The sequence below is a fragment of the Carcharodon carcharias genome, chromosome 14 (assembly GCF_017639515.1).
Source record: "Carcharodon carcharias isolate sCarCar2 chromosome 14, sCarCar2.pri, whole genome shotgun sequence".
NCBI lineage: Eukaryota > Metazoa > Chordata > Chondrichthyes > Lamniformes > Lamnidae > Carcharodon > Carcharodon carcharias.
The window spans coordinates 131,236,493-131,358,330 of NC_054480.1; the positions used below are offsets into that span (position 1 = coordinate 131,236,493).

The window sequence follows — 121,838 nt, forward strand, 5'->3', positions numbered from 1 at the left end:
ATCCTATTCATGTATTTGTCAAGCTGCCTCTTAAACACCACTATCGTACCTGCTTCCACCACCTCCTCTGGCAGCAAATTCCAGATACTCACTACCCTCTGCGTAAAAAAACTTGCCCCGCACATCTCCTCTACAGTTTTCTCCTCTTACCTTAAATCTATGTCCCCTAGAATTGACTCTTCCACCCTGGGAAAAAGCTTCTGACTATCTACTCTGTCCATGCCACTCTTAATTTTGTAAATTTCTATCAAGTCGCCCCTCAATTTCCGTCGCTCTAGTGAGAACAATCCGAGTTTCTCCAAACTCTCCTCATAGCTGATAACCTCCAGACCAGGCAGCATCCTGGTAAACCTCCTCTGCACCTTCTCCAACACCTCCATATCCTTCTGGTAATTTGGTGACCAGAATTGCACGCAATATTCCAAGTGTGGCCTAACCAAGGTTCTATACAGCGGCAGCATGACTTCCCAGCTTTTATACTCAATACCCCTGCCAATGAAGGCAAGCACGCCATATGCCTTCCTGACTACCTTATCCACCTGCGTTGCCACTTTCAGTGACCTGTGGACCTGTACACCCAGATCCCTCTGCCCGTCAATGCACTTAAGGGTTCTGCCATTTACTGTATAATTCCTGCCTGTATTAGACCTTCCAAAATGCATTACCTCGCATTTGTCTGGATTAAACTCCATCTGCCATTTCTCCGCCCAAGTCTCCAACCGATCTATATCCCGTTTATCCTTTGATAATCCTATTCACTATCTCAACTCTTCCAACCTTAGTGTCGTCTGCAAACTTACTAATTAGCCCAGTTACATTTTCTTCCAAATCATTTATGTGTACCACAAACAGCAAAGGACCCAGTACTGATCCCTATGGAACTCCACTAGTCACAGCTCTCTATTTAGAAAAGCACCCTTCCACTGCTACCCTCTGTCTTCTATGACCAAGCCAATTCTGTATCCATCTTGCCAGCTCACCTCTGATTCCGTGCGACTTTACCTTCTGTACCAGTCTGTCATGAGGGACCTTGTCAAAGGCCTTACTGAAATCCATGTATATAACATCCACCGCCCTTCCATCGTCGATCATCTTTGTCACTTCCTCGAAAAACTCGATCAAGTTAGTGAGACATGACCTCCCCTTCAGAAAACCATGCTGCCTCTCACTAATACGCCTATTTGCATCCAAATGGTAGTAAGTCCTGTCATGAAGAATCTTCTCCAATAATTTCCCTACCACTGACGTAAGGCTCACTGGCCTGTAATTTCCTGGATTATCCCTGCTACCCTTCTTAAACAATGGAATAACATTGGCCATTCTCTAGTCCTCTGGGACCTCACCCGTAGCCAGTGAGGATACAAAGATTTCTGTTAAAGCCCCAGCAATCTCCTCCCTTGCCTCCCTCAGTACTCTGGGGTAGATCCCATCTGGCCCTGGGGACTTATCCACCTTAATATTCTTCAAGACGCCTAACACCTCCTCTTTTTTGATCTCAACATGATCCAGGCTATCTACACACACTTCCCTAGACAAATCGACCTCTAAATCCTTCTCTCTGGTGAATACTGATGAGAAGTATTCATTTAGTATCTCTCCCATTTCTTCTGGCTCCACACACAGATTCCCTGTGTCCCTAAGTAGGCCTACTCTTTCCCTGGCTACCCTCTTGCTTTTTACATATGTATAAAAGGCCTTGGGATTTTCCTTAATCCTGGTTGCCAGTGATTTTTCATGACCCCTTTTAGCCCTCCTGACTCCTTGCTTAAGTTTCTTCCTACTTTCTTTATATTCTCCATGGGCTTCATCTGTTCCCTGCCTTCTAGCCCTTACGAATGCTTCCCTTTTCTTTTTGACTAATCTCACAATATCCTTCGTTATCCAAGGTTCCTGAAACTTCCCATGCTTATCCTTCATCCTAGCAGGAACATGCTGGTCCTGAATTCTTATCAACTGACGTTTGAAAGTCCCCCACATGTCAGTTGTTGATTTGCCCTCAAACATCTGCCTCTGTTCGAGATTCCTCAGTTCCTGCCTAATATTGTTATAATTAGCCTTCCCCCAATTAAGCACCTTAACCCTGTTATCCTTATCCACCAGTACCTTGAAACTTATTGAATTATGGTCACTTTTCCCAAAATGCTCCCCTACTGAAACTTCGACCACCTGGCCGGGTTCATTCCCAAATACCAAGTCCAGTATTGCCCCTTCCCTAGTTGGACTATCTACATATTGTTTCAGGAAGCCCTCCTGGATGCACCTTACAAATTCTGCACCATCCAAACCCCTAGCACTAAGTGATTCCCAGTCAATATAGGGAAAATTAAAATCACCCACCACTACAACCCTATTGATTTTACATCTTTCCAAAATCTGCCTACATAACTGTTCCTCAATCTCCTGCCAGCAGTTGGGAGGCCTATAGTAAACCCCCAACATCGTGACTGTACTCTTCCTATTCCGGAGCTCTACCCATATTGCCTCGCTGCATGAGCCCACCGAGGTGTCCTCCTGTCGTACAGCTGTGATATTCCCCTTAACCAGCAGTGCAACTCCCCCACCTCTTCTATATCCCTCTCTATCCTGCCTGAAACATCTAAATCCTGGAACCTTTATCTGCCCTTCCAAACCCCTATCCATCCTTCAACCAAGTCTCTGTAATAGCAATAACATCAGAGTTCCAAGTACTAATCCAAGCTCTAAGCTCATCTGCCTTGCCTGTTATACTTCTCGCATTGAAACAAATGCATTTCAGACCCCCAGTCCCACTGTGCTCAGTAATTTCTCCTTGCCTGCCCTTCCTCTTAGTCCCACTGGTTCCCAGTCATTTATTTCACCTGCTGACCTATTGCACTGGTTCCCAACCCCCCTGCCATACTAGTTTAAACCCTCCCGAGTGACACTAGCAAACCTCGCAGCCAGGATATTGGTGCCCCTCCAGTTTAGGTGCAATCCGTCCTTCTTGTACAGGTCCCACCTGCCCCAGAAGAGATCCCACTGATCCAGATATCGGAAACACTCTCTCCTACACCATCTGTTCAGCCACGTGTTCAGCTGCACTATCTTCCTATTTCTAGTCTCACTGGCACGTGGCACAGGGAGTAATCCTGAGATTACAACCCCAGAGGTCCTGTTTTTTAACTTCCTGCCTCACTCCCGCCGCAGGACCTCGTCACTCTTCCTGCCTATGTCGTTAGTACCAATGTGTACCACGACCTCTGGCTGTTCTCCCTCCCCCTTCAGAATGTCCCGTACCCCAATTGGAGACATTCTGGACCCTGGCACCAGGGAGGCAACGTACCATCTTGGTATCTCTTTCACGACCACAGAAGCGCCTATCTGAGCCCCTGACTATAGAGTCCCCTATGACAATTGCTCTTATGTGCTTGGAACCCCCCCCCCCCCCCCCGAACAACAGAGATAGCCGTGGTGCCACTGCTCTGGCTACTGCTGTTGTTTTCCCCTGATAGGCCATCCCCCAACAGTATCCAAAATGGTAAAACTGTTAGAGAGGGGGACAGCCACAGGGGATTTCTGCACTGACTGCCTGTCCCTTCTAACGGTCACCCATCTATCTGTCTGTACCTTGGGTGTGACCACAACTCCAAAACTCAATGACGCTTTCCGCCACCTGAATGCTCCTAAGTGTATCCAACTGCTGTTCCAACCGATCCATGCGGTCTGTGAGGAGTTGCAATTGGGTACACTTCCTGCAGATGTAGTTGTCCAGGACACTTGAAGCGTCACAGATTTCCCACATCCCACAGGTGAAGCACTTCACCTCAGCCATGGCCATTTCTAGAACTATTTAATAAATTAATTTAAATCTAATAACTGCTTATTGACTCCTTATTAACCATACGTTCCCTAGGGCTAGATTTCTACAGGAGAACTTTTTAGGTCAAGATGTAGACGGTCCAACAAGGGATGGCGCAGTGCTGGACCTAATTCTGGGGAATGAAGCCAGACAGGTGGCTGAGGTGGTGATGGGGGAGCATTTTAGTAATAGCGACCACAACATGGTACAGTTTAAGTTTATTATGGACAAAGAAATCGACAAGTTGCAAAAAAATGTTTTGGATTGGGGGAGAATGGATTTTAGTAAAATAAGGCAGGATCTGGCCTTAGGTAGACTGGGAACAGTTACTTGTGGGGAAATCTACAGAGGAACAGTGGGGGGGGGGGGAGGTGTTCAGAAAGGAAATGGGGAGGATACAGGCTCAACGTGTTCCCTCTAGGATGATAGGAAGGAGTAACAAGCCCAGAGAACCATGGATGACCAGAGATATTCAGGTTATGATGAGAAGGAAAAGAGAGGCTTTTAGCAGGTACAAGGGAAGCAAATTAGTAGAGGCATTAGTGGAGTACAGACAGTGCAGAGTGGAGCTTAAGAAAGCAATTAGGAGAACAAAGAGGGGATATGAGAAAGCTCTGGCTGGTAAAAGTAGGGAAAATCCCAAGATATTCTATAAGTATATCAATAGGAAGAGGATAAATAGAGAAAGAGTAGGGCCCATCAGGGACCAAGGGGGCAATCTATGGGTGGAGCCAGAGGACATCGCTTAAGTTTTGAATGAATACCTCACATCCGTCTTCACCCAAGAGAATGAGGATGAAGGTATCAATCTAGGAGAGAGACTGCGAGGCTCTTAAGCAAATTGATATAGGGAGTGGCAAGGAATTGGAGGTATTGGCAGGCTTAAAGTGGACAAATCTCCAGGTCCGGATGATTTGTGTCCCAGACTGCTGAGGGAGGCAAGGGAGGAGATCGCAGGGGCTCTGACCTGCATTTTTAATTCCTCTGGCCACGGGGGAGGTGCCTAAGGACTGGAGAACAGCTAATGTGGTTCCGCTATTTAAGAAGGGTTGTAGAGATAAGCCAGGGAACTACAGGTCAGTGAGTCTCACATCAGTGGTAGGGAAACTATTGGAGAAAGTTCTGAAGGAGAGTATCTATTTCCACTTGGAGAGGCAAGGTTTGATCAGGGATAGTCAGCAAAGCTTTGTCAGAGGGAGGTCATGCCTAACAAATTTGATTGAATTTTTTGAGGAGGTGACCAGGCAGTGCAGTTGATGTAGTTTATATGGATTTCAGCAAAGCCTTTGACAAGGTCCCACATGGGAGACTTATAAAGAAGGCAAATGCACATGGGGTACAGGGTAATTTGATAAGGTGGATTCAAAATTGGCTTAGTTGTAGGAGGCAGAGGGTGATGATAGAAGGATGCTTTAGTGACTGGAAGCAGTGTCCAGTGGCGTACTACAGGGATCTGTGCTGGGTCCCCTATTATTTGTCATTTATATAAACGGCATAGATGACTATGTGGGGTGTAGGATTAGTAAGTTTGTGGATGACACAAAGATTGGCTGGGTGGTTAACAGTGAGGTTGAGTGTCTTGGGCTACAGGAAGATATAGATGGGATGGTTAAATGGGCAGATAAGTGGCAGATGGAATTTAACCCTGAAAAGTATGAGGTGATGCACTTTGGAAGGAGTAATTTGACAAGGAAGTATTCAATGAACGGCATGGCACTAGGAAGTTCTGAGGAACAAAGGGACATTGGCATGTGTGTCCATCGATCTTTGAAGGCGGAGGGACATGTTAATGGGCTGTGAAAAAGGCATATGGGACACTTGGCTTTATCAATCGAGACATAGATTACAAAAGTAGGGAGGTCATGTTGGAGTTGTATAGAACCTTGGTGAGGCGACAGCTGGAATGCCTGCAGTTCTAGTCGCCACATTATAGGAAGGATGTGATTGCACTGGAGGGGGTGAAGAGGAAATTCACCAGGATGTTGCCTGGGATGAAACATTTAAGTTATGAAGAGAGGTTGGATAGACTTGGGTTGTTTTCGTTGGAGCAGAGAAGACTGAGGGGCGACCTGATCAAGGTGGACAAGATTATGAGGAGCATGGACATGGTGGATAGGGAGCAGCTGTTCCCCTTAGTTGAAGGGTCAGTCACAAGGGAGCATAATTTAAAGGTGAGGGGCAGGAGGTTTAGGGGGATGTGAGGAAAAACTTTTTTACCCAGAGGGTGGTGACGGTCTGGAATGCACTGCCTGGGAGGGTGGTGGAGGCGGGTTGCCTCACATCCTTTAAAAAGTACCAGATGAGCACTTGGCACGTCATAACATTCAAGGCTATAGGCCAAGTGCTGGTAAATGGGATTAGGTAGGTAGGTCAGGTGTTTCTCACATGTCGGTGCAGACTTGATGGGCCAAAGGGCCTCTTCTGCACTGTGATTCTGATTCTTGCTGCACATGGACACGGACTGCTTATGTATCTGAGGAGCTTTGAATGGTACTGAATATTGTGCTATCATCAGCAAACTTGGGTAGATATACAGTATCTTAGTTCAACTTCTCAAATGAAAGATGGCACCCCCAACAGTCTAGCACTCCTTATGTCATCACTAAAATATCAAGCCAAGATCATACTCAAATCTCAGATGGCACTTGACGCTACAACCTTCTGAATCAGAGGCGAGTGCCATCACTGACAAAATGCTGGCCAAGTTTTTACGGACACTGAAGGATCTGTTACATATTGCTGGAATTTTATGTAAAACGTCCATTTATTCAAATTTTATATTTCGTTTATCCCATTTATTTTCTTTCCAACATAAAACTTGATTCTATTAACCTAATTTGTTTACTTCGTTAGATCATTAATCTATATTTTAATTAATCTGAAACCTGAGATAACAACCATATCTTCAAACCTTTCTTGAAAATGGTTCTCTGCAGTGATCAAGGATGGATTTATTAAACAAACCTCTTAAGCTTTCCTATTTCAGTATGCAGTCCAGTGGGGTGCAGGTTGAATCTCAACTCAATTAACATCCAATGATTTAATATTCTTTACTCAGTCCAGAAGATTGATAGATGACCTGATAGAAGCCTTTCAGATTATGAAGGGGTTTTATAGATTAGACATAGAGAGGATTTATTACTTATGGGGGAAAGACCTAAACCAGGGGTCATAACTACAAGATGGTTGCTAATAAATCCAATAGGAAATTAGGAGAAACGTCTTTATTTAGAGAGTAGTTAACATGTGGAACTTGCTACTGAGTGGAGTGGTTGAGGTACATAGTAAGTATGCATTTAAGGGGAAGTTGGATATGTATGTAAGGAAGAGTTGAAAGATATGCTGTTGGGTTATATGAAGGAAGATGGGAGGAGACCCATAAACCTTGGTTTAACAGCTCATCCATAGCACACAATTCTGTCCCATGCCATCATCTTACATTCTGCCCAGAAGGAAAAGACAGTAAAACTTGGGAATGACTGGTACCGGTCTGAACTGGAGTTCCGTTTTCATTTCCAAGTTTACTGGTTTTTCTTCCTGGGTGTGCATGAATCACAGAGAGGAACATGAAACTACAACCACGGCAAATCAGTGTATCAGGAGCACAACTAAAAGACAATTTGTAACCTGTTTAAAGCACTTGAAAATGTATCGGTGCAATGTGAAGTCAAGCGATAGCACCACCCTGTGTTTAGAAATAGTGTTAACTACCAGTTTATACACTGTAGCTGCTTGGCTGCGTAAAACTAACAGGGTCTTGCAGTCACACAGAGACGAGTTTGGACAAGTCATGAATGATGGTTTTAAAATTCTTATGCTCATTTTCAAATCCTTCATTGTCTCTCTCCCTCTGACCTCTTCCAACAAACTACCCTCTGAGATCTCTGCCTATCCGCCATATTTCTTCTTCTTGAGTTTTCTGCCCAAAGACAGGTCTGACCCACAGTACTGTAATCTTCACTTTGGGTAGGGCAAGTAGGCAGGTCCCGAACCCACCCCAGCTGGAACGGGGATCAAACCCCATGCTGTTGGCACCAATCTGATCCACACAGGCCATCCAGCCAACTGGTCCCCAAAGGAGTCTGAGTTGCTGTGGCCTAGAACTATGGATAATGATGGTAGAGGCTCCAATTCCTTTCCATCACATAGCTGTGCAGGAATCTTTCCTGCTCTTACCGCTTGCCACTGATGTATGTTGGAAGTATTTACAAGTTGATACTCAACTGCTTTGGCCACATAATTTCTTCCCAGTTTAAGACCAGAACTTATTGCCCATTCAGAAAGTGGTGTGAATCCAACTTCTTAAATATAACCGAGTGGCTTTGGAGTCACATACAGACCAGACCGGGTAAGGACAGCAGATTTCCTTTCTCAAGGACATTAGTGAATTAGTTGGGTTTTTACAATATGGGAGCTATATCTTAACCATTACTGATACTAACTTTTTATTCCTCAACTGATCTGGTGGGATTAGTAATCCAATAATGTAGCCAGTCTATTGCCACAGCCTCTGATAGTACAAAAAATTGTGTTCTAAGAGTTAATTAAAATGAAATTTCATTCATTTTGCCCTTTTGTCACTTAGATGCGGTAGTTTTGTGCAACATGACTGCTTTGGCCAGCACCTGTATGCAACTGACTACTGTGGTGTATTGATCCAGCCTATGCTTTGTCTCAAATGCTTGATTGTAATGTATGATTTGTATCAGACACCTGATATGATGTATTGATGCACTGTGTTTTCTACAGCTACTTGACATTGTATATTGATCTATTTCACAGTATGTATCTGACCTTAGTACAAACTCATGTGACTCCAATGACAGTATAGGGGCAACACACAAGGAAGCAATCGGTGAATGTTTTTCAGGGACACATCAGAACTATTCCAAGTTTGCCTGTGTCCATTTGTTAGTGGTATTTAGTGTAAAAGATGATTCAAGAAGTGAGCGATAGCTCCCAGGTCATCTGTCCACTTTCCCTCATAGTTTACTGTGACCACCACCAAGTTACTGGGCAGAATTAATATAACTCAAATGTTCAGACAAAACAAAGCATGCTTCTGCTCCTTAGTTGTAAGTTTGAGTGAGGGAGTAGTGAAAGAGTTGATGCTTACAGTGGGACTATAACCACCATGAGACAACCAGCAGCAGAGATGAGTTTCCCGTCATTGTTTTAACCATCAGGTGGTGCCCTGTCACACTGCAGAACCTTGATTAGTAAACAGATGACCCTCGAGTTGCAAAGCTCCACATAAAATCAATTTTCCCCCTTCAAGGAACAGTACTTCAATCTTTTGATTAGACACTTCCCAACCTTCTAAACTCAACATCGAATTCAATAATTTTGGACCATAACCACTGCTCCTATTTATTTAGACAGGTGATTGTAAAGATTCTGATTCGGTTGATTTAATCTCCCCTGCTCTCCACCCTATCACACCTTTCCTTTAGTCCCTTCCTTCTCTCCCTCTTTCCCTGCCACCAAACTTGCTTAAAAGCCATTACTTCTTTGACATTTTCTAGTTCTGAAGGAAGTTCACCAGCTTGAAATGTTAACCTTGTTTCTTTCTCCACAAATGTTGCATGGTCTGCTGAGTAGTTGCAGCATTTTTAATTTTTGCTGAGAAAGGTGTGTCCTTCAATAGTCAAAGGGGGTGGCTCGATCCTACTGTCACTAGTTTTCAGATACACTGTACCCTATACAGCTATAGTTAAGGACAGGAGGCCCAGATTCTCGTTAGCTGATAATTATCTTTCTAATGTTTGAATTCCTGTCTGTACTTTTTTTTAAACACAAGAACATATTTCTTCACAAGTTTACATTTTAATGCAGGCATCAAATTTCTCAATTTAACACAGATACAGCTACTCCTTTAATTAAAAACACTCAGTGATTTAGCACAAACTTCACAGCTCAAAGTAGAACATTTCAGTATTTTAAAAAATATATTTATCAACCCCAAAGGAGTCTCCCGCTTGTTGGTCTGCAAATTTTTATATGGCAGTTGTGGTGGATGGAGTTTCAGATGAAAGACCCGCCCCCTAAAGTGTTGACCTCCTCCTACACCCCCACCCCCTCAGTGGCTGATTGAGCTGCTGCAGTTGTGTGAGAGATTTATCAATTGTCATAACAAGCTGCATTGTATTTCAAAACTGTGGGACTCATCCTTGACTGATTGGTGACCACCAAAAGCCATTAGAACAGCCAGTCCACTGGCATTGGATAGATGTATTCTCCAAAATGATACTAAGCCACACAGACAAGTGAAGTATTGACTTCTCAGTCTGGAGGCTGCAGTTGGGGTACTGAAATTGGTAGTATAGGAACAGCAGTAGTCCATACAGCCCCTTGAGCCTGCTCCACCATTTAATTTGATCATGGCTGATCTGTACTCACCTTCATTTACTTGTATTCCAAATCTCTCAACATTTAACAAAAATAAAGGTGTGTCAGTCTTAAAAATATCAACTGATCCAGCACCCACAATCATTTAGAAGGGCGAGAGTTCCAGATTTCTACAATTGTGTGTGGGAAAAATTGCTTCCTGATTTCACACCTAAATAGTTTAGCTCTAATTTTATGATAATGCCCTTATTCTGGATTCCTCCACTATGGGAAATTATTCTGTTGTTTCTAAACTATCAAATTCCTAAATCGTTTTAAATACCTGATTAAATCACCCTTCAATTATCTAAAATTAAGGGAATACAAGACAAGTTATGCCACATCCTCATAATTAAGTTGGGCTAACTGGTCTCTTTCAGTACACATAATCTAGCTAAGCCTACTATTGTGGTGAATCAGCACTCCCTCTGCCAAGGACAAATATCCATCTTGAGATTCAGTGGCCAAAACTGAACAGAGTACCCGAGATGGGGCCTAAGCAAGGCCCTGAACTACCGCAGTGTCGCTTACTCACATTTGAATATCAATTCCCTCATTAGCCTTAGTTCAAAGGAAAGGAAGAAACAACAGCCAGGGTTCTTGCACAGGATCTGATCAGCCTCACTGAAAAATGTACACATAGGTTCCAAACAAGGCAGAATTGTGGTCTGAAGAATGGCACTTAGATTTGGATGCTAGAGGGCAACCCAGAATTTACCTATCTGTTAAATGCATTTTATTGCATTACAGCTTTGGGAAAGTAAGAAAATTGGAGGGGAAATATGAGAAAGGTGTTGATCTGTCACTTTGCATTAGAACTCAAAGCCACATCCCAAACAAAAGAAGAGTTTTCTAAAGACAAACTCCACAACAAACCGAACTGCTGTACAGAATTTTATCTGTTACTGTTTTACACAATGCGATCCTGAGATGACAAAATTCTAATATTTTAAGTCTTGGATTCTTGTATGGATTAAACAAACATTGCACCTCTCAGCCCAACTATTTTCTTTAAAAATAATACAAATCTATGAAGGCAGATTAGTCTGTGTAGCAGTATGTTTACGACAAAGTATTAATTTTCATAGTTACAAATGATAAAACACTACCTACCATCTGGCGGGTTGAAACCCTGCTTCAATATTAACTTTTAACTGCTGATTACACTAAATGGGATCAAGGAACTTGAGAAGTTGCAGTGTGTGTGGATTCAGTTCCCAGGAATGTGTGTTTTCATTAAATGTGTAAAATAACAAATATTTACAATTAACCAATCCTTAGAATATTAGAATATTGTGAATCAAGAACAGGGGTGGCCTGGCACTCAAAACCCCTCGATCTTAATTGTTTTATTATTCCTTCTTTGCTGGTTTGTCCTGTTCACAATTTAAGACCCAGATTGTTTAGAAAGGACTGTTCAGAGCACTGTTGTTCCTTTGTTAGATAAATCCTAGGCCCCCCGATGACTCCGTGGTTTAACAAGACTGAATATTTGGGACACCCATGCCTTGGAACAGATCCTACTTGCAGAAACAGTATTTACAGTGACCAAATAAGTCAAATTCAATTAAGACATGGGACTCCAGGCTTCCTTTTTAAACCAATGTATTGCTGTTTACACTCTGTGATGCAGTAAGTTTAGAATTAATTCATTAAAGCCACTAGTTTACTATTGACTGGATAAATCAAATTTATTACAGGGACTTTCATCGGCATTTTAGGCTTGCGTTGTCTATTTTCTGTCAAAAGTGCAAACAAGTGGTCTTGGCCATGTGGCACTGGCTGAATATATGTGCACAAAAAGGACACCAAAACACTTCCATGAATTCCTTATGCATATATATATATATATATATATATATATATATTTTAAAAATTCCAAAGCTGTACAGAAATTTAAGTATAACTGAAAAACAGACATGCTGTCAAAGCTTTGTCTTGTCAAATTTTTGAGACGCCTTACCCTTCCAGGGTAATTTGAGGTAGACTTCAGCAACAAGTGAAGCTAGCCGGTTCACGCTGCTACTATACAGTAGCAACACGAGTGGAATTGTCTAATTGGGTGCTGCCGTCAAGCCAAAAAGACATTCTGCCTACCTCACAAATGTGGTATATGAACTTCAGTACCAGTCTGATGCCAGGTGTGTAGGCCATACGTCCCAACGACAGTGGATCATATCAAACAGCACGTCACTTCCACTATTCGCAATAGGCAAAGTACCAACTATAATAGTCAACCAGCCCATGTTTGCAAAACTCAGAACATAGTGTCCAACATTAGATGTGATTCAGTGATTGTTTAGTAGGTGTTGTCCAATCACAGTTGTGCTAATTACATTAACAACCAATTTAAGATAGTCAGGCATGCAATGTGACTCACTTACATGTGCTACAAGCTACATATATACATACATGGGGCCCCTTCCTTTGTAGACAGAAAGGACATGTCCACATATTACGCCTTTTCAACTAAACAAAATCTTGGGGAACATTCCCTGATTCATTCCCTATTGCAATGCTTTGACCAGAGTCGACTTGCCTGGTTTGAATTTAAATGAAAGCTTGGCTGTTAACTGTTCCCTGGTACATTCTCACTGGCAATGCCTCTAACAGAGTCCACTTACAAACCAACCAGCACCCTCTTCTCATGCAGTATATTGTTGCTCCCTTGGAGATATGGTATTCTCGCGATTCTGTCCTGATGAGTGCAAGATGAAAAGCTTCAGCAGCATGTCTCTATTTTCAGCAATACTCAAGTTCTGCACTACCAAGCAGCTACAGAAATTTAAGCTTGATATCGAGTGAACAAAGTGGAAGCTTTCCCATTCTATTTGTTCTTGCCTTTTATCAGCAAGTATCGGCCACAAACACTGGCTGCTCATGAAGACCTTTTATTCCTACAGCTAGAACAATGCATATTACATGCTCAATCCTCAGAAAATGTGAGGTTTTGGTAGTGTTGGGAACAGTCACGTTGTCCCCAACCGTGACTGACACCACCATACTAGCACACTTCACCAATCATAAGTGGTCAAATAGATTTTAAATAAGATATGGATGCTTCCCCCCCCCACCACCCCCACAGCTCCTGGAGTTTACTCTGCAAAAGCATTCCCTAAAATAAATCAACTACAAACTGGAAGTTGATCTCAGTCAAGCTGGTAATGTTAATGATTTCTCAAGCTGAGAAAAGTTTCACCATTTTACTCCTGGGGACAATTTAAGTTTCATGTTCACCTCTTGTTTTCAAACAGTTAAGTTTAAAAAGACTATGCACAAATCCTTCTATTATTTTCATAACATCTTCTGCGACATTAAAAAGCCTACATGAATGAAAAACACAAGTGATGTTAATCACACTGTAAGCTGAATTAGTTTGTATTTATACATATGGCTTCTGCTGTTCCATTCTCCTGAACAGACGAAATGCTGGAAAACAATGTTTCAGACAAAAAAATGTCAGTATTGAGAAGGCGAGATATGGAGCCACTGCTTTTAGCTTCTGTTGTTTTTAAGAAGAACAGTAGAATCTTACACGATGACAGACGTTCTGGAGAAGCTAACGAGCAGCTATGTGTTCCTCTGTGAACATTCTGATTAAAACTTTAGAGAATCACAGAAAGCTCAATACATAAATTCCACAAAAAGGTCAATTAGTGGTTTTTGCAAGCTTGAAACCCAGTATTTTTTTTAAATTCCGTATTTACAAATTGTCAGCTCTCCGCTTTAAAGATCCGCCTGAACATGCAAGTGACAGTACAAATCATTACTTCAAGTTCCTGATGGCAAAGTGAAGAACAAGCGACTTCAATTTGTAGTAGTAAGGGTTGGACTGATGCACATCACCTGTAAAATTAACATCCAAGAATTAATCCACATACAAAATCTTATTCAAAGGATTTCAGGTTTTCAATCACAAACAGGTCATCTAATTGATTTTTAAAAAATCATTCTTTTCTTCCAGTTTCCTAATGTTGCAGGGATGCGGCTCCACTGGCGAGTCACCCCCCTTCCATGGCGTGTAAAGGGACATTCCTTCATTAGCAAGAGTCTGCAGGCCATTTAATTACAGAGGGCATCACAACCAAGCCCAATGTGTCCTCATCTGTCAGCCATACACACGTACACTTATCAGCCTTGGGTGGGATTCATCAAAAGCAGTATACTTGGACAAGGACAGAACATCAGAACATTTACCACTGGGAGAGGCGATGGCGTAGTGGTATTGTTGCTGGACTAGTAATCCAGAGACCCAGTAATGCTCTAGGGACCTGGGTTCGAATCCCACCATGGCAGATGGTAGAATTTGAATTCAATTAATTAAAAGTCTGATGGTGACCATGAAACCATTGACAATTGTTGTAAAAACCCATCTAATGCCCCTTTCTGCTGTTTTAACCTGATCTGGCCTACACATGACTCCAGGTCCACAGTAATGTGGTTGACTCTTAAATGCTCTCTGAACTAGGCCAGTTAGGGATGGGTAATAAATGCTGGCCTGGCCATGAATGAATTAAAAAAAACTATTACTGTGACTAGCTAAGCCAGAATCAAAATACTTGACCAATAAAAAAAAAAATCAGAAAATGCTGGAAATGCACAGGTGAGCAGCATCTAGAAGCCTCAACATTTCCAATTCTCAGATGCTGAATAACCTGTGGATTCTCAGGATCTTAAATTCTAATGTTGCTCCCTTTTTTTTTCTCTCTTGCTTTTCCAGTGTGTTTGAAGATTAGATCTCTTGTCCTTGGACTACGCAGTGATTTTACTTTTAACATTCAGACAAGACAGATGATAGTGTATTCCCTAAGGCATTGAAGGATAAAGTCCTAGATAAGGCACTTCCTCATCTGGTTCAGTGAATAAAATGTTTTGTGCAAGTTTATTTCTCAACAGTTTATATGAATGCAACATTTTTAAGTTAAAAATATTCTAAGCTGTTTTGTAGAGGAACATATTGAACGTAAGAACATACAAAATAGGAGAAGTAGACTCTTTGGCCCCTGGAGCCTGCTCTGCCATTCAATAAGGTAGTGACTGACCTGTGTATGTTTCAAATTTCACATTCCCATCTACCTCCGGTAACCTTTGATTCCCTCTGCCTTAAAAATATTCAATGATGCCACCCCTACTGCCTTGAGGCGAAGAGTTCCAAAGCCGCACAACCTGCAGAAAAAAATTCTCATCTCTGTCCTAAACGGATGACCCCCTAATTTTAAAACGGTGCCCCCTAGTTCTGGACTCACCCACAAAAGGAAACATCCTTTCCACGTCCATCTTGTCAAGACTGTTCAGGATCTTATATAGTTTAATCATAAGAACTAGGAGCAGGAGTAGACAATTCAGCCCCTTGAGCCTGCCCCTCCATTCATTATGATCATGGCTGATCTCACTTCGGCCTCAACTCCAATTTCCCGCCATCTCCTCATAACCTTTCAACCCATTACTAATTAAAAATCTGTCTATTTCCTCCTTAAATTTATTCAGCATCCCAGCATCCACTGCACTCTGAGGTAGTGAATTCCACAGATTCACAACCCTTTGATAAAAATAATTCCTCTTGATCGCTGATTTAAATCTACCACCCCATTGCCTAAAACTATGGCCTCTCGTTCTAGAATGCCCCACAAGGGGAAACATCTACTCCACATCTACTTTGTCTATCCCCTTTAGCACCTTATATACCTCAATTAGATCCCCTCTCATCCTTCTAAACTCTAGCAAGTATAGGCCTAAACTGCTCAATCTCTCCTCATAAGACAAGCCCCGCATCTCTGGAATCAATCTAGTGAACATCCTCTAAACCATCTCCAGTACAACTACATCCTTCCTCAAGTGAGGGGACCAAAACTGTGCACAGTACTCCAAGTGCGGTCTCACCAATGCCCTGTACAGCTGCATCAACACTTCCCTATTTTTATACTCTATTCCTTTAGCAATAAATGCCAAAATTCCATTTGCCTTCCTGCTGTACCTGCATACTAACTTTCAGCAATTCATGCTCGAGGACACCCAGATCCCTCCGCACTGATGCATTTTGAAGTTTCTCTCCTTTAAATAATAAGTCGCCTTTTTATTCTTCCGAACAAAATGATAACCTCACACTTATCCACGTTAAACTCCACCTGCCAAATTTTGGCCCATTCACCTAACCTGTCCACATCTACTTGTAAATTTCTTATTTCTTCATTGTAACTTACTTTCCCACCTATTTTGGTGATATCTGCAAAGTTAGCTATAGTACCTTCTATCCCTGAATCCAAGTCATTAATATAGATTGTAAATAGTTGGGGTCCAAGGACTGAACCCCACTGGTTACAGCTTACCATCCAGAAAAAGACCCATTTATCCTGACTCTGCATTCTGTTGGTTAGCCAATCCTCTATCCAAACTAATTACCCCTAACTCCGTGTGATCTTATCTTGTGTATTAGTCTTTTGTGCTGCACCTTATCAAAGGCCTTCTGGAAGTCCAGATATACAACATCCCCATTATCCACTTTGCTTGTCACATCTTCAAAGAACTCTAGCAAATTAGTCAAACATGATTTACTCTTCATAAAACCATGCTGACTCTGATGGATTGCATTTTGACTTTCCAAATGCCCCACATTACTACTTCCTTAATAATGGATTCCAACAATTTCCCAACGACAGACATTAAACTAACTGGTCTATAGTTTCCTACTTTCTGCCTCCCCCAATTTTTGAATAAGGGCATTATATTACCATTTTTTCCAATCCACTGGAACCTTTCCAGAATCCAGGGAATTTTGGAATATTGTAGCCAATGCATCCACTATCTCCGCTGCCATTTCCTTTAAGACCCTGGGATATCGGCCATCAGGTCCTGGGGACTTGTCACCCTTTAATCCCAATAGTTTGCTCAATACTTATTCTCTAGTGATGGTGATTGTTCTAAGTTCCTTCTTCTCTATATTCTCTGCACTACCTGTTACTATTGGGGTGGTACTAGTGTCCTTCACTGTGAAAACTGAGGCAAAATATTGATTAAGCATCTCTGCCATTTCTGCGTTCCCCACTATTAACTCCCCAGTCTCGTCCTCCAAGGGACCAACATTCATTTTAGCTACACTCTTTCCTTTCATATACTTGTAGAAGCTTTTGCTATCAGTTTTTACATTTTGTGCTAGTTTTCTTTCATAATTTACCTTTGTTCTTTTTATTATGTTTTTTAGTAACCCCTTGTGGATCCTTAAAAGTTTCCCAATCTTCCAGCCTGCCACTGACCTTTGCAATTTGGTATGCCTGAGTTTTTGCCTTTAAGTTATCTTTAACTTCCCTGCTTAGTCATGGATGCTTTTTCAACCTCTTGTCATCTTTCTTCCTCAATGGGATATATTTTACTTGGGGGGAATTGAATATTGCCTTAAATATCTGCTACTGTATATCAACTATCCTACCTTGTAGTCTTCCTACCCAAGTCAATCCTCACTCTTCTAAATTCCAGTGGAAACAAGCCTGGTCTGTCCAACCTATTCTCATAAGACAATCCGCTCAGTCCAGGTATGAACCTAGTAAACCTCCTCTGAACCACCTCCAAGGCATTTACATCCTTCCTTAAATAAGAGCCCAAAACTGCACACAGCATTCGAGATATGGTCTCACTAATGCCATGTATAACTGAAGCATAACATCCTCACTTTTGTGTTCAATTCCTTTCGCAATAAAGGATAGCATTCCATTAGTCTTCTTAATTACTTACTGTACCTGCATACTAACTTTTTGAATCATACTAGAACACCTAGGTCCTTCTGCACCTCAGAATTCTGCAGTCGTTCTCTGTTTAACTAATACTCTGCTTTTTTACTCTTGCTGCCAAAGTGAATAACTTCACATTTTCCCACATTATACTCCATTAGCTAGATTTTTGCCCACTCACTCATTCAATCTATAATCCGTCTACTACCTCATGTCCTCTTCACAACATTCTTTCCTGCCTATCTTTGTGTCATGTGCAAATTTAGCTACCATGCCATCCCTCCCCTCCTCCAAGTTATTGATATAAATTGTAAAAAATTCAGGCCCCAGCACAGACCCCTGCAAGATGCCATTCATCACAACCTGCCAATCAGAAAAACAGCCATTTATGCAAACAGAGTATGCATTAGGGGTTGCTCTTTTAGGTCAGGGATGAGAATTTTTTCCCCCTCAATGGGTTGTGCAACTTTGGAACTCTATGTTTCAGAAGGCAATGGATGCGGGGTCATTCAATATTTTTAAGGCAGAGGTAGATAGATTCTTGTAATCTAAGTTTATCGGGGGGTAGATGGGAATATGGAGTTTGAAACACTAGCAGATCAGCCATGCTCTTATTGAATGGCAGAGCAGGCTTGAGGGGATATGAGTTAAGAGGAAACTAAATACTTGGTCATAGAGACCGTCAGCAGGCTTTTAGAATGCAGAGGGAAGTAGAAGGGCCAAGGGTTTATAGAGAGTACCAGACAGTAGAATTAAGAAACTTCTGCCTTAGTTTGATCTTTGTCTCATCTTAAGTATCTTCTCCTGGTTAAAGCCCTACAACCTCAATGGCTTTTGTACATTTGACTCTTTGCTACCCACAAAGTAGCAAAGCACTTTGCATTCACACCGATTTTGTTGCTAATTGCAAATCAACTAAAAATGTACCTCTAGTAATCGTTTTAATTAAGTGAGAAAAAAATTCAAGAAAACTTTGAATCAGGCTTCCTGACTGACAATGCTGTTTTCTCATATCCCTGAAGTAAGCTTCTGTATTTGCCTACATCCCCAACTCACTGTCAAACAGCACTCATGTTGCCTTCTGTTAGGACTGTTCCTCGTTGCTGGCACTGGGGGTTCGGCTCCGGATTTGGCTCCGTAACTGTTCAATTAGCTCTGGATTCTGCTGTTGCATCTGCTGTGCAAACTGCTGTCCTCTGGGTTTAAGAAAAAAATAAAGCTAGTCACAATAGAAATGGGGCATGATTTATGTAGACTCCATACCACTCACCTGCTCGAGACAATCTTCCCCCCACTCCCCCAAACATCCTTCCCATTGGATATCTGAAAACAACACTGGCAATAGATGGGGGCCAAGTTACCTGATACAGTCAATATCCTATCAATTTCTATATGACTTGTTCACAGGTTACTACAAGTACAGAGGCAGTCAACATGCCAGCTTTTGAACTTACGAGCTTATAAAGCATTTGTTGTAACAAGTCCTTAACCCAGTAATCTTGCATGGCAGCCCAATGTACCTGGGGTTGGAAGTCACCCAAATGAGAGTAGATGCCCATCACAGATACTTACTTTACAATTCAACACAGTTTTCAGATTAATGACACAGAAGAGTCTACAAGCAGAAGTAGTTTCCATTTATATAGGATCTTTCATACAGTAAAAATATGTTGTTCTCCTGACATTGGTATTTTCTTGTGAATTGTCCTGATGAGTGCAAGACGAAAAGCTTCGACAAAAAAAGTCTTTTTGTCAGCAATACCCAAGTTCTGTACTACCAAACGACTATTTAATGAAATACAGAAGGGCTGGAAACCAGAGGCCACAGATTTAAAATGATTGGCAAAAGAACAAAAGGTATTGAGACAATCATTTTTAAAAAGAGAAACACACAGTGAGTTGCTGTGATCTGGGATGTACTGCTTGAAAGGTTGGTAGTAGTAGTTTCAATGGTAACATTTGAAAGTGAATTGGATAAATTATCGAAGAAAAAGATTCAAAAGGCTTTCAGGAAAGAGTGGGTAGGGGTATTAATTGGATAGCTACAAAAGAGCTGCCACAGGCACAATGGTCCAAAAGGTCTCCTTCTCTGCTGTATCATTCTATGATTCTAAGTACAGAAGATTAAGGGGTGATCTAATTGATGTGTTTAAGACGATCAAAGGTGTTGATAGGATAGAAAGAAAAAAAACTAATTCCTCTCATGGGATAGCGTAACCTTAAAATTAGAGCTAGGATAAAGGTGAGGTCGGGAAGAGATCTTTTCACACAAAGCAGTGAAAATCTGAAAATTTCTGCCCTCTCCTCCAACTTTATCCAGCCTAAGTCACTTGATAATAAAAAAAATCTACCTCAGTTTTGAAGTTAAGCAAAGATATCATGTATTATGAAATATGGATGGGAAGATAGAGTTACGATACAGATTAACCATGATCTGACTGAATGGTGAAATAAGCTTGATGGGCTGAATGGCCTATTCCTTTATATACAAAATGACCAGTAATCTATGATAGATGCCTCATTTTGTGCTTCACTGAAACATCTTTCAAGATGGAATAATTATGCAGTAACATCCCTTCTTGCTGTCATTACTATCAAAACATTTGCTGTGCTGCTGGTATTAAGCATTTACTGCTCAGTTTTTGCCTTCTCATCAGGCATCAGATGTCAGTTGCATATGTGTGCATAAAACGGCAATAGAGAGGAAGGGGCAGTATGTGTCACCTTTTTAAAGAGTAAGGGTGGAATGGAAGGAGGTGAAAGGTGACCAGAAAACCATTGGAATCCTTCAAGGATAGAAATAAAAGCAGCAAGTGGAATTTAGTTGTGTGCAGAGAGGTGGACAGTTGACCTTTGGTTGCAAGCCTATTATGAAAGATTTGTTTGGCTTGTAATAAAGGCAGAAGGGCAAGAATGTAAAGCAAACTCACGCTTGGATGAGGCCTGCAATATCATTGGCTCCTGTCCCAGGTCCTGCTCCCCCAGCTCCTACTGGACCATAGGACCCAGACATCATTCCAGACATTCTGTCCAACGGAATTGCAAATAAATCATTCAATGAATACAAAAATCTCAGAATTAACTGTAACTAAGAGACAAACCATTGAAAGAGAAACTTACAATTGTTGTACTTGCGAATTCTGCATTAGATTTGATGCCTAGAAGAGGAAATCATTGAGAAATCACTTAGGTCAACTAAAATTATTTCTTGTACGTTTGGGTTTTTTTGCACAATTAAATAACTTCTTTTGCAGATCGAAGTTTCTTTTAAGGATTCAAAAATAGAAAATATTGTATATTACAAAATGCAAATGACATTCAAAGCAAAGAGCTTTTTACTTGGTATGATGCCCTCCTACTTGTAGGGCTGGTCTTCCAACCAAATTTGGACAAGTTTAGAGTGCTGAGTCTGCTTCCTTGTTACATTGCTGAGATGATCTATTGTTACTAGGCTATACTGGCTATTTGTTGGAACAAATATGCTCAAGTCAACATGCTTGATGTTGGCAATACATTTGTCATCATGATCTACCCCCATCACCCATCAACTTGTATATATCTGTACTTCACCCTATTGTGGTTCGGCACAAGTACTCTATCCCAGATGCAACCCAACACTGGAAGGAAAAAATGGAATCAAATGGTGACAGCATCAGAAAGTACAAGTGTACACTGGTAGGAAGATTGTACACTTGCACCAGATGGGGATCCTAGTGACAACATTTTCCATCAGCAGCTCCCACCAAGGTCTGTAGGAGGAATACCATGAATGGAATGATCCCTCTACGAGACTAGCAAGTAATCAGGCAGATTGTCCATTTCAGCCAAACAGAAAACAACTGACCGCAGAGCAGTAGTGGGACATATTCAGAATTTCTTCACCTAACAGGGGAAGGTTATTTGGGGGAATGGGCGGTGGGGAATTGAGGAGTGGGGCGGGGGGCCGGGGGGGGGGGGGGGGGGGGGGGGGGGTAGCGGAGCGGTCTTGTAGGAGCAACTGATTGGGAAAATAAACATAAAACCATAAAAATAAAGTAAAAAAAAAAGACCAAGCAGCAAAATTACCATATTCATGAAGCCTGGGTTATTCAGTAAACTTGCCAGATCGAACCCACCGCTGCCTCCTGTCTGGGGGAAGAAGAACAAATACTCTTGTGAGCTAAAGCGAGAGGTCATGTTTTTGCGTGGAACAGGGAAGGAAGACCGACATGAAGTCGAGGGCACATGCATTCTGGAAAACAATTCCACTCAACTGTATGGCGAAACCACGTCCCAGTCAGCTGCTAAGCTTGAAATGCAACAGTGAACTATTCTCTGCTCACAAATAGAACCATCCCATTTTGGATAGAAAAAAAAAGTTCTAACTCCTGTTCAACAAGTTACAAGATACTTGACTGCATCTACTCCCTGCAAATGTTTCCTTATTCTCCCTCTGCCTTCCTGTTGCTCCCAGCTAAAACAACACCAAGTATAAAACTCGTCCTTCATCAAAAAATAGGAGCTGCAAACAATGTTCCCTTTGAGCTGGCTACGCAGCAACCAAATACAGGTTGGACCCATTAAGTTACTGTACATCCACTGACAGACAAAAAAAATTTAAAGACCCCACATACTGAAATGAATAGGCCACACATGATAAGAGAAAATTAGAGGCGAAGTTGGTTGCAAAGTAGAGCGCACAAAATGGCACTGTGTTTATGTCCATACTGGAATGACATAAAAGGGCTGACTCCTCTTCCACTACACTTGCATAGATTTCAGGATTCATTCCACTATTGAACAACAGCTTGCATTTATATACCTTTCAAAGAGAAAACACTCAAAGCATGTTTGGAAGGGGTAAGGGAAAAGGACAACAAGATAGATAAAAAGTGATAAAGGATCAGGAGAGGTGACCAAAGGCTTCAAAACAAGATTGGTTTTGAGTTGAAAGAGATGTGGAGAGTTTTATCCAGAATGTTCTAGAGGGTATAGCCTAGGAGTGTAACTCTTACCATGAATGGTAGTCAAAAATGACCAGTCGTTCAATAAGAGCCTAACTCCAATACGAACATTCGGTCCCTTGAGCTTGCTCTGCCATTTGATAAGATCGTAGCTGATCTGATTGCGATTTCAACTCCACATTCCGCCTACTGCAACCCCCACCCACCCCCCCGACCCCCGGATACCTTTGACTCTCTTGTTAGTCCATAATTTATCTAACTCTGCCTTAAAAATATTCATTGACCCTGCCTCCACCAGTCTCTGGAGAATTCCTAAGTCACTCATCCCTCAAAAACATTTTTTCTCATCTCTGTCTTAAATGGGAGATGCCTTATTTTTAAAGCGCCCCCTAGTTCTAGCCTCTCCCACAAGGGTAAGCATCCTTTCAGCATTCACCCTCCCAAGCCCCCTCAGGATCATATATGTCTCAATAAGATCACCTTTTATTCTTCTAAACTCAAATGGAAACATGTCCAGCCTGTCCAACCTTTTCCAATAAGATAACCATTCCCCCTCCATCTCTGGTATCTGTCGAGTGAACCTTCTCTGAACTGCTTCTAAGGCATTTATATCCTTTCTTAAATAAGGGGTCCAAAACTGTACACGGTACTCGAGATGTGGTCTCACCAATGCCCTGTACAACTGTAGCAAAACATACCTACTTTTATATCCCATTCCCCTTGCTATAAATGACACTATTCCATTTGTCTTCCTAATCACTGGCTGTAGCCACATACAAAATTTTCTTGATTCCTGTACCAGGACACCCAGATCTGCCTGTACGAGCTCTGTAGTCTCTTTCTATTTAAATATATGCTGCTTTTCTATTTTTCCTGCCAAAGTGGACAAGTTCACATTTTCCCACATTATGCTCTGCCTGCCAAGTTTTTTCCCACTCACTTAACCTATTTATGTCCCTTTGCAGACTCCTCACATCGTTTTCACAACTTAGTTTCCTACCCACCTTGTGGCATCAGCAAATTTAGCAACCATTCCTTCAGTCCCTTCATCCAAGTCATTGATATAAATTATAAATAGTTGAGGCCCCAGCACCAATCCCTGTGGCACTCCACTCGTCACATCTTGCCAACCCGAAAAAGACCTGTTTATCCCTACTCTCTGCTTCCTGTTAACCAACCAATCTTCTATCAATGATAATATGTTATCCCCTGCACCATGAGCTATTTTTGTGTAGTAACCTTTGATGTGGCACCTTGTCAATGCTTTCTGGAAATCTAAATATAGCACATCCAAAGGTTCCCCTTTATCCACATTTCTTGTTACTCCCTCAAAGAATTCTAATAAATTAGTCAAACATGATTTCCCTTTCACAAAACCGTGTTGATTCTGCTTGATTATGTTGAGATTTCTTATATGTCCTACTATAACCTCCTTAATAATAGATTGTCAGCAATTTCCCTATGATAGATGTTGTTAACTGGCCTGTAGTTTCTTGCTTTCTGTCTCCTTCCTTTCTTGAAAGAGGAGTCACATTCACTATTTTACAATCTGATGGGATCTTCCCAGAATCTAGGGAATTTTGGAAAATTAAAACCAATGCATCATAATATGACCAGGCTAATCAAAGTTGCTCAGATCCCTACTGGCATCCACAAAATTTTGAAATAATTGTGAAAGGTTGGTGTTATTTAATAGTTTGTATGTTGTGTGTAGGTTTTATGTACATTGAAAAGAATTATATGGAATCCACAATTCAGGATACAGGCCATTTAGCACAATTAGTCGATGCCAGTGTTTATGCTCCACAGGAGCCTTTTCCCACTCTAATTACTTGTTAGTCTGTGTACATACCCAATATTTCTTTGTCCCTCATGTAAACATCAAGTCTCCCTTAAAAGCATCAATGATCTCTTCTTCAATTACTCCATGTTGTGGCAAGTTCCATTCTTGCCACTCTCGGTGGGAAGAAATTCTTCCTAAATTCTTTATTTGATCTGTTAGTGACCATCTTATATTTATGACCCCTTGTCATGGAGTCATCCACAACTGAAGGCAGCTTGCCCATCCCATCATTCCCCTTCATGGTTGTAAATCATCACCATCAGGTCTCCTCTTATCCAGAAGAGTGAGCCCCAGCTTACTTAATCTTTCCTCATAGTGCGGAAAAGATGTACAAGGATGTTTCTGAGAGAATGAAACTTTCTCCAGTCCTTCAATATCCTTTCACTTGTGTGGAGACCATAATTTAAATGTGATCTAACTAAGATTATATATAAATTTATTACCTCCCTACTTTTGTCATCTGTTCTTCTAAAAATGAATCCAAGTAAATAATTTGCAATAGCTATGGCCTTATCATCTTGCATTGCTGCTTTTAATTCTTCATGGATCTTTATATGTATATTTATTTCTTCTACCTCATTTAGTTTCTCATCTTTTAGTCGTCCTACCAAAATCAACCTTCCAGCAGGATAAAATAGGTTCGGATGTGCTGGAATACAGTTCAATAAGTGAAATTTTCCCCTCAACCACTGAATAATTATGTCCCCTAACAATGTCCTTGCTAAAATTGTCTACCTCAGCACAGACCTGGGAATTTGTTGGTTACTCAACACCATAGTGGACATATGATTTTTCTGCAGAGTCAGTTTGAAATATTTTGCTTTTAAATTTGTCACGAAGACCAGCTCTACTTAATTTCCATTCCTCTGCATGCAGCAAGCAAAGCACGTAATACTGAGGTGGTCTAAAATTCCTTTGCAAATTCTAAATCATGCACATGATCATACAGCATTTACAAAGCGTATTTCTGAATAATTCTAACAGCTATTTCTAAAAAAGAGACACATAAAAGGGGTAGAATGTTTGTTCTGCAATGCCAGCTGGAAGAACTCTGTCCTAGAGTCAGGTGGCTCCTAGGTCTAAGTGGAACTGACATTTCAATCTACAATCTCGCTCTGGACAGTTTTTCTTTAGTGGCCTGCTGCAAGGACTCATTTTTTTATCTGGGTATCCTATTCAGGAACTTATATGACATTTAGATTTGACTTCTAATAAAATATCAATGATTAAAAAGTCAGAAAAATTGAGAACATAGAACAGAGGAATACTTGGACTTGAAAGCACTCTCTCTTCCTTTACTCCCCTCATTTCACAGAACTGTTGAAATAAAACTGTACTCATGTTACTGTAGGCCCTTGAAAATTGATTTCAGACAATATCTTGCTTTTGTGCAAACTTAAAATCTTGCATGCTCACAGGATTACACAACAATATGAGCAGATTCTATTTCATTTTTCAGCACTTACTGGACTTGGTGCATCCTTGATCTTCTGTTCTGCTATATTGAGGTTTGCTCTGTAAGATTCGTTTTCAGGATCCAGCTCCAGAGCCTTCTTGTAGTAATTAACTGCCTCACTATATTTATTTAGACTAGCCAGAGCCAACCTGAAATGAATCAAATCAATTAACTGTATTTATTCAGCCAAAAACACATTCTGTATCCTTAGAATATACAACGCCACTACAGAACGATATAGAAAATATAAAATGTTAAAATTTCAGGATGCGCATGCCAGGACTTTACAAAAAGTGAAAAAACGACTTCCATTTGTATGGCACTTTATCGCACCCAAAGTCCTTCACAGCCAATGAATTATTTTTGCAGTTCAATCATAGCAAGGACTGACAAGCAGCCAGTGACAAAAAAAAAAAACAGGTTAACGGGCCATTAGTTGAGGAAAAACATTCGCCAGGACATTGGAAAAATTGCATCATGGAATCTTTTGTTTCCATTTAAAAAGGCAGATGGACCTTGGTTTAAGGTGCAAAAGATGACAGATTTCAGATGCTCTTTCAGCACTGCAATGAAGTCCCACACCAGGATTTAAGCAATAAGTCCTTATTGTCCCAAATAAGCCAAGGTGACACCTGTATCTCATTTGCTCTGCGGCAGCCTGATAGACATCAATGACAAACAGTATATTTAAACACGCTAGAAGAGTCAAATATACTTTTACTCTTCACAGATTTGCAACTGGGATCAATTGACCATGACGGCCTCAGTGGTTCCGCTGACAGCAAGTGTTGAAGTAGAAGCTATTATTCTTAGTTTGAATCTTTTTTCTCTTTCATGTGGAGTCTAACATCTCTACTGAAATGGGTAAGTCTCTACGAGGAGCCAAAGAGTGAATTTGCCAGCAAAGGTAGGGGATGGGGGGGTTCAAACCAGGGTACTCTTGCCCATTACAAAAGATATTATATTATGCCAACAGTCGGTAAATATCTCGTTTATTTATTTTGTTTATTACAAATAGAAATGCTGAACTTCAGATCTTTGCTTCATTGCTTTCCCCACCATCTTGAAACCCTTACTTACTAGTAGAAGCAATAGGATTTTAACCCAGTCCATTGTTGGAGCTATCTGGGGGGGGATACTGTATTAATGCCTACTAATTTCACAGACTAACATTTTCTTCTTTGCTTAATTGAAGATGAAAAAGGAGGAGCAGCATTTATATAGCATCCTTAAATGTTGAAAAATACCCCGACATGCTCCAGAAAAACTAAGGAGCAAAAAAAAGCAGAGTCAAAATCTTAGTTGAAAAGCTGGGTCTTAAGGGGTAAAAGGTTTATGGGAATGGGGCAAGTCACATAAGAAAAATAACTTTCAATGAGGTGTTGTAGGTGTTGCAAGTCGGTCAGTGAGGGCAGAGGTGATGGGAAAGGATACAGGCAGCAGAGGTTTGGAAGAGCTGAAGTATATTGAGAGTGGAAGATGGAAGGCGTGCCGGTAGAGCATTATAATAATCAAATCTGAAGCTGTCAAAGGCATAATGAAGGTTTTGGTAGTGGGTGGGCTGTTAAAGGTGGAGGCAATGTGATGAGAGGTGGAAGTCGTCAGTTTATATGACAGTGAGGAACTGAGATCAGAAACTCAGTAGGATTCACAAACAATCTGCTACCAACCAAGAAATTAACTGAGAAGGGGATGAAATTGGTGCAAACGTCGAGGACAATGGTTTTAGTCTTCCAATACTTGTGGGAGACTCCAGAACTAGGGGACACAGCTCAAAAATACGGGGTCTCCCATTTAAGACGGAGATGAGGAGAATTTTTCTTCTCTCCAAGAGTTGTGAGTCAATGGAACTCTCTTGCCCAGAGAGCAGTAGGTAGGGATATTGAAAGTGTTTGAGGCAGATGTAGATAAATTCTTAACTAACAAGGGAATCAAAGGTTATTGGGGACAGGTGAAATGTGGAGTTGAGGCCACAATCGGATCAGCCATGATCTTATTGAATGGCAGAGCAAGTTCGAGGGGCCTAATGGCCTACTCCTCCTAATTATGTTTGTATAGGACTAAAACATTTTTAGTCAGTGCTGACATTTGAGAATAATTATTGTACAGTACAGTGATCCTAAATTTTCTGATTTATGCCACAAAACTAAGCAAAGAATTTTCCTGAGTAATCTGTTATTCGGAACTCTGGGTGATGCTCGTTCGCAAGCATGAGTTTCCCACAGGACCAGGCTCATGACCAGGTGGCAGCAGCAATGACGCCAGAGAACCCAGTGTTTTCTCTTATGCTTAAATTAACAGGGATGGCCAGATGGTTTTTTTCACACTGACATGGGTTTGCTTTATCTTCTCCATTATTTCTATTTTCTTGCCACCAACTCCAATACTCTCTAAAACAAAAACAGAATTACCTGGAAAAACTCAGCAGGTCTGGCAGCATCGGCGGAGAAGAAAAGAGTTAAACACAGTCAACTGTGTTCCTTTCCACAGAAGCTGCCAGACCTGCTGAGTTTTTCCAGGTAATTCTGTTTTTGTTTTGGATTTCCAGCATCCGCAGTTTTTGTTTTTACCCCATACTCTCAATGTGTGTCCAATCCAGTTAAAGACTGAAGCACCTTCTAAATTTGGCAATGGTTTTTGCAGGGATAGTATCTAAAGATTTAACACGTAACTAGATAAATTAAGAGGCTATGGGATAGGAAGGTAGGTAATTAGGTATTTAATACATGCTAATATTACTACCGATTGGTTTCTGTGTAGGTCTTCCAGCTACCCTTCTGCAATTTTAGCAATCAGAATGAAAGCTGTTAGGGTTGCACTGTCGTCAACCCTTGCACTAACTTCATCTCCATCTCAGTTAATTTCTTGGTTTGAAGCAGATTGTTTGCAACCCTACTAGACTCAGATCTGAGTTTCTGATCTCAGTTCCTCACTATTGTGTAAACTGTCGAATTCCATCTCTGTCATCACCTTGCCTCCACTCTTACCAACCCACTCACCACCAAAGCCTTCATTATGCCTTTGACAGCTCCAGATTTGATTATTACAATGCTCTTCAAGCCTGCCTTCTATCTTCCACTCTCAATATACTTCAGCTCATCCAAACCTCTACCTTCAATGACCCAACTTGAAACACCTACAACACCTCATTGAAAATTATTTTTCTTATCAGTCTGTAACTTGCCCCATCCCCATAAATCTTCTACTCCTTAAGGCCCAGCTTTTCAACTAAGATTTTGACTCCGCTTTTTTTTGCTCCTTATGTTTTTCTCGAGCATGTCGGGGTATTTTTCAACATTTAAGGATGCTATATAAATGCTCCTTCTCCTTTTTCATCTTCAATTAAGCAAAGAAGAAAATGTTAGTCTGTGAAATTTAGTAGGCATTAATACAGATAGCTCCAACAATGGACTGGGTTAAAATCCTATTGCTTCTACTAGTAACTAAGGGGTTTAACCAGAAACATCCTTTCAGCATCTACCCTGTCAAGCCCCTTTAGGATCCTCTACGTTTCAACAAGATCACCTCTCATTCTTCTAAATTCCAATGGATACAGGCTCATAGCTACAGGTGCTAAACAACATCTCCAAAGGCTTAACTAGTTAAGGCAGTGAACAAATATACAGACCAGGCTTCATCCATGGCCTGTGCCAATTTGTTGATATTAATTACTTTGGCTGTAGAGCCACAACTACCTTCAGTGTCCTGGATTAGTGAAGGGGAAAGTCCAAGATTCCCTGTTGCTTTGCCAGTAATCTCCCATGAACATGTGGACATGTAGTAAGGATGAGGTCAAATTTGCAAGTGATGCCCTCTCATGTTTGACTAGCTTATATTGGCAAATGAAGAGTGTCTACTTGAGTAGAAGGTGCTCAGAATTGTTTTTCATGAAACCAGCACCTTTAGGAGTAGAGAAGAAGGGAAATATGTTAAAAAAAATTCTATTCACCCCATTCTGCCATAAGCTTTGCTGTAGCTCGGATCAAAAGCTATTGCTTTTTCACAGTCTTGCACTGCTCCAGTATAGTTTCCTAATTTACTCAATGCCGCTGCCCTGCAAAAGAACACAAAACGATGATTAGTAAAACCAGATCAGTTTACATCCAATACAGCTTGGAAAATTGTAGTATTGGAATTTGCTGTAATAAAGCAGGTTAGAGACATCTGAACCATCTTATACTCATGCAGCTAGAAAAACTATGGTTGCTCAGCCATTACGGTTTTAGATGCTGCAGCCTTCATACATCTCAAACCAACCGCAAGCTTGACTTTCTATTTTACTGGTTTCCCTTTCTTTCTTATAATTAGCCATCCATTAACTGTTTTCAGAAGATCTTCTTCTTACCGCTAATCTGCACCTCAGGCCTGAATATCAAAATTATTTCCTGCTATTTTTCATGTTCAACATTCACAAGATACATATGGATGAGGAAGGCATTCAAAACCAACCTAATTAATCCATCCAGTTGCTCCATCACAGCATGCAACAGCTTCTGAAATAATTCCGAGGTTTTTGTTTTATTACCCTATGTGGAAGTCCATGGCATAGAACGCAACAGGGCAGGAAGAGGGCATTCGGCCCATCGAATCTGTGCCAGCTCTTTGGTATGGCCATCCAATAGTCCCACCATGCTGATCTTGCCCCATAGTCCTGTAAAGTTTTCCCCTTCTAATATTTATCCAATCCTCTTCTCAATGTTGTTATTGAATCTGCTTCCACAATCCCTTCAGATCACAACTCAATGTATAAAATGATCAGTCTGCATGTGAAGGACTCCTTGACTCCTTTCCTAAGTGTAAATTGGCTGTCACGTTTGCCTACATAATATGAATGTAGTTCAAGTGTAAAGAAATAACTAAAGAGCTGTGGGATGCCAGAGGATGTAACATGGTGGTGATTTTGAATGGAAGTTCTTTCCCATCTCAAAGTGGTTTGTGCAGAATCCCAGCGGACTGTTATAATAACAAGCAAGCATTTTGCCACCGTAGCCCTTGATTTAATTCCCAATTTCCTCAGACTGTGTCCAAGCAAGGTGGAAAACTTGGTTACATGGAAGCAGTAGATATGACTGTTCTTGACAGGTTGGCAAATAGTACCAGAAAGTCAAAGGTTGTGGGGCAAAATAACAAATGTCACCCAATGTGCTCATTGCTCACTCTTGAAGTAACCTTTCTGCTAAAGAGCACAGCTCACATAAAAGGTTCCATATACAATTGGAATGCATATCCAAAAGGTTGACACAGAATTGAAGGAAATAAAACTAGTATCCATTGTACCTGTTGCAATAATAAACTGCATTGCTCGGATTCAATTCAATGGCTTTTGTGTAGTAATCCACAGCACATTGGTAATTTTCTACTTTCATTTGTTCATTTCCTAAATGATGAAAAGAAAATCAGAATCAATTACATGTATCCTAAGGAAGCCCAGCTATCCTTTGTGACCCAAGTTGTAACCAAAGAAACAGTTTTTAAGGTTTTGGGCACTTTTAAACTTGAGCCCACTGCCTTTTCCAAACTGTTTAATACTCTGCACCCCCTCCTCCTTTTCATACAGCTTGTAATTCCCAACTTTCAGTTATTCAAAGCTTCAGAACATTTTGAATAATTGGGAATGGCTCCAACATTATTTTTCAATGTGTAATCATGTGAACATTAACACTGAAAATTCAGATAAAAAGAAAAATAGTTGAGTGAGGGTGATTAAAGTAAATATCAAATGGTCATAAACCATAAGGGCAAAGCTGAGATTGCAGGTTGTCTATGGCCAAAGATGAAAAAGCTTTCTTTCAAGTACTTTTACTTACACAAGATTCAACAATTCAGTGGGGTCTCACACTGAGGTTCTGACATAGTCCTGTTCAAGAACTGGAAGCAGCAAACTTATTACAGAATCATACAGCATAGAAAGAGGCCATTCAGCCGGTACCAGTTCTGTGGTACCCAATTAATCTCACTCCCCTGATATTTCCCTACTGCCCTGCAATATTTTTTCTGAACCTTCATATTAAAAAAGTTGCTGCATGCAGTATTTTTTGTTAATTGAAAAGAGATTTACAACTAAGATTGTGTGGGCCGATAAGTCACAACTCTGCTCACTGCTAGCCGTAGAGTGAAAATTTTAACCCGACAATCTAGCAAATTTACTCACCTAAACACTAAAAGCTGTACTACCTCTGCAAAAATCTTTGCAAAAGTTCTTGGCAAGAAGCCATTGTTTAATCTAGTAAATAAATTAGGCTACATGATAGACCAGTTAGGACTGAGATGAAGAGAAACTTCTTCACTCAGAGGGTGCTGAACCTATGGAATGCTCTACCACAGAAGGCTTTGGGAGCCAAGTCACTGATTATATTTAAGAATGAAATAGATAGATTTCTGGACTCCAAAGGAATCAAGGGGTATGGGTACAGTGTTGAGATAGGGGATCAGCCATGATCATATTGAATAGCGGTGTAGGCTCAAAGGGCCGAATGACCTACTCCTGGTTCTATTTTCTATGTTTCCAAGGGGCGATGAAATACACACACAGTATAATAAATATTAGCTGAATGCAATCATTTTTACCGTCAGTTTTCAGCTGCTCAGCTTTTGAGATATCTTCAACAGTTGGAGAAGTAGGCACAGAGTCCACAGTCACATTCGGTATCTCCTGCAAACAAACATGGGAAAAAGTGTCGCACATCTCAAAATTCAGCCTCAATATCAGAGAGCAATGAATCTTAAACATGTTTTTCTAGGATGAAGTGACTTGGGTAGTATTTCATAAATGACAGATGGATACACACAAATTTTAGCCTAGCACAATGCAATTTTGATGTAGGGTCTGCTAATATGCTGGAGGAAACCTAAGTTTTATTCAAGCACTGCTGCACTTTCAATATAACATGGTTGAATAGAAGGGCATCCAATCAGAAAATAAACAAAGAAACATGTGTTTTATTTGGTTTCAGTTAAGCTCTATTTCTGATGCATTTAGCTCATGGATCACACCAGTTACACAATCACTTAGAAGTCACAACAGCAAAGATAAACGTGAATAAAACAAAAGCTTATGACTGGACATGGAGGGGAGAAATGGAGGGAGTAGTGCAAAATTAGAATATTGTTTATTATTAAAAGGTCATCCAACTGCAATAATTAGTGTTTAAGAGAGAGTTGTACCATGTTAATTGAATGACTAATACTTTAAAACATAGTATGATGCACAGCTATTAATTCTAAAAGGTCAAAACTGCCAATGAAGTAAATTGGTTAAATGACTAAGGATATGTTTGAAAGCATGCTTTATCCTCCAATTTTTGCCTTCCTCTTCTGCTTTTGTAGCTATGCGGCTATAATTGCACCGGCAGCAAGTGGCGCTGGACACAAAGATTTTACGTTACCCAAAACAAAACTGGACATTATCTGACTGCCCCAACTCCCTGATGGATCAAAAACAGAACACACCGATTATTTTCCCTCTAACTCAGAGGCATGCTGAAGACTGCTATAGCATGCTTACAGCCAACTTAGTCCGGGCCACCTAATAGTATAGAGCAGGACTTTCCTAGTGTACATGGCTCAGTCAGATGCTGGTGTTGCCAAATTTAACAACCTCCAAACAATTTTTGTCAGCAACATAGTACTTGTATTCCCAATCTCCTACATTAGGGAGTGCTGAGTCTGTACACAGTACTAGATTTCAGTTAGACCATAAGACATAGGAGCAGAAATTAGGCCATTTGGCCCATCCAGTCTGCTCCGCCATTCAATAATGGCTGATAAGCTTCTCAACCCCATTCTCCCGCCTTCTCCCCGTAACCTTTGATCCCCTTACCAATCAAGAACCTATCTATCTCGGTCTTAAATACACTCAATGACCTGGCCTCCACAGCCTTCTGTGGCAATGAATTTCATAGATTCACCACTCTCTGGCTAAAGAAGTTTCTCCTCATCTCTGTTCTAAAAGGTCTTCCCTTTACTCTGAGGCTGTGCCCTCGGGTCCTAGTCTCTCCTACTAATGGAAACTTCTTCCCCATGTCCACTTTATCCAGGCCTTTCAGTATTCTGTAAGTTTCAATCAGATCCCCCCTCATCCTTCTAAACTCCATCGAGTATAGACCCAGAGTCCTCAAACGTTCCTCATATGTTAAGCCTTTCATTCCTGGGATCATTCTCGTGAACCTCCTCTGGACCCTCTCCAGGGCCAGATTTTGATCCTATAGTGCTGAGAGATCAACCTGTCACCTGCCAAGATGATGTGTGGAGTAGAGACATGGATAGATATTTTGAAAAAGGAAAAGATTTTTTGGAATGAAAGCCCACATAATCAAAGAAGTAAATATCAATTTAGGAAAGTCGTGCACTTAAATTTGTCTCTCAAATTCAACTCTTACCTCACCAACAGCAGCTGTGAAAATCTCTGGGAGTGTCCGAGATACAGCAAGATCCTCATTATCGATGGAGATGCCAAAAGCTGTCTCCAAACACTGGACTGCAACTGGGGTCAAGATCACAGACCACCATTTAAAATACAATCATTGATTAACTTAGCATTTTAGTCCACTGAATTTTTTCCACTTCAAACCAAAACTTGATCTTTCAGAAAATCTCACATTTTCTGCCAAGTTACTCTTAATTTTTTTTGGTACTGAACTGTTTTAAATTTGTTAATGTCTGGGTTGTCATATCTTGTATTTAAATACAAGTTAATTTTCTTAATTTTGCAGACTGCTTTAGAAATTGCTTTCTTCCCCATTTTCAGGTCTATTATATTTCAGCTCCACGTCCCCATGTTATTACTTATTTAGAAACCCAATTTTAGTTCTTCACCAATGCTAGTCCAAATAGAAACAGCACCCAATAGCAGTTGCAAGTCAGGTTACTTATGCATCAGCTTATTTTCTGCCTCTGCATATGGGGAGACAACCTCTATTCAGTGCTTCTCTCAGTGCAAGACCATGCATGGGAGCTACCCTATTGATACACTAGTACACGCTCCACCTCTGACTGGAATAATGGAATGGACTTTTTCTGATCCTAAACAATCACACACAAAGATTTTTCAAAAAAAGGAAGTTCTCTGGTGTTGAGCTATAGTGCTCAATTTTAACTCCATCTCAGTTTATAATTCTCACCATCCTTCCCCCACCAAATATTTGTCACTCACCCTCTAAGCTCTCCTGAGCATCTGAAGTCAGATTCCCAGACTGGAGCTGGTCACGTAAAAACTGAATGATGGAATACGCGAGCCGTTTATTGTCCGTCATTATTGGGTTTCTAGGCTAAGTTTAAGGTCAGCACAAAGCACTAAAAACAAAAAGAAAGCACAAATGCATCAATTACTCAAGTTACTCATGGGTTTCAGAGCCATACATGTTGAGTTAATTTGCACAATTGTCATAAGATATAAGATTCATCCTCAAAAGGAATTAAAGCAAACATCTTTCCTATAACACAGTCCCACACTCAGGTGATTTTGACAATTAAATAAACAGCAATCTCCAGTTTGCATTGCACCTTATACTGTTAGAAGATGTTAGTTTCAAGGATTCTAAACCAGTATGCAGGAGAAATAAAGAAAAAAACTCAAGCGATGGAAATCTGAAATTAAAACAGAAATGATTAGAAATGCACAACAGATACTCCAAACACCAATGTGGTTAATGAACTGAATAACCTGTCAACTGCTTAGAGAAGCAGAAATGGCTTAAATCATTTAAAATATCACAGTGAGGCAAAGAAGACTTAAAAGAAACAGTAAAAGCTGGAAACACATGGCAGGGTCAACCAGCTCTAAAATGAGAGAAAAAGAAAAAGGCAGACAACTTGCATTTATATTGCGCCTTTAATATAGAAAAATGTCCCAAAGTGTTTAAAAGACCACACCTACTACTTTCTAGCTGCGTAAAGAAGGGACTATTAGGAGGGGGCAACCAAAAACTTGGAAGAATGATTGGGTTTTAAGGAGGTGACAGGGAGGTTGGAGGTGGTGTTAGGGATGGAATTCCAGAATACAAGAAAGAAAAGGCTTGTATTTATATAGCATCTTTCACAACATCAGGACATCTCAAATGTGGTACAGCCATTGAAATACAGTTAAATTGCAGCCACTATTATAATGTAGGAAAATCAGGATCACACAAAAAGCAACAAAATAATGACAAGATCATTTTTTTAAAGTGATGTTGGTTGAGGGTTAAACTTGGCTAGGGCACCAGACTCTGGGGTCAGCTGAAGTTATGGCCACCAATGGCATGAGACTTGAAATGAAATCAAAACAGTAAAAACTAGAAATGAATGGTAGAGGTTGCAGTGTCAGGGACGGGGGCGAGGGAATTATAGAGACAAAAATCAGGACATGGCATGAAAAGATGCAAAAATGTCTGATAATTTTCAACATGAGGCATTGGCGGCCTATGTGCCAACACAAGTCAATGAGGATGAAATAATGAGTAAAACAAAAACAAAAATACCTGGAAAAACTCAGCAGGTCTGGCAGCATCTGCAGAGAGGAGCACAGTTAACGTTTCAAGTCCAAATGACCCTTCAACAGAAGTAAAAATAGAAGAGAGGTGAACTATAAGCTAGTTTTGCGGGGGGGGGGACACAAGTAGAACTGGATCGACGGCCAGTGATAAGTGGAGATAACCAAAAGATGTCACAGACAAAAGGACAAAGAGGTGTTGAAGGTGGTGATATTATCTGAGGAATGTGCTAAGGGTAGAAAACAAGACAATCAAGGTACAAATAGCCCTAGTGGGGTGGGGTGAAGGAATCAAAAAAGGCTAAAAGGTAGAGATAAAACAATGGTTGGAAATACATTTAAAAATAATGAAAGTAGGTGGGAAAAGAAAAACCTATATAAATTATTGGAAAAAAAGTGGTGGGGGGGGAATCGGAATGGGGGTGGGGATGGAGGAGAGAGTTCATGATCTAAAATTGTTGAACTCAATGTTCAGTCCGGAAGGCTGTAAAGTGCCTAGTCGGAAGATGAGGTGCTGTTCCTCCAGTTTGCGTTGAGCTTCACTGGAACAATGCAGCAAGCCAAGGACGGACATGTGGGCATGAGAGCAGGGTGGAGTGTTGAAATGGCAAGCGACAGGGAGATCTCGGTAATGCTTGCTTGCAGCAATTCAACCTGCTCGACCTGCTGAGTTTTTCCAGATATTTTTGTTTTGGATTTCCAGCATCCGCAGTTTTTTGCTTTTATTTGAGATGATGAGTAATTCAGACAATGAGATAGAACAGCAGGGTTATTGACCAGCTGATGTATAGAAAATGAGACGATGGCCAGGAGAGCACCAAAATAGCTGAGTTTCAAGGTAACATATGCAAGCAAGAGGGTTTTTAGGTGCAGGTCAGAGGAGGAGGAGGGGTGGGACGCGAAACTTTATAGAACTGGAACTAGGCTGTCTTTGAAATAGAACAGACATTGGCTTGGCAAGTCAGCTCAGGATCAAATAAAGCCCAAGGCTTAATTAATCTGATTCACTGAGGCGGCTCAGCCCAGAAGCAGGATGGGCTTGGTAAGACAGGTACAGATTTACAGTGGGGGCCATAGACGTATCTTAAGTTTTCTGGATGTTGGACAAACAGTCTGACAACACAGTGGAGGAATTGAGAGAAGCCATGTAGGTAGAGGCGGATGTCATAAGTCAGCCAGAAGCAGACTCCTCCACCAGATTTATTCCCATATGTAGGATTCACAAAAAAAATCAACTACCACCCCACACAGAAATGAATGGATTCATGACACATCTGCTGCTGTAAGTAAAAGTGACCATGGGTAAAGTTACTAAGCTATTGCTCAGGCCTGAAGGCTTCGGAAGAAGACGGCAGAGTCTATTGAGCTTGGTTAGGAGAAATGTAGAAGATAAAGATTGAGAGGTCAGAGCGTCACTCACTCAGTAGGCTGAAATAGAAGATGAAAATTTCTGGTCTGTGTAACTCAGTATTACACTGGGTATTGCCTTACTCCATTAGATTCTTCAGGAGAGTTGATGTCCATCAGAATGTACACCCAAAATTCTACTGCCAGAATATGAGAACAAACTTCAGCATTGCTCCTTGCGGCCCTAACTAAATGAACACCAATGTAAAAACACTTATTAAGAACTCTCGTATTCTAGATACACTAATCAAAAGGATACCTAAAAACGTCAACTTCATCCTTCATCACATTTATATAATAAAAGATCAATTAGCAGCTTGCATGCAAACTCAAGTCCAAATATCCAGCTTTCTAAAAATGACCTATTAATTTAATGATATATTGCAGGAAGTCAATATCTATAAAATGTATTTAGAGGGAGAACTAGACTCTATTACCAGACTGATCAGGGCCAGGTCTACATTTCATTCAAATTAATTCAGATCTGCCCTATACTCCTGAGGGTTAGGTTTCAAGGAGTTGTCCCTCTATTATCCACTGGGAAACAATAATTCACTTTGGCTCTCCATTAAATGATCTTTTTGTTGAGGGGGGAAAAACAGGAGAGCTCATCAATTGCAACACCTTGTAGGGGTAACAATGCCAGAATGGAAAAGAACAAACAACTCAGTACAGCAAGTCCAAATGCAGATTCCCCTCTCAATTTCCTGATTCATTAGGAAGTTCCTGGAACATGCAGGAGGATAAATCATAGCCTCCTGGTTGTATGATTTATCAATTTTTATCAGTTTAAATAGTAAAGTTTGATTTTTAAATTTAAAATAATAGATATCTTGATACTTGTTTGGTGACAATAACGCAAAGGTTCTAAATGATGCATTAAAAGCTGCAACACTAAATTCTCAATGTCACTGAAACAAGAGCTGTTACTGCCCCCTAAATTTGTTCTAGTTATTGTCCTCTTAAAAATAAAACAGTTACCAAGGAAAGATATTTCTGAAACAAAAACAGAAAATGCTTGAACTCAGCAGGTTTAGCAGCATCTGTGGAGAGAGAAACAGCGTTAACATTTCGAGTCCAAATGACCCTACATCAGAGCTGAAGAAGAGTCATATGGACTCAAAACATTAACTCTGTTTCTCTCTCCACAGATGCTGCTAAACCTGCTGAGTTTTTCAAGCATTTTCTGTTTTTGTTTCAGATTTCCAGCATCTGTGGTATTTTGCTTTTATCAAAGGTATTTCTGATGTGCATAAGACCCATGGGTTCACAATGGTAGAATTAAAGTGCAAGCTTATCATACAAATTAGTAATATCAAATTATTTGACACTGGGAGGATTAGGGAAAAATTAGTAGCTGGGGGAATTCTGATCATTCCCAAGACATATACAAATACACATATACATTTCTTTTGGGGGTGGTATATAGGTTTTTTTTAAAAGAGTAGAAAGAAAGTTATTTTATTACTGCCACTCGTTACTCTTATGTGCTCTGACATGGAACAAAAAGGGGTAAGATCCTGCATCTTTGCAATGTTAGAACCAGGCTAGGGCAATAATGTGGCTTGACAGAGTATTTTACCAAGAAACTATATATAAAATAGCATTTGGTCAATAATGCGTATATGTATCACAAGACTCCAATATTCAATTAGTCTCAACTTTATTCCTGCCTTTAGGATTTAGTCACATTTATAGAAGTCAACAGTCAAGCACATCCTATTCAAATAGTTTAATGTATAACACTGAATGATTTAGATGCTTTGTTAAATGACAATAGCAGATGAAATTGACAACTTAGGTTTTACAAGTCTTATGCTATTGGTCTTGCATGTGTGTAAACTTGGCTAGTGTTATGCTGATTTTGGGAAACTGAGACAGGTCCCATAATTTTCACTGTTGAAAACCATCTTTAACCCTGCAGTATCACTTGGATAATGGAGCCAGATTCAGCAATATAAATACCAAGAGTTGGTGCACAGATGTCAGTCTCCTAGAATCAAAACTAAAGGACACCATATATAGTTTTGGATGATTCCCACAAACCCTTAATTTTGAGCTACGTTGGGTGGTAGGATGGTAAATAAACAGTGAAGGAACATCTGCTGGGCTATAAGGCACAGTGATGAGGCACCAGTTTCCACTTCTAAACCCAAGTACAAATCCAGCCCAGACAATTGGGACAAAGGTGTACTTTATTGAGACATTACTTTCCATAAAATGGCTGCTATAGTAAATCTAAAAATAATTCTACTTGAAAGTAATTTTTACTCAAAATTTTTTGATGCATTTTAGGGGATATGATAAAGGTGACATAAACATTTCAATCACAAAGAGATAAAGCTCGAAATAAAAGCAAAATACTGTATATGCTGGATATCTGAAATAAAAACAGGAAGTGCCGGAAAAACTCAGGTCTGGCATTATCTGAGGAGAGAGAAACATACTTAATGGGTGGAATTTTATGGCTCCTCCTGCCTGCAGCATCCTCTGTTCCCACCAAAGTTAATGGAGTTTTGAACAGCTAGCCACATTTTACAGAAAGAAAATGATAATGATAGTATTAAAGACACAAAGCATTGATCCAGGGTAGGTGTTAATAGCATAATAAAGGTCAGCGGTGTCTGAAAGCAAAAACATGAGATATAGACTGGCACTTGTGGGGGGAAAAAAATTAAAAACTGGGGACAAAGTTCATGACCTGAAGTTGTTGAACCCAATGTTGAGTCTAGAAGACTATAAACTCCTACAACTGTTTTTTTCCAGTACATCAGTGACTGCATTGGTGCTGCTTTGTACACTCGTCTGGAACTGGAAAATTCCCATCAATTTTGCTTCCAATTTTCATACCTTCAGGTGGTCCATCTCCAACAGTTCACTTCCATTCTTTGACTTCGTTCTCCATTTCTGTGGAGAGGCTGTCTACCAATATTAATGGCTAGCCCACCGACTCCCACAGCTACCTCAACTACACTGCCACACACCCTGCTTCCTGTAAGGACTCAATTCCATTCTCCCAGTTTCTTCAACTCTGTCGCATCTGTTCTGATGATGCTACCTTCCACAACAATGATTCTGACGTGTCTTCCTTTTTCCCTCGGCTGAGGATGCCCCCACCCCGTTTACTGTAGTTGACATGGGCCCTCAGTCATGCCTGACCCATTTCCCGCACTTCTGCTCTCATTTCTTCCCCTCCCAGAACCACGATAGGGTTCCCCTTGCTCTCACTTTCTACCCAAGCCTCCATATTCAAAGGATTATCCTATGCCATTTTCCACCAAATTCCAGCATGATGGCAACACCAAACACTTCTTCCCCCTCCCTTCCCGTCAGCAATATATTCCCAAGTCAAGAACATAAGTGCCTTGGAGTAGAACTTCCAGGTGGTGGTGTTCCCATGCATCTGCTGCCCTTGTCCTTCTAGATGGCAGTGGTTGTGGGTTTGGAAGGTGCTGCCTAAGGAGCTTTGGTGAGTTCCTGCAGTGCATCTTGTGGAAGGTACACACTGCTGCCACTGTGCGTCAGTGGGGGAGGGAATGAATGTTTCTGGATGCCAATCAAGCAGGCTGCTTTGTCCTGGATGGTTCTTGCATATTGTTAGAGCTGCACTCATCCAGGCAAGTGGAGAGTATGCCATCACACTCCTGACTTTTAGATGGACGACAGGCTTTGGGGAGTCAGGAGGTGAGTTACTCGCCACAGGATTTCTAGCCTCTGACCTGCTCTTGCAGCCACAGTATTTATATGGCTGGTCCAGTTCAGATTCTGATCAATGGTAACCAGAATGTTAATAGTGGGGGAATTCCACGATGGTAACACCATTGAATGTCAAGGGGTGATGGTTAGATTCTCACAAATACACATGCCTGTATGCTGAGTTGCTATTATGTGTTCCAAGGGCTACGAATCGTTTAGGTTAAGCTTGTAAATAAAATAACTCATTTGACATTGGCCCACAGTAACAGCTGCCTTTCAATACTATGTTCGAAGGTCATTACTGACAACCCTCTACTGCCAGGTTTACTCTGCTGTAGGCTTTTTCAGAACTCTATTTCTGGTTCAAGATCACTTTAAATTTGTCCCATCACCACCCTCTTTTGCCTTCTACCATGATCCCTTGTCATTTAATCTCTCTTCCCTATCACAGACCTTCCTTTTTTGTACTTTCTATCTCCCTACCTCCTTTCCCCGCCTCCGTACTTGCTTAAACCCTGGTACGTCTAACCTCTTTCCAGTTCTGAAGGTCATTGACCTGAAATGTTAACTTTGTTTCTCTCTCCACAGATACTGCAAGTCATGCTGGGTATTTCCAATATTTCCTGTTTTTATTTTAGATTTCCATCATCTGCAGTATTTTGCTTTTGTATTAATGCTCTTCTACTTTCCTGGTTTGGGTTCCAATTTCCTTACCTCTTTGTGAGACATTTCTTGGGGTACTATGTAAATTAAAACTATTGTGTCTGTTGCCATGTTTCATTTATCATTTTAAAATATTTCCAGCTATTCATCTCTCTACAATGCTCCTGTGAAATGTCTTGGGATGTTATTTTAAAGGTGCTACATAAACACAAGTTGTTGCTGAAAATTAATTGGGAGGCTCAGACCCTACTTTAATCCTTGGAATCCAAAGCACTTTTATTAGATTATTTCCAAAACACTCAAGGAATAAAAGGACTTTAAAGTTTCTTCCCTAATAAAACTTGGTGTCATTTTGATTTCGATTTGTCTTTGCATATTCAAAATGTTATGAAAGGCTGGAGCTTAAATTCTATCATTAAGACATAGATCAAAATTAAACAGCATTCTGAAGCAAAACCACTGTATTTTGTCACACAGAAGTACGTGGGAGTGTGACTGTCAGGTTGCACAGCAATAAGTGCTCACTTCACTCTGCTCACATAGAAAACTTCTCCAAGGCATCAGAAACTTTGCTCAAAGTTTTTCATAGATAAATACTTGTAGAAGACATGCTAGGTAGATGACTCATGCACAGCCTCATAACAGGGTGGGAAACTTAACATTCATTCACTTGCTAGTACACAGGGTAAGGTTTTAAGTGTGTTGACAGGGAAATGTATGTGGGTCCCTCATCAAATCCATCATTATTACACTACTTTAGGAATGGAATGTCCGAGACCATTAGGTACAGTAAGAAAAACAGCCCACCTTTGCTACACATCGGCTTTTTTGTTATGGATCGGGCTAGCAAAATGCTGCATATAGGGAGATATTGGGCTATGGGGAGAGAGAACGATGGGATTAGTTGTGAATTGTTCTAGTTAAAAAAAGGCATTGCGGGCCGAAAGGCCTCCAACCACATTGTAAATTTCCATTGTATCTTTTAGCAAAGGAATACGCCAATAAATAGAGTCTGTCATTACAAGTTTATCCTAAAGAAAGCTTCATACCTCCGACCAACGGCTCAGATTAACTGAAAACCTTGAAAACCATTTTTTATTTTCAGCTACCAAAACATCCTCTTACGATGGTAATGGGCATCACATCTATGAATTGTGTCAGTTGTATTTGTTCAAAAAACATATAAAGGCAAAATAATGCAGATGCTAGAAATTTGAAATGAAAACAGAAAATGCTGAAAATATTCAGAAGGCTAGGCTGAATCTGTGGAGAGAGAAACAGAGTTAACATTTCAGGTCAATGCAATGTTGACAGTTTCCCTCTCCGCATATGCCGCCTGCTCTGCTGTGTATTTCCAGCATTTTCTGTTTCTATAACACAAAACAAACACTGCTGTCAATGTTTTAGGTGTGAGAGTAGTTAGAAACTACAGATTGAGGTTAGCAAGTAATTCAAATCAAGAGGTTCTGATGGTTCCACAGAACGTTCAAAAAGAAACAGGCCATTCAGCACAACTAGTTCATGCCAGTGTTTATGCTCCACATGAGCCTCCTCACAACCATCTATTCTTTTCACCTTCATGTGTTTCTTTGGCTTTCCCTTAAATGCATTATGCTATTCACTTTAACTACTCCTTTTGGTATCAAGCTCCACATTTCCCCTTAATTGAACATTAGGCGTGAAGCACGGCTGATCGACAAACGTCAGTAAAACTCGGAATTAACTCGCTTCCCCACCAGGATTTAAAATAATTAAATGTCTGTTGCAGCTGTCGGCCGCGGCCAGTGGCGAGGAACACCAAGGGGCGCGTATGTGGAAGATCCTGAGCTTTGTTGTTGCTATTCCTGGTGTAAGTGTCTGTATGTTGAACTGCTACCTGAAGGCGCAGCAGCACAGCCACGAGAGGCCAGAGTCTGTTCCTTATGATCATCTCCGCATCAGGAACAAACCATTCCCTTGGGGTGTTGGGAAGCACAGTTTCTTCCACAATCCCCATGCTAATCCTCTGCCCACTGGCTGGGAAGATGCAGAGGAGCACTGAAATTTTGGAGCAGAGAAGACTGGCCCTAAGTTGATGGACCATTCCTTCAAGCCTAAGAGTTATGTAAATGTATGCATTATTTTAAAAAATAAAGATAGAAGACCTATTAAACAAGTGTTCACCTTTGATGAGGTAACACCATAATAAAAATACCGTGGAAAATTGAAAAAGAGACTGAGACAGTTTCATTTTAAAATAACTTTGCCCTAAAAATATACATTTATTGCAATATTGATCATTAAAGCACAAGTTAGGCCCTTTACTAACACTACTGCTACTGTTTTATATAAATAGGCATCCATCCTACAAGACCCAATTGTTAGAAGCAAAAAGGAGTAAGCTGTGAGATCTGCAACTTTGTCCTTATTGGTGAAGGGCACATATCCAAAACATTATGGGTTTTTCTTCCCCCCAGAAGAGATGTCGATTGACTTGCTTCTACTTTTTCTAATATTTTCTGATTTTTATTATAGCTTTCATCATCCTACATTTAAGTACTTTCTGTTATTCATGGGAAGGGAGCAGGGTTGATGCAGTTTTACTGTACAAGCCAAATAGCTGTTTTATATTTTCTTTTCTCCATTAAGATTTTAGCAAGAATTTGCTTTGACCATGTGTTTACAATTGTGGCAGATGTGTGAGGGGGCACACATGAATTTCACACAAATATGGAGTTACTTTTCGAGTCCTCATGACCCTTCAACAGAACTGCTTCCAGTTCTGTTGAAGGGTCATGAGGACTCGAAACGTCAACTCTTTTCTTCTCCGCCGATGCTGCCAGACCTGCTGAGTTTTTCCAGGTAATTCTGTTTTTGTTTTTGTTTTGGATTTCCAGCATCCGCAGTTTTTTGTTTTTATCTACGGAGTTACTTTATTAGATTTTAAGAGATTTTTCTCGTGAATGAAAAGCTTTTGAAACTCGCGCAGTCTCACCATTCCAATCTAATGCTGGAACCAAGATTCAGATAACTGCACCAAATCAGTGTGTTATATTCCTGAGATTTAGGACTTCTCAAGAGGATACAGTTCAATTTGCTCCCATTACTTGCCATCCAACTACATGCATGGATGAGTTATGGAAAGGTTTTTTTGGATTTTGTAATCACTACTCATTGGCATAGAACTCAGACTTAAATCTCTGTACAACTGCAATGATAAAAAGGATTTGAAGATGATGATCGGTGACGACATTGAAACACACTGAAGCTGCATGTGGTATAGAATGGTGGGACAGGCAGAGACGGCAATATTTTTCACCGAAGGAGGTTTGGGGAAGAAGAAAAGCACACGCAATAAACCAGATTTTCCAACTTCCAATCAACTAGTTACTATAAATGGGCAAAGGTCTGGAGTTGATAAATTGTCTATTGAAAGGTTTCCCAGTCAAAGGAAAATAAAAATTAAAGCAGGTATTTTGCAACCAAACTCTTCATGCTCAGGATTCCATCTCTCATTGCTCTGTCGCATTGACTCTACACCTTTCCCTCTATCCATCCTACATGTCTCTGCAGAGCTAGTCCAGAAAGACAGATGATAAGGGAATGTAACAAATACTGGGATAAATCAACAAAAAACAGAGAGTAAGTGAGAACAAAATGTGAATAATAGTCTGGAAGCCTATTCCATTAAGCTATATAGAAGATCTTTAGAGGCTCAATACAATCTGTACCAATAATTGTGACAATTATTTATATACAGGCAACAAGATTTTTGTAGACTATCTTAAATTTACAATTAAGTGACAATGATTTACAGCTGCAGTATTGTCTCGAGAATCTTGATTTTCTTCACTGTTTAATCAAAAAGACATCTCTGAATATGACATAAAACTGTCCAGATTCTCATCAGGAAAGAACATGGTACATCTGGTAATCATTAACTGCTGAAAACCGATGGTGACATTAAACTATAAATTTGGGGCAAGAATAGATTTTTACATTACTGAAAAAGAAATGAAAGACTAGTATTTATATAGCATCTTTCACAACTACAGGATGTCTGATGTAGGAAATATCGAAGCCAATTTTTGCACAGCAAACTTCCACAACAGCAATGTAATAATCACCAGATAATCTGTTTTTGTGATGCTGATTGGCTAGGACACTGGATCACCAGCCTGGCTTTTCTTTGAGATAGTGCCATGGAATTTTTTTTCTTACATCCAGCTGAGGCAGACAGGACCTCAGTTTAAAGTCTCATCTAAAAGATGGCACTTCCAGCAGTGTAGCACTCAGTACTGCACTGGAGTGTCAGCTTTGATTTTTGTGCTGGATTGGACCCGAACCCACAGTCTTCTGATTCCAGAGGTGAGACTGCTACCAACTGAGCCACAGCTCACACTGGCAATTGGGAGTTCTCCTCAGTAGTATTGATTATTAGAACAATTTCCCCGAATGAAAAGATCAATTTTTTTGTCCCCTAATGTGAAAGGGCTGGAGGGAAGGTTGAGCTCATTGGAGTTTAGAAGAATAAGAGATGATCTTATGGAAATATATAAGATTCTGAGGGGCCTTGACAGAGTAGATGTTGGGGTCATGTTTCCTCTCATGGGGGAAATCAAGAACCAGCTTTAAAGTAAGGGGTCTCCCATTTAAAATGGAGATGAGAAGGAATTTCTTCTCTCAGAGGGTCATTATTCTTTGGAATTCTTTTCCACAGAGCGCAGTAGAGGCTGAATCACTGGATATATTCAAGGCTGATTAACAGGTTTTCGATCAGGAAAACTGAAGGGTGTTAAGGGCTATAGAGGTCAGGTAGGAAAGTGGAGTTAAGGCCACAAGGAGATCAGCTAAGATCTCTTTGAATTTTGGAGCAAGCTTGATGGGCTGAATGGCCTGCTCCTTTCTTGTGATCTTATGCTCACCCAGCACTATCTTTTCTAAGAAGTAATTCTTAATACATGCACCTAGGAACAGAGTGCTGATAGGCCATTTGCGTTTAGAGGACATCACTTCTTAGGTGGATCCTAGGATCCTATCCTCACCCAACATTTACACTTTCACACTCTGTAGTGAGGGGGGATCAATGGATGCTTCAAAATTCCTTACTGATTTTTCCTCGCTCAGGATAAACTGTAATACCCTACCCTAGCGAAGATTAGTTAATTTACAATGGTAATCAAACCAGTGATCTGCATGGCTCAGTTTCTTTCATTAGTGGAAATGGCCTCCATCAGATCTCCCACAGTTTAGCCGAGTAAATCAGTTAATATGCGCTTTCATAATAGGAGCAGTATAGCAAGCAATGCATTGTTCCTCTAAATCATGAAGCCATGTTTAAGCTGACAGGTCATCCAAAAAGACCTTAAATGTCTTGGTTATGGAACTTTGCAAGCTGCAACTTATTTACTCGTTTATCTCAGATAAAATGTGTTTAACAGCTTAAAATAAGTTGGATATCAGAAGAGATAATCACAGCAATCATTGTTTTGATATTCTAGATTTATCAATAATGCTACACAGTACACTTGATTCAGAAACATCGCCAAAGTCAAATATGAAAATGCCTCATTAGGAATAATAGATGGTACTTATTTAATCAGAGAAAAGCATAATTAAAATGGATTTCATAAATAAATGATTATGCAAATGGACAAATAAAAATAAAGATTGAATTATTATACCAACTACACCAACTTTTCAAATGTGGGATGAGAGCATAGAGCTACCAAATGTTACACATCTGTGGAGTTTGAAGATGATAATCACAGTTTGCATCCAGATACAACAGCATGAAGTACTGTGATCCCCATCCAAATTTCCTTGTCCACCTCCCACTGGTTTCTCCTGTTCCTGCAATGAAAAATCAGGACACTATACTGCAATACAATAACAGCTCTACATTGGGGAGACTAAACGCAGACTGGGTGACCGTTTGCAGAACACCTTCGCTCAGTCCACAAACATGACCCAGACCTTCCTGTCGCTTGCCTTTTCAACACACCATCCTGTTCTCATGCCCACATGTCTGTCTTTGGCCTTCTGCAATGTTCCAGTGCAGCCCAACGTAAACTGGAGGAACAGCACCTTATCTTCCAATTAGGTACTTTACAGTCTTCTGGACTTAACTCTGAGTTCAACAACTTCAGACCATGAACACTCACCTCCCTCTCATCCCCTTTTTTAATCCAATTTTTAAAATTTATTTTCTTTTATTTGTGCTCATTTTTGTCCTTTTTCCCCAAACCTCCTCCCCTCACAGGCCATCTGTCACTTGTTTTTATGTTTTGCTTTCACAGAGTGCTGACCCTTGTTCTGCTGTCTTACCTTCATGCCACTGTCAGCACCTACTTCACACGACCATTAACACTCCCCTTGTCGTGTCCATGAAATCTTTGTCAATCTCTACATAATTGTCATCTATCCCCAACTTTCCATCTTGTTCCACCCCCTCCTAGATAATATAAAATCCATCATATTTCTACTCTTTAGCCCTGGGATACTTGCCTTTGTTAGCCGAGGCATAGAATATAAGAACTGAGAGGTTATGCTGTATAAAACATTGGTTAGGCCACAGCTAGGGTACTGCATGCAGTTCTGGAATCCAGATCATAGGAAGGATGTGATTGCACTAGAGAGAATGCATAGAAGATTTACCAAGATGTTGCCTGGGCTGGAGAGTTTTAGTCACGAGGAGAGATTGGATAGACTGGGGTTATTTTCCCTGGAACAGAGGAGATTGAGGGGGGAAATGATTGAGGCGTATAAAATTGAGGGGCATAGATAGGGTAGACAGGGAGGAACTTGTTCCCTTGGTGGAAGTATCAATAACCAGGGGGCATAGATTTAAGGTAAGGGGCAGAAGGTTTAGAGGGGATGTGAGGAAGAATTTTTTCACCCAGAAGGCGGAAATCTGGAACTCACTGCCTAAAAGGATGGTAGAGGCAGAAACCCTCATAACATTTAAGAAGTATTTGGATGTGCACTTGCAATGCCATGGCAGACAAGGCTATGGGCCTAGCGCTGGAAAATGAGATTAGAACAGTTAGGTACTTGTTTGACTGGTGCAGGCTCAAGGGCCTTTTTCTGTGCTGTAGACCTCTATGACTCTGAAGACTCATACGGACTTGAAACGTTAACTCTGCTTCTCTCTCCAGAGATGCTGCCAGACCTACTGAGTTTTTCCAGCATTTTGTTTTTATTTCAGATTTCCAGCATCCGCAGTATTTTGCTGTTATATCCATCTTGTCTGTTACGATTGACTGTAGAAACTTTATAATAGATTAGGGAAGGAGAATATACCGTCAACACACACAAACCTTCAACATGCCAATTAATAAAAAATGTAGTGCCATCAGTAAATGTTCACACCTTGTCCACTTGAATTATTTAGCACTAGCAACCCAACTCAGTCCTTTCAAAGTTGGAGTGCTTGAAGGGAACATTTCATGCTGCATTACAGGTGATTTATTCTCAGCAGCAAATGTAATTTAAGGAAGTAGTAAAACAGCAAGCAAATAGCTAATAACTCATTGAAAATTAAGTGTTGTTATGCCATATTGGTCTCAATACACCATTAAACCTACTGAATTATCACCCAATTTTTCCATACTGTTGGGAGGCCCGTCAGTATAGCAGAAGAGCTGTGCAATGATCTCTGCAAAGGTTGTGCCATCGCTCACCAGATGAAACAGTCACACAGAGGAAACACAAGCCGGAGTAACACAAGGACAGAACATTCCAGCTTGGGCCTAGCGTCCCTGAGCGCCTCCTCACTCACACTTAGCCGTCAGGAAAATAACCCAACTTGTGAGACCTAAACTGTAACTATCCCTTGTAGTGAACCTGGAAGCACATGCAAATTTCCTGGCACCCCCTCCACACAAGCCCTGTTGAGAAAAATTCCCTCTTAAACTCACCGTTTTCTGCCACTAAATACGGACACCTTCACCACCAACTCGGCACTTCTCTGCGCTTGCGCCGTCCGGGAGTCACTGCCGGAGAGCGGAGCGCATGCGCCGTCCTGGACTCCAGGCCGAATCGTCCAGCGCTTGCGGTCTGGGAATCGCAAGGCTTGTGCCGCATGCGCCGTCCGTGGAACTCGCGACCGGATCCCAGAGAGCGCATGCGTCTCTCCACGTGTTGCATTGTCTTTGGAACATGGGAGTCATTTTGCGCATGTTCCGGTGTAGGAGCGAGATTTTTTCGAATTAATAATAACAAAAGCAAAAAATTGCGCATGTTGGAAATCTGAAACGAAAACAAAAAGTGCTGGAAAAATTCAGCAGGTCTGACAGAATGTGTGGAGAAAAAGACAGGGGTTATCCCTGGCTCGAAACGTTATGTTTCGAGTCTGTATGACTCTTCTTCAACGGACTCCAAACGTTATCTCTGTCTCTCTCCCCAAAGATGCTGTCAGACCTGCTGAATTTTTCCAGCATCTTTTGTTTCCGTTTCAGATTTCCAGCATCTGCTGTATTTCAAAAAAGAGTCATAGGGACTTGAAACTTTATCCCTGTATTTTTCTCCACACATGCTGTCAGACCTTCTTTGGATTAATTCTTCAGGAGCTCCTTTCAGGGTTGAGAGCTGATTTGATGTTGAGGAGATATGAAAAAAAATGAAAGCTTATGGTCCCTTACTCTGTTTATAAATTAATTGAGTGCAATAACTGGTAAAACTGGCAAGCGACACAAAGATGTATAATTTATTATGGTTAGACTTGTTCGGCTTAATAATTCTATTTGGGGGTCAATTTAAAGCACCGAAACAGACCATTCGATCCAACAGGCTGTTTATGCTCCACGCGAGCCTCGTCACACTCTTCTTCATCTAACCCCGTTAACATATGCTTTTATTCCTTTTGCCTGCAGCCAAGTTATTCTACTCCTTGTAGAAGCAAGTTTCACTTTCTAAATAAAAGCAAAGTACTGCTAATGCTGGAAATCTGAAAAACAGAAAATGCTGGAAAACTCAGCAGGTCTGACAGCATCTGTGGAGAGAGAAACAGTTAATGTTTGGAGTCTGTATGACCCATTTTCTGTTATTGTTCCACTTTCTAAACAAGCTCTGTGTGAAGAAGTTTCTCCTGGATTTTGTAGTGACTACCTTTTCTTTATAGCTGCTAGTTCAGATCTGCCCCACAAGAAATATCTTTCTGTCTACCCTGTCAACCCCTTTCACAATCTTAAAGGCAATTATCAGGTCAGCCCTCAGTCTTTAATTATTTTTGAGAGAAAAGAGCCTGCAGACTCAAAATGAAAACAAAGTGCTGGAAATACTGAGCAGGTTGGGCAGCATCTGTGGAGAGAGAAACAGAGTGAACATATCAGGTATGTGACCTTTATTTCCCTAAACTTAATTGATCCAGCAACACTGCAGTTTTCAAATGATCTCTCTCTATCCCTGTAACCTCCTACAAAAACTGATTTCCTCAAATTCTGACCTCTTGCCTTGTGCATCCCCTAAATCCTTCATCTTACTATTGGTGGCTGTGTCTTCAGCTGTCTAGACCTTTCAGCAGAACTGGGAAAAGTTAGAAACAGGAGCAAGTGAAATGGGGGAGGGTAGAAAAAGAACACAAAGGGTCATGTGTGATAGGGTGGAAGCTTGGGGAGATTAAATGACAAGAGTTGGTGGTTCAGGGCCAAAGGGAGTGGCAAAAGGACAAGTAAAGAAGCAAAACATTTGTCTGGAGAATAAGAAGTAAATGATGAAGAACTGCCACCCGAAAGCAAAAGGTGAGAGTAAAACCAAAACCTGCAAAAGGGAAAGAAAGCGAAATGGAAGCAGAGATTATAGACCAAAATTGTTGAACTCAATGTTGAGTCCAGAAGAATGTCAAGCACCTAATTGAAAGATAAGGTGCTGTTTGTCAAGTTTATGTTGATCTACATTGGAACACTATAGGAGGCTGAGGACAGAGAGGTCATCATGACATCAAGGTGGAGAATTAAAATGGCAGAAACTCAGGGTCATCCTTGTGGACTGAACAGAGATGTTCCTTAAAGCAATCACCTAATCTGCATTTGGTCTCCCCAATGTACAGCAGGGCATGTTGTGAGCAGTGAATACCATATACTAAATTGAAAGTAGATGTGAATTGCTCTTTCATCTGGAAGGAGTGTTGTGTAGTGTTTATGATCCATCCGAGCCTCCTCCCACCCTTCTTCAAATAACCCCATCAACATATTCTTTTATTCCTTTGGCCCTCATGTGTTTATCTAACTTACCCTTAAATGCATCCAAGCTATTCACCTCAACTACACCATGTGGAAGTAACTTCCACTTTTTAAACATGGTCTGTATAAAGAAGTTTATCCTGGATTTAGTAGTGACTATATATTTATGGCCCTGAGTTCTGATCTGCTGTGCAAGTGGCAACATCTTCATGTCTACTCTGTCAACCCCTTTCACAATCTTAAAGACCTTTATCAGGTCATCCCTCAGTCTCTAATTGCTTTTCAAGAGAAAAGAATCTGCAGTGTTAATAGGTGTAACCATTCAAAATAAAAACAGAAGATGCAGGAAAAATTCAGCAGGTCAGGCATCATCTGTGGAGAGGGAAACAGAGTTAACGTTTGTGACCTTTATTTCTCTGAACATTATTGGTCCAGCAATGGTGCAATTTCAAAATTCTTACCCCTCCCTCCCTCCATAACCTCCTACAAAAACTCTGATTTCCTCTAACTCTGGCCTCTTGACTTGTGCATCCCTAGTTCCTTCACCTCACTATTGGTAGCTGTGCCTTAGCTGTCTAGATGCGACCCTTTATCAGAACTGGGAAAAGTTAAAACGGGGAGCAATTAAAAGGGCAAGTGCAATGATCCCAGTAGTCATCAATGTGCTGAAGAAAAGAGGTGAGGGAGGGAGCCTGGTAGGACTCAAACAAGGAATGTTCCACGTGTCGCACAAAAAGGCAGACATAACTAGGACTCATGTGGGTACCCATAGCAACACCTATTACTTGGAGGGAGTGAGTAGAATTAAAGAAGTTGTTCAATGTAGGAACAAATTCAGCCAGACAGAGGTGGGTGATGGTGGATGAATATTGGTTGGGCCTTCATTCAGGTAAGAAGCATTGTTCGGGATGGAGGTGTGGCGAGATTGGACGTCCATGGTGAGTAGGAGAAGATTAGGGCCAGGAAATTGGAATCTGTTAAAGTGATGGTGGGCATAAGAAGAGTTAGAGATGTAGATGGAAAGACTTCACCTCTGCCTCAACTCATCAGCTGCTGAAACCTTTGTACATGTCTTAACTACCCAGATTTGACTACTCTGATGTATTCCTGGCTGGCATCACACATTCTACCCTTCCTAAACTTGAGGCCAACCAAAACTCTGATGACCACATTCTAACTTGCACCAAGTCCCATTCATCCATCATCTTTGTGCTCTCTGACCCACGCTGGCTCCCAGTTAAGAAATATCTTGATTTAAAAATTCTCATCCTTGTTTTCAAATCCCTCCATGGCCTCATCCCTTCACCCCGATCTGTAACCTCCTCCAGCCCTACAATCTTCTGAGATCTCTGCGTTCCTCTAATTCTGGCCTCTTGTGCATCCCCGGTTTTAATTATTCTACCATTGGTCTTTACTTCAACTGTTTCAGCCTTAAGCCCTTGCGCTCTTTCCCTAAAGTGCTCCACCTCTCTACTTCTGTTTCCTCCTAAACACGTTCCTCAGAATCTACCTCTTTGACCAAACTTACGATCATGTACCTAATAACTTCTTCTGTGGCTAGGATACCATAATCACGACTATCTTCCAGAAAGGTGACAAGTCTGACTGTGGTAACTATAGAGGAATCTCCCTGCTGTCAGCTACAGGGAAAGTCATTGCAAGAATTCTCCTCAATCGCCTTCTCCCTGTGGCTGAAGAGCTCGCCCCAGAGTTGCAATGCGGATTCCACCCACTAAGGTGCACAACGGACATGAGCTTCATCACATGGCAACTGCAAGGGAAATGCAGGGAACAGCACCAATCCTTGTACATGGCCTTGTTTGACCTCACAAAAGCTTCAACACTGTCAAATGCAAAGGATTGTGGAGATTCTCCTCCATTTCAACTGCCCCACACATTTATCACCATCCTCCGCAAGCCGTGATCCCGACCAATGGATCCACTACAGATCTGATCCAAGTTTGGACCGGGGTCAAACAAGGCAGTGATGCCCTTCTTGATCTTCCTTGTCACCCTCAGCAAGCTCCCTGCTAGAGTGGAGCTAAACTACAGAACAGGTGGGAACCTATTCAATCTCTGCTGCCTGAAGGCCAGATCCAAGATCGTCCCATCCTCTGTCATTGAACTACAGGATGTCGACGATGCTTGTGTCTGTGCACACTCAGAGGCTGAGCTCCAAGCCATCATCAACACCTTCACCGAGGCGTACGAGAGCATGGGCCTTACACTAAACATCCGCAAGACAAAGGTCCTCTACCAACCTGCGCCTCCTACACCGCACTGCACTCCCGGTTATCAAAATCCATGATGAGGCCTTGGACAATGTGGACCACTTTCCATTCCTTGGGAGCCTACTGTCAACAAGGGCAGGCATCGATGACAAGGTTCAACACCACCTTCAGTGTGCCAGCACAGCCTTCGACCGCCTGAGGAAGAGAGTGTTAGAAGACCAGGACATCAAACCTGGCACCAAGCTCATGGTCTATCGAGCAGTAGTGATATCCGCCCTCCTGTATGGCTCAGAGACGTGGACTATGTACAGCAGGCACCTCAAAACTCTGGAAAAGTACCACCAGAGCTGTGTCCACAAGATCCCACAAATCCATTGGCAGGATATGCATACCAACGTTAGTGTTCTCGCTCAGGCCAATATCCCCAGCATTGAAGCATTGACCATGCTCTATCAGCTCCGCCGGGTGGGCCACATCATCCACATACCTGGCACGAAACTCCCAAAACAAGCGCTCTACTCGGAGCTACGACATGGCAAGCAAACCCCAGGAGGGCAGAGGAAACACTTCAAGGACACCCTCAAAACCTCCTTGAAAAAGTGCAACATCCCCAACGACATGTGGGAATCCCTGGCCTGAAGTGGAGGGAGAGCACCCGGGAAGGAGCTGAACACCTCAAGTCTCCTCTCCAAAGGTTAACTGAAGCCAAGAATTGACATGGAAAGGAGCGTGTGGGAACCATGGCACCTGGGCTCCCCACCAGCTGCTTCCCCCTATCACCTTTTGCCCCACCTGTGACAGAGACTGTAGGTCTTGCATTGGACTCTTCAGTCACCTGAGAATTCATGTTTAGTGTCATTCTCGACCCCAAGGGACTGCCTAAGAAGAACTTCTTCTGTGCTTAGAAGTTAAATTTTCTTTGTGTGAAATGCCTTGGGACATTTGACAGCAATAAAGGAGCTACATAAACACAAGTTTATAAGATCATAAGAAATAGCTGCAGGAATAAGCATTCTAAGTCAGTCACGCACTAATGTCTGCTGAGATATAAATAACCACCTGGTCAATCAAATGTGATTGACATCAGAGATAACCAGTGATCGAGGAGCCAGATAATCGATCCAGCCAATGATCGGGCGGCAGGTGGACTGTCAATCAAGCTGGGCGCTGTTCCCGCCCTGTTGTAATGATTGACGGTCGCAAGAACCAAACGGGATAGCTGATGCGGAGGGCGCGCCAGAGAGATGACCAATAAGGGTGAGAGGGAGGCGGGACTTAGCCGTTGTTGTTGGCGAACGGCCGAGGTTTGAATGACAGCGTGACAGTCCAAGTTAGTCAGTCGGTAGACGGCAACGTGTGCGGCTCGATCAAACTGTTCCAAATCTCCCCTGATTGATCTATATTTATTTATATATATCTCACACTACACAAAATAAATCGCGATGTCTCCCACCGGCGAGCCTCTGACCAGCGGCGGCAGCGGGAGAGGAGACCCCGCAGGCCTTAACCATCTCCGCTGGAACCTGAGCAAGCAGCAAATGGAGCAGGAGGTTGAGGCCCTGATCCGCCGAACCAAGCAGGTGTACGACCGAGTCGGTTCACTGGATCTGGCCGAGGTGAACTACGAGAACACGCTGAAGGATCTGGCGGACATCGAGGTGGAATACACGGGTAAGGATGGGGGGGAAATGAGCATTGATGGAGGAAGGGAACCTCGTGGGTGAAGTTTGTAGGGGAGCCCCCTCCCCCTCTCCCTCTCTCCTCCTCCCCACCCCCCACTCTGGGCAGACTGGGGTAGGGGAGACCCCCCCACACTCCGGGCAGACTCGGGTAAAGGAGACACCCCCTCACTCTGGGCAGACTGGGGCAGGGGAGACCCCCCCTCACTCTCGGCAGACTGGGGCAGGGGAGACCCCTCTCATTGGGCAGAATGGGGTAGGGGAGATCCACTCCTCTGGGCAGATTAGGGGAGACCCCCCCCCCCCCCCCCCTCCCCTACACTCTGGGCAGACTGGGGTAGAGGAGACCCCCCCCCCCGGGCAGACTAGGGTAGGGGAGACCATCCCCACCCCCCTCTCGGCAGACTGGGGTAGGGGAGAACCCCCCTCACTCTGGGCAGACTGGGGTAGGGGAGACCCCCCTCATTTTGGGCAGAGCAGGGTAGGGGAGATACCCCCACTCTTTGGGCAGAGCGGGGTAGGGGAGATACCACCACTCTTTGGGCAGAGCGGGGTAGGGGAGATACCCCCACTCTTTGGGCAGAGCTGGGTAGGGGAGATACCCTCACTCTTTGGGCAGAGCTGGGTAGGGGAGATACCCTCATACTTTGGGCAGAGCTGGGTAGGGGAGATACCCTCACACTTTGGGCAGAGCGGGATAGGGGAGATACCCTCACACTTTGGCAGAGTTGGGTAGGGGAGATACCCCCACACATTGGACAGAATGGTGTAGGGGAGACACCACCCTTTGGGCAGAGTGGGGTAGGGGAGACCCCACTTCCCTGCCTTTCCCCAGTAGCCTTGCAATTTTTTTCCTTTTTCAGATAATTCCTGGAAAAAGAATCCCAAAAGATTTGTTAGTTTGGAAATTATGTCAACCATGATTGATACATCTCATAAAATGATATCAAATTCCATTGTTAACAAAAAGAAAGCTTTCCTTTTTAGTTAACTATTTTTACTGGGACAGCAGATTGAGTGCTACTGTTCATGGAATCACACAGCACTGAAGAAGGCCCTTCTTGCCTGTGCTGGCTGTTTGAAAGAGTTGTCCCATTAGTCCCACCCCCTGTTCTTTCCCCCAAATCCCTGCAATATTTTTTGTTTTTCAAGTTCCCATTTGATAAACACAGTTGAATCCAGTTCCAACACCCTTTCAGAATTCATCATTACATATCATCATAACTTACTGTAGAAAAAGAATTCTCATCATATGCTCCCTGGTTCTTTTGCCAATTATCTTAAATCTGTGTCCTTTGATACCTTACCTGCTGGTGAAAACATTATTCCATATCCAGCCTATCAAAATCCTTTATAATTTTGAACATCCCTATTAAATTTCCCCTTAATCTCTGCCTTAATGAGAACAAATCCAGTTTCCCTATTCTGAAGTCCATCATCCCTGTTACTATATGAATAAATCTCCTCTTCCAAGTTCTTCACAATTCCTATTGTGTAGTGTCCAGAATTGGCACCATACTCCAGCTGAGGCCGAACCTAGTGATTTAAGAACATAAGAAATGGGAGCAAGAAAGACCATGTGACCCATAAAACTTTTAGCCTGTTTCACCAGTCTGTCCTCCCCACTATTTACCATATTTCCAAGCTTTGTGCCATCTGCAGACTTTGAAATTATGTCACTTCTTCTCAAGACAAGATAATTTGTATGTTACAAAGAATCGTGGATCTAATACTGATCCTTAGGGGATACTACAGTATAGTTTTCTCCCATCTGAAAAACAACTATTCAGTACTTTCTACTTCTTAGCCAATTTTGTATCCAATCTGCCACCAGCCCTTTAAATTCCATGGGCTACAATTTTGCTAACTAATCTATTATGTGGAACTTCATCGAATGGCCTTTGAAAGTCCATATACACATTGTCAACTGCAATAACTTCATCAACCGTCTTCATTGAAGAACTCAATCAAGTTTGTCAGACCACAAATTGTATTCTTCATAACCGTGTGGGCTGACATTTATTAAAATATACTCTTCCAAGAGACAATTATATTTTTCCTGAATTATTTTCTTTAGAAGTTGCCCCACCACTGATTTCAGACCATCTAGCCTATAGTTTATCCATCACTCTTGCTTTGAACAACTAGTCACTGTCCTCTAGAGCTTGAGAGATAAAACAAGGAAGAGAATTTTAAAATCGAGGCATTGCTTTACTAGAGCCAGTGTTGGGCAGCGCGCACAGGGGTGATGTGTCAACAAGACTTTGTGCGAGTAAGGAAACGGGCAGGAGAGTTTTGGATTACCTTAAGTTTACAGAGGTAGTAGATACGTTGGCGTGAATTTTCCAAAAATCCCTAGATTCTGGAAAGGTTCAATCAGACTGGAAAGTAGCAAATCAAGAAGGGAGGGAGGCAGAAAGCAGGAAACTATAGGCCAGATGGCTTGATGTCTGTCATGGGGAAGGTGTTAGAGTCGATCATTAAAGAGGTTATAGCTGGACACTTAGAAAAACACAAGGTAATTGGGAAGAGGCAGAATTGATTTTGTGGAAGGGAAATCATTTTAATCAATTTATTAGAGTTTTTTGAAGGAGTAACGTGCTGTGGATAAAGGGGAACCTGTAGACGTACTGTACTTGGATTTCCAGAAGGCATTTGATAAGGAGCCGCATCAAAGATTATTTCGGAAAATAAATGCTTATGGTATAGGAGTAACATATTAGCCTGGTTAGAAGTTTGACTGGTTAGAAGATTGACAGAGTATGCATAAATGGGTCTTTGATTGGCAATATGTGACAAGTGAAGTCCCACAAGGGTCTGTGCTGGGGCCTAACGTTTTACAATTTATATCAATGACAAATAAGGGGAGCGAAGGCATGGTAGGTAAATTTGCGGATGACACAAAGATAGGTAGGGAAGTATGTTGTGAAGAGTACATAAAGAGGTTGCAGACGAATATAGGTAAGTTGAATGAGTTGTCAAAAATCTGGCAGATAGAGTACAGTGCAGGAAAATGTGAAGTTGTTCACTTTGGCAGGAAGAACAAAAAAGCAGAGAATTACTTAAATGGAGAACAACTGCAGAATTCCGAGGTGCAGAGGATCCAGGTGTTCTCATACATGAGTCTCAAAAAGTTAGTATGCAAGTAACAGCATGTAGTCAAGAGGCTAATGGAATGCTATCTTTTATTACAAGAGGAATAGAACATAACTGAAGCATAACATCCTTACTTATATGCAGGGCATTGGTGAGACCGCATCTCGAATACTATGTACCAGTTTTGGTCTCCTTATTTAAGGAAGGATGTAAATGCATTGGAGGCGGTTCAGAGGAGGTTTACTAGATTGTTACCTGGATTGAGCAGGTTGTCTTATGAGGATGAGTTGGACAGGCTGGGCTTGTTTACACTGGAGTTTAGAAGAGTGAGGGGTGACTTGATTGAGGTATATGAGATTCTGAATGGTCTTGACAAGGTGGACATGGAAAGGATGTTTCCTCTTGTGGTTGAGCCCAGGATTAGGGGGCACTGTTTTAAAGTTAGGGGTCGCCCTTATAGGACAGAGATGAGGACACTTTTTTTCTGAGGATTATACGACTTTGGAACTCTCCAAGTGGAAGTGGAGGCGAAGTCATTGAATATTTTTAAGGCAGAGGTAGATAGATTCTTGCGAAATGAGGGAATCAAAGGTTATCGGGGATAGATGGGAACGTAGAACTAGAAACGTAAACATACCAGCCAAGATCTTCCTGAATGGCAGAGCAGGCTCGAGGGACAAAATGGCTTACTTGTGCTCCTATTTCATATGCTGAGATGTAGACTCTAGTGCAGACAGAGTTGGGCTTCTCTAATAGCTCCTAATGTTGAATATGTTTCTGACACTTGCTGTTTAGATTTTAAAGTAGCTGTGTCTGCTGGATCTGTATCCTACTTGATGACAAGGGGTGAAATCTGGAGGGGAAAAATAATAAAACTGACTTGTGTTGTTTCTTGAGCGATGGGTGAAAGTCAGTTGCTCTCTACGTTTATTGTGTGATAATGACTATCCGCATGCAGTTTATAACAGAAATACTTCCTATAAAACTGAAATATTGTCCTGTATTTCTAGCTGGGAAGATAATCTAAAAGCTCACTAGTGACTTTCACACATGAGCTTTTAGGTTGTGCTTGCTCATGGAGACATTAATAGCAGTGGAATATAGTACAGCAAACTCCTTGGGGAATGATTTATAAATTAACAATGTGGCAAGGCTACACACTGTACTGAACTCAGTATTTCCTGAATCTGTGGTTGATGATCTGTTGTCTTTTATGTCAGCAGCTCATTGTTGAGGCTTGTACATAAAGATTGATGAACCAGAAGGTAGCCAATGCACATGGAATCAAACACTACAGTAATTCACAGAGATAAAGAGGGGGGTAAAATCACAGTTAAATATATTCAACCACTGTGACACCACTTGGACGAATTTATATTTTTGTTCAATGCCTTAAATGCCAATTGACCAAGATAAATCCCTTTTTATTTTCAGCTTTTTTATTGTTCTAATTACAGAGACTGATCTGCAAACCATGTGATGGAAAACTCCACTTTTCTGATAACTTCTAAATAAAATTCTATAAGCTGAATGGGGGTGATTGAGGAACATGTCACATTTTGTCTGAACTGACAATGAAGCATAAACAAATTTCTCTGGTGGCCCCTTCAAACTGACCGTTGTATCTAGAAACTACTGGTCAGAGCGCTACGTATTGTGGAAAAGCCTTTGTAAGCAGATGTAAGCAATAGTCCAAACATTCAGCAGTTTTGTGTGGGAATAGCTGCTGACTGGAGGCTTTACCTTACTCTCTCCCTGGCTTTGTTGGACTAATAATTCTGAGGTTATGTCAGTTTTCACAATGGTACAGTAGAACCTAGAGGTCACACCAAAAGTAATGAACTGTCTAGTCAACTAAACACATTGTATACATTCATGGAAGAGTTCAGTATAATTGCATTTTTAGGAAATTAAGTTTCAACTATTAATAATATGTGTAAATTGAAATAATAATTCTGCTATAAAATTCTTTTCAATGTTTTATCTTTAAAAAATCATTATGATTATTTCCTTTGTAAGAAAGTCTGCTCCAGCTGCCATCCCAGTAAGGCATGTTGGAAAGTGTGTATGTGGATGTTAGGTGAGGATGAGACCGGGTTGTATTGTGATGCCTTTTACAGTGCCATAGGAACACAGAAAGAACATAAAAAGAAAGCCTGTGGATTTTTACAACAACAACTTGTATTGATAGAGTGCCTTTAACATAATAAAACGACCCAAGGTTTCACAGGAGTATTATGGAACAAAGTTTGACATTGAGCCACGTAAGGTGATGCTTGGTCAAAGAGGTAACTTCTAATGAGTGTCTTAAAGGAAGAAAGAGAGGCAGAGAGATATGAGGAGGGAATTTCAGAGCTTAGGGCATAGACAGTTGAAGGAACATCTGCCAGCGTTGGAATGATTAAATCAAGAATGCTCAAGAGACCGGAATTGGAGAAGCATAGAGATCAGGGGGTTGTAGGGATAAAGGAGATTAGGACAGGTGAGGCCATGGAGTGATTTGGAAACAAGGATGAAAATCTTAAAATTGAGGTGTTGCTGGGAGCCAATGTAGATCAGCAAACATTGGTGATCATTGAGTGGGTCTTGGTGTGACTTAGGACACAGGCAGCAGAGATTTGAATGACCTCAAGTTTGCAGAGGATAGAACGTGGGAAATTGCAGGAGTGAATTGGAATAATGGCTTTAGAGGTAACAAAGGCACGGATGAGGCTTTCAGCAGCAGATAAACTGAGGCAACATTTAAGTTGGACAGTGTGGCAAATAGCAATCTTTTACCCCAATATGAATCAGTAGCTTTAAAATGAGAAGTAAAAATTCTGAAATACAGTAGAGGGGAAAGTAAAAGTGTCCTTCCTGATGTGCTTTATTAGATTGGAACTCCTCCTATCATCCTCTTTAGCAGTGACATTGATCTGCTAAACATGTTCCTTCAGACACTGAGACTTGCTGTTTGATATTTCAGTGCAACGGAATATTCTAGATTTCCCCCAGCATGTTTCTCCTTGCAAAGACATTCGGACTGCAAGCACCGAGGCAGATAAACAACTGTCGGAGTTTGATGTGGAAATGAGCATGAGAGAAGACGTCTACAAAAGGATTGTCGCTCTCCAGGTGAGAATTGATACTAGCTAAATAAAGAGGAGAGAAGCTGGTGTGTGAAATGACAACATTTTTCAGATCACTTCTATCTCCCAGGATTCCTTCTGACACAGTTTTAGAATATTAGTTTAAAAATTGTGGGTAGAGCATTTCTTGCAGTTGCAACCATGATTGACCTCAGCTCCTCAAGCTAAATTGAAGAAAAGAAAATCAAAATGCCTGCTCCTGATGACTCCTGCTACCAAATGCTTATGTGTGAACCTCTTTCAGGACAGGGTCAAATCTGTTGTGAAGTCCTCCACCGTTGAATAACTCAGCAACATTCACAATTTAGGGACATACTTAGAGAATGGGGATACAGTAGCAGAGTAGTTATGTTACTGCACTAATGATCTCCAGACATGAGTTGAAATCCCACATCTGCAGTCGGGAAATTTAAAGTCAGTGAATTAACTAATCCTGGAATAAAAATTTAGCATCATTAACGGTAACCATGAAACTACCAGGTTTTAATAAGAATACATCTGGTTCACTAATGTCTTTTAGGGAAGGAAATCTGCCATCCATACTCAGTTTGACCAAATGTGATGGAACCCATGGGAATGTAGTTGACTTATCTCATCTCATTTCAGATGGAAGTTGAGAGTTGTCACAAGGGCAATTAGGGCTGGGTCATGAATGTTGGCCTTGCCAGCAATGCCCTCTATCCCGTGAATGAATTAAATCACCTGACAGTAGTGAAACCTCCCCTGCGGTATAACGCAGCTCCTTTGGGAGACAAGGATCAGATATTTTTGGGGGGCTGAAATTGTGAGCATAGTTATTGACCAGTTAGGGTTAAATTGTTCCAATATCAGATACCATAATTATTCATGTTTCTGAGATCACGAGTATCACGACTAACTGTCCCATCGCATTCTTTTTTGTTGAAAAATATACTTTATTCATAAAATATCTGGAAGAACATTCCAAACCATTTCAAAATCACCATCACATAAGTACAATCAGATTCAACTTCTATACATAGATCACAAGATGCATCAATACAATCAATGAATATTACAATAATTTCAATATGGTCAATGCAGACAATCAGGCAAAGGTATTGGAGTTATCCATATACATCATGTTGCACTCTGAGGTGCTTCAATACATTTATAATACAATTAGTATTCAATGCAGACATTCATTTTGAGTTGTACAGCCCGAGGGGCTCTAAACAGTTCCCAGCCACTCGATGCTCTATGGCAGAAAGGTCTTAGACAGCGACCTTTCCCCATTGTGCCTTTGCAGCGGCTGTCTCAAGCTTTAGTGCGTCCCTCAGCACATAGTCCTGGACTTTAGAATATGCCAGTCTGCAACACTCGATTGGGGACAACTCTTTGCGCTGGAAGACCAACAAGTTTCGGGCAGACCAAAGAGCACCTTTCATCGGTGACCCATCGCATTCTTTGTACTTTTCGAACTGGCCGACTCACTGCAATCCCATCAAATAGAGAACACTCTGAAAATGTTGGCTTGCCTGAGTTGGTAGCACATTTTGCTTCTACATTAGAAGGTTCTGGGATTCACTAACACACCAGGTCTTGATCTAGGTTGGCATTCCTGTGCTGTACTGAGCGAATGCTGCATTGTTGGCGGTGTCATTCTTTAGATGAGATGTTAAATTGAGGCCTTCTTTGGATGTTTGAATATTTAAGATCTTAATTGCATATTTGAAGAACCTAAAGTTCTCCTGATTTGTTGGCTTTCGTTTCTTCATCAAACAATACAACAAAGAAACAAATTAACTGGTCATTCATCTTATTTTATTCCACTGCTGCAGAATGGCTTCCATCCTTTACATAACATACTTCAAAAGACATGTAAAATTTGACAGTGATTAGTGCAATCATTTGTAATTTCTTTCGCAAAAGATTTGCAGGAATTGTGTTATAAAATGGTTCATCTTGCAAATATCTCTAGAAATGCCATGTTATTTGGAAGTGAGATGTTCTAACTTTTCTGGCAGACTAATCACAATAGGAATCAAGAATCATGTTTGCATACACTCACAGATCTTTTTCCCATTTAATTAGAAGGAAAACATATATACTTGAGATAATTTCTTGCTGCTGTGGCTGCATCACTCTGGGGGCTTGTTCTTCCAGGATAATTGTCAGGCGGAAGACCTACGGCCAGAGGCTAGGCGCTACATGGAAAGGCTATTGAAACTGGGAAAGAGGAATGGACTCCACCTGTGTAAAGATAAGCAAGATGTAAGTAGCTGTAAAATGGCATTTGTAGATGGGTACCCAACCACAATGGAATGCTGAAAATACATAGTGGGGTCAATATTAAACTTCCTACAACTATCAGGTTGCTGGTGTTAAAAAAAATTAAAAATCGGAGATTGTGTCACTAACCTAAATTTATGTGCGCGGCCCAATTATTATGGCAGTGAATAGCATGGCGTGTTTATGTGTCTTGTCTTGAAGTGATGGGACACTTCATCTTAATGTTAAACCAATGCAGCTGGGAGCCTGGTTTTAAACTTGACAGTTGCCAGCCAGGTTTCCTAAGCAGAATGGATACAGGAGCAGCTGGCTACAACGGCCAGGAGGAGCAGGAGAGCATTCATCCCACCCCCTCAGAGTCCATAGTCTGAATTCCAAGTCCTGATCTTTCCCTCCCAGTCCATTTCCGAGCTCTTTCTCCCTCCCTGTTCCAGCCTTGGGTGCTGACGTTAGTTTGTCTGAAATGTCTATTGACCCAACTGTCTCAGCCAATGAGTGGAGGCAGGGCAGGACTTAATACCAGCAGGACTTAAAGCCAATCAGTGGATTTTTTAAGCAAACAAAACAATGTTTACCTTCTCAGCAAACAGCAAAGAAATCAAATTCTATTTTGGGAGTTCACTTGAAAAGACTCTCTACAGTTCCAATAAACAGAGCTCTTGCATAAAAATCAATCCCAGTCACCTACAGCAATGCGGTTTCTGGTGCCTACTGAGACCATTTGACCGAGTTCGGAACAGAGATGCAACCTAGGGCCTTCTGGTTCATATGTTTAAGTATCATGCCATATATCCACTAGGTCTTTGGTGAAAATACAGCTTTTTATTTTTCGTCTAATGAATAGAAGTTTAGTTATGATGCCTTGATCTTTCAGTGGCTTCTAACACTGTATCTAAATAAACTCCTTATTCTAGAAGTGCAAAATACCCCCCTGGCCCCACTTTTCACTACCGCAAATCTCAGTAAACTATTAACTGCTAGTAAAAGGGCTGACTGCTCATTTATCCTGTGCTTTAGGAGATCAAAGCCATCAAGAAGAGAATCAGTACTTTATGTATAGACTTCAGCAAGAACCTGAATGAGAATACTACCTTTCTGGAGTTTTCACGGGATGAATTGGGTAAGAGATAAGTTACTGTGTGGATGAAAAACAGGATTGGAATTTGGCCTTGTAAATTGGAATGAAACTATGTCCATTGTGCAGCCAAATAGCTTTTAAGAAGAAGGCTATTGCCTTTGAGTTTGGGTATTTGGCTCTGAGATACAGCCTGTCACCATAAAGGTTTAATTGGTCTTTAGGCAGACTGATCTTGGATGAACATGGCACCAGGCTGTTTATTTATGGTTAGTCATGGCAATGATTCTCTTCTCCTTTGGAGGGGTGATGACAGAAATTGCCTGCCAAATATTAATGAAGAGGCATTGGAATAAAACCGTTCCCACATTCAGTGTTGCCATGGTGAGTTTCTGTTGTAGTTTTTAAAAATTGAGTAATTTTCTGAACATATTGTTTCTGCACAGAGTACTTGCTGAACTATTCTTCCCTGTTTAGCCATCATTTTAATATTTTGCCAATCTGCTGCTCATGTGATTAGGATTTCAATTTATCGCCTGAAATTACTCCCATCCATGCTGTCATCAGTTAAAGTATGTCATGATGTCTGCGTTGGCTCAGTGTTAGCACACATGCCTCTGAAACAGAATATTGTGGCTTCAAGCAACACTCCAGAAACTGGAGCACATCATCTAAAGTGTCATCTTTTGGATGAGGTTTTAAACAGAGGACCTATCTGCCCTCTCTGGTGGACATAAAAGATCCCATGGCATTAATCAAAGAGCAGGGAAGTTCTTCTGGTGTCCTCACCAACCTTTATCCCTCAACCATCAAAATTACTTCCTTGATTGTGATGTGGTTTGGGACTTCCTGATGGCACAAAAGACACTATATAAATACAAGTTCTTCCTTTATTGCTTATTACATCCTAATGTTGTACAGATCAACATTCTTTCTGCAGATGCAACTAATGACACAATCTAGAATTGCACTACTAGGTTTTTCATAGCTGAAATCAACAGAGAAAAATTCATGACTCGGCATTATACTTTGCTGAAACGCTGTAACTCCTGCTGCCGACCAGAAAGGCATCAGGTACAGTTGTGCATGCGCACTCGGGCCTTGTTGAAATGGTGACTGCAAGGTATCCTTGACTCTGCATGCCACTTTCTGCTTCCAAACCATTTATTATCCAATTTCTTTATTTTGCTAATTTTCTCCTTTAGGCTTGAAAGAGTAGGATTCTGTTGACATATGGTTCTTTGAATTCTTGAAACTCTCTGACACCTCACCTCTGTTCGTGTGAGTTAAAAAGAGTGTTTTGGTAGGCTGTCTTAACATAGGGGCATCGCAGCCAAGCCCAAGTTCATCCTCTTTCGACATTTCTAACAGCATTCTTTTAGGCAGGGTTGTTTGGATAATGATCATGCTGGCATCTTGGCTTGTCTTCCTTTTTTCCCCCATTATTTTCCCATAGGGATATTGAGGTTTACTGTAGTCCTGATTGAGTTCAGATAATTCAATGCAGACTGGGAATTAAGCAGAGACGTTTTTGGCCTCTCTGAATGAGTTAGAAGCTGCGTTTACAAGCTTAGCCAGAAGGGATGCATCTCAATTTCTCATTTCAATCTGTAATCAGTGATGATTAATAAGTGATATGAATGGCTTTGTTTCGTCTGAAAGATTTTCACTCAGTCATGTTGATTATATTAATATATTGTGTGACTAGGTGGCCTCCCTGATGACTTTATCAGTAGCCTGGAGAAAGCTGACAATGGGAAGCTGAAGGTAACTCTAAAGTATCCCCACTACTTTCCCTTAATGAAGAAATGTTATGTCCCAGAAACCAGGAAAAGGATGGAGCACGCCTTTAATTCCCGCTGCATGGAGGTGAGTCAAGCCAGTTTCTTGTGTTTTACACAGAATTTACAGTACAGAAACATACCCTTCAACCTTGGTTTATGCCAGGGTTTATGATCCACACAAACTTCCTCCCACTCTATTTACTTAATCTCACCCATCAACATATCTTTCTGATCCTTTCTCACTATGAATTTATCCAGCTCCCTCTTAAATACAGCTACACAATTCCCCTCAACCACTCTGCAGTGTAGTAAGTTCCATATTTTCACTTCTGAGTACAGAAATTTTATTTGAATTTATTATTAGTCTTAGCTCCATCTTTTTAATCCCAATACCTTGTCTTTTCTTTTTATCTCTTCCACCAAGTAAAACCCTATCTTTCTTTCTTTTCATATTTGAGTCATATATTGTTATGATATTTTCCGTATTTACACAATCTTCTTTCCTGAATGTTATTAATTGGTTCAGATCACTTCTTGACCTCCTCATCAGCTGAGAATATACCTAGGTTTATATATTGCAGCCAAGCCTGATCCGCAGAATCCAGTGTACTTTCCAACAGAAATCACTGGATTGTCATCAGCAGCAGGAAACTGGGCTGATTTCTGTTTTGTCTTCCACTTTCCCAGAGAAGAGAGGCTAATTGTTGCATCCCCAACTACTGTCCCAGCTGGGATCACCTAAGTTCATTCAAATAGGGGGTTCGAGTGTGGAATTTTGCTGGTCTGCATGGCTCAGTACCACATCATCTGATGCAGCTATTCACTGTAGAAGCTCAGCAGATATTTCCAACATATGATATTGTACAGATATCTCTGTTATTGCATTGAGGGTTAGTGGGCAGTTCAGCAAAATGATTCTACTCTTAAGAAATATTGCTTAGTGTTGGAAACAAAGTCAAAATGAAATAATTTTCTCTTCTTTGTCTAGGACAACACAAAAATCCTTAAAGAACTGGTGGAACTTCGTACGAAGAAATCTTGTCTTCTGGATTTTAAGACCCACTCGGATTTCATACTCGAAATGAACATGGCTAAGAATAGCAAAAATGTCAATATCTTTTTGGGTAATGAATGTCAGTTTACAACTAAGCGCTTACCTTGGGTGAAGTGAGTTAACACAGGGTCTTTTTGTCTTGAGGATTCACATTTGAAACCAGCCCCGCCTGATGGGATGAAAGCCTTTGCATTCTGTTAGCTAGAAGGGCTCTTCATAAAATTAACGTACTCAGTCTAGTTCCATTTTTAGTGGGTTTAATACCGTGCCATGGAACTATCCAAAAATTGGCACTCTTGAGCAAAGGATTGCTGTTGTTGAAAATTATTTTTAAAAATTTGCCGTGGTGCAAAAGTTGGGTGCTCTTAGCAGTTGGAATTGTTAGTAGGCACATGTGAGGTAAGGGTTGGATTATGTTGTGTCCTAAAATTAAATCATCTGCCTACAATCTGGACTGTTATAAAAGTTGGCTTGAATGAGAAAAGAAATAATGGAGGCAATTTTAACTACTCATCTGGTAGAAATGGGATAATACTGCTTTCAAAAATCATAGGAATTCACTAACTGCCCCTTTCCCACCTGCTGCCATTTTGGTTGGGGTTAGTCCATTGAAACCTGTTTTAAGTGGCCTGTCCAGCAGGCCTTAAAGAGATCCGCTGCAAGCTGTTTCTGAAAAATCATGGTTTTGAAATTTTCAGTTTGATTGGTTTACTTCTAACTTTTGTGGGTCAGAAGGATGTTCCGAACCACCACTTCCCCGTCTGCACCAACATTCCTGACCAGTGCGCACTGAAACAGTCACTCAGAGCTCACTGGGAATGGGCAAATGAAGCTTGAGCCTCATGCAGAGGAGATCTACATCCACCTGGGAACAATATCAGTACTTATAAACCTTTCAAATTCATATTTTAGATGAACTAGCACGGAAGCTGAAACTACTTGGTGACGAGGAGAGGGCGGTCATCTTAGACCTGAAGAAAGAAGAGTGTGAGAAGCGAGGGCTGGATTTTGATAATATTATAAATGCCTGGGATCTGCGCTACTACATGAACCAGGTGGAGGAATTGAAGTATTCTGTGGATCAGAATCTGCTAAAGGAATATTTTCCGATGGAAGTTGTAACTTCTGGCTTACTGGGAATCTACCAGGAGCTGCTGGGATTGACCTTTCAGCTCATTGAGGACGTGCCTGTGTGGCATGAGGATGTAAAACTGTACTCAGTGAAAGACACGGCAACTGGAGAATTGATGGGACAATTCTATTTAGATTTATATCCAAGGTGATTCCTTAATCTATTAAGGAGGGAATATAATTGTTCAAAAACAGATAGCCTTTCATCAAGTTACAGTTCATTAAGATGTTCCTCTAATACTATTAAAATATCTTGCCTGGGTGAAAAGCACTGCCCACTGTGAAACCGATCAATATGGACTAGAAAGTCTTGCGTTTGATCCCTGGTCATTGCTGAGTTAGCTTATGTCAACTTGGTCAGTAGATGGAACAGCACAGTTAGTCTCAGTGCCTCTAGACTAAGGAGCAGAAAAAAATAAATCAATGGGGTTCCTGTCCCTGATTAGTATCCAGTGACTCTTATTGGACTTTGCATGTATGGGTGTTATTGAAAGAACTTATATGACCTCTCAAACGTCCCAAAGTGCTTCACATACAATAACTTCTTGTTGAAGTGCAATCATTGTTTTGTAAGCATAAGTGTTAGCTAATTGATGCACGGTTATAGAATCAGAGTACTACAGCACAGAATGAGGTCATTCAGCCATTGAATCTGCCAGATCTTTCGAAGAGGAATTCAGTTGATCCCCCATCCCCGTTCTTTCCATAAGCCTGTAATTTTTTTCTTTCAAATATCTATCCAATTCCCTTTTGAAAACTACTACTAAATCTGCATCCATCAAGTACAATACCAGATTGTAACCACTTATGGAGTTAAGAAAGCTTTCCCTCATGCTGCCTCTAGTTCTTTGTCACTCACCTTAGATCTGTGCTTTCTGGTCATCAACACTTTGGCCACTGGAAACAGATTCTCTTTATTTACTCTACCTAAGCTCTTCAAATTTAAAAAAAAAATCACAGAACCTGAATGCCATTAAATCCTACCTACCTTGTATGATCTAAAGGTTGACAGCTGAGCTTGCCTTATTTCTTTCCTACTCGTTTTAATCTTGGGGTGTCCTGCCCTATGACTTCAGTTTCTCAGTTTAAAAAAAAAAGGAATAACTTTTTACTTACTCTGCAAAAGAAATACAGATTTTAAATAGGATAGGCATGGCTGCAGATCATATACTTATATCAAATTGTAAATGATGGGGATGGAGACAGTTTATCTTTTTTCTGTCTCCTACCAAATCCAATCAATCAAACTCACAAACAGCAATTAGATGAATGACAAGTTAGTTTTTCTTCAAATGGTTTTGATTGAAGACAGTTGACTGGGATTTCACAGCAGAATTGCAGACTGGCTAGGAGAACCTGTTTATGGTGCTAGGAAATCTCTTAACATTCACCTGAACCACTGAAACAGAGAGGATGTTTAAGTTCTGCTTATACCAAGACACCTCTCTCAGCACAGTGCTGAGATATCAGCTGGCATTGGGTGAACTCAGGATCGGACTGAGCTACGAACCCATGGTGGAATAGCCAGCAAGCACTCCCTCTATGTTTATAGATGAAGAATGGCCACTTAAGTACCGCGGTGGGGCTGCTGGCTTCAAGTAGCTAGTATCAAAATAGAAGATGAGAACAGAGAAAGGGTTCACTCGGGTCCAATAGCAATAGAGGAATTATATGCTAGTTGACAAGCTTTCTCTTGTATCCTTCCAAAAGTAGGGGAGTGATAAGTCAGGAGTCTTGAGATGTGGCAGTAATGCTTAAGTCTTGAGTCAATATAAATTCAACTTGCAGTTGACTGTAATCCAAGAATTAAATTCCATTCACACCTATTGTAAATAATACCAAATTAAAGTATGACTTTCATGAACTATTTGAGCCATGGGTATATTTACTTAGTTACCAATAGTAATCACAGAGGTGTTGATATACTTGTTTTACAGGGAGGGAAAGTATGGACATGCTGCCTGCTTTGGGCTTCAGCCAGGATGTTTGCTACCTGATGGTACAAGGCAGATTACAGTGGCTGCTATGGTGGCAAACTTCACCAAGCCGACTCCCAGTGCTCCATCATTACTTCAACACGATGAGGTTGAGACCTACTTCCATGAGTTTGGTCATGTGATGCATCAAATATGCTCCCAAGTAAGGACTTCTTACCCTCATGACTGCCATTATCCTTGCTGTTGCTGATATCAATGTTGTGAAATTCGGAAGTTCTTCTCTCAATTTCCTCCCCCCTATCTCTTGCTGTGCTGCTGCCCTTCAATCCCTTAGCTAGGCTGCCATTCACCATGTGTGCTAGACAATATTTATTGACAGGTTATTTCAGTTTGGAACATGCAACTGAGCCTGAACCTGATCTTATACAATGGTTATACATTTGCTTTCCAACAAAGGCCAACGGTTGACGGTTTGGAATGGGACCACTGACTGATTTTCTTTATACAGTTTTGCTGCCTTACACTCGTTCTTAAAGCTTGATTGTGCAAATGACCTAATCTTCCATTTTGTTTCTTGAGCTAACAGACTTCACTCTAGACAAGGACAGATAATAACTAACTGTTGTGGATCTTTAATGTATTCATTTTAATATTCTGTATGTTTCATATCTCAGACAGCTGAGGAGGACTTTGTTGAGTTGTCTGGGCTGGGTGTGCCTTTGTTGTATTTGAATCCAGTGCCTAGATAATGTCAGGCAGATTGCAGGATAAATTGTCCTCTGTACAGTTAAGCCGAATCCTGTGTTCCACGAAATGAGTTGATGCAGTGATCCTATTATTTTCTGACAGGCTGAGTTTGCCATGTTCAGTGGAACACATGTTGAGAGAGATTTTGTGGAGGCTCCATCTCAGATGTTGGAGAACTGGGTTTGGGAAAAGGAACCCCTACTCCGGATGTCCAAGCACTACAAGGATGGGAGCATGATTCCACAAGATCTGCTGGAAAAGCTCCTTAAGTCCAGGCTAGCTAACACCGGTAAATATTGGCACAATTTTTTACATCTGTGTAGCTTTACTGTAAATTAAGAAGTGAGTAAATAGACTTTTTTTTAAATTTGAGTTGACTTGCTTTTCATCTTTGCAGGCATTCTGGTCATAGATTTTTCAATTTTTGCATTGATGTTGTGCAAAGGAACTTACAAACAATTTTTCTATCTTTATTCAACAGGTCTCTTTAATTTGCGACAGATAGTTTTGGCGAAGGTTGACCAATCACTACACATGTGTACGAACAAGGATGTGGATGCTAAGGAAGAGTACGCTAGGCTATGTAAAGAGATAATGGGAGTTCCAGCAACACCAGGTAACGAAAAAGAAAAATTATTTTCTGCCATTGAAGCAAATGGCAGATAGGGAGGTACCACAATATGGAATAGCCATCCAGCTGAGAAGAACTGAGACCAATTGTCGTGTCCTCGCTGCTACTTTTGTCTGAAATGCAGAACTCTCCTGGTCTGTATTGTGTAGATGAAAGCAAAATACTGCAGATGCTGGAGATGTGAAACAAAAACAGAAATTGCTGGTAAAACTCAGCAGGTCTTGCATTATTTGTGGAGAGAGAAACTGACTTAACGTTTCAAGTCCAATATGACTTCTTCAGAACTGAAGAGAGGTAGGAAGGTGATGGGTTTTATGCTGTTGAAAAGTGGAGAGGGGCAAGTGGAGCAAAGCAGGTCAGGGATAGGTTAGAGAGTGGGAGAGATTAAATGCTTGGTGTCTTTAATATTATCATTACCATTTCTTTTTCCTTGTGTTCCATGACATATTTGTCATTCAATCTCCCCTGCCCTCTAACCTATCCCTGACTTTCTCATTCTCTTCACCTGTCCCTCCCCTCTTTTTCAATAGCATAAAACCCATCACCTTCCTACCTTTCTTCAGTTCTGAAGAAATCATATATTAGACTCGAAACGTTAACTTTATTTCTGTCTCCACTGCCAGACCTGCTGAGTTTTTCCAGCACTTCTGTATTGTATAGGCTCTGGCTTTGTCAACACAATCATCAACTGAGCTGCTATGTTGTTTGTTTTTCTGACCATTTCCCGTGCCCCCACCCCCTTCCCGCCACCTCACCCCATCGCTACAAGGAAGAGTCTCTGTGATCCGGTTAAACAATTAACCATTTTCAGTATGCATGTGCGTACCCAATCTGTATCCTAACACAAACCTGTCCAGATCTAACTTATGAAAATGTAAAAAAAAAGGCACTAAATATTGAAACACTGGCATAGGTATTTGAAAAGAATTCACATAGGTGAGATGATAATGTAATAGTATTTGCTTTTCAGGAACTAATATGCCAGCCACATTTGGACACCTGGCTGGGGGTTATGATGCCCAGTATTATGGTTATCTCTGGAGTGAGGTCTATTCAATGGACATGTTCTATACCCGATTTCGACAAGAGGGTGTCATGAGCTCAAAGGTACTGATCAATTTTTACCCAGAGTTTTAAAATAACCATTATCCAAATATCTGTAACCAGATTGTCCTTCCTAATTTTGCAAGATTGGTTACTAAATAGTGATTAGAAACAGGAACCCTGACTGATTTTTACCTTTTGTTTCATCTTCCCTCCCTAGCCCTGGCTGCTGAGCCAGGTTAGATTGTCTCCAGCACAAGTGAGCATCCTCCAGAATGGGGGAGAAGGACCGTAGAAATTTACAGCACAAAAGAAAGCTATTCAGCCCTCATTTGTGCTGATCCTTTACTGGAGCAATCCAAAACAAACCCCCCACCATCTATCTCCCCATAGCTCTGCACTTTCCTCAGCCTCAAAAATTTATCTAACTTTTCTTTGAAAAGATGTATTGGTTTCTAATGGAACCACTCTCTGTGACAAAGTATTTCATGCTCCAACAACTCTCTATAAGCAAAGAAATATTTCTAAACTCTTTCCTCACACTCAGTGACAGTTTAATGACCCTTATTACTGAGTCCCTAGTCAGAATCTTTACCAACGCACACTTCTAAAACGCTTCATAACCCTTTAAACATTTCTATTCTCTTTCTCTGCTCATTTTGAAACCCTTGAACATGTTAAAATTTTTAAAAACTGCACTATCTTTCCTTTGTCAGGTTGCATTCTAAATCTGTAGCCTGGTTGCAGTCGATGAACACAGTTGCATTAAACTTTTGTATCAATGCAAATCAGTTTGATGCACTATGGCATGAAAGTCACAATACTACCCTGTCAAGCCCCAATCTGAACATGTTAAAACCAAGTGATACAAGACCTTTCCTACCCCACCCTGCTTTCTTCCAGGAGGCTGTTTTACACCGGGTTTAGCATCATACGAAATATAACTCTGTGGTGCCAAGACAATTTTAAAAGGCACAGGTTTTTTGAATATCAAAGGACATGTGAATAATATGAGAAGTTGTAGCTGCGGTAGAAGATCAACCATGATTTTGTGACTAGTTGGATCTTCTAGGCACCTTATAAAATCATGAGAATTATTTTTAATGTTATGAAAAAAGCACGTAATGTAACTCCTATTCCCAGCATTATAAAAAAGTGTACATATATAGAATGCATAGCACAAGAATAGGCTATTCATCCCACTAGGTCCATGCTGGTGTTTATGCTCCACACCATCTCCTCCCACTCTACTTCATCTAACTTTATCAGCATATCCTTCCTCTTCTTTCCCCTGCTTGTGCTTTTCTAGCTTCCCCATGTTACTTGCCTCAACTATGCCCCATCTGGTGTAGTGGTATTGTCGCTGGACTGGTAATCCAGAGACCCAGGGTAATGCTCTGGGGACCCAGCTTTGAATCCTGCCACGGCAGATTTGAATCCTGCCACAGCAGATTTGAATTCAATAAAAAAATCTGGAATTAAAAGTCCAATGATGACCGTGAAACCGTTAAAAATGAGATGTCAACCTGGTGAAGCCATATCAAGAAACAGCTGAAGGCACTGGATACTGCAAAGGCAGTATCCCTGACAATATTCCGGCAGTAATACTGAAGACTTGTGCTCCAGAACTTGCCGCGCCCCTAGCCCAGCTGGTCCAGTACAGATACAACACTGGCATCTACCCGGCTATGTGGAAAATTAACCAGGTATGTCCTGTACATAAAAAGCAGGACAAATCCAACCCAGCCAATTACCGCCCTATCAGTCTGCTCTCGATCATCAGTAAAGTAATGGAAGGGGTAATCAACAGTGCTATCAAGTGGCACTAGGTTAGCAATAAACTGCTCACTGATGCCCAGTTTGGGTTCCACCAGGGCCACCCAGCTCCTGACCTCATTACAACCTTGGTTCAAACATGGACAAAACAGCTGAATTCCAGAGGCGAGATAAGAGTGACTGCCCTTGACATCAAGGCAGCATTTAACCGAGTGTGGCATCAAGGAGCCCGAGCAAAACTGGAGTGAATGGGAATCGGGGTAAAAGATCTCTGCTGGTTGAAGTCATACCTAGCACAAAGGAAGATGGTTGTGCTTGTTGGAGGTCAGTCATCTCAGTTTCAGGACATCACTGCAGGAGTTCCTCAGGGTCGTGTCCTAGGCACAACCATCTTCGGCTGCTTCATCAGTGACCTCCCATCATAAGGTCCAAAGTGGGGATGTTCGCTGCTGATTGCACAATTCACAACTCCTCAGATACTGAAGCAGAGTCCACGTCCAAATGCAGCAAGACCTGGACAATATCCAGGCTTGAGCTGACAAGTGGCAAGTAACATTCAAGTCAGGCAATGACCATCTCCAACAAGAGAGAATCCAGTCATCACTCCTTGATGTTCAATGGCATTTCCATCACTGAATCCCCCACTATCAACATCCTGGGGGTTACCATTGACCAGAAGTTGAACTGGACTAGCCATATAAATACTGTGGCTACAAGAGCAAGTCAGAGGCTGGGAATCGTGTGACGAGTAACTCACTTCCTGACTCCTCAAACCCTGTCCACCATCTACAAGGCACAAGTCAAGAATGTGATGGAATTCTCTCTACTTGCCTGGATAAGTGCAGCTCCTACAACACTGAAGAAGCGGGACACCATCCAGGACAAAGCAGTCCGCTTGATTGGCACCCCATCCACAAACATTCACTCCCTCCACCACCAATGCACAGTAACAGCAGTGTGTACCATCTACAAGATGCACTGCAGGAATTCACCAAGGCTCCTTAGATAGCACCTTTCAAACCCACGACCTCTACCGCCTAGAAGGACAAGGCCTCTACCGCCTAGAAGGACAAGGGCAGCAGATCGATGGGAACACCACCACCTGGAAGTTCCCCTCCAAGCCGCTCATCCTCCTGACTTGGAAATATATTGCCGTTCCTTCACTGTCGCCGGATCAAAATCCTGGAATTCCTTTCCAGCAGCATTGTGGGTGTACCTACACCACACGGACTGCAGCATTTCAAGAAGGCAGCTCACCACCACTTAAGGGCAACTAGGGATGGGCAATAAATGCTGGTCCAGCCAGCGAAGCCCACATCCCATGAATGAATTAAAAAAAGAAAAAATGTGCAGAGAGATTTGCTGGCAGCCGAGTCAATAGTTTAACGTTGGACTTGCTGGTTGCTCCTCGCACTTTTTACAGCTAACGCTCCCTGGTACAATATTATCACAGCCAAGACCTAGTTTTCCTTTGGGCTAGCTTATAATAAGTTAACTCTTAATGAAAGATCCTATTCACTTTTAAAAGAACCCCCCTAACCTACCCATTTTGTGCTTGTCCCTCTCTAGGTTGGCGTAGATTACCGAAACTTCATTCTTAAACCAGGTGGCTCTCTGGATGCCGAGGAAATGCTGAAAAGTTTCTTGGGGCGTGAGCCAAAGCAGGAGGCCTTCCTCCTGAGTAAAGGGCTGAGAATCGATCAAGACAAACACTCCGCCCCTTCTGCCTGTTGAGATTGTTCATTTCACTGTATATCGTGTGAGCGCTGATCTCCTTCCACTGTGCCACAGGAATCTCTCCTTATATCACCAATGGACTGGTCTCCAAATGGATTTTTTTCCAAAAGTGAATTTATTGCACAACTTCAGCAGGGCAATAGGTTAACCGGAGCTCCCTGAATTGTAGCAGAAACCTTGTTTTAAACCCAAAAGAAGTATGATAATTTAGGTGAAATCTTTTCAATTGTAATCTCTGCATAATCAATGAGGAAAAAGGTCTAAGAAATAAGCTCTTTTCACACAAATAGACCCTTCACTATAACAGTTACGTGGTGGAATTTCTTTCATCGACATGTCTGCTGGATTGCCTGTGTGCGAGGGCATTGAGTGTGGACAAGATTAGGCTTGTGATGCCCTCCAGATTAGTATAGCCTGCCACTGCTTGCTATCTACATTAACACGTAGACATAGCTTCTTGGGCAGAGGCAGCAGCATTCATGCCCATAGGAGAAATCGCCAAGTTTAGAAAGGATGACAGAAAGAATTTCCACATGTTGTTAGTAATAAATATTTACCTTTACAAAGCATCAAAAAAACATAATGTTAATGTGAACAAATCAATAGCTTAATATTAGAATGTAAATATTTAATTACAGGCAGTAAGTACATTTTAGTGTAAATGTACTTGTTTTCTACACATTTTTTCCCCCTTTGAGACTTGCTTCACGATAAAAAGAATATGCAGTGAGTGTTAATGGAATGTAGTTTCATTATATGACCTGGTGATTTCAAACCATTGGCAAAATTTCCTGATGGTCTACCCCATGTGCTATCGGGCCGCATAAACTAGGAATGTTCCCACTCTGTGTCCAGTTATCTGACCAGAACTGGAGACACTGCATTTGGCTTTTGAATCTGGTTTAGGAGGGGAGAAGTGGAGGTGTGGTGGGAAAATCCACCATTACCCCTGCACCTGATGGCTATCCACTAACCTTATTTGAAAATCTGATGCATGAGTAATGGGAGGAAAGCCTCTGCCACCTGTGGAATTGTATCTGAGCATGAGAATAAAGGCACAAAATAGGGAGGAAAAACAATTGGGTTTAATGGTGCATTATATTCCTTGGTGCTTTGGTCCCAGTGCAGTGCAATACGGGTGTGGGCTAGCTAATTATACGCGATGTTTGTTTACCATATTTATGCTTTGAATGCTTATCACACTAATTTTTAAAGGAAAATTAATTCAGTAATCAGGAATGACACTGCCCTGTATGGGAGGGTATTCCCAAACTTTGTGCCCAGGTTCACAATCTTAAGCTGTGCCTTGCTTGAGGATCACTTGGGTGTGTTCCAACACATTGGGTGGAATTTAATGCCCTCACCAATTTCAAGTTTTGTGGTTAGTGGGGTTGGGGGTGGTATCTACAGTCTTCCAGCCTTCACCCTGATTAAGTCTAGTGGGAAGGTCTGTGGACAGCCTTCCTGCCCTACTGCCTATTGAGGCCCTTAAGTGGGCAATCAGCACTAATTGCCCACTTAAGGGCCTCATTGCACTGCCGCTGGTATTAACCCAGTAGTAGGCAGGGGCTGGCTATGTGGGGAGCACAAACAAATCCTCGTTCAAAGGTACAGTGCCTAATTGAAGGACCCTGCATTGGGAAGTCCCGCCCTCCTGCCATCACTCACCTCTGGCCTGGGATCCAGCAATGATACTCAGCCTTGGATGGGTTTAGTACGGGCAGCAGCCACTGCCTTCTTGGTAGTGCTGCTGTTCAGTAGAACTGCTGCCCTCTGGCTGACAGCTCTTGGTGGCAGGACATCTGCCCCCGTGATCAAGGATTCTGGGGCAATTCTGCTTTCCAGTTAAGTGCCTGAATGGCACTTGGCGGACTTTCCCTAAAAGAGGTGATGTGGGTCTCTTGCTGGCTCTGCAGAAAGTGGACAAGACCCCCATCACCTCCATTAAATACCACCCACTGTGTTACAAAACGATGAGATAAATGTTTGTGGTCATCCATTCTCACTTGGTGAATTCCTGATTTCAGATTAATCAGTTGCTAAATATATTTTCACTAATCAGTGGACATTAGGATGACCATGTCTCCTTCGTGTTTTCTCACAAGAGGAGAGGGAGCAGCATTAAATCCCAGCTCTAGCAACCTTGCAAGTCACATGTGCTGCAGATTAAGCCCCAGAGACAAACTGAGCAGCTGGCGCCAAATGTCAAGTTCTTCTGCTTGCATAATGAGTGCAACTGACTATAAGGAAATGTATTCACCCTGGAAATGGATGGAAAAAGTTTTCTGTGCAAACAGTATCTACAATCTATAACCAACAAGAAAGAATTTTGTTAGTAATCAACACAATTTGACATCTATTCATGGGCAGAGATACTGTTTAACATCCTCAGTGAGCAATGCCCATGCAATAGATCAATGACATGAGATTTGACTATGTGAATCCAAGAGTTGCTTCTCTATCAAAAAAAACTATACAGTGGCACAGTGATGAATCACTTAATATTTTAGAATTTGATTTAATAAAACTGGGTCTAGGATTTTTTTTGTTTTTATTACTTCAAATTTGGAGGAAATTGTTTGGGGTAGAAAAAAATCTTGAGTCTGAAAGGTATGAAACAGGAAAATTCAGTTTCTGCTGCTCGATTTGCTAAGTGCAGCATTTTCTGTTTTTATTTCAGAGTTTCAGCATCCACAATATTTTGCTTTCCAGTTAGAAACCATGTATTTTTTGGATTTTTTTTACCCTTTTCCATTGTAACCTCATTTGTTTCCCCTTACTTTTGCTGAACACACTGACTTGTAGAGTTCCATGGGTACATGCATCCCTTCAAATACCTCACAGGAAAAACTGTTCTTTTGTGAAACCAGACCAGCATCTGTGGGTTATTCAGGGACCATCACATTTGAACTTGACCCTTTGTTATCTGATGTGCACTCCTTCCAGTAGGACTTGTTGGTTAGCACTCAGGAGAAGGAACCCTGGCTTTATTCCTCTCTGCCTCAATCCAGTGCTTGAGATTACTTGAAATACAATGTTAAAATGCAATCCATTGGTTTTTAAAGCAAACCCATAATGATGGGTGAAAAGTATACACTCCTGATTGTAAGTGAAAGTCTTATGGATTCTCAGTGAAAGTCGTCTAGAATTGAGCATAATTCGATCAAATCCTAGAAAAGCTGGAATGGAAATGAGCAATTCTGGCAGGGGTGTAAATTCATTGATGAAGGAGAGTGAACTGAGGTATATTGTAACAATATAGAAAGATCTTAACTCTGCATGAACCATGGGTCACTTGACCTTAAGAGTGCTAAGAGACCAGACTGGATGGCAGTGCGAAAAGTTTTTTTTTCTCCATTTCCTAGAACATTCACTATACAGAATACTCTCAACAAAAAAAAGTTAAAAAGTAAATGTTTAAAACAGGCATTAGTCAGAAGAGTGAAACTAAAAGTGGCATCGTTGTCACAACCCTGACAAACCCCATGATGCACAGAATATATTACTGAGCACAGGAATAAACAATGTTTAAAAAATACATAGGTTTAAACTCAGCCACAGATTGGACATACGCTGCAGGTTCTTTTGGCTAAAAAATGAGCAACAAAGCTCCCAAATTGCAGCAATGCAGCAGCATTGATGAAAGTAAAAGATCCTATCTGTAACCTCCTCCAACCCAAAGCCATCTCCCACGCAAACTGGGCACACCTTCAGCTGCCTTGACCCACGTGCTGGAATTCACCTCCCTAAACCCTGCCTGTCCAACTCTTCCCCACCTTCATGGTCCTCTGTAATATCCCTTCAGTTAAACTTCTGATCACCTTTCCTGATAACTTCTTTCACCTGCTCAGCACCCATTTAAGAAAAATTATACCTGTGTGAAGCATGTTAGGATATCTTACTTTAGGTGCTCTAACATTTTGATTCGTCTTTTTCTTGAGTTCTCTGCCCGAAGGCAAGTCCTACCCACAGTGCCATGACCGCGACCACGGGTAGAGCAAGGGGGTAGGTCCCAAATCCACCCCAACCAGAACAGAGATTGAACTCTGTGCTGTTGACACCAATCTGATGCACACCGGCACCCCCCAATTGAGCCAACCAGCTTCCCTCCACAAAGGAGTGTTGGCTGCTACGGCAACATGCACTTTTACATGCATGTTGTAGTCTGGAGCTTTGGATAGTGATGGTAGAGGCTCTAAATTCTCCCCAGGAATCTCTCCTACTCTGCCTGTCATTGGCGTGTGTTGGAAGAATTTACAACCTGTATGGCAACATTATGAAAGCACTTTCCTTTGGCCATCAAGTCCTGGAATGGGACTTGAATGTGGAACAGCTGACTCAGAGGCAGGGCCACTATCCATTGCACCACAAGACATCCTATTTCATGTCTAAAGTGTGATTATTTCTAACTTATGGAAACCAGATGACAGAACACTAGTAAATGGTAGGGGCACTACAATTTCTCTCAGTTCACCTGGGACTGGAAAATTAATGAGGCAAGCACCCAGCTGCTGATTGCTGTCTTTTACTTTTTGACAGGGGTTCTTGTCAACAACATAGAGGTAACAACCCATCATCAACCTCCCCCTTCTTCCGTGCTCGGTGGGCACCGCGGGGACTGGGGTGTTTTGTTGAGCCCTTTAATCACATTTTGATTTAAAGTTTGTAAGGTTCCTTTAAATTTTGTCCTTGGTTTTACAGCTGACCTGAATTAGGGGCTGTGCCTGATTTATCCCAATTTTGTTGATTTAGTTTAATTGGTTTCATTTAAAAAGATTATCAACCTCCCCCTTCTTAAAGGGGCACAACTCAAATTGAAATGGGATTGTAGCCAAGGGCTTGGTTTCTACCTTTTATATTCAGTCAATGATGATGACAGGCTTAAATCAGATATTTAAATACAGGTTATGTGCTCCCACCCCTTAAAGGGGCACACACTAGTGAATGTAATAAAAAAAAGCTTTGAAGGAAACTCAATGAAAAGGATAGTTTCCAATGGGATACTTTCTACTTTTGATGTAAACCAATGATAACAAGTTTTAAATCAAATATTTAAAGCAGGTAATAAGTGCTCCCATTTTAAAGAGGTACAACTAATAAACTGGAACAAAAAGCAAGCCTTTAAAGGAAACTTCACTCGTGAGAGTCGTCGCTAAGACAAACAGATTTCTCTCTCTTTTATATTCAATCAATTGGATGTTTCTACTAATTAGAAGACGGAATTAATGTCGCCTTTTTAGAGGGCACTACTAACAAAAAAACCCACCAAAAACCTTAAAGGAAAATTTAGCACTTCAAATTAAAACCCAGTTTTGATTATCAATGATGCATTCAAGTTCCTGTGGAAGAAAGGCAGATCGTCGGACCATTACCCCCTCGACCGCCTGACTGATTGCTGTCCAGTGATCTATATCAGGATGTGGACACTGGCCAAGGGCAGGATCACTTGTCTGGGATTCTGCCAGTAGGAACCAAATTGCATATTCATTACACTCACACGCTAAGAATGGGCATCTGGAGAGGATCAGACTATGTCTGAGTTAGCCAGGGTAGCACTCCTGCCTCTGAGTACAAGGTTCACATAAAGGAAAAGACAGACTTGCATTTATATAGCTCTTTTCACGTCCGCCAGATGTCTCAAGGAGCTTCACAGCCAATTAAGTGTTTTTCAACATTAGCCATTGTATTTGGTAAGGGCTCTTTCCATCGTCTTCCACCAGGGAATTTTCTCAGTAGGTGCACAATGACCGCAGTCAATGGTCGCATTAATTAAAAAAGCTCAACAGATTTTCCTTAAATGAATCCTTAGAATGAAGGTTTGTGGAAAATTGTTCCAGTCCTTAATTGTTTTGGGGGAAAAATGAGTTCGCAAAGGAAGCATGTTGGGGTTTATATTGGTTATGAACTCTTCGACCACTTCTGGGCTTAATGCACTGCTTTTATAGCCTATGGGCTTTCCTTCGGTTATGAAGAATGTGCCAACCTTGTGACTGGACCAACTGGAAGACGCTAGAATCTTGCAAGTAATTGTAACAAAACTAGGTGCCCGGTGTTGAACTCACTCAGATAGGGTAATGTTTTTTTTTGCTGTATATGGGTCCCAAGCGGCTACAACTGTCCTCGGAGTGTGGCCGAACCAATGTCCTTTACTGTAGTTGAGTTCCATTCCATGAACCCAAGCATTTTCGATGCCTTGGAGGCTGTGTATTGACTTTGTGCTTTAAATTATTTTTGGATGTTGCAATGTAGGAAACGCAGCATTCAATGTGTGCACAGCAAGCTCCCACAAACAGCAACAGGAGAATGACAAGGTAATCAGTTTTTTGCGATGCTGATTGGGGACGATTCTCCTGCTCTTCTTTGAAATAGTGCCATGGGATCTTTCGCATCCACTGAGCAGGCAGATATAGGTTAGTTATATCTGTAATAAAACATTGCCCCTTTAAACATAAATTCTCCAGCGCAACAACACTTAGATCATTAGACAAGACACTACTATATAAATTTACTGTAAAGCGGATTACTATTTAAGAGCATACTTTTCTTATTACTCAGTACACTCTGATGCAATGCTTCCGCAATGATCTCCTTATCTTGCCAGAGTCTGAGTCATTTTCATGCTTTTTTTTAAAAAAAACGGCTTCAGCTTTAAACTCAGTTTAAATACCTGACTTGACACACAAAAGCTCGCCGGCTGATTGGACGGAAAGCGCGGGGATTCCCTCGTGTCCCTGGTCTGATTGGTTAATGAGATTTCCCAGCAGGCAAAATTACGCGGGAAAGGAGTCGGATGAAAAGACACTTAGAAGAACTGGACTTTCCATCTCCCTTTTTTTTTTAAAAAAAGGAAAATTCAATGTATATTATTATGTCTGGGAGTGCGAGCTGCAATTCGCCGAAACGGATGATTGTCTCTGTGATTAAAGCCGCGCCATTCCAATCCAAGTGCGGCGCCGAGGAGTTAAGTCTGGGGGATTTCTCAATGGGTTTTCCCTACAAATGGCCGGAAAACTCCAACAGTATGAGCCTGAGCCCGACCCCCAGCATCGGATCGACAGGATCAGCTTCACCCGGGCAGAGTCCTGATATCCCCGCATACAAGGTAAAGGAGGCTGTGCCTGTCCCCGTAACGGGTCTTAGAGATGTGCTGCACAGACAGGGGTGGAGGCTGTCAACTAGTTTTTAATACCTAATGCAGCGAATAATTAATTGTGTCGGGGAAAAAAAGGGCGAGATTGCATGTATAGTATACTTGTCCTGCCACTATTTGTGACTAATAAATTGATTTGCAATCTTGTAAGCTTTGAGCTAAAAGGCGCTGAGGTTCCTGCAAGTTATAATTGCAGGTTATATTTAGTTTGTGGTGAACCGGTTTGCTGGAAATCTGAAGAGTCATACGGACTCGGAATGTTAACTCCGTGTCTCTCTCCACATATGCTGCCAGACCTACTGATTTCTTCCAGCATTTTTTGTTTTTATACGTTGGAAATCACTTGCTGTTCCTCCCTCTAAGGCCAGCGTGGATTTCGGCTGTTTCTTTTAAATTAGCGTATTAACAGTTCAGGTCAATTTCCGGATCTATCAGAATCTTTTTTCCTCCTGTTTTTGAATTTTGTCAAATTAATTTGCAAGTCATAACTTGTATTCTTTCCTCATTCTCCCCGACCGTGGCCGTGTTTAATTCAATTATTATTCATTTAAGCCAGGCATTTTAAAAATATAAATATAATTAGAGATGTATTGCTGGTTGTGATGCCGCCTTTCCAAATCTTTTCTTTTTTGAATGGCCTGAAATAGCAAGTATTTGCGCGGAACCCGCCAAAAATGTAGCAGGCGCCAACGTTCCATCTCCATGGAGACGGGACACCGGGTGGCCCCGCCCATTGTATGTGATTGGCCACTGTCGGTTCGCTACATTGTGGGAGCGCCTCTTCAAGCCGGCTGTCAAGCTGAAGGAAATCCTGGGGCTTTCTGCAAAGGGAGTTTAAACAAATTCTCATCCTTTTTAATATTTAATTCTTCACCGTTTATTTAATCTGCACCGAAGTACTCCTCACTGATAGCTGCAGGCATGCACACATGATTGATTGGAAACAATTATAGTACAGGGATGGGTGGGGTGGAAACTCTGCAGTCTCCTGAGCTTAATGCCTCACAAACGCCCCACTACCTTGAAATAGCTTCCCAGATCGCCCCACCACTGCAGTCAAAAGGGTAAAGAAAATTTGGCGTTGATGTCTCATTCTTAAAGCGTCAGAGCCAGTGAATTCGTTTTGAAGCACGGGTTGCTATTATCCAGACAAAACTTAAATCCTACGAGGACTAAGGGGATCCGTTTTTAAGGTTTTGGGCTGGGGAAATGTGAGGAAGAATTTTTTTCGTGCAGCAAGTGGGAATGACCTGGGTGGTGGAGGTGGAGATGATGAATGATTTCAAATGGAAATTACATGGGTACTCGAAGGAAATAAACTTGCAAGGATAGAGTGCGGAAATGAGACTGATTGATTGATTTGGATTGCTCCACCAAGAGCTGGCATGGACCTGATGGACTGAATGGCCTCCTTCTTTGTCAAAATGACTGGATATAGGCGTTGCCGGTGAAGCTAACATTTAATACACTTCAACAACAAAAACAAAAATACCTGGAAAAACTCAGCAGGTCTGGCAGCATCTGCAGAGAGGAACACAGTTAACGTTTTGAGTCCGATTGACTCTTCAGCAGAACTAAGGAAAAATAGAAGAGAGGTGAAATATAAGCTGGTTTAAGGGGGGTTGGGACAAGCAGAGGTGGATAGGGGGCCAGAGATAGGTGGAGAAAACCAAAAGATGTCACAGACAAAAAACAGAGGTGTTGAAGGTGGTGGTATTATTTAAGGAATGTGCTAATTAAGGGTAGAAAGCAGGACAAGCAAGGTACAGATATCCCTAGTGGGGGTGGGGTGGGGTGAAGGAATCAGAAAAGGCTAAAATGTAGAGATAAAACAATGCATGGAAATACATTTAAAAATAATGGAAGTAGGTGGGAAAAGGAAAATCTATATAAATTATTGGAAAAAAGGGGGTGGGGATGGAGGAGAGAGTTCATGATCTAAAATTGTTGAACTCAATATTCAGTCCAGAAGGCTGTAAAGTGCCTAGATGAGGTGCTGTTCCTCCAGTTTGTGTTGAGCTTCACTGGAACAATGCAGCAGGCCAAGGATGGACATGTGGACATGAGAGTAGGGTGGAGTGTTGAAATGGCAAGTGACAGGGAGGTCTGGGTCATGCTTGCGGACAGATCGAAGATGTTCTGCAAAATAGTCCCCAGTCTGCGTTTGGTCTCTCCAATGTAGAGGAAACTGCATTGGGAGCAACGAATGCAGTAGACTAAATTTAATGCGCTTCCCCTGTTGACCTTGAGAAAGTGGTGGTAATCACCTTGAACCGCGGAGGGATTGATGCAGCCAAGTTGCTTGGGAGGCCAATTAAGAGGGCGGTTAAAAGTCAGGCATGTTGGTGAGGATTGGAGTCATTTCTAGCCCCTGAATGGGTGAAGACAGCAGGTTTCCTCCCCTAAAGGACATTAGTGAAACTGTTAGGTTTTATCGATAATCCAACAGCTTTTGGCCACTTAAGATCGTATTCAAGTCCTTATACTGCCATGGAAGGGTTTGAATTTGTGTTCTCTAGGTTTCTAGTCAAGGGTTATGAATCAATAGTACGGGAACATTACCATTATCCTGGCAATGCAGTGGACAAGACAAAAATGATAAGGAATGATTACTTTTGACTTGTTGGCAGGAGAATGCTGGCCAGAACCAGTGATGGGTGGAAAATTGCATGGGATGTTCAGCGAAAATTGTGAGTGGGAATGGGGGGTGCGGATCGGATCTGGTCACAGATAATACAGTGCTGGTCAACCATTCACGTGGGCCACTGGGGAAACCTCCTGAGTTCCCGTGTGACCGATCCTCCCCGGGTCAGGACACTGGAATAACTTCCTGCCCTTCACAAAAGTGCCACCTTTTACAAGCATGCTTCAGTTTCAAGGATAGATTGGAGAATCGGGGCTGTTCTCTTTGGAGAAGAGGAGATTTGAAAAGAGGCATGGCCATGAGGTGTCTAGACAGACTAGATCGGGAGAAACATCCTGTTGGCAGAAGGATCAAGAAGCAGATAGCACCAACTAAAGGTGATTGGCACAAGAAGCAACAGTAATATGAGGAAAATTATTTTTACACAGCGAGTGGTTAGGATCCGAAATGCACTGCCTGAATGTGTTGGAGGCAGATTTAATCGTGGGTTTCAAAAGAGACAGTTATCTGAAGACAAATTTGCAGGGTTATGGGGGAGTGGGAATAGTTGAGTTGTTCTTGCAGAGAGCTGCCATGCCTCGATGGGCCAAATGGCTTCCCTCTGTGCTGTAACCACTCTTATGATTCTATTCTATAATAACAAAGTGCTGGAAAACACTCGGCATTTGTAGAAACAAAGTTAAGGTTTCAGGTCTGTGACATTTCGTCAGTTCTGATGAATGGTCAACAACCTGAAATGTTAACTCTATTTGTCTTTCCATAGATCCTGGCTGAAGTGTTGAACGTATTTCTATCTACAGAATTTCTATTGCATGCATCTCACATGGTGACAAAGCTGCACTCCCCCAAACTGCACCAACCTGATGGTGTCTTGATTGTATGTTGGAGCAGAGCTTGGAACAGGAACCTTCTAATTCCTCTGGATTGCTACCACTGAGTCAAGCTGCCATAAAATATCACACGTTACTCTACAGTGCAAACAGCCCCACACTACCGTTTCCCAGGGATACCATACTTAAAGACATCAGGGCACTCAAAAGCCCATTCATTCTCCTTCAGTCAAAGGCACAGGGGTCCTGACCATTATTTTAATTGTATCATTGTACTATTTTCTTACTTGGTTCACAGAGCTGAAGCTAATTGCAATGTGCCAACTGCCCCGCCCTTCCCTCGCTGTGAAGGGAGAGTGGCTATCGCTGCACAGGATTCTAACTCGGGATTGTGGAGGTTCACAAGTGACATCCTTGGGTTGTATGTTGCAGGATGGGATGAGACGTGGCCGTCCGAGAGCAGAAATAGTCCGAGATTTGATCACTGAGGGCACCCTGTCGACTAGTCGGATCCGCTGTCACATCTGCAATCGTGTATTCCCAAGGGAGAAATCTCTGCAAGCACACAAAAGGACACACACCGGTAAGCACTTGAGGGGACAGCATCAGTGTTTCATGGCTCCCGCCAATACATGTTTTGCAAAATTTATCATCATTATCTTCATCGTTCTTAGCCCACTCACCAAGCTCAAGACTCCTCGCAATGTTTCCTACACTAGCTCATTCCTTTCTGGGGCCTCAGTTAAGGGAAATCTTAACTCTTTCAGTCTTGTCTTCCTTTTATAATAAAATTAACTCTGTTTACAAAGCTCCTTCTCATGTAACCTGAACTATCAAAGTGCTTCACGTAAATAACTTTTTTAGTGTTTGTGAATCTATAGGCCTTTAATATTCAAGCTTGGTATCGTCTAACACTGGTTTTCCATTTACCTTCGCTTGTCTCTTACAGTCTGCACTTTGGACCTCAATCTTTCCTGCCCTCCTAATGGTGGTGGTAGTGATGTGTTATAGTTTACTTGGGGAGCCTGAGTTGCTGTGGCAACTTGCACTTTTAAATGCATGTTGCAGTCTGCTGTTATGGATGGTGAGAGGCTCCAATGTTCTTTCCATCACATGGCTGATCAGGAATCTCTCCCACTGTTACCGCCTGCCACTGGTGTACGTTGGAAGGATTTGCAGGTTGATAAACAACCTATCTGGCTGTGTTATGAAGTAACCTTCTTCGCCATCAAGTTTTGGGGTGGGGCTCAAACCTGCAGCTTTTGGTTCAGAGGCAGAGATGTTACCCACTGTGCCACAAGATCTCGCCTACACCTCCCTCAATTTAAAAAAAAAATATGAGAATGATTCCATGGTTCAGGAACTTCAGTTTCAAGGATAGATTGGAGAATCGGGGCTGTTCTCTTTGGAGAAGAGAAGATTAAGAGGAGATTTGAAAAGAGGCGTGACCATGAGGGGTCTAGACAGACTAGATCGGGAGAAACATCCTGTTGGCAGAAGGATCAAGAAGCAGATGGCACCAACTAAAGGTGATTGGCACAAGAAGCAACAGTGACATGAGGAAAATTATTTTTACACAATGAATGGTTAGGATCCGAAATGCACTGCCTGAGAGTGTGTCGGAGGCAGATTTAATCGTGGGTTTCAAAAGAGACAGTTATCTGAAGACAAATTTGCAGGGTTATGGGGGAGTGGGAATAGTTGAGTAGTTCTTGCAGAGAGCTGGCATGCCTCGATGGGCCAAATGGCTTCCCTCTGTGCTGTAACCACTCTGATTCTATTCTATAATAACAAAGTGCTGGAAAACACTCGGCATTTGTAGAAACAAAGTTAAGGTTTCAGGTCTGTGACATTTCGTCAGTTCTGATGAATGGTCAACAACCTGAAACGGTAACTTTATTCATCTTTCCACAGATCCTGGCTGAAGTGTTGAACGTATTTCTATCTACAGAATTTCTATTATTTATGATTTCTAACACTTGCTTTCTAAAAAGAAAAATGGTGTTGGTAATATCCCCCTTGTGGCTCGGTTGGTAAATGTGGTGATTCATGCACAGTGGGCGATTACTGGTTTGATTTCTGGTCTGCCTCGAGGTTAGTTGACCTTGATTGGGTAATCTCCAGCCGGCGGTGCTGAGCCTGTGGTTAAAAAGAAAATTCAGCCAGGGCCTCTGCTCTTGCTGGCTGTGCGGCCTTCACTCCTCTTTGTCAGCTTGATGCCTCACTCACTGGACTTTGGGCCTTCACCCAGGCTTCTCGACAAGAAAGCATCTATTTTTTTTTACTTGTTGCCATCACCTGGTGTTAACAGCCTTGAGGTGGTTTGATAGCCTTGCTCGCCTCTTAACACTGTCCACGTGGCTGGCTCCTTAACTAGGGATTCTGGAGGTAGTGTGGGTAAATGGCATTGAGGTAGAAGGTCAGCCATGCTCTAGTTGAAAGGTGGAGTAGGCTCAAGGTGCTGAATGGCCTCCCACTTCTGCTTTTCCTATGACCAGCTCTGCAGGGAATCAAATTGAAGAGGCCCAGCCAAAGACAAGTGTCAAATTATTGGCTCTATAAGTGATATTCAAAATGACATAATTGTCATAACATTTGCCGAGATTGGTCTTTGTGTGTTATTGTTGAGGGAAAAGTCTTTTTAATTTTTTTTTCTTCCTCTGCTCCCCCTCTGACTGGTCCTCAGGTGAGAGACCGTATGTGTGTGACTATCCAAGCTGTGGGAGGGCATTTGTGCAGAGTGGACAGCTCAAGACGCACCAGCGCCTGCACACGGGAGAGAAGCCGTTCATCTGCTCTGAGCCAGGTGAGTGAAACGGGAATGTAAGGGCTTTGGTCTGAGGGCAGTGTGGAGGTCTGGGTGGAGTTGATCTTTAACTGACTAATTCATAAGCGTCATAGATTTGTACAGCCATTTGGTCTGTCGTGCCTGTGCTGGCTCTTTGAACAGGAGTAGGCCATTCAGCCCCTCCAGTTTGCTACACCATTCAATCAGATTATGGCTGATCTGCCTTTATGCTCTTGATATAGAGCGTAGAAACAGGCCATTTGGCTTACCTGCTTCATGCCGGTGTTTATGGTCCACACGGGCCTCCTCTTCATCTCAAAACCATGAGGGGCCTGGACAGAGTAGACAGGGAGAAACTGTTCCCAATCCTGAAAGGACCGGGCACAAGAGGGCAACAGATTTAGAGTAATTGGCAAAAGAAGCAAAAGCGATTTGAGAAAAAACTTTTTCACACAGCGCGTGGTTAAGGTCTGGAATGCACTGCCTGAGAGTGTGGTGGAAGCAGGTTCAATAGAGGCATTCAGAAGGGAATTAGACTGTTGTCTGAAAAGGAAAAATGTGCAGGATTACAGGGAGAAGGCAGGAGAATGGCACAAAGTGAATTGCTCATTCAGAGAGCTGGTGCTGACACGATGGCTGAGTGATGCCTCCTGTACTGTAACAATTCTGTGATTCACTCCAACATATCTTTCTATTCCTTTCTCCTTATGTTCCTTTTCCTTAAGACATCTATGCTATTCACCTCAACCACTTCATGTTCCATGTTCCCTCTACACTGATTAGTTACTCCCAGCGCAGGTACTGCCCTGGGTTATATACAGAGTGAATCTCCCTCTACACTGTCCCCATCAAACGCTCCCAGGGCAGGTGCAGCACAGGGTTAGACATAGAGTAAAGCTCCCTCAACACTGACCCTATCAAACATTCCCCAGAGCAGGTACAGCATGGGATTAGATACAGAGTAAAGCTCTCCCTCTGCACTATCCCCATCAAACGGTCCCAGGGCAGGTACAGCAGCATCTTATCTAAATGGAAAGAGGTTGCAGAACTCTAGTAGAGAGGCATCTGGATGTCCTGGTATGTGAATCGCAAAGTTAGTATTAGGCAAATGGCATATTGTTTATTGTGAGAGGAATGGAATATAAAAGTGGGGATATTTTGCGACAGCTTACAGGGTCTTGGTGAGATCATATCTGGAGTATGGTGTACAGTTTTGGTCTCCTTATTTGAAAAAGGACATTATTGCATTAAAAGCAGTTCAGAATGTTCACTCAACTGATTCCTGGAATGAAGAGGTTATTTTAGAGGAAATGTTGGACAGGTTGGGCCTGTCCAAGTTTAGATGATCTTAGTGAAACATCTCAGCTCCAGGACCTCACTGCAGGAGTTCCTCAGGGTAGTGTCCTCGGCCCAACCATCTTCAGCTGCTTCATCAGTGACCTTCCTTCCATCATAAGGTCAGAAGTGGGGATGTTCACTGATGATTGCACAATGTTTAGCACCATTCGCGACTCCTCAGACACTGAAGCAGTCCATGTCCAAATACAGCAAAACCTGGACAATATCCAGGCTTGGGCTGACAAGTGGCAAATAATATTCACACCACACAAATACCAGGCAATGACCGTCTCCAACAAGAGGGAATCTAACCATCACCCCTTGATGTTCAATGACATTACCATCACTGAATCCCCCCACTATCAACATCCTGGGGGGGGTGGTTACCATTGACCCAAAACAGAACTGGACTAGCCATATAAATACTGTGGCTACAAGAGCAGGTCAGAGGCTAGGAATCTTGTAGCGAGTAACTCACCTCCTGATTCCCCAAAGCCTGTCCACCATCTACAAGACACAAGTCAGGAGTGTGATGGAATACTCTCCACTTGCCTGGATGAGTGCAGATCTAACAACACAAGAAGCTTGACACCATCCAGGACAAAGCAGCCTGCTTGATTGGCACCCCATCCACAAAAAATCACTTCCTCCACCATCGACACACAGTAGCAGCAGTGTGTACCATCCACAAAATGCACTGCAGGAACTCACCAAGGCTCCTTAGGCAGCACCTTCCAAACCCACAACCACTACTATCTAGAAGGACAAGGGCAGCAAATGCATGGGAACACACCCACCTGCAAGTTCCCCTCCAAGCCACTCCCCATCCTGACTTGAAAATATATTGCCGTTCCTTCACTTGTCGCTGGGTCAAAATCTTGGAACTCCCTTCCTAACAGCATTGTGGGTGTACCTACACCACATGGACTGCAGCGGTTCAAGAAGGCAGATCACCACAGCCTTCTCTAGGCAATTAGGGATGGGCAATAAATGCTGGCCTAGCCAGCGACTCCCACATCCCATGAATGAATAAAACAATATATCAGATCCTGGCGGGGTTGGGGTGGGGGGGGTGGTTGGGGGGGGACTTTACAGGGTGGATGCTGAAAGGATGTTTCCCCCTTGTGGCAGAGACTAGAACTAGGGGACACAGTTTAAAAACAAGGGGTGTCTCATTTAAGATGGATGAGGAGAAATGTTTTTTCTAAAAGTCGGGAATCATGTGGAGCTCTCTTGCCCAGAGATCGGTGGAGGCAGTGTCAATGAATAAATTTGAGGTGGATAGATTCTTCATTAACAAGCGAGTCAAAGGGTATAGGGGATAGGTACGAAAATGGCATTGTGCCCATGATCTTATTGAATGGCGGAGCAGACTCAAGGGGCTGAATGGCCTACTCTCCTTGTTCACATGTTCCACATTCAAACTGCTGTCTGGGCAAAGAAGTTTCTCCCAAATTCCTTCATTGGATTTATTTTTAACTGTCTTGTATTTATTTACGCTCACCTCTGAGTCAGAAATTTGGGGTTCCAAGTCCCACTCCAGGATGTGTGCACAAAATTCCAGGCTGGCACTCCAGTGCAGTACTGAGGGAGTGCTGGACAGCTGGAGGTGCTGTCTTTTATATGAGATGTTAAAATGAAGGCCATGTCTGCCCTCTCAGATGGATGTAAAAGATCAGTGACTATGCTTCAAAAGTCATTAAGAATGTAAGGAATAGGAGGAGTAGGCCATTCGGCCCTTCGAGTCTGCTCTGCCATTCAATACGATCATGGCCGATCTGATTGTGGCCTTAACACCGCTTTCCTGCCATTTCGTCCCCGATTTCATTTCAATGTCAATGTCTGCAAAGCATTTTGGGCCAACCTGAAGTGAAAGGCACAATGGAACAAAGGAACAGGAGTAGACCATTCAGCCTGTCGAGCCTGCTCCACTGTTCCATTAGATCATGGCAAATCATCTACCTCCGCTTTCTCCCGCTATCCCCATATCCCTTGATGTCATTCGTCTCCAGAAATCTTATCGATTTCTGTCTTGAGCATGCTCAATGATTGAGCTTCACTGCCCTCTGGAGTAGAGAATTCCAAAGATTCACCACCCTCTGAGTGAAGAAATTGCTCCTCATCTCAGTCTTAAATGGCCTGCCCCTTATCCTGAGATTATGACCTTGGGTTTTAGACTCACCAGCCAGGGGAAACATCTTGTCTACATCCACCCCGTCACACCTTGTAAGAATGTTGTAAGTTTCAATGAAGTCACCCCTCATTCTTCGAAACTTTAGGGAATGCAGACCCTTTTTTAAAAACAGGCAAAATTGCATTCCTCCCGCATTCTTATCTTGTACATTGAGACTTTTCAAATTGGCAGGACTCTAAATGCTTCCCCTATGACCTCTGTTTGGAAGTGCAGCGACAATGTGGTGTGCAGGCATTGTTCAGTGTAGCTTGCTGAGCTCGGCTGCCACTCCCAGGGAGAGCTGGGCCTGTCCTGTGGGACCTTTTAGGAATTGCGCTAATTGTAAAATCACAGTCACGGTGACATTCTTCCTGAAACAGCCTGGCTTTATGACCATTTTTTTGTAAGCAGTTAGAGCTTGTGGAATTCTCTACCAGGCACAGCTGGGGGAGTTGGTGGGGGAAGCAGATCAGTGACTACACTTCAAAAGTACTTAAAAATGTAAGGAATAGGAGCAGGAGTAGGCCATTCGGCCCCTTGAGCCTGCCCTGCCATTCAATAAGATCATGGCTGATCTGATTGTGGCCTCCACTCCACATTCCTGCCTTTCCCTCCCCCATTTCATTTCAACTTCGATGGCTGCAAACCACTTTTTTTTAAAAAAGCTTTTAAAGCGGAAGAAGATAAATATTTGAAAGAGAAATATTTTAAACGGATCGTGGGAAGGTCAGAGGAGTGGGATAGTCATTTAAATAGAGAGCAGCACGACTCCCGAGACAGACATAAACTTGCCCAGGTTCAAGGCAAACATCCCTGGCTGGGCTCGGAGGAACTGCAGTGCATTGTTCGCTTGCAGCGCCACCAGGTGTCCAACAGCAGCTACTGTCGATTCGATTGGGTTTCCGTTCACCCAGCGTGGAGTGCAGCATACTCTGTCTTGACGGGACACGTCACAATTCTCTAGACACAAAGAATCTGAGTGCTATTTGTCAGAGCCAAGACTTCGCTGGGGGCAGGGGATGTGGGTAGCCTCCAATTGTGCATCGGGAGTGTTGCTGTGGATTAAACCTGCTGCTAACCAGCACGGAATTTGCACACTTCACAACCTCAGAGCATCCCAAAGCTCTTTTATAGTCAATGAAGTATCTTTTGAAGTGTAGTCACTGTTTTAATGTATGAAACGCAGCAGCCAATTTGTGCATAGCAAGCTCCCACAAACTGTGTTGCGATAATGAGCAGATAATCTATTTTAGTGACGATGTTTGAGGGACAAATGTTGGCCAGGACACTGGGGAGAACTCCCTGCCCCTTTTCAGATAGTGTCGTGGGATCTTTTACATCTTTGTACGCCTGCAATTCTGGCCTCCTGCATGTCATTGATCATTCATTTTCCACCATTGGTGGCCATGCCTTCAACTGACTGGGCCCTCAGCTCTGGAATTCTCTCACCAAACCTCTCGGCCTCTTGCTGTCTCTCTCTCCTCTTTTCAGGAAGCTCCTGAAAATCTGCCTCTGACCAAACTTTGGCCATCTGTCCTAATGTCTCCTTTTGTGGCTCGGTATCCAATTTTCTTTGACGCTCCTTTGGAGCACCTTGGGAACATCTTGCTGTGTTAGGGTGCTATATAAATGCAAACTGTTGTTGTATGATTCTCCGCTGAGGTGTAGCTCACTGTGGCTGAATCTGCCCCCTGGGAGGTGGCAAAAGGATGCTCTCGGGTTTTTATCAAATCTTGTGCGATTTTACTCCAGGTAGGCAAAAGTTTGAACAAGTAATGAAACCATGTTGAGCCCGTGAGATTTTGTGTGGCGTTGCATTTCTGTGGGGATTAAGTGCACCTCCGGTATCTGTGTAAGTAAAGTAACATTGGAATTAAAAAAAAATAATAATTCTCTCTAGGTTGTGTCAGCAAATTTACTCACGCCAATCGACACTGCTCAAAACACCCATACGCCAGGCTGAGGCGGCATGAGGGTGCGAACGACCAGGGCAAGGCCACAACAGCTGAAGAAGATAAGGCAGTGGTGGAGTGGTTAGCGAGGTGAGTCACTGAACTCTCCTGCCTGGTCCCATAACCGACTGCAAGTGCCGTTTTGTTTTATTCATGGGATGTGAGCATCCGTGGCAAGACTGACATTTATTACCCATCGCCCTCAAGAAAGTGGTGGTGAGCCGCCTTCTGGAACTGCTGCAGTCCATGTGGTGAAGGGACCTCCGCAGTCAGGGTGCTATATAAATGAAAAGTCGTCGTCGTGTGGTTCTCCGTTGAGATGTAGTTGACCGTGGGCTGAATCTGTTCCCTAATGGGGAGTTCAAGGCCTCTTTATTTTTTTTTTTGTTTGTTGTGTGGATAGCTCACTCTAGTGGCCCCTTTTTCATTTGTGAGTTTAGGTTGTGAGAGTTGGCCCACTGTTGAACCATGATTGGATCAGTGGTATGACAGGCCTGCATAAGCCGACCTGTTTGCTTTCTGGGCAGATTTGCGGGATAGGGATCAGGCACAGAGCCCTTAGCTTACATTTTTAAAACTGTAGGAAGACAGTGGTGTTCTGGTAATATCACTGGCCTAGAAATCCAGAAGTCCAGGCTGATGCTCTAGGGGGTGGGGTACACAGGTTCAAATCCCACTACAGCAGCTGGCAGGATTTAAATTCAATTAATAAAACAGCAACATAAAGCTAGTCTCAGTAATGGTGACCGTAAAAACAATCACCGATTGTTAATGTGCTTTAGGGAAGGAAATCTCTCATCCTCTGGCCTACGTGACTCCAGATCCACAGCAATGGGGTTAACTGCCCTGTGAAATAGCCTAGCAGGCCACTCAGTTCAAGGGCAATTAGGGATGGGCAACAATTGCTGGTCTTGCCAGGGATACCCACATCTCTTGAAACAATAACACCCCCACCCCTGCCCATCACCCAGTATTTATGAGGCTGTGTTAACATTGTCTCGGCCCAATATCACTATGCCCAAAATGAGCAAAGTCACCCCGGAGATGTTTTATTATTTATTCTTTCCCAGGACGTGGGCGTCGCTGGCTAGGCCAGCTTTTGTTGCCCGTCCCTAATTACCCTTGAGAAGGTGGCGGTGAGCCGCCGACTTGAGCCTCTGCAGTCCCTGTGGTGTAGGTACACCCACAGTGCTGTTAGGAAGAGTCTGTTGTTGAGAGACTCCTGACCTGTGCAGGCCTCACTTCTGGAATCACTTCCTACAGTATGGAGAATTTGACTGCAGAGAAACAGACCATTCGGCCTAACTGGTCTATGTTGGTGTTTGTGTGCCGCATGAGCATTCTCTCACCCCTCGTCTAACCCCATCAACGTAGCCTTCTACTTTTTTTTTTCTCTCTCTCACATGTTTATCTAGCTTCCCTTTGAATGAATCAGTGCTACTCATCATAACTACTCCCTGTGGCAGTGACTTCCACATACTAACCGATCCCTGGGTAAAGAAGTTTCTCCAGAGTTCCTTCATTGAATTTATTAATCGCCACATCCCCCCCCCCCCCCCCCCCCCCTATAAGACCTTCATTAAAAGCTACCTCTTTGACCAATCTCCAGATATTTCCGGAAGCTTCCAAGTTCTCCTTTTGCATTGGCATCTGCTTTCCTTAAGGCTTCTTTGGGATGTTGTTCTTTATCAAAGGCACTGTATAAATGCAAATTGCAGTGTTAGTAGGAGTGGAGCTCAGTACTGCACTGGGAGGGAAATGTGCCAACTGAACTGCCCAATAAAATTACAGACTGAACCATTAGAAGCCCGCGGAGGGACAGTGATGATTTTAAAATCTGCATTGGATATGCTATTGCTCATTTTATCCAGCTTGAGGCTTTTAACCATGTAACTACTCTCAGGTACTGGCAGAGCCGGGAGCAGCGTCTGACCCCCGCCAGGGAAGAGGTGGGCACCCAGAAATCCGACCAGGAGCAGAAAAACCCCCTGAACGGCCACCACAGAGAGGACTATGAGGAGGAGGAGAAGGAGCAACACTATTCCGGGCAGCACCTGCAGGAACAGAAGGAGCGGTGGCACGGGGCGCTGGCACTTATCCAGTTGGCAAATCTCTCCTCAACTCAGCCCTACTGAGCAGCCTTTCCCCATCCCTCCGACCCCCCCACTTGCTCCACTCCAGAACATGGTGGAGTGGGGTGGGTGGTGGGATGGGAAATGACAAACAAGTTCAGTGTATGCTGTTTTTTCTTACAGTCCCCTGGGAATACTCTCGCCTATTGGCCACACTAATGTTCCTGACTGAACCCCTCGGGTTCTAGGGTTTTGTCCCAGGTGCTGGGTGTTATACAACAGGAGTGAAGATTCTCCTTTTAATCCTTGGGAAATTGGTGTCTCCCTTTGGTTGCTCACTTGCTGTGTTTAAGGCTGTTTTCACAGAATCACAGTGCAGAAGAGGCCCTTTGGCCCATCGAGTCTGTACCGACACGTGAGAAACACCTGACCTACCGACCTAATCCCATTTACCAGCACTTGGCCCATAGCCTTGGATGTTATGATATGCCAGGTGCTCATCCAGGTACTTTTTAAAGGATGTGAGGCAACCTGCCTCCACCACCCTCCCAGGCAGTGCATTCTAGCCCCAGGCAGTGCACTGACTGGGGCCCCATTATTTCTACATTTTGAAAAATGCTATTTGTAATTTTTTTAAACTTTTAAATAGGCAATTTTTTAAAATCTACAGTAACTAAATTTAGTCTGTTTACCTGTTCCTATTGATCCTCTAGATTGTAAAGCTCACACCCACCATGCTGAGTGTCAACTCCAATAATTGTACATAAGGGAAGAGTGAGTCTGAAGCTGGTCTTTTGCATCAAGCAGGTTTATTGTTCGGCCAGCTCAACAAAGTGACAGACTCCCAGTTCCTTTCCCCTGGAGTGTTACAGCTGTATCCACTTAGACCATAAGACATAGGAGCAAAAATTAGGCCATTCGGCCCATCGAGCCTGCTCCGCCATTCAATCATGGCTGATAAGTTTCTCAACCCCATTCTCCCGCCTTTGCCCCGTAACCTTTGATCCCCTTACCAATCAAGAACCTATCTATCTCGGTCTTAAATACACTCAATGACCTGGCCTCCACAGCCTTTTGTGGCAATGGATTCCATAGAATTTATGCGTGAGCCAACGCTTGTCACCAGTTTCAACAATGTGATTATCTTAACAATGTAATTGCTAGTCAACAAGATGATTGTTATTGGACCTTGACAAAGTAATTATTGATACATTGACACTGAGCTCCTGGAGTACTTGCTCCTGAATGAACGAGCTTGGATCTATATAGCTTTACAGCCAATTGTGATGTAGGCAAATCTCAAAGTAGCAATGAGATAATGGCCAGAGGAATTATTTTAATGATGTTGATTGAGGCATAAGTATTGGCCAGGAGACCAGGGAGAACGTTCCTGCTCTTCTTCAAAATAGTGAGAACTGAAATGCCCACCTGAAAGGGCAGAGGCTCAGTTTTAACATCTCATCCAAAACACTGCACCTCTGCCAGTGTAGCACTCCCTCAGTGCTGCTTTGGAGTGTCAGATTGGGTTATGTACTGGAGTGGGGCTTAAACTCGCAACCCATCTGACTCGAGAGGCGAGGATGCTACACATTGAGGCAAGGGTGACTCCTTAAGGGGCTCATGTGACACTATTTGGACTGTCTTTTCAGTGAAGGCCATAACCTGCTGAAGATAAACTGGGCAATGCCAGTGTTAAGACAGCAGATGGAGCAATCAGAAGGGTTATGCTGAGCATTCACTTAATGTGTCAGGTTCCTCTTCTGTTCTTGCGTTAAGCAACGATAACCTATCAGAATGCACTGCCACCTACTGATGCACATAGAAACTGCAGCACTTGCCAGCACTCTCATTGATCACAGTTCTGTCCTGTGTTAATCAAACATTTTTCTCTTCATTTAACCATTGGTAGTTTCACATTATTGTGCTGCATGTGGACCAAGGATAATATAATGTTTGCGCTTTCTCACTTGCACAGTGCATGAAGTGTTTATTAATGCCTTCTGTGTCATGGGTTTGGAGGAGGTTACAGATGGACAGAGGCAATGTTGCGGGTGGTATCTCGAGGTGAAGATTAAGCCAGATTGAAAAGTTAAGAAACCAATTTAAATTATAGAAAGGTAAAGCATGCTGGTTTTTTTTTAACCTTGAGTCTTCACTGCACTGCTCAGTAAAGACCATGGAGGGTTATAGAGACAGAGAATTGGGATAAGAGAATTAAGATTAACTCCCAGAGCAGGAAAAGGCTGCTAAGCCCATCAAAGGCTGTTCCTTCTGACCCTTCAAATGCCTCAAATTTGTACCGTACTGTTGGATTATTCTGAACTTTTGAGTAAAGAGGATTTTGGTATCAGCGGTTTCTTGTTTGGGGGGGGGTGTGGTGTTGGAGATGGGAAACAGAGATGGTCGTGGGCAAGCGGAGAAGGAGAGTGAGGCAGTGAACAGGCAGAAAAGGGGATGGACGTGTGGAGGGAGGAGGAGGAAGAAGAAAGGAACTGAGGAGAAGTGGGGACGGGAAAGAATGGGCCGGAAGGGGAAGGGGAGGGGGAGCAGGAGGGGCCATGGAAGAAGAGACAAGTTAGGGGTAGGACAAAAACAAGGGGGAAAAATAGGAATGGAGGAGAGGAGGTGGAGAAGTGAACGTGAGGGGTAAAATGAAGAGCATGGGAAGAGGCGGGGATTAGTGGATGAAAACTTAATGATGAGAAGATTCCCTGATATACTTCCTACAGACTTTTTCATATTTATACCCCCAGAACTGACTTTTATTTGTAGAACAGTAATGGCACTTATTATGTTTTTTTAAATTAAACTGATAAAAGATAGAATTTATCAATTTTTAACAAAATCAGGAAAAACTTGGTGCAGGGGTGGGTTTGTTGGCGATTTTTATTTTGCCCCTGCCCGCTATAGCTCCCGTTTAGTGACTCATACCGTGGATCACACTTTGTGGAAAGGTAGCGGCTATTTAAGTTATAAATTTGCACTACAGGTCAAAACCACTTCTGATTGTGTGCTGGGTCGGTGTTTGCGCTGAATTGTGGAGAGAGGCCGTGTGGGGGTGGGGGAGGGGGAGGAGGGGGGTGGTGTAAATAGATTGGATGTCATCTCCACTGATCTGTCAGGCAGGAACATTGGTGTTAAAATGGCGGCTGACAGGCAGTGACTCGTCAGCCACTGTATCATTTTGACCGCTATGTGGCGTGCATTGAAAGGATTCCTTCCATGAGACGTGGTCATCAGAAATGGAACCAATGTTTTTTAAGTTCCCAGGGAGGGAACGATGGTGCGGCAGCCCAGTAAAACTGAAGGCTGCAAGCCTGGCACTTCGGATTCTGTGTACAACACGCTTGATACCCATCTGGGGAAGGAAGCTGGGGTTGGGGGGAAAGAACGATGTACAAATTCATCCAGAAACTCTTTAAGGCATATGTAAATAGTCAGGACTGGGGAGACTAGCCCAACCACTGACCTTTTCAAATTAAGCTCTTTTAAAAAATTTTGAGAGGGTTTGAAGATCGTTTTTAATTGAACAAAAAAATCAAAGGAACACACACCAGACAGATTCCACTTTTTTTTTATTCATTCGTGGGATGTGGGTGTCACTTGACAGAACCAACATTTGATGCCCATCTCTAATTGCCCTAGAGAAAGTGGTGATGAGCCTCCTTCTTGAAACCACGGCAGTCCGTGTGGTGAAGGTGATCCCACAGTGCTGTTCGGTAGGGAGATCCAGGGTTTTACTGCCCAGTAGGCAGTCAAAGAACGGTGATATAGTTCCAAGACAGGATGGTGTGAGACTTGCAGGGGAGCTTACAGATGATGGTGTTCCCATGCATCTGCTGCCCTTGTTTTAGGTTGTAGAGGTTTACAGGTTTAGGACGTGCTGTCAAAATCTGGGACAGTTAAGGTTGGGGCCTGCAAACACACCACAACGCAGAGCTGAGAAATTTGAAATTATTGTTGGGAGAAGCTTTGAAAGCATTAATGTTCTGTATCAAATTCTATCCTCCGTACACGGAAGATATTTGAGCTGAATAGCCGCTTGTAAACCACCAGTGTGTGGAATCTGGCTTGTGTGAATATGTAATTTAGCAAATGAAAGATTGATTTTGAAAAGAGACTGTAGTTTAATTGCACTGTACATAAACTATTTAATAAATGGCAGAATAAATCTAATAAAAATCCTTTAGTAGAAGGTCACTGGCTTTGTTTAACTTTTGTTCGATTCTCTAAAGGTTTCAATAATGCAGGTAAATGTGTGTTGTCTCTGAACAACATGCAATGATTCCAGGTGGGCTAAGGGTGCATTCTTGTGCCGTAACAGGTCACAGAGGCATTTGGTGCATTGTTCCTGAGCATGCTCTTTGAAAAAGTTATTGAATTAGTCCCACTTCACTCTTTCTCCGGAGTCCTGCAATGTTTCAAGTATTTATCCAATTTCTTTTTGAGAGTTACTATTGAATCTGCTTCCACGACCCCTTAAGGCAGCGCCTTCCAGATCAACTTGCTGTGCTAAAAAAATTTCTTATCCCCTGTCCTTTCACCAATATTCTTATATTTGATTCCTCTTGTTACTGTCCCTGCTGCAAGTGGAAGCACTTTTTCCTCTATCCATTCAAAACTATTCCATAACTTTGAATATCTCTATCAAATCTCCTGAGCCTTGTCTTCTCTAAGAATTTCTCCAGTCTCTTCACACGACTGAAGTCTTGCATGCCCAGTACCAAAACTGCACAATCTCACGACCTGCCTAAACCATTCTGTGCCTGAATCAAGGGCCACAAGGGAGGAAACAGTTGGGGCTGCTACCATCTTTTGTTAAACTTGTTCACTCATGGGATGTGGGCAGTATTTATTGCCCACCCCTCATTGTCCTTGAGAAGGTAAGGATGGCAGAATTGCTTCTGTTTCCTAAGGGCATTAGTGAACCAGATGGAATAGTTTCATGGTTATTGGATTTATAATTCCAGATTTTTTTTAATATTGAAATCCCACCGTCTGCTAGAGCATTACCCTGGGTCACTGGTCCAGTGACAAGACCATTACACCTCCGCTGCCCCTGTGTGTTGAAGGTGCTCTCATGGAGATGAAGGACAAATTAACGCAGTTCACCAGGGATGGTGTATGACCTAGAGGTGACCTCTGCCCAGCAGAGAGCCGGACTCACTTTATCATCGTGGGGTCACCATTTTCAACCTCCCCATTCCCCCATGCACAGGGCAGGGGAAGAAGAGAGTGGGTGACCTCTTATACCCTGCCTCGTCCTCCATTGCACTGTGTGGATTTACCGGGACCTGTTAGTGGGGCCCTATGACTGTAGGGGCAAAGAGATTAAATTCAAATGAAGTGGGACTGGTCTCTGGCTCCTGCTTCATCCTCTTCTACGTTGATGGAAGGGGATCCGTCAGAAGGAGCCCCAGCACTCTCGCTGATGAGGAGAGAACGACATCGGAGTCAATGGAGACAAATGGTCGACTGGTATTCCCCTAGAATGACCTTGAACATTTGGTGTGACAGTTGCTCTTTAAAAGGCTGTGTGAGGGGAAGCTTCAGATCTCAGCTGAGCACCCTTGTGCTTGAAAACAGGAGAAAGTAGTCCTGGAAAGGAAAATTAATATTGACCTCTTCCTAGGAATGACACATCTGAGCTGTGCTGAGTTTAGTTGGATCCTCAGGTGGGGTTGCCAACCCTCCAGGGTTGTCCTGGAGTCCGCAAGAACAAAAGATGAATCTTCAGGGAATTGCTACGAGCAATTCTGGGAAAAAATTCACAAGGGCATTATACAAATTGTTTGTGTTTGCTTTAATTTTCCTTTGTTTATATAGGTATTGGAGGTGGAAACAAAATGGTGCCTGACTGGGCTGGATGACTGAAGGCAGGAGATCCTAGCATGAAATCTCCTGGGGTATGTCCAATCAGAGTTGGCAACCCCATTCCCACAGAAGCCAACCTCCCTCTTGCCCCCTGAAGAGAAGTAATTTTCTGATCAGCAGAGGCTTGTTAATTGGACGCACACCACTGGCGCACAGTGGCAGCAGTGTGTACCATCTACAAGAGGCACTGCAGCAACTCACCAAGGCTTCTTTGACAGCAGCTTTCAAATTAGCAACCTCTACCACCCAGAAGGACAAGGGCAGCAGACGCTTGGGAACACCGCCACCCTCAAGTTTCCCTCCAAGCCACACACCCTCCTGACTTGGAAATATATTGCCATTCCTTCACTGTCAGTGCGTCTGGAACGCTGATCCTAACCTACATCACAGGGACTGCAGTGGTTCCAGAAGGCAGCTCACCACCACCTTCTCAAGTGCAATTAGGAATGGGTAATAAATGCTGGCCTCACCAGCGATACCCACATCCTATGAAAGAATTTTTTTTTAAATTGGAAAGCACAGGATAGAATTTTTTAAAAAGCTAATTACATCATCCCGTGTTTACATTAGCTGAAATTGATCTCAGAGGTTTGGTAACAGAGATAATTGTTGATCGGGGTGTCTGCTGCAGTTTGATGTAACAGTAAAGTCTTGCTATCAGTCTGCTAGAAATAGAAAGTTTGTTCCTGAAATCAACTGATAATCACACTTGCCATTTCTCCAACTTGGCTGGATCTCATGATCTCGACGACTGGGTGACACAACCAAATGCAGCAGTGACAACTGCTCTCAAAGAGGGCCATTTAGCCAGCGAATAGTGGTTACCACTGCCAGCTCGAGGGAGGGGAAGGGAGCAGGTGAATCTAGTGCTTCCAGGGAAGAATGCTACTTGCAATGAATTGCATCCTGGAGAAAGGAAGATGCAACAATGCACTGTGACTCCAAGGTGCTCCCCTCTGAGCATGATTGCTCACGATTGCTCATGAATGATGGGCCAATTAAAATTATGGATAGGAAAGAAGCTGGAGCACAAAGATCTCAGGTGTCTGTAGAATTTGTCATGATCCCCATTGAGACAAATAACTTTGATATGAATTTCCCAGTGACCGATGGTAAGACAAGAGTTCAGGTTTTGAGACTTTCACTGTAGTCAACAAATTAAAATCAATATCGACTAAACACTGCTTAACTGGCAACAAATACATCCAGCCAAAGGAAAGGTACTTCCCCATTAACTAACCAACCCAATCAAAATATTCTTTATGACATGTTTTTACTTTACACCAGCTTCCAGCAGACATGTAGCCTTGAAGATAAAGCCCCAAACTCCTCCTGGCTTTTCAGCAGGCTCCCACTTCTCCCTGCCATACCAGGGCAATTCTTCCAGTGTCCTTTGAGAGTCACTCCACTCAGTCTTCTGAGTATCCCTGAACCGACTTCCAGCACCAAGGCTCGCTCCTTGGTCCTTAAATCTCTACAAGTCCTGTCTCTTCGAAAAGCAAACTGTTCTCACCAGCATCCTGCTTGGTGGCTCGCACAAAAAAACAATCTTTTCCTCTGCTCTTCACAGCATCAGCTGTTTCTGTCTGCTTCTCTGTGCCTCTGGGTCTGTGTGTGACTGTGTACAGAAAACCAGCTGCCCCCTTTGTGTAAAGGTGTGAAAATGGGCACCTCAGTTTCTATGTATTTCAGTAACAGATAGGCCTGTTTCCAGACAGAGTTAGCATGATTACACCATCCCCTATTCAGAACATTAAATTAAAGGAGACAGTTTAAAACGTGACCATCTTATGAAATTTTGCATTCGTAACAGATTGGAGGAGGTTATAGAAACACGATGGAATGAGGCAATGGATGGATTTGAAACCAAGAATGAGAATTTTAAAATTGAAAAGTTGCTATTCACTTCCAGCTACCTTTCAAATATTTTCCAGTAAATTTGCACAAGCAGCAAGGATTGGCAAGTTGTTTTTTATATCAGTGACTCTGCAAAAAGAAGTTCCTCCTGACATCCAGATTCATAGAATGGTGCTACACAAAGCAGGCCATTCCACCCATCATACGTGTGCAGCTTTGTGAAAAGAGTTATCCAATTAATCCCACTCTTCTGCTTTTTACTCCCTCATCTTAATTAATTCATTCTTATGCCCCTTAGACCTCTCGAACCTAGCTTGCTCGAATAACATATCTATTTGAACCAGGACTAATCATTTTAGTCTGCTGAAGACCCCAATGAAATGATGGCTTAATGAGCCTTGTTTTCAATGTAGGATAAAGGGAAGGGTTATGCTGTGCATTGGTGGTGTACTTGGGCCTTAGGAGGAGTAAGAGTTGAAAGTGCAGAGGAGCAACAACACAACAGTATTGATGATATTGAGACATGATAGGTGGAGGTGAGAGTGTGTGCGTCTACTCAGGTGACCAGTGTTTGCTTGTGTCCTGTCCAGGAGTGCGAGAAGTGCTGGTGGAGCCCCCATGTCCTGTTCAAGCACCAGAGGATATTTGAGGGTTAATAGGGAGTAACTGAAGGGAAAAGAAGTGTTTGGGTGAAAAGAGGAAATTGACGTAAAAGAGGAAGGTGCAGCCTCGAAAGGGTTTTCATTTACACTTGAATGTGCAGCACATAAAGTGGACAAGAAAGAAAAGCATGGAACGAGTTTCCAGATGCTGTTCTCTGTTTCAGATGACAGAGTTGGGATTATGGGTGGAACATAGGAGCAGAAGTAGGCCATTTGGCCCTTTGAGTTTGCTCCACCATTCAATAAGATCATGGCTGATCTGATTGTGGCCTCAACTCCCCTTTGCTGACTACCCCCCCCATTACCCTTGGCTCCTTTGTTGATCAAAAATCTATCCAACTCAGTCTTGGATATATTCAATGACCCAGCCTCCGCTCCTCTCTGGGAAAGAGAATTCCACAGACTAACGACCCTCTGAGAGAAGAAAAACCTCCTCATCTCCATCTTAAAAGGGAGACCTCTTATTTTTAAATTGTGTAAACTAGGTGACTTCTCTCTCTACCTCTCCGCCTCAAGTCGGTTCACAACAGACGCTGCTTCAACCTCCAGCAAACAGCAACTTGACTTCACAAGAAAAGCCGAATTGGTGCAGACGGGTTAAAATATTTTTAAGGAGATGAGCTATGAGTGTTTACCGCTCCCTCCTGACCTCTCTCTTGCTTATCTGCTGCAGTGTAACTGCTGGTGGAATCAGACTCCACTCCCCTCCCTGTACCACAACCCCCCCCGCCACTTCCCCCTCTACCCCGGCCTCCAAGGCTCAGTGGGTAAATGTTGTGGCCAAGTGGGTACTGAGTCATACTAAACCAAATAGGTCCCAGATATGATCAGTTCCCAGTTATACGATCAGTAACTGAACTTCGAGTGCTAACTGTGACTGGGACCTTTATCGTGGCACTTTCCATCAGTCTACAACCCAACAATGACTGCCCCTCAAGAGTAATTTGTTGGCTGTCAAGCATTTTTTGGATGTCCTGAGGACACAATGTGGTATTACATAATTAATTCCTTCTTACATGAATGTTGCCCTCCGAACACATTCTCACATACTTCATATAAGAACTTCATTGTCCGTGATGTCCTGAGGTGATCCTATTTAAGTCAGAGATGAGAAGAATTGTTTTTCTTTGATGGTCATTCGTTTTGGAACTCTCTTCCCCAGAGAGCTAAGGGGCAGGGTTATTGAATACTTTTAAGGCTGAGTTAGATAGAGTCTTGTTTGAAAAGGGAGTCAAAGGGCATTGGGAGTAGTCAGGAAAGTAGAGTTGAGAGCACAGTCAGATCAGTCGCGATCTTGTCAAATGGAGGAGCAGGCTCAAGGGGCTGAATGGCCTACTCCTGCTCCTAATTCATATGTTTGTATGTTTGTATATAAATGCAAGCCTCTGGGCAGAATTTTCTTCCGGGCTTCAGGAACTAGACATCAGGACCGAACTGGGATCCTGAACCTGCACGTCAGTAGCAAGGTCAGCTCAGCGGTATCCCCAATCACAGGGCCTCAGCAACGGGAGAGGCAGACACTGCTGAGGCAGGTAAGAGACCTCGAGAGCACCTCAGCATAGAGGGGCCTCAAAGGCTTAAAAGTAAATAAATATCTTGGTGAGGGGGGAAGGCAGTAGGCCATTCGGGATGGAGGGGGAATATCTCCAGTTGGATTTTTCAGACCACGGGTGAGGGGGGAGTGCTGACCTTTCAAGCTCGCAGCCCCCTCTTTGAGGGATGGAGCCTCTGGCTCCCCCATATTTTCCTGGTGCCCCCACCCCCGAGCTCAGCATTACAGGGCTGGGAAAATTCAGCCCTTTCTTTCTTTTAACATGAACACATTTGACTAGGACAGGGTGCAGGGTTATGCACTCTTGCCTAACGCAGCTTGTCAACTTGATGTAATTATTTAAGTAGTGATTGTTACAGAGTGTAGAGGGGTAAGTATTTGCATGAGCGACAGCAAAGCTGCCCCACCCTAACTGTCTCTTCCTGTGGGTTGTTGTGGCTTTCAGAGTGGACTATTTTCAGGCTCTGCTGCACTGGCAGATCAGATCGTCTACGGGTCCTATCTTGACAATCCACCTTGGGCAAACGTAATGAAATAATGAAAAACATCCCTCCCAAATGCTTCTGCTGCTTTTTTTTTAAACGGTCAATCTTTCTCACACATGCACTAGCTGCCCTCAACTGAATGGCCCCCCTTCCAGCTCTTACATAATTAATTCCCTTTAGAAAGTTATTATTGAATCTGCTTCCACCGCTCTCTCAGCAGTGCATTCCAGTTAGATTAGCAAGCTGAAAAGCTGAGAGCTGTACCCTAACATTCAGGGTGAAACCGAGCATACAAGCAATCCAAGGGAGCTCATGTTGCAATTAACCTGCTCAATTTAAAACCCACTGAGGACTCAATGTCCTCTGGATTTCTCTTTCTGCTCAGGCTTTACCACTGAGGTTTTGCAATTAAGTAGGAAGAAACAGTGTATGGTTCCTTAATATTTTGTAATGAGGTTTTGCCAGTAACTGGCAGAAGAGTGATGTATGTTAACAAATGTCCCTTACAAAGTATTACACAGTATTTACAGCACAGGAGCACATAATTTGGCCCAGCTACTTCAAGCTACACAGGGCCCTACCCGTCCCAACTTCATCCAACCTCTTCAACAAATCCTTCTATCTCTTTCTCTCTCATGGGTTAATCTAGCTTCCCCCTAAATGGTTCCAGGGATGAGAAACTTCAGCTATGAGGGTAGATTGGGGAGGTTGGGACTGTTCTTCTTGGAGAGAAGAAGGCTAAGAGGGGATTTGATAGAGATGTTCCAAACCATGAGGGAGCGGGACAGAATAGATAGGGAGAAGCTGTTCCCGCTTGTTGAAGGATCAAGAATGCGACAGCACAAATTTAAAGTCATTTGCAAAAGAAGCAAGTGTGACAGGAGAAAAAACTTTTTCACACAATGAGTGGTTTGGGTCTGGAATGCACTTTTAAGGCTGATTTAGATAGAGTCTTGTTTGAGAAGGGAGTCAAAGGGTATTGGGAGTAGTCAGGAAAGTAGAGTTGAGAGCACAGTCAGATCAGTGTGATGGAGGCAGGTTCAACTGAGGCATTCAAGAGGGCATTAGATGATTATTTGCATAGAAACAATGTGCAGGAATACAGGGAAAAGGCAGGGCAATGGCACTAGGTCATAATGCTCATTTGGAAAGCCGGTGCAGACATGATGGGCTGAATGACCTCCTTCTGTGCCCTTAAAATTCTGTGATTCTGAAATGCTAGGTATCTTAACCAGTCCTTGTAGTCGTGAGTTCCACGTTCGAAAGAAGTTTCTCCTGAAATCCCTATTGGATTTATTAGTGATTATCTTAAATTTATGGCCCTTATTTCCGGCCTTGCCCAGACATGGAAACATCCTTTCTACATCTCCCCTTTCATAATCTTAAAGACCTCTATCAGGTAACCCCTCAGTCTTCCCTTTGTTAGAGAATAGAGTCCCAGATTGTGATAGCATAACTTTTCAATTGTGTTATAATTGTTATTAATCATTTCTTTTGCATCTTCTCCAGTACTTCTATGTCCTTTTTTAGAATATGGAGACCAGAACTGTACACAGTCCTCAAAGTTTGGTGTAACCAAGGAAAGTTTGACATAACATCTGTGTCAGCCATGACTCAGTTGGTAGGACTCTTACTTTTGATTCACAGGGTTCAAGTTCCACTCCACGGCTTGAATACAAAAATCTACTTACACTGCATTGGGTACAGAGGGAGTGCTGCACTGTCAGAGGCTCTGTCCTTTGGGTGAGATGTTAAACTTAGGCCCCCATCTCCCTGCTTGGGTGGATGTAAAAGATCCATGCGCACGTTATTTTTTTGAATCAGAGCCGTTATCCTGGTGTCCTGACCGATATTTATCCTTCAATCAACATCATAAAAAAACAGATTATTTGCTCAATATCACAATGTTGTTGGCGGTCGAAGTTTGCTGTGTGTAAATTGGCTGCACATTTCCTACATTACAAAAGTGACAACAGTTCAAAAGTACTTATTCAGCTGTAAAGGGCTTTGAGATGCCAGCGGTCATGAAAGGTGCTACATCGATGGAAGTCTTTCTTTTTTTATTTTCAATTCTGTTCCTCTAGAAATGAACCCCAGTGCTTTTAGTGCACTTTCTTATGCCCTCGTAAACCTGCCCCACTACTTTCACGATACAAGAGAAAGATTATGAGATAGATACAGTAAGACTAACATGGTTTGCAACAGCAAAAGGAAGCCATTATTCAATTTGTTAGCATAATCCAGAGCCATTCCCACTGCCTGGTTCTCACTCCTCATAGCCTTGTATCTTCCTGTCCTTCGACTAATTTTCTACTGATGCCCGAAAGAGGAAGTACCTGTTTTTCACAAAATACTGATTGAGAATCTCACGGGAAGCTAACTTTCCCTTTCTTACTTTGAATTTCAAGTCATTGCTGAGAAACACATAACCACAAATAAACAAACGATAAAAGTTGAGCTGATTCTGAAAAATTTGAAACAACAGCTTGCATTTATATACTGCCTTTAACAACTGTAAAATGTCCCTCACTATCAGAGAGTAATGTGGCAAAATTTGACACTGAGCCATATAAAGAGATATAAGACAGGTGATCAAAAGTATTAGTCAAAGGGCTAGGTTTCAAAGAGTGTCATAAAGGGGTACAGAGAAGGTAGGAAAGGATTAGGGACAGGATACAGGATTCTAGAGACTAAAAATGAGAATTGTCAAGGAAAGTGAGAGGTTTATTTTGAGTCACTTTCACTTTCCCCTCATCCAATTTGTGGGGTTCCAGACACTTGGCCAATCTCCTTAGTGACACTGAAGACTCTCCGAGCACTCTTCACCAAGGGTGCTGTGGGAAGCGATTCTTGGGAAGTCTAGGTTATACATAAGGTTGCAGCATTGTAACACTGTTTCTCCACCCCAAGCTTCCTTGAAGGTAGCTCTGCTCCCACCCCCGGGTGCAGAGGATTGAGAACATTCCCAAAGAACCCGCATATTCACTTGACCATTTTTTGCCTGGCCCCTTCACTTTGACCTCCTTGGCACCAATAGTCCACTTGTTAGAACCATAGAAAAGTTACGGTGCAGAAAGAGGCCATTCAGCCCATTGTGTCTACGCCGGCCAAAAAGAAGCTCATTTTAATCCCACTTTCCAGCACTTGGTCCGTAGCCTTACAGGTTACTGTGCTTCAGATGCAGATCCAAGTACCTTTTAAATGAGCTGAGTGTTTCAGCCTCAACCATCAACTTAGGCAGTGAATTCCAGATGCCCGCCACCCTCTGGGTGAAAAAGTTTTTCCTCATCAAAAATAAAAATAAAAATACCTGGAAAAACTCAGCAAGTCTGGCAGCATCTGCGGAGAGGAACACAGTTAACATTTCGAGTCTGTATGACTCTTCAACAGAACTAGGTAAAAATAGAAGGGAGGTGAAACATAAGCTAGTTTAAGAGGGTGGGGGTGGTGGGACAAGTAGAGCTGGATAGAGGGCCAGTGATAGGTGGAGATAGCCAAAAGATGTCATAGACAAAAGGACAAAGAGGTGTTGAAGGTGGTGATATTATCTAAGGAATGTGCTAATTAAGGGTAGAAAGCAGGACAAGCAAGGTACAGATAGCCCTAGTGGGGGTGGGGTGAAGGAATCGAAAAAGGCTAAAAGGTAGAGATAAAACAATGGATGGAAATACATTTAAAAATAATGGAAATAGGTGGGAAAAGAAAATCTATATAAATTATTGGAAAAAAACAGGGGGGGTTTGGAAAGGGGGTGGGGATGGAGGAGAGAGTTCATGATCTAAAACTGTTGAACTCAATATTCAGTCCAGAAGGCTGTAAAGTACCTAGTCGGAAGATGAGGTGCTGTTCCTCCAGTTTGCGTTGAGCTTCACTGGAACAATGCAGCAGGCCAAGGACAGACATGTGGGCATGAGAGCAGGGCGGAGTGTTGAATGGCAAGCGACAGGGAGGTCTGGGTCATCTGTCCAAGGGCCCAAACACTCCTTTCAAGTGAAGCAGCATTTCACTTGCACTTCCCTCAATTTAGTCTACTGCCTTCGTTGCTCTCAATGCGGTTTCCTCTACATTGGAGAGACCAAATGCAGACTGGGTGACCGCTTTGCAGAACACCTTCGATCTGTCCGCAAGCATGATCCAGACCTCCCTGTCGCTTGCCATTTCAACACTCCCTCCTGCTCTCATGCCCACATGTCTGTCCTTGGCCATTGCTCCAGTGAAGCTCAACACAAACTGGAGGAACAGCACCTCATCTTCCGACTAGGCACTTTACAGCCTTCTGGATTGAATATTGAGTTCAACAATTTTAGATCACGAATTCTCTCCTTCATCCCCACCCCCTTTCCAATTCCTCCCTTTTTTCCACTAATTTATATAGATTTTTCTTTTCCCACCTATTTCCATTATTTTTAAATGTATTTCCATCCATTGTTTTATGTCTACCTTTTAGCCTATTTCGATTCCTTCACCCCACCCCTACTAGGGCTATCTGTCCCTTGCTCGTACTGCTTTCTACCCTTAATGTCACCATTAGCACATTCCTTAGCTAATATCACCACCTTCAACACCTCTTTGGCCTTTCGTCTATGATATCTTTTGGCAATCTCCCCCAATCACTGGCCCTCTATCCAGCTCTACTTGTCCCACACCCCCCCACCTTAAACCAGCTTATATTTCACCTCTCTTCTATTTTTACTTTGTTCTGTTAAAGAGTCATACGGACTCGAAACGTTAACTGTGTTCCTCTTCACAGATGCTGCCAGACTTGCCGAGTTTTTCCAGGTATTTTTATTTTTTTTTTTGGATTTCCAGCATCCGCAGTTTTTTGCTTTTATCTAAGTTTTTCCTCATGTCATCTCTAATCCTTCTACCAATCAATTTTGGCAAGACTGAGCTCCAATATAGATCACAGAGACAATCAAACCCTATCAACATTATTAGGGTTGTAATCAGGAAGGATATACAAATTTGATTTGCATCATTGGATTACCTTGAAACAGACTGGGGGCAAGACAGGAGGTGCTGTCCTTTGAATAAGTTGGTAAATTGGGGCCCTGACTGCTCTCTCAGATGGATGTAAAACATCCTATAGCACTATTTGAAGAAGAACAGAGGCGTTGTCCCTGTTGTCCTGGCCAACATTTACCCCCCAACCGAAACCTAAAAATCAGATGATCTGGTCATTTTCCTGTTTTTGGGATCTTCCTGTGCTCACAATGGTTGCTGCACATCCCCAATATACAACAGTGACTACACTTCAAAAAGATTTCATTGGCTATGGAGCGTTTTGGGACCTTTGAGGTTGGGAATGGCGCTATAGAAATGCATGTGTTTCTTTCCTTCATGCTTTACTATGTGAATAGCTTCCTCCTGCCCAACTTGCCCAAGGGAAAAACAAACTTCCATTTATCCAACACCTTTCACGACTTCGGGACTCTAATACCAATGAAGTACTTTTGAAGCATGGTCACTGTTATAATGCAGGAAATATGGCTGGCAAGATCCCATTAGAGCAATGTGATAATGACTAGATAGTCTGTTTGTAGGGATATTGGTTAAGGGATATATATTGGCCAGATAGGACTCCTCGGAGTAGTGCCATGAGATCTCTTATGTCCACCTGAGAGGACACATAGGCCTAGGTTTAATGCCATATTCCAAAATGCGGCACCAGCAGTAGTGCAGCCCTCCCTCGGTACTGCATTGGGAGTGTCAGCTTTGATTATGGTGCTCAAATATCTGGATTGGGACCATGAACCCACAATGATCTGACTCAGAGGTGAGAGTGTTATTCATTGAGCTATGGCAGAGACAAAAATATTCAACCTTGGATCCTGCTCCTGATCAACTGTAGGTAGGCTTAAGATGAGCACAGGAGGGCTTCAATTATGACATTTTATCCCCTCCACCCACCCAATGCCAAACACACTCGTAATCCAGGATTGCATATGTAGAAGCAGCCACTTGGTGGGAAACAAAGGACAATTTGGAACCCTGCCCAGGCTAGATCAACGGTTCAGGAGGATGAGGCGGGAGACATAAATACTTGCGACAAAGTGATAAGTTGTTGCAACATTTACGAGAGGCTGTGGGAAATCCAATAAGAGAAATCTATGTTGAAATGTTTGAGCCAAGGCAGTAATTGAGTTAACCAATTTGAGTTGCTGTTTCACCCACTTGGCTATTGTGAAACCTTTTGGGTAAATATTTACCAAGAGCATGGAAAGATGAAACATGAAGGTATTATAGTTCTTCATTAGCGTTAATTCATTTTATTTTACACGGTGTTTTCCATATTGAAAGTGTTGCTCCCCAGCAAAGCAACATGTCCCCTGGCTGTGTTATTAACACTATTCCGCAATGGAATTAGGACAGCACACGCAAACTCAAGTGTTATGTAATCGAGCAATGGGCTCCTTTTCTGTTGAGTTTTGATAAAGCAAATCATCCAAAAGATAGTGAAAGGCCTACATTTATGCAGGGCCTTTCACCACTTCAAATGAGCCCCAAACTGCTTTGCAGCCAAAGTAGTACTTTTGAAGTGTGGGCACTGTTGTAAGTTTGCCCAGCACTTTATTGTGATGTTCCTGGTGCCATCAATGTATCTACCAGCTAATGGGTCAGTCAGTTTATCCAGAGAGTGGTTGAGCCAAGCAAGGCTGGCAGAAAGTAGCAGAGACCACTATAGGCCCGTGCTGGGATGATTGGTTTCACCCAGTTTCACACCACCTACCACACCCCCACCCCACCCCCCAACAAACCCCCCCCGCCCCCCCCCCACCCCCCCCCCCCCCCCCCCCCCCCCAACCCCCCAAAACCCGGGGCCAGGCTAGGAAGGAGAAGAAATAAAATTGGCCAGATCGCTGTACAGTAACTCCTACTGGAATTGTATAAAGGCAATGGGTGAAGATTTATCTATGAGTTTACCCATGCACAACATATCAGCATTCACTATCCAAGTTCACACATAAATAAATAATGCATGAGTGGGAGATTGTCAACCAGTGCGCTTGCAACCATAGCCCTGCAGGGTTTAATAGGAACATAGGAGTAGGAGGAGGCCATTCGGCCCCTTGAGCCTGTGCCACTATTTAATGAGATCATGGCTGATCCTTGACTCCATTATCCTTTCATATCCATGGCCAGCAAAAATCTATTTCTCTCAGGTTCAACATTATTAATGGAGTGAGTGACCACTGCGTTTTGAGACTGAGTTCCACACTTCTAACAGCTGTTTGTGTGAAGAAGTATTTCTTAATTTCTGACGTCTTCTGAACAGGAGAGTTGAGGGTTTTGGCTGATTGAAAAACAAGACATCAGAGATCAACATTCTTCATCTCCATCATAGATGGATGGTGAAGAGAGTAAACAGGAAAATCTCTTAACGTATATTTTTCTTTAGTAAGAAATTTGACGTTGGCATTGTTGCAATAAGTGTGTTTACTAGAAGTAGTAACTTCCTGTTAGCAGATCTTCATGAGTGCTCCTTATTTTAAACAACCGCTTCTTTTTCATCTTTGTCCAATCTCAGTTAAATTAATCTGCAGCATCCTTGCTGCAGGGCTGTAGGCTTGTCACTGCTTCTGATTGGGGTACAATTTTTGTGTAATGCTATGATGCAACACACTTTAAAAATAATATCAACCAGAATTACTTAAAGCACAGAAACCAGGCCATTTGGCCCAACAGATCTATGCTGGCATTAATACTCCAAACACGCTGCCTCCCACTCCTTGAACCCACCATGCCCCTTCCCCCCCACTCCAGGAGAAGGAAGGACAGATAATGAATAGCATTCCCTAAAAAAGCAACATAACAAAGACTTGCATCCATCTGTCATCTTTCACGGTCACCCGATTTCTGAAGCACCTTTTGGTAATGTGGCACTTTTAGAATGTTGTAATGTAGAAAATACAGCATTCAATTTGAACCCAGAATGCTCCAACAACCAGCAACATGATAATGACCAGGTAATCTGTTTCAGTGATGTTATTTGCAGGATAACCATTAGTCAGATAACTCTCCTGCTCTTCTTCAAAGCAATGCATCAGGGTTTTTTATGTCCACCTGAGAGAGCAGATGGGGCCTCAGTTTAACATTGCTTCTGATAGACAGGACCTCCAGCACAGCAGCACTCCCTCAGTACTGCATGGGTGCATCAGCACAGATTTGGTGTTCTAGTCTCTTGAATGGGACTTGAATCCACAACTTTCTGTTTCTGAGGCGTGAGTGCTATCCTGTCAGCTGCAGCTAACACACTCACTCACACTTTGCCAAATCCTCACCCTCCCCTCTTGGGAGGATCTGGTTGGACATGTACTGATTGCCCTTCCTCTGACACCGTACGTCACATCAACAATTTCCAGTTCCCTGGCCCCAATTGCTTCCTCTTCACCATGGACATCCAGTCCCTCTACACCTCCATCCCCCACCAGGATGGTCTGAGGGCCCTTAGCTTCTTCCTCGAACAGAGGCCCGAACAATCCCCATCCACCACTACTCTCCTCCGTCTGGCTGAACTTGTTCTCACACTGAACAATTTCTCCTTTAACTCCTCTCACTTCCTCCAAATATGGCTATGGGTATCCTCATGGGCCCCAGCTATGCCTGTCTCTTTATGGGGTATGTGGAACATTCCTTGTTCCAGTCCTAGTCCAGCCCCCTGCCACGACTATCTCCGGTACATCAATGATTACTTCGGTGCTGCTTCATGCTCTTGTTGGGACTTGGAAAAATTTATTAATTTTGCTTCCAATCTCCACCCCTCCATCATTTTCACATGGTCCATCTCTGACACTTCCCTTCCCTTCCTTGACCTCTCTGCCTCAGTTTCTGGTGATAGACTGTCCACCAATATCCATTACAAGCCTAGTGACTCCCACAGCTACCTCAGCTATAGCTCCTCACACCTCGCTTCCTGTAAGGACTCCATCCCATTCTCTCAGTTCCTTCGCCTCCGTCGCATCTGTTCCGATGATGCTACCTTCAAAAACAGTTCCTCTGACATGTCCTCCTTCTTCCTTAACCAAGGTTTTCCACCCACGGTCGTTGACAGGGCCCTCAACCGTGTCCGGCCCATCTCCTGCGCATCTGCCCTCACGCCTTCTCCTCCCTCCCAGAAACATGATAGGGTCCCCCTTGTCCTCACTTATCACCCCACCAGCCTCCGCATTCAAAGGATCATCCTCCGCCATTTCCGCCAACTCCAGCATGATGCCACCACCAAACACATCTTCCCTTCAACCCCCTCCGGCGGCATTCCATAGAGATCGTTCCCTCCGGGACACCCTGGTCCACTCCTCCATCACCCCCTACTCCTCAACCCCTACCTATGGCACCTCCCCATGCCCACTCAAAATATGCAACAACTGCCTCTTCACTTCCTCTCTCCTCACTGTCCAAGGGCCCAAACATTCCTTTCACTTGCATTTCCCCCAACTTAGTCTACTGCATTCGTTGCTCCCAATGTGGTCTCCTCTACATTGGAGAGACCAAATGTAAATTGGGCGACCGCTTTGCAGAACACCTGCGGTCTGTCCGCAAGAATGACCCAAACCTCCCTGTCGCTTGCCATTTTAACACTCCACCCAGCTCTCTTGTCCACATGTCTGTCCTTGGTTTGCTGCATTGTTCCAGTGAAGCCCAACGCAAACTGGAGGAACAGCACCTCATCTTCCGAATAGGCACTTTACAGCCTTCCGGACTGAATATTGAATTCAACAACTTTAGATCTTGAACTCCCTCCTCCATCCCCACCCGCTTAACGTTTCTTCCCCCTTCCTTTTGTTTTTTCCAATAATTTATATAGATTTTTCTTTTCCCACCTATTTCCATTATTTTTAAATCTTGTATGCCTTGCTAGTCTTTCCACCCCACCCCCAAATAGAGCTGTACCTTGACTGTCCTGCCATCCATTCTTAATTAGCACATTTGTTTAGATAATATCACCACCTTCAACACTTCTTTGTTCCTTTGTCTGTGACATCTTTTGATTATCTGCTTCTATCACTGCTTGCTTGTCCCTACAACCAAACACCCCCCACTTCTTTCCCCCCACCCCCCCCACCTTAAACCAGCTTATATTTCACCCCTCTTCTAACATTCAATCAGTTCTGTTGAAGGGTCATGAGGACTCGAAACGTCAACTCTTTTCTTCTCCGCCGATGCTGCCAGACCTGCTGAGTTTTTCCAGGTAATTCTGTTTCTGTTTTGGATTTCCAGCATCCGCAGTTTTTTGTTTTTATCCAAGGGAAATTTCTTCATTTGGGAGCCTAGATAATGAATGCTGGTAGGCTATCGACTCAGGAAGGGTATCCGAGTTGAAACTAACCTTATCCAACCCACATCCATACACAAGCACTCTCTGCTGAGAGGATCAAGGGGCAGCGTTAAGGAGTAGTGCCCTGTTTCATTCTTTCAAAGCATGTTACGTCACAGTGTCATACACTGACATCACATGAGCACTCACAGCTCACACTCATCGAATCATAAAACCAGGGTTTCCGGTCCCACCCACCACCAGGATCTTCCAGTACCACTGAAAGTCAGCGGACTTTTGGTTGGCAGGTCCCACCAGGGTGGGGCCCGAAAATCCAGGCCTGAGCGATCGCAGCACAGAGGTGTCTGGCACTAGCTCTCTAAAAGGAGCAATTCACTTAGTGCCATTCTCCTGCCTCCCCCCTGTCACTCTGCACATTCTTCCATTTCAGACAATCATCCAATTTCTTCTCGATGCCTCGATTGAACTTGTCTCCACCACAGGTAGGGCCAGATTTTCATGTGGGCTTGGGAATACCCGACCTGCCCAGCTTCGTGCCCTCCAAAATGCACGCCTGACCCAGGTGTGACTCTGCTCTTGATTTTTGTCCTTTCACACACAGTGATTGGCCTCACATTGCACTTTGCAAGCCAAGGATGGAGTGCCTGAAGAGTGTAGGTGTGGAGGCCGGCTGGTTGGAAAGCAAGCCCCAGCTCGCCAATGCAGCAACCCAGCTCCCGACATCTTTTAAAGGCCCCCTTAACGTCACCACTCACCCCATCACCCTCACCCCATGCCACCCCATGCCCCCTCAGGTTTCCCATGCCATCCCATGGCCGCTCAGATTGCCCATGCCTCCCATGTATCCTCCATAGCCACTCATGCAGGAAGCACTACATACAGCCTCAGGAGCCATGCAATAGCAAGGGAAACTATTTCAAAGTCATTGGGAAAAAATAAACCTCTAACAATCTAATAAAACCCTGATTTCAAACATCCTATCATTGATACTGGGAAAAAAAACTACTTGAGTGCAAAATAAATGATAATCCTTTAAGTGCTTATTCAGTTCGTAAACAAACAAGAAGCCACATCATAGGCATTTTCTGTTATTACAGACTCTTAAAAGTTTCAATCACCCTTGGATCAATAGACCACCTGCTGAGCTGAACCCATCATCAGATTTTGAAACATAGCCAAACATTCATAATGGCTAGAGATGTCATAACAAAAGTTTCCAGCTACATTGTCTGAAACTGACAGAGCAAAATAGTGCCCCATTTTTATTTCAAATCAAGGGAGGTGTGCTGGTGCTGAGACCTGTTGCAACTTTCAAATGCAGGGCTTCTTTCAAACAGCCAGAACTGTCAATTATTTAAATTATGGCATAAAACATGACAGCAGAGGCTGACAGAGCTTTTTTTTTACATTTTTAATGCATAAAGGCACTTTTTACAATTGGGAAAGTACTATAATATATGACAACAACTACACAATGGTGATCAATGTAAGTGTTGGCTTACCTTTGCAGCTCAGATCCCCCATGATGAATCACTGCATTAAAAATACACCCACATTACGACACAGCACCTAATAGTGACACTTGAAGATGTCAAAACATTTTACACTTACCTTTCAGAATGTTCCCGACTTCTCAGCAGACTTCCTCCAGAGGTCACAATCTCTCCAAGGCTGTGTGTTTTCTTAGGACTTCCAAACCCCACACCGGTGCATAAAAATGGTGCGCGGGAGCAGAAAGAAATGCTCCTCACAATGTGGCAGCGCAACCTTGGAAGAGGTGACCACTTTGCGGAACACCTTCAGTCTGTCTGCAAGCATGACACAGACCTCCCTGTTGCTTGCCATTTCAACACACCACCCTGCTATCATGCCCACATGTCCGTCCTTGGCCTGCTGCAATGTTCCAGTGAAGCTCAACTCAAACTGGAGGAACAGCACCTCATCTTCCGACTAGGCATTTTACAGTCTTCCGGACTCAATATTGAGTTCAACAATTTCAGATCATGAACTCTCTCTTCCATCCCCAACACCTTTCCGATCCCCCCTTTTCTAATAATTTATAATTTTTTTTAATAACTATATATTTTTTTCCCTCCTATTTTTAAATTTATTTTGATCTATTGTTTCATCTCCACCTTTTAGCCCATTTCGATCCCTTTCCCCCACCCCACCTGCACTAGGGCCATCTGCCACTAGCTTGCTTCCCTTAATGTCCCCATTAGCCCATCCATTAGATAATATCACCACCGGCAACACCCCTTTGTCCTTTTGTCAATGACATCTTTGGCAGTCTGTTCTTGGCCTCCACCTATGACTGTCCCCCT

General features: G+C 42.5%; 3 protein-coding genes across 3 annotated transcripts; 2 read left to right on the forward strand and 1 right to left on the reverse strand.

Moving 5' to 3' along the window:
- Positions 1-13,566: 13,566 nt before the first annotated feature.
- LOC121286883 (small glutamine-rich tetratricopeptide repeat-containing protein alpha-like) lies at positions 13,567-50,447 on the reverse strand. Its single transcript, XM_041204095.1, has 12 exons — positions 50,300-50,447; positions 35,319-35,458; positions 34,546-34,649; positions 32,735-32,819; positions 31,445-31,544; positions 30,117-30,221; positions 26,178-26,316; positions 21,991-22,053; positions 21,046-21,083; positions 20,856-20,951; positions 18,982-19,121; positions 13,567-14,050 (listed from the first exon to the last, which is right to left on the reverse strand). The coding sequence occupies exons 2-11, from the start codon at positions 35,416-35,418 to the stop codon at positions 19,010-19,012; spliced, it is 942 nt and encodes a 313-aa protein (XP_041060029.1). The 5' UTR covers positions 35,419-35,458; positions 50,300-50,447; the 3' UTR covers positions 13,567-14,050; positions 18,982-19,009.
- A 5,634-nt stretch (positions 50,448-56,081) lies between these two features.
- On the forward strand, positions 56,082-78,940 carry LOC121287334 (thimet oligopeptidase-like). Its single transcript, XM_041205119.1, has 12 exons — positions 56,082-56,463; positions 62,533-62,681; positions 64,820-64,927; positions 65,963-66,065; positions 67,729-67,889; positions 68,793-68,928; positions 69,771-70,137; positions 71,927-72,128; positions 72,776-72,962; positions 73,155-73,289; positions 74,275-74,411; positions 77,694-78,940. The coding sequence occupies exons 1-12, from the start codon at positions 56,235-56,237 to the stop codon at positions 77,856-77,858; spliced, it is 2,079 nt and encodes a 692-aa protein (XP_041061053.1). The 5' UTR covers positions 56,082-56,234; the 3' UTR covers positions 77,859-78,940.
- A 5,787-nt stretch (positions 78,941-84,727) lies between these two features.
- On the forward strand, positions 84,728-99,232 carry LOC121287395 (zinc finger protein 367-like). Its single transcript, XM_041205233.1, has 5 exons — positions 84,728-84,963; positions 88,918-89,068; positions 91,172-91,291; positions 96,685-96,826; positions 98,640-99,232. The coding sequence occupies exons 1-5, from the start codon at positions 84,730-84,732 to the stop codon at positions 98,869-98,871; spliced, it is 879 nt and encodes a 292-aa protein (XP_041061167.1). The 5' UTR covers positions 84,728-84,729; the 3' UTR covers positions 98,872-99,232.
- The last annotated feature ends 22,606 nt before the right edge of the window (positions 99,233-121,838 follow it).

Coding starts and splice junctions, on each gene's coding strand:
- LOC121286883 (XM_041204095.1), bottom strand. CDS start 35,418: ATGACGGACAATAAACGGCTCGCGTATTCCATCATTCAGTTTTTACGT. Junction 21,084..21,990: donor ACCCAGGCTTCATGAATATG/GTAATTTTGCTG, acceptor TTCCTCTTCTAG/GCATCAAATCTAATGCAGAA. Junction 19,122..20,855: donor ATTGCAGGCCTCATCCAAGC/GTGAGTTTGCTT, acceptor TCTTAAACCCAG/AGGACAGCAGTTTGCACAGC.
- LOC121287334 (XM_041205119.1), top strand. CDS start 56,235: ATGTCTCCCACCGGCGAGCCTCTGACCAGCGGCGGCAGCGGGAGAGGA. Junction 56,464..62,532: donor CATCGAGGTGGAATACACGG/GTAAGGATGGGG, acceptor TTGATATTTCAG/TGCAACGGAATATTCTAGAT. Junction 72,129..72,775: donor TGCATCAAATATGCTCCCAA/GTAAGGACTTCT, acceptor ATTTTCTGACAG/GCTGAGTTTGCCATGTTCAG.
- LOC121287395 (XM_041205233.1), top strand. CDS start 84,730: ATGTCTGGGAGTGCGAGCTGCAATTCGCCGAAACGGATGATTGTCTCT. Junction 84,964..88,917: donor CTGATATCCCCGCATACAAG/GTAAAGGAGGCT, acceptor TGTATGTTGCAG/GATGGGATGAGACGTGGCCG. Junction 89,069..91,171: donor ACACAAAAGGACACACACCG/GTAAGCACTTGA, acceptor ACTGGTCCTCAG/GTGAGAGACCGTATGTGTGT.